The following is a 115,431-nucleotide window of genomic DNA, read 5'->3' on the forward strand; positions in this document are numbered from 1 at the left end:
GCCCTGGTTCCTTTCCGTAACAACCCTAGTTCATGCGGCACTTTTTCTATACTTTCACGTGGACCTAATGGTCTCCCCTGCTGTTCGTCTCCGTGTGTTTCTGATAGCTGTATCTGTACCTCTTCTCTAGAACTTTTCAGTGACCCTGACTTATGGATTCTTCCTGTGTTGATTTGGTAAGTCTGTATGGGTTTGCTATGAACCTAACCCTCTTTTTCCCCTCTATTAACTAGCTTTCCGTATTCTCTCCGTTCTTTGGTGGTTGTTCCTAGGATGTTGGTATATGTTGTTGAAACAGCTGATACAAGTAATGTTTTTTTTCTGTCGGTCTTGTGTAATATTGATATATTGATAAACCGAATGGCATATATTTTTTTTTTGATTTAGGTTTCTTTAGGATTGAATACATAGGGCATTCGTTGGTCTCCATAAGAAATCGTATGTATTTTGTATTGTGTCAAATGCTTGAAGACGTGGGCGAGCACGTGACTGTTTAGAACGCATTTATTTTACCAGTGCGGCAGGTTCAGCATTTGACAGTCAAAGGGTGAAAAATACCTACATATAAGAAAATCCTTCTTAAATATTAAAATAAACTTTCTGACGTCGTTTGTATAAATGAGTATGGACGACATGGACTGTATATAGAGGCACGTATAGTACCTATGTGCCTGCGTTCAGAAGATGCTCCACCGCCGACAAATGGTATTTTTTTCACTATTACAAAACATTCAAACGATTTAGTATTTTTTCCTTCAGTTACAAAAGTTACTTACTTTACACCATTACCACCAATGAAAAGTTGAGCTTCTAATTTTACTTTAAAGTTTTAAAAATGAAAAGGAAGATTTAATTGCATCCCGAAAAAATCCTGTGTCACTATAACCTATAGTATGAAATACTGATTTGCACCAAAGGCAAATGAATTATTTTTTATTATAGTTTTTGTGTTAATAAATATATATACGATTGATTACCAATTATTTTTCAAATGATGAATGTCATTTATGCTCTGTCGGCGGTGGAGCATCTTTAAGAAAAGCCTTTCATTACCAATCATTAACTACATTTAGATAGATTAACGACAGCAACAAACCATACCGGAACTATAACCTAACTTTCTCGCTCTTCATGATTTTAGCCGTTTTAATCATCTAAAGTTTTTGATATTGATTACAATGTCAAAGACTCGTGCTTCTAAAACCGTGTCTCATTTCCTTCGTAAATGTTCAGTGATTCTAATGAGATGGGCAACATTGCTTAATTTCCATATTATATTGACAATGATTATCAGTTTCTTAGCCCTTTGTTATGTTTTTTTTTTTTTTAAATTTATTTTGCGTCCTTTTGATTTTCTAAAACCTACAAGCTAACAAGGCGAACAAATGCACACCCAAAAAAAACCCACAAATTTTTCCTAATGCTTCTTCGGCATTGGTCTAATTGATGCATGCATTTCTTCAAAATAATTAAGTTACTTTAATGCTTTTGATCAAAAGAGGGTTCTTGATATAGATTTTTGGGAATGGTAGGAAGCATGGCTTTCCCCTGTTGCACACTTCCTAATAGTCCGCTAAACCTGCCTATATTTTTAGGTTTTTTTAATTATTATTTTTTTTTTGCCTAATATATATATATATATATATATATATATATTAGGGGAAAAAAAAAGCCTAATAATATAGGCAGGTTTAGCGGACTAACTTCCTAAAACTGTTTATGTTCCGGCTCCTTGTGTTCCTACCAGTATGCGGACGAAAATCTGAAGAAAAAGCAACCTATGGCCTTGTCTACCCTCGTTAAACCAGTCTCAGTCGATATTTTCAAGAAATAATTGCTGTACAAAACGCACGTAAGGTCATCCGAGCATTGAAATAAAAACGGGTGAAATTGATTTCACGTAAAAGCCTGCATGTTTGTAACAAGAGAGAAAGGGTAGAAGATGGGAAATTAGCTGCAATGTTGTCATAAAGACTTCTACAGTGATACCTTTAAAAGTATCGTAGGTCAAGCTAGTTAACGTTACCAACATTGATTGGTGGGGCTGAATACCTTTACCGTTGTGTAACAAAAGTCAGAGGGGCTTGCAGATATCCAGTAGCCCTATACCGTTATATATTCTTTACAACAACTTTTATATATACTGTATAAATATGATCTGCAAGCGCCTGTGACAAAAATCACAGGGTCCTTCAGCTCGTACTGATCGTAACCCTTGGATAGCGGAGTTTGTAGATGCTATGAAATCTAGGTTGGACGCAGATGACGCTTAAATCCTTGGTTCCTTCTAATCGAATGCGTATTAAATGTAAGCGTATATATCTGCACCATTAAAGTTGTCCAATCCAAAGGAACCTAAAAGGAATGGAACATGAATTACAATGTTGATTCTAAACAGAAACGTGTTTACAGGTTTTTTGTTCTAACCTATGAGAACTACAACTAATCTATCTAAATCTATACTACAGGCCACTACAATATTGTTGTGCTATAAGGTAGTGATACGGCAACAATAGTGACCAATAACCGTTTTTGTCCAAAGATTTAAGTTTGAAGATACTAAATGAAAGCCTGGACATCCGTTTTTAAAATATACAATCTCCATCATTCAACATGCGTCTGCATCTAGTTTTGGAAAAATAAAATATCCTACCCTATTTTAGTTTTATCAAACCAGAAGCAGAACGCCTGTGATAATTCTGACTTTTCAAAATTTGGATATTAATTTTTATCTGATAAACGCTATTGTTTATGATAAATAACAATGAGTCTATCCTAGATACTCCCGGGTTTACTATCACTGACGTTATATCCACTCCTATTTCATGAAGTAAAACTGGAGGCAACAGAAGACACCGGTTATTTGATCCTTTGTTGTACATCAAAAGAATCGTATAACGGTACATTGTGGTTGACAGTGTGTTGAAGTTGGGCGTCGACTCGCTTCTCTCTGTAATCTTCAAAGGAAGTCTCTGCAGGCTTGTAATTGTTCAGTTTTTTCCTCCTGAAATGCCTCCAGTTTTAGTAGTCTGTGAGATAGGCCAGGGGTGGATATAACGTCAGTGATAGTAACCCATGGAGTATCGAGAACGCAATGAGTTTATCAGCTCTGTTATAAAAAATAGTACAACAAAACGCAAAAAAAAACCCAAAAAACCGATATAGCCATTATGAATAATCTGGTTATTTGCATTTGTTCACCTGGAAACCCGCATATGCAAATAAACGGAATCCACTGTGATCTAGAACGAATATACGTACCCGCCCGACTATACCTTTCGGCCTGGTACGATTTGGTCCCTATGTGTCGTAGTGGAGCACTGCCTCCGAAAATCACTCGGGCATGGTTTTCTATACTTTTTTGTGGGTTTCCAATTATCAATGCGTATACATACATTTACATATTATTTTTATCCAAAAAAAACTTAACTACTATTCTTAATATTTACCGTACCGCTCATAAGACGTCAAATTCACAATTTGTGGACTTGCCGTATAAATTCCCTTCAGAAATACTTTCATATGTATTATGTAAAAAAATAATGCCTCGGTGAGAATTTGATATTTTATGTGGTTCAGTTTTATTACCTAGTAGGTAAGCGATATCAAACAAGTACGATAAAAATGCAAAGAAACGTTTTACAATGGTGTGCATAATCATTTCTTTGCTCCATTGGCAGTAATAGGCACCAATTGTAGCTCTAAAGACGATACCATTTTCTATCAAAAAGTCTTTTGAGCTAACAATATTGCAGCTAACTGTGATCAAGTCGATATCGACGAGATAGTGATGCAGGGGAGACAACCTGTTCACAGCTGTGAATGTGTTCCACATTTTGACACGATAAAGTCCAGTGGAACGTCGGACACATTTTCACGACTTGAATAGTTTTGTAATTTGCACACAGGTAATATTTATTTACATATATAAAGGTAGTTCATTACTCACTACAACTTAATGTCAATACAGGAGTAGCTACAATAGCTGAACTAATACATGTGTACACACTCGGCCCATTGCAGAATGAGCTGTTTCAATGTGTAGCTGGTATTTTAATTACTATGAAACTGCAGTGCTTATGCTTTTTAATATTTTCTGGAAATGTCAGTATTTTAGAATCCACCAACATGCAAATGAGTCTATATTTAGGTTTAGGGGGTATCAACTCACTTAGAACTATACAATGTACTTGACCCAGCAATGTAGTAAGAGTTGTCTCCCCTCGTACAAACAGATCTAAATAATGTACATATATCCTTGTATACATGTACTTCACAATGTAATGATCGAATGCAAACAAAAATTTAATTAATCATAGCAGTGAATTCTATAGAAAATATCACTTCTCACAAAAAATGTGAGTTTATTTTAGATAATGATAAAGAATACTAGGTATCATATAGGCCTACATGTATATATAGATTGTACATGTCTATTTTGTAACATGCAAATTAAACAGATGCATAACTCAATATTTACAGATATGTCTAGAGCAAAGACGAAGATCTATGTGGATGGCTTTGTCAAACCAGGGTTTGAGAAGGTGCTTCAGACATTTAAGTAAGTATCCATCAACAGGCTCCTCCAGTTAGTTTTGACATCCTCAATATTTCAGGGGTTACTTACACTGTCATTAGATCCATTCTTGGATTATCTCATTTTAAAAGTGAAGGCAGTTTAGGAGAAAAAAAAGACCAATCACAGGCCCATAGGTTTCCTTTGAAAATTAGAGAGAAATTAAGTGACGCCCAACTGACGCCCAACTTCAAATACTCAGTGTCAATTGTTTTGATGTACATCAAAAGAAATCTTTACTTTACCACTTTATCAGGGCACCAAATGGTCATTTTCAACACAATTTGACCTGTGTATAAAGACCACTTGGCTATAGAGACCATTTTTCTTCACCCGTTGGGTGGTCTTTATAGACAGGTTTGACTGTAAGTATATTTCCACATGACTTGTACATGTTGGATAGATTTCAATGATGTAGCTGATTAAATAACCAATTTAAAAGTTTATTCATACTAATAACTCCCCCAATCCCTACCCCTACCCCCCCCCTCCCCCTCCTCCTCTCGAATTTTCCTTTTTACCCATTCCTTCTCCTATATTGGATGACTGGTATAATGATTGTAAATTCAAAGGTTTGTGTACATAATTGCATAAAATATTATGATGTGTGCTTTTAATGATGAGGCAAAATAAAAAAAATATTCTTGTTTCCAGTAACACCCTTTAAAAATGAAGGGTCGGTAGGTAGGGATTTTTTTTAAAAATATTTTTTTCTCTTCATCATAGTTTATTTCAGTGAAAAACTGAAGTAGACTTTATTCAACCTTATATAAGCCATGGAATTGATTCCCAGGAGTCAGTTTCACTAAGCGGCCTAAGTCAGGGACTAAGCTTAGTCGGGGCTAACTTCAAGACTAGACTTGCTTTCCGACTAAAATCCGTTTCACTTACGGGCGTAAGTCATGTTCAGCCTAAAGTTAGTCTGAAATCCTAGGCCTGGCTAGAGGCAGGCCTAAGTGAAAGACTAAGTCTAAACTATCCCCGTAAATACAGAAAAACGCAGACCAGGAGACTACTGGTGTCTTAGATTTACAGAATTTGTACCAAAATTCAAGATTTTGTGAAAAATCAAACAAAATTTAGGTTGTTATTTGTTTGCTTGAGGACAAAAATGATAAAAAGTTTTTGATTTGAGTAGGCACTGATTTTATAGTGTCGGCGGAGTTACCGGAATCACAAATATTTTTTGTATTGTAATTTATCATTATGTAAAAAATTTATCATTATGTACAAAATTGGTGGTATATTTTAAGGTATAACCTAGAACAAGGTCTAGAGAGAGGGGGGTCATTTGCTGCCTACTACAAAGGGGAACTGGTCGCCAATGTTTGGGGAGGAACAGCTGACGGAAAGTCAGGGGTCCTGTGGAAAAAGGATTCTCTCCCTTGTTTCTACTCCACCACAAAGTCTATGTCAGCTGTTGTCATAGCACACCTAGTCGACAAGTAAGTACAAATGTGATCATCCTCGCGGATACTCCAAGGATTACTATCACTGACATATATCCACCCTCCCTGGACTATCTCAAAGTAAAACTGGACAGTTGGAGACCCGCGCTTCAACTTCAGGGATGAGTAAGTAAACTTCAACATAATCAACCACAGTGTACCATTATCAAATTACCTGTGCTGGCTCCAGTTTTACTATTAGATAGCCCAGGGGTGGATATAATGTCATTAATAATAACCTTTGGAGCATCAAGGATGCCAATGTAGAATGCTAGAAATGTTTTAAATCACTGGTTTTTTTTTTGGTTTTTTTTTTTTTTTTTGTAGTTTCAATATCAGTCTTCTTCAAGAATGTATTTTTTATTTTAAGATTAAGATAAATGGTATAACACTTAGATTTGTTGAGAGATTTTGAAAGGAGAAAGAGATTAAAATTTGCATCTATCCATCCCACTTAAAACTAATTAGAAAACTAAAACATACGAATAATGTTCACTTTGTAGAGGATTATTGAACTACGCAGAGAAAGTGAAAACTTACTGGCCGAATTTGCTCAAATGGAAAAAAAGAAAGTGTTTCATTGGAGCAGCTTATTAGTAATCAGGTACGCTTAGCACAACATTAAAGGAAACCCACAAGACCAGGTGCTTTTTTGCGGGTTCATTGTTTGCCCTAGAAATAAACACAGAGGCAGAAAGCATCGGTTAGCCTCTTCCCATCTTTCCCCTGTACAAGAAATCAGCTATGTACACAATGATATTTTCTTTTGGTTTACAATATCAATGATTTTTTTGAAATATGTACAGCCATTCCTGTGATGATGTGTTTGTGAAATATGTAAACTATCTCTTTTGTGTACACAGTGCCTTTACTGTGGATGAAAATTTCCAGATGTCCAATGATACAGGATATTAGACCTTTATACACAGAAAAAATGGAAACCATGTATATAATTACCAGTACTTTTAGAGATACATAAACAACATACTTCTCTCTTTTTGTGTACACAGGCGGCGTGTATGTCGGATTTTGATGTAAAAGAAATTTCAAAAAAATAAGATAAGGTACATCCCATTGCTAAATTTCATGATAATCCTATAAAATAGTATTTGGACTTGTATTTGAATGAAATGACTGATCGTAACAATGCATGAAACAATTACTCTATTTGGAAACAATGATATTGTATTTTGTATTTATTTAGTATACATTGTTATCTGAAACCAGTGTAAAAACATGTCATGACATTATATTTTGTTGTCTGTAACAATGATAATGTAACAATATGTACAAACTTTATCTAACTTTATACTGTTGTACCTTGTTGTTTCGTATTTTGTAACAATGACATTGTATTTGCTGAAACTGATTGTAAAGAATTCAAGACATAATTTGATGTACAAGTGAAACAATCAATGAATTGTATTTGAATGTCACAATGGTATTGGATGTAACTATTGTATTTGTGTAACTATTATTGATTTGATGTAACAAAGACATGTAATGATGTAACAATCAATAGAAATTTAAATGTAACAATGATATTGTATTATGATACATTTGAATATTGATGTAACACTGAATCTAGTATACACTTGACATTGTATATGATGTAAGCAAAACAAACTGCAAATATGAAAAGAATTTGTCTGATCACTACAATGTTTGATTTGGATGCCGTATTTGATGTTAACAAAACATATGATGTAACATGATTTATGTATGAAGTAACATGAAAGTAATAATGAATAAACAATGATATTGTATTTACCCAAATGATGTGAACAATGACATTGTATTTGGATGTATTGTATTATTTGATGTAACAATGATATATTTGATGTAATTTAAGTAATCAATGATATTATGTGTTAAACAATGATCGCGTATTATGATAATGAATATATGTATTGTATTGTGTTATTTATGTAACAATGATCAAATAATTGAATGTATTTTGAATGTAACAATGACATTGTGATATTGATATTGAATGTACAATGACATATTAAACCATGAAAAGAAATTGAATGACATTGTATTTGATGACAATGATTATTAGTACTAACAATGACATGGTATTACCACTGAAAATAGAATCTGAATGTAACAATGAAGCATGTAATAATGAAACCTGATGACAATGACATTGTATTTAGAATGTAACAAAGTGTATTTATAATGACAATGTATTTGATGTAACAATGTATTGTATTTGATTGGATGTAACAATGAGATTGTAAAGAAGTGATGTAACAATGACATTGTATTTCAAGATATTGTATTTATGTAAAATGACATATTGTAGTTGATGTAACAATGACATATGTAAATTGATGTAAACAATGATTCATTGTTTTGAATGTAACAATGACATTGTAATTGATGGTAACAATGACCGTACTTATGGGGTACTATCACTGATGTTAACAATAATATCTGATTTAAACAATGAACATTGTATTTGATGGTAACAATGATATTGTATTTGGTGAAACATTGATATTGCATGTATCAGTCAATTTGTATTTGATGTAACAACAATTGTATTTGATGTTACACAATGACATTGTATTTGATGGTTACAATGATATAGTGATTTTGATGTCGGCAATGGGCATTGTTAATGTGATTAACATTGACATAGAAATTGATTTAACAATGATAATGTATTTTATGTTACAAAGACCAATCACATTGATACCTGTGATGAAACCAGACCATTGTACTGTAATAACAATGATATTTGTATTTGAATGATATATGTATTTGACTGTTTACAATGATATTGTATTTGATGTAACAATGACAATGTATTTGAATGTAACAATCATTGTATTATGATGTAACAATGACATTGTAATTTTGATGTAAACAAACCATGATGTACACAATGACATTGTATATAATAACCATATGTTCTGACAATGTGTAATTTTGATGTAACACATCAAATGTAACCTGTGTAATTTTCCTTCCTGATATTGTAAATTTGATGTAACAATGATATTGTATTTGATGTTACAATGACATTGTATGTGATAACCAATCATTGTATTATGATGTAAACAATTACACTTGTACTTGATGTAACAATGTGGTAATTGTTGAAACAATGAATTTGTATTTTATAATGTACCATTGAATGTAACCCTGCCATTGAAATTTGATTGTAACAATGACATTGTAATGTAACCATGATATTGTTATTATGAATGTAACAGGAGTAATCAAGGATATCTAGTATTTGATGTAACAAAGACATTGCATGTTACAATGTCTATTTGATGTAATTACGAATAAGAAAATCGGATATCTAAGTGATGTAACATGACTAGGTGAGTATCAAATGACCATTGTATTAGCTGTTTCCAATGATTATTGTATTGTTGACTAGTACTCAGAGGTTAACATCACCAATCACCTTAGCTCACTAGAACCAGATTGTAAACCACTAATTACTTTACTTCAAGCTGAAAATCCGTTTGGTGAGTTTCTGTGTTTTTTATTCCCTGTAATAATGCCTTCCGTACTCGGCAGGGGAAACTATCACTGATTATCCACCCCTGTATTGCAATATTGAAAACATTGAAGATTAACAGAGAGATTGACACCTACATCAAAGCAAATTCATTTTAACATTCCTACAATTCCTAACTGATGTAGACATGAAAGTGGTATATTCTGTAGCTCCAATTTTACTATGAGATAGTAAAGATATTTCATTTCCCATTGAATCAGATATAACAAATAACTTCATATTTGGCAACACACATTTACAGATTTAGAATTTTATATTGGGACTTCCGAAATCTTTTGTTCTACCGAGCACCACGAGTGGTGATATGAAGAAGTTTGATGTTGCTGACTACCTCGCAAATTTTTTTAAAGGCGATATTGAGATATTGAATAAGACATCTGACAACCCAACCGACTTCCGCACTGTAAGTAAAAGTATCGCCTCATGTTGATATAGTTTTTATCCATCAACGTTGAAAATATTAATGATGTAAATGTTTTCAGAATTATGAATTGTAATTCTTTATACTTTACATTCTTACTTATATAACTTAAAAACAAAAAAACAACTTTCACTAAAAGTATATGTTTCCAAGTGACTTATTTCCACTTAACCAAAACTTTGTGCCTTGTTCTCCTTACTGAGCAACAGAATTCTCATAATTATTACTTTCAACTATTTGATATTTCAATGACTGCTTAAAAATTTATTTTTATGTTTCTGGTTCACCCAACTAATTTTGAAATTTTGTCCTTGCCCTCAGCCTTTTGACCAATGACCTTTAACCTATATGATACAGGTGAGACGAATGAATGACCCTGACATTCGGTGCCTCCCTGTGGGGTCTGTGTGTGGTCACGGGACAGCGGAATCTGTGGCTAAATTCCACGGTATCCTTGGTAACGGTGGTGTGTACAAAGGTAAGAGGATGTTGTCCCAGGAGAGTATACAGAGGATACAGGAGATGAAGGTCGGAGGATTTGACCTCTCCTTTAGTATGGATGGCATGTGGAGCCTGGGGACCATGTTGTTTCCCGTCTATGAAGATGAAAAGGTAAGCTACCAATATCTTAAAAACTAGAGCTGTGAATTTGATAATATTATTTGGTTTTCCTGCATGGAGGAATCATTTTCTATCAAGGCCATAGAGTGCGGTGAGGTCACATATAGGGGTTATAGAAAAAAGGTTTTGATGGATGTGACTGATATATCTGAAATGAATGTGTATGTAAAAAGTAATTATACTGTTACATTTTTCTTCTCAATAACCATTGGCTCAGATCAGTGATTTCCAAACTGATTAAAGTTATGGTTGATGAGGAAAAGACTACATTTAATGTTAGTGTATCTCCATTATCAATACTGCTTGGCTTACATGGTTGCCATAACAATATGATTGACATGATGCTACGACTTTTTAAACAATATGTATATCACTGTAGAACTAAGAAAAGCTCTGTTTGTTTTAAAGTTCTGAAATGTCATATATGCCTATACTATGAGATTGAAAAGTTAAGACTGTTTGTAACTTTAATATACAGTTGAAACTTGTTAACTTGAACTCAGATAGGTAGAAGATCCTGAGTTTACTTGAAAGTTGTTTTGTTGGACATGAACAACACTTTTTTAGTTCTATATTCTTTGTACCGTAAATCTTTATCTAAATATCATGCAGCTTATGAAGACCTGTCATACAGTACAGCCTCTATATAAAGACCACCTGCATAACAGTACTTCTTTATTTATCCCTGAATGCCTAATTTCAACACAAATTAGACTCCATGTATACATGCAATATAGACTATATTCCGTCATACAATACCATGATACCTTCTTTGTTGTAGGGATCGAGTATATAAAATTGATACTATATTGACCAACTGACGATGGAGTGTATAATTTTAAGATGTAGAGATGGTATATAAAATTTAATGCATTTGTATTAAATGTGATTACAAAAATCCCTAATTGTATGGTACATTTTGTAGAGGATGATGAGTGTTTAGGACACGGTGGGTTTATGGAGGTCAGAAGGGGCTCGCCGACTCTCACTACAAACTTTCGTGTTTTAAATACCGTGCGTGTCGCGTTTCCCTTGGAAGAGTTCAGTGTTCCATTTAAGTGAGGAATTACAGGATTTATCCATTTCCATTTTATATCAACAACTAATACGTCTGTTTTTTGATGAAAAGGTGTCAATTTAGCAAGTGTATTATGCTGATTTGAATATTTGATGATTACAAATCTGTCAAAACATATCAATTAGGTTTAGTTTCCAACAAGAAAACGAAATTCAATATAAAAACTCATTCATGCACAGTCACATTTGTTGAAGGATTAGTGAAACGTAACAAAGGCATATATTGGAAACCGTGACACCACAAAAATCAACTGAACAAAAACTATGATTTTCCACATTTAATGAGGTGAAGTTCATTGATTACCCTAATGTTACATATTCAGTTACAATTTCTTAAAATAGACAAAATCGACAGCATGTGGTTAGTCGGGGAATCAGTTGATCTCTAATTCAAATCCCAAATAATTTCATAAATGTTGCACACTATAGAGTGTGATGTGCTGTTTCGAGTGGTTGTGGTGAGCGAGCTATTTACTCCTTCCTAGATGTACATTTCGTTTTCATAACGGGACTGCGTTTGTTTGTTTGTTTGTTTGATTTTAACGTCCAGCCAGGGCCATGTAAGGACGGCCTCCCATGTATGCAGTGTGTAGCGTGTGTGAAGTGCGAGGTGCGTGTTTTGGGACTGCGTAAGACGTATTTTATTCGTCGTTGTGGCATGGGCAGCATAAATTAACAACAGCGAAAATTTAAATTACTAAATCAACTACATCACATGCACGTTTAAGATTGGTTATTTAAGAAATATCGGTATTAACCTCTAGTCATTACTGTTCTGGTGTTGGACCTCACTGAAGCATGAAGAGACCAAGTGAACATGTTCCCTGTAGCATCCTAGGGACAGACCATTTGTATGATTACTTTCCTTTTGAGTTAAATTTCTGTTTCTAGATCTTCTCCAGCTTTTTCTTTCTCATATTTTCATGACTTTAGCCCTTTCAATCATCTAAAGTTGTTGGTATTGATTACAATGTCAAATACTCGTGTTTCTCAAACCGTGTCTCATTTCCTTCTTAAACGTTCAGGGATTTTAATGAGGTAGGCCATTACAACATCGCTTAATTTCCATTTCATATTGACAAATAATACGTCAATGTTTTTGGCCTAAAGGTCTTTGACACATTGTGGGGTGTTCTCCATGAGAACAATTTGGTGAAGGTTACAAATTTTGAAGAAATAAAAAAATATCGTAGCAATTCCGAAAGAAATGACAGAATTTTATATTATGCCTGTTAAATATTTTAAGTCAATTTAAATTAATGGCCCTCATTGCAGACGAGATGAAGAAAAACAAAAAGCCTAGCGACTCAATTAATGATATTATTTATGTGCTTTTCTAGCCCTTTTATTACAAATATACGCTGTAGATTTATGGGCAATGACTAACATTGATTATGTATGTTATATTAAAGTGAATAGTCGGGCAAAGAAAACCAGTCTAAATGCGTTCATTGGCCTTCCAAAAATTCTCACATATCAATACGACGGTCAAGTTCTGCTTACGTTTCCCAGTTCTGACCATTGAAATAAAGAAAAGTTGAAATCATTGAAAGCGAGGCTGCGTGGAAATGTAACCACGGACATAGTCAGCCTGGAGAGGACGTTTTAGAATTTCCATACTTTAAATTAATTTCTACGTACGCAGACAGATTTTGACAAGAAAGTTTAATTTTCTATTCCATAAGAAATTATACTGGATACATTCACACCATTTTTACCGACTTTAGCCATCCTTGCCCGACTGTTCACTTTAAGTTACATTGGTAAGATTATATCATTGTAAAAGGTTCGAAATTTTGTGGTGGTTATCGTTTTTTTTTTTTTGCCTGGTGCCATGTTACCTTTAATTTTACAATAATGTCGGTCTATGTGGCAAGATATCATCTTTATTTGGAATCAAAGAGTCTTGACTGAAAAGGAAGTATACTCGCCCATCCATCCAATGTATAAAGGTATATGTATATTTTTATGTATGTGTATACTGATATCAGCAGATAAAAATACCCGTTGATATCGATTTCTCAATCATCGAAAAAAACCAACACAATGCAATCATAACAATATGTATAACCATACAATATGTATTACCAATCCCAGAACAATTTTAATGTATCGTCTGCTTCCTTTCAAAATCTACCATTTGGCATTGTGAGACGCATGCATTATGGTAATGCAGTATTGAAGGATTAGATTAGGTAAAATTGTACCATAAGAAATGGATAAAAAGTAATCAAGATTCACTATGTTACTGTTTTGCTGTTCATTGACATGCCTATTGGAATAAAAAAAAATATCCACATGTCTAAGAAACATTCTTTCACCTGCTGAAGTACACGCTAATCATATTATCAATCATTAACAACATTTAGCAAACCGCTACATAATCCGTTGGTTTCCATTTGAAATCGTAAATACATTGGAGTCAAAAGGTGAAAAATACCTACATAGAAAAAAACATCCTCTCACCTGCTGATGTGCACATATTGTCAGTCATTAACTACATTTAGCATTACCCCTACATAGATATTTTTACGTAATGAAGACATTGTTAAATAATGGAATTACGGTGGATGCAATGACCATAGACCACTACTTTGGTCGTATGTCTTCTTTTTTTTCCCAACTATTTTTATATCTCTTTCTGTACCAACGTTCGCCTCTCTGTGACATCAGCATTCTTTTTCCAGAGAGTGTTATAGATGTCCCTAGGTCCTGCTTCCCTACTGCAGATGTTCCCACGATAGTTGTGTGTCGCAATCGGCTTTTTGCTTCGTTGACTGACTTAGATGCCGACCCCTTCCAGCCAGTGTGTACTTCTTCACTTTCTAGCCGCACTTATAATGGTCTCCCCTGCTGCTCGTCTCCGTGTGTTTCTGATAGCTGTATCTGTACCTCTTCTCTACAACTTTTCAGTGACCCTGACTTATGGATCCTTCCCGTGTTGATTTGGTAAGTTTGTACGGGTTTTGCTATGAACCTAACCCTCTTTTTTCCCCTCTATTAACTAGCTTTCCGTATTCTCTCCGCTCTTTGGTGGTTGTTCCTCTTGTTTCTAAGGATGTTGGTATATGTTGTTTGAAACAGATGATACAAGTAATGTTTTTTTCTGTCGTTCTTGTGTAATGTTGATATATTGATAAACCGAATGATATATAGTGTCTGATTTAGGTTTCTTTAGGATTGAATACATAGATCATTCGTTGGTCTCCAATAACAAATCGTATGTATTTTGTATTGTGTCAAATGCTTGAAGACGTGGGCGAGCACGTGACTGTTTAGAACGCATTTATTTTACCAGTGCGGCAGGTTCAGCATTTGACAGTCAAAGGGTGAAAAATACCTACATATAAGAAAATCCTTCTTAAATATTAAAATAAACTTTCTGACGTCGTTTGTATAAATGAGTATGGACGACATGGACTGTATATAGAGGCACGTATAGTACCTACGTGCCTGCGTTCAGAAGATGCTCCACCGCCGACAAATGGTATTTTTTCACTATTAAAAACATGAGCAAACGATTTAGTATTTTTCCTTCAGTTACAAAAGTTACTTACTTTACACCATTACCACCAATGAAAAGTTTGAGCTTCTAATTTTACTTTAAGTTAAAAGAAAAGGAAGATTTAATTGCATCCCGAAAAAATCCTGTGTCACTATAACCTATATGGTATGAAATACTGATTGCGCATGCACCAAAGACAAAATGAATTATTTTATTATAGTTTTTGTGTTAATCAGACATATATATACGATTGATTACCAATTATTTTTCAAATGATGAATGTCATTTATGCTCTGTCGGCGGTGGAGCATCTTTAAGAAAAGCCTTTCATTACCAATCATTAACTACATTTAGATAGATTAACGACAGCAACAAACCATACCGGAACTATAACCTAACTTTCTCGCTCTTCATGATTTTAGCCGTTTTAATCATCTAAAGTTTTTGATATTGATTACAATGTCAAAGACTCGTGCTTCTCAAACCGTGTCTCATTTCCTTCGTAAACGTTCGGGCATTCTAATGAGATGGGCAACATCGCTTAATTTCCATTTTTGACAAATAATTATCAGTTTCTTGGCCTTTTTTTTTTTAAATTTATTTTGCGTCTTTTTGATTTTCTAAAACCTACAAGCTAACAAGGCGAACAAATCCACATGCAAAAAACCCACAAATTTTCCCTAGCGCTTTTTCGGCATTGATCTAATTGATGCATGCATTTCTTCAAAATAATTAAGTTACTTTTATGCATTTGATCAAAAGAGGGGTCTTAATATAGATTTTTGGGAATGGTAGGAAGCATGGCTTTCCGCAGTTGCACACTTTATAAGTTCCTAAAACTGTTTGTGTTCCTACCAGTATGCGGACGAAAATCAGAAGAAAAAAACAACCTAAGGAAGGCCTTGTCTAACTTCGTTAAACCAGTCCCAGCCGATATTTTCAAGAAATAAATGCTGTACAAAACGCACGTAAGGTCATCCGAGCATTGAAATAAAAACGGTGAAATTGATTTCACGTAAAAGCCTGCATGTTTGTAACAAGAGAGAAAGGGTAGAAGATGGGAAATTAGCTGCAATGTTGTTATAAGACTTCTTCAGTGATACCTTTTATAGTATCGTAGGTCAAGCTAGTTAACGTTACCAACATTGATTGGTGGGGCTGAATACCTTTACCGTTGTGTAAGTCAGAGGGGCTTGCAGATATCCAGTAGCCCTATACCGTTATATACTCTTTACAACAACTTTATATATACTGTATAAATATGATCTGCAAGCGCCTGTGACAAAAATCACAGGGTCCTTCAGCTCGTACTGATCGTAACCCTTGGATAGCGGAGTTTGTAGATGCAATGAAATCTAGGTTGGACGCAGATGACGTCCAATCCTTGGTTCCTTCTAATCGAATGCATATTAAATGTAAGCTTATATATCTGCACCATTAAAGTTGTCCAACCAAAGGAACCTAAAAGGAATGGAACGTGAATTACAATCACTGCACCCAATCTTAGAAACGTGTCTTCAAGTGTCTGGTTCTAACTTATGAGAACTACAACTAATCTATCTAAATATACTATAGGCCACTACAATATTGTTGTGCTATAAGGTAGTGATATGGCAACATTAGTGACCAATAACCGTTTTTGTCCAACGATTTAAGTTTGAAGATACTGAATCAAAGCCTGGACATCCGTTTTTAAAATATAAAATCTCCATCATTTCACAGGCGTCTGCATCTGGTTTTGAAAAAATAAAATATCCTACCCTATTATATCTTTATCAAACCAGAAGCAGAACGCCTGTGATCATTCTGACTTTTGAATATTAATTTTTTATCTGATAAACGCTATTGTTTATGATAAATAACAATGAGTCCATCCTAGATACTCCCGGGTTTACTATCACTGACGTTATATCCACTCCTATTTCATGTAGTATAATTGGAGGCAACAGAAGACACCGGTTATTTGATCCATTGTTGTGCATCGACAGTGTGTTGAAGTTGGGCGTCGACTCGCTCTCTAGATGTAATCTTCAAAGGAAGTCTCTGCAGGCTTGTAATTGTTCAGTTTTTTCCTCCTGAAATGCCTCCAGTTTTACTAGTCTGTCAGATAGGCCAGGGTGGTTATAACGTCAGTGATAGTAACCCATGGAGTATCGAGAACGCAATGAGTTATCAGCTCTGTTATAAAAATAGTACAACCAAACGCAAAAAAAAAAACAAAAAAAAACGATGTATTCATTATGAATAATCTGGTTATTTGCATTTGCTCACCTGGAAACCCGCATATGCAAATAAGCGGAATCCACTGTGATCTAGAACGAATATACGTACCCGCCCGACTATACCTTTCGGCCTGGTACGATTTGGTCCCTATGTGTAGTAGTGGAGCACTGCCTCCGAAAATCACTCGGGCATGGTTTTCTATACTTTTTTGTGGGTTTCCAATTATCAATGCGTATACATACATTTACATATTATTTTTATCCAAAAAAAAACTTAACTACTATTCTTAATATTTACCGTACCGCTCATAAGACGTCAAATTCACAATTTGTGGACTTGCCGTATAAATTCCCTTCAGAAATACCTTCATATGTATTATGTAAAAAAATAATGCCTCGGTGAGAATTTGATATTTTATGTGGTTCAGTTTTATTACCTAGTAGGTAAGCGATATCAAACAAGTACGATAAAAATGCAAAGAAACGTTTTATAATGGTGTGCATAATCATTTCTTTGCTCCATTGGCAGTAATAGGCACCAATTGTAGCTCTAAAGACGATACCATTTTCTATCAAAAAGTCTTTTGAGCTACAATATTGCAGCTAACTGTGATTAAGTCGATATCGACGAGATAGTGATGCAGGGGAGACAACCTGTTCACAGCTGTGAATGTGTTCCACATTTTGACACGATAAAGTCCAGTGGAACGTCGGACACATTTTCACGACTTGAGTAGTTTTGTAACTTGCTCACAGGTAATATTTATTTCCATATATAAAGGTAGTTCATTACTCACTACAACTTAATGTCAATACAGGAGTAGCAACAATAGCTGAATATAGATCTAATACATGTGTAACTGTTACACACTCGGCCCATTGCAGAATGAGCTGTTTCATATGTGTAGCTGGTATTTTAATTACTATGAAAATGCAGTGCTTATGCTTTTTAATATTTTCTGGAAATGTCAGTATTTTAGAATCCACCAACATGCAAATGAGTCTATATTTAGGTTTAGGGGGTATCAACTCACTTAGAACTATACAATGTACTTGACCCAGCAATGTAGTAAGAGTTGTCTCCCCTCGTACAAACAGATCTAAATATTGTACATATATCCTTGTATACATGTACTTCACAATGTAATGATCGAATGCAAACAAAAATTGAATTAATTATAGCAGTGAATTCTATAGAAAATATCACTTCTCACAAAAAATGTGAGTTTATTTTAGATAATGATAAAGAATACTAGGTATCCTATACATGTATATATATATATAGATTGTACATGTCTATTTTGTAACATGCAAATTAAACAGATGCATAACTCAATATTTACAGATATGTCTAGAGCAAAGACAAAGATCTATGTGGATGGCTTTGTCAAACCAGGGTTCGAGAAGGTGCTTCAGACATTTAAGTAAGTATCCATCAACAGGCTCCTCCAGTTAATTTTGACATCCTCAATATTTCAGGGGTTACTTAAACTGTCATTACCGGTAGATCCATTCCTGGATTATCTCATTTTAAAAGTGAAGGCATTTTAGGAGGAAACAAATTTGACCAATCACAGGCCTGCAGAGATTTCCTTTGAAAATTACAGAGAAATTAAATGACGCCAAACTTCAAAGACACATTGTCAATTGTTTTGATGTACATCAAAAGATATCTTTACATGCCTGTGATTGGTCATCTTTTTTATAAAACAGCAGTGAAAGTAAACCCTGGAGTATTGAGGATGCAGTTTTGGATAAATTAATGGGCTTCATTCATTCATGGTTCCTAAAGGGATATACCCAGTAATTAAGTCAATGTTAAATTGGAACTGTTATCGATGAAAAAAAGGAAGAAGAATAAGATAGCCTTCTGGGCCTCTAATTAAATTTTAATATAGTTCTACATTCTATATCAAATGAAATTCAATTTATCATACCAAAATGTGCAGTCAAATCAGCCTTAGTGATTTGCTTAATAAGACCACTTTATCAGGGCACCAAATGGTCATTTTCAACACAATTTGACCTGTGTATAAAGACCACTTGGCTATAGAGACCATTTTTCTTCACCCGTTGGGTGGTCTTTATAGACAGGTTTGACTGTAAGTATATTTCCACATGACTTGTACATGTTGGATAGATTTCAATGATGTAACTGATTAAATAACCAATTTAAAAGTTTATTCATACTAATAACTCCTCCAATCCCTACCCCTACCCCTCCCCCTCCTCCTCTCGAATTTTCCTTTTTTACCCATTCCTTCTCCTATATTGGATGAGCTGGTATAATGATTGTAAATTCAAAGGTTCGTGTACATAATTGCATAAAATATTATGATGTGTGCTCTTAATGATAAGGCAAAATAAAAAAAATATTCTTGTTTCCAGTAACACCCTTTAAAAATGAAGGGTCGGTAGGTAGGGATTTTTTTTATAAATATTTTTTTCTCTTCATCCCAGTTTATTTCAGTGAAAAACTGAAGTAGACTTTATTCAACCTTATATAAGCCATGGATTTGATTCCCAGGAGTCAGTTTCACTAAGCGGCCTAAGTCAGGGGCTAAGCTTAGTCGGGGCTAACTTCGAGACTAGACTTGCTTTCCGACTAAAATCCGTTTCACTTACGGGCGTAAGTCATGTTCAGCCTAAAGTTAGTCTGAAATCCTAGGCCTGGCTAGAGGCAGGCCTAAGTGAAAGACTAAGTCTAAACTATCCCCGTAAATACAGAAAAACGCAGACCAGGAGACTACTGGTGTCTTAGATTTACAGAATTTGTACCAAAATTCAAGATTTTGTGAAAAATCAAACAAAATTTAGGTTGTTATTTGTTTGCTTGAGGACAAAAATGATAAAAAGTTTTTGATTTGAGTAGGCACTGATTTTATAGTGTCGGCGGAGTTACCTGAATAACAAATATTTTTTGTATTGTAATTTATCATTATGTAAAAAATTTATCATTATGTACAAAATTGGTGGTATATTTTAAGGTATAACCTAGAACAAGGTCTAGAGAGAGGGGGGTCATTTGCTGCCTACTACAAAGGGGAACTGGTCGCCAATGTTTGGGGAGGAACAGCTGACGGAAAGTCAGGGGTCCTATGGAAAAAGGATTCTCTCCCTTGTTTCTACTCCACTACAAAGTCTATGTCAGCTGTTGTCATAGCACACCTAGTCGACAAGTAAGTACAAATATGATAATCCTCGATACTCCAGGGTTTACTATCACTGACATCATATTCACCCTCCCTGGACTATCTCAAAGTAAAACTGGTGACAGTTCAGGAGAAAAAAACCTGACCAACCGCAGGCCTTCAGAGACTTCCTTTGAAGACTACAGGGAGAGTAAAGCTTAACTTCAAAGCAACATAATCAACCACAGTGTACCATTATCAAATTACCTGTGCTGGCTCCAGTTTTACTATAAGATAGCCCAGGGGAGGATATAATGTCATTGATAATAACCTTTGTAGTATCAAGGATGCCAATGTAGAATGCTAGAAGTGTTTTAAATCACTGGTTTTTTTTGTGGGTTTTTTTTTTTTTTTTTGTAGTTTCAATATCAGTCTTCTGCAAGAATGTTTTATTTTAAGATTATGATAAAAGTATTACACTTAGATTTGTTGAGAGATTTGAAAGGAGAAAGAGATTAAAATTTGCATCTTCCACCCCACTTAAAACTAATTAGAACTAAAACATACGAATAATGTTCACTTTGTAGAGGATTATTGAACTACGCAGAGAAAGTGAAAACTTACTGGCCGGAATTTGCTCAAAACGGAAAAGAAAGTGTTTCATTGGAGCAGCTTATTAGTAATCAGGTACGCTAGCACACATTAAAGGAAACCCACAAGACCAGGTGCTTTTTTGGTTCATTGTTTGCCCTAGAAATAAACACAGAGGCAGAAAGCATCGGTTAGCCTCTTCCCATCTTTCCCTGTACAAGAAATCAGCTATAACCAAATATTTTCTCTGGTTTTCCAACGAATGATTACACCATGATGTGTTTGAAATATGTACTGCCTTTACTGTGATGAAAATTGTCACAGATTCTTTATACACAAAACATGTAATACTTTTATAGATAAACTTCTCTTTGTGTACACAGGCGGGTGTAGCGGCCTGTGATGAGAAATTTCAGATGGCCATGATTCAGGATAATCCTAGTAGACTTGGTGAAATACTGGCCAAGCAGAAACCTCTATGGAAACCAGGTATTGTATATATTTACAGTATACATGTCTCTGCAAGATGTCTGTCTTTATAACTTACACTGGTACCTCAATTTGTGACAACATCTATCTGAAAAGAATTTTCTCTTCCAATTAGAATTATTGGTAGGAGACTAAAAACTATTGATATTACCAAAGAGATGGGAGATGTTGAATTTAAAAACAAAATAATAATGGAATATTTATAAGGTACATAACTGCAAAATAGTTGTGTTTGAGGATGCCGCTAATTAACATATCTTTATGTATAAGTCATAAAGTATAAAATAACAATGATATTGTATTTGATGTAACAATGACATTGCCTTTGATGTAACAATGACATTGTATTTGATGTAACAATGACATTGTATTTGATGTAACAATGATATTGTATTTGATGTAACAATGACATTGTATTTGATGTAACAATGACATTGTATTTGATGTAACAATGACATTGTATTTGATGTAACAATGATATTGTATTTGATGTAACAATGATATTGTATTTGATGTAACAATGACATTGTATTTGATGTAACAATGATATTGTATTTGATGTAACAATGACGATGTATTTGTTGTAACAATGACATTGTATTTGATGTAACAATGATATTGTATTTGATGTAATAATGATATTGTATTTGATGTAATAATGATATTGTATTTGATGTAATAATGACATTGTATTTGATGTAACAAATGATGATGTTGTATTTGATGTAACGATGACATTGTATTTGATGTAACAATGATATTGTATTTGATGTAATAATGACATTGTATTTGATGTAACAATGATATTGTATTTGATGTAACAATGACATTGTATTTGATGTAACAATGACATTGTATTTGATGTAACAATGACATTGTATTTGATGTAACAATGACATTGTATTTGATGTAACAATGATATTGTATTTGATGTAACAATGACATTGTATTTGATGTAACAATGATATTGTATTTGGTGTAACATTGATATTGTACTTGATGTAATAATGATATTGTATTTGTTGTAACAATGATATTGTATTTGATCTAACAATGATATTGTATTTGATATAACAATGACATTGTATTTGTTGTAACAATGATATTGTATTTGATCTAACAATGATATTGTATTTGATGTAACATTGATATTGTATTTGATGTAACAATGACATTGTATTTGATGTAACAATGATATTGTATTTGATGTAACATTGACATTGTATTTGATGTAATAATGATATTGTATTTGTTGTAACAATGATATTGTATTTGATCTAACAATGATATTGTATTTGATATAACAATGACATTGTATTTGTTGTAACAATGATATTGTATTTGATCTAACAATGATATTGTATTTGATGTAACATTGACATTGTATTTGATGTAACAATGAATTGTTTGATGTAACAATGATATTGTATTTGATGTAACAATGATATTGTATTTGATGTAACAATGATATTGTATTTGATGTAACAATGACATTGTATTTGATGTAACAATGACATTGTATTTGATGTAACAATGATATTGTATTTGATGTAACAATGATATTGTATTTGATGTAACAATGATATTGTATTTGATGTAACAATGACATTGTATTTGATGTAACAATGACATTGTATTTGATGTAACAATGACATTGTATTTGATGTAACAATGATATTGTATTTGATGTAACAATGATATTGTATTTGATGTAACAATGATATTGTATTTGATGTAACAATGATATTGTATTTGATGTAACAATGATATTGTATTTGATGTAACAATGACATTGTATTTGATGTAACAATGATATTGTATTTGATGTAACAATGACATTGTATTTGATGTAACAATGACATTGTATTTGATGTAACAATGACATTGTATTTGATGTAACAATGACATTGTATTTGATGTAACAATGATATTGTATTTGATGTAACAATGACATTGTATTTGATGTAACAATGACATTGTATTTGATGTAACAATGACATTGTATTTGATGTATTTGATGTTAAATGACAATGATTGTATTTGATGTAACAATGATATTGTATTTGATGTAACAATGATATTGTATTTGATGTAACAATGATATTGTATTTGATGTAACATGATATTGTATTTGATGTAACAATGATATTGTATTTGATGTAACAATGATATTGTATTTGATGTAACAATGATATTGTATTTGATGTAACAATGATATTGTATTGTATTTGATGTAACAATGATATTGTATTTGATGTAACAATGATATTGTATTTGACATTGTATTTATGTAACAATGCATTGTATTTGATGTAACAATGACATTGTATTTGATGTAACAATGACATTGTATTTGATGTAACAATGACATTGTATTTGATGTAACAATGATATTGTATTTGATGTAACAATGACATTGTATTTGATGTAACAATGATATTGTATTTGATGTAACAATGACATTGTATTTGATGTAACAATGATATTGTATTTGATGTAACAATGATATTGTATTTGTTGTAACAATGACATTGTATTTGTTGTTACAATGATATTGTATTTGTTGTAACAATGACATTGTATTTGTTGTTACAATGATATTGTATTTGTTGACTAGGTACTAACCATGGTTACCATCCCATCACCTTCGCTCTCTACCTGGACCAGATTGTAAGACGTGTGGACCCTAAACAAAGAAGTCTCGGACTTTACTTCAAGGAGGAAATCGCTGATCCGTTTGGTGAGTTTCTGTTTTTCCTGTAACCCATCCTCCGTACTCCAGGGGTACTATCACTGATGTTATATCCACCCCTAGACTATCTCATTGTAAAACTGTAGGCTGTTCAGGATGAAAACCGACCAATCATAGGCCTGCAGAGACTTCCTTTGAAGATTACAGAGAGATTGACACCCAACATCAAAGCAACACAATCAACTACATTTTACCATTCTACAATTCTTTTGATGTACACATGAAAGGGTCAAATTACCTGTGTCTTCTATTGACTCCAATTTTACTATGAGATAATCCAGGGGTGGATATAATGTCAGTGATATTAACCCCTTGAGTATTGAGGATGCGAGTTACCTAGAAAAATCATCAAGTGTGAGTAGAATGACCTAAGCAGCTTAAGAGATTTTATTATATGAAAACTGATTTGTATTAATGTGACATTGGCATCTTCAAATTCATGCCATATGAAGATGTATATTCAGCATTTCCCATTGAATCAGATATAACAAATAACTTCATATTTGCACACACATTACAGATTTAGAATTTTATATTGGACTACCAAAATCTTTGTTCTACCGAGCACCACGAGTGGTGATGATGAAGAAGTTTGATGTTGCTGACTACCTCGCAAATTTTAAAGGCGATATTGAGATATTGAATAAGACATCTGACAACCCAACTGACTTCCGCACTGTAAGTAAAAGTATCGCCTCATGTTGATATAGTTTTATCCATCAACGTTGTTTACAGAAAAGATTAATGGATGTAAATGTTTTCAGTTATGAATTGTAATTCTTTATACTATACATTCTTACTTATAACTTATAACAAAAAACAACTTTTACTTAAAGTAATATGTTTCCAAATTGACTTATTTCCATTTAACCAAAACTTTGTGCCTTGTTCTCCTTATTGAGCAACAGAATGCTCATCATTATTACTTTCAACTATTTGATTTTCAATGACTGCTTAAAATTTATTTTTATGTTTCTGGTTCACCCAACTAATTTTGAAATTTTGTCCTTGCCCTCATCCATTTGACCTATGACCTTTAACCTATATGATACAGGTGAGACGAATGAATGACCCTGACATTCGGTGCCTCCCTGTGGGGTCTGTGTGTGGTCACGGGACAGCGGAATCTGTGGCTAAATTCCACGGTATCCTTGGTAACGGTGGTGTGTACAAAGGTAAGAGGATGTTGTCCCAGGAGAGTATACAGAGGATACAGGAGATGAAGGTCGGAGGATTTGACCTCTCCTTTAGTATGGATGGCATGTGGAGCCTGGGTACCATGTTGTTTCCTGTCTATGAAGATGGAAAGGTAAGTTACCAATATCTTACAAACTAGAGCTGTGAATCTGATAATATTTGGTTTTCCTGCATGGAGGAATCATTTTCTATCAAGGCCATAGAGTGCAATGAGGTCACATATAGGGGTTATAGAACAAAGGTTTTGATGGATATGACTGATATATATGAAATGAATGTGATATGTAAAAAGTAATTGTACTGTTATTATGGTTGAAGAAGGCGACCTGGTGGGTGTTAAAAAGATGGACGGAAGACTGTGTGTAACTTTATTATACAGTTGAAACTTGTTAACTTGAACTCAGATAGGTAGAACACCTTGTTCACTTGAAAGTGTTTTGTTGGACATGACAACACTTTTTATTATATATTCTTGTACCGTAAATCTTTTCTAAAATACATGCAGCTATGAAGACCTGTCATACAGACACCTCTATATAAAGACCACCTGCATAACAGGACTTCTTTTTTTTATCCTGAATGCCTAATTTAAACACAAATTGTCTTATTTATACATGTATAAAGACTATTTCGTCATAAAAACCATGATATTTTCTTTGTTGTAGAGTGGTATAAATTGATACTATATTGTCCAACTGACTTGGAGTGTATAATTTTAAGATTTGATGGTAATAAAATTTAATGCATTTGTATTAAATGTTTACAAAATCCCTAATTGTTGGTACATTTTGTAGAGGATGATGATGTTTGGACACGGTGGGTATGGAGGTCAGATGGGGCTCGCCGACTCTCACTACAAGGTGGGGCTCGCCTACGCCACCAACCACCTAGATCCTACGTCTCGAGCCGGGGCAGACGCAGACAAACGCTGGCCCTCTCTGTATTACACACTGTACGAGTGTATACACAAGATAGAGAATGTGACAGTCAATCGAAAGACCCTTTACCTGTATAATGATTATAAAGTATTTACCGGGAGCAAGCTGTGATAAAGTGATTCGTAAGACATAATTTAAGTTAAATACGGTAATCAGTGAAGTCTATCCCCCACCCCACCCCCAAAAAATAGGGAGTCTCTTTATATATAACATCTTAAATGAGTGTTCATTTCATAAGAGATGTTATGAAACAAGTATAAGAAGTTTTTTATTTTTACGAGTCTTGGCGAGCAAAAATTAAAACTTTGAGATGAAAACAAAAATCCTATTAGGCCATATTATGTTAGTGACATATGGAAAATACTACACAGATGAAATCACTGGATATCGGGCAGATTATGTGATAAACCTTTATCAACAATAAAAAACAGTTTCTTCAAATACATCTGCATGAAGAGTAACCTGTCTATTCTGATATACATTTCTGTAAGGCCAAAAAAAATATGTTTGTTTAGGGTAACAATGGCAAAAAAAAAGAGTCGGTAGGATTTTTTTTTTTTTTTAGTAGAAAGTAAAAAAGTGCAAAAAAAATAGGGTCGAGAGTAAAAAATTAGGGTCCGTTGGGAAACCATAAACAGACATATTATTTTTGTTGGCCTAAACTGTATGAAAACACTGAAGTTAGATTCTATTTACATATTACATGTCAAGAGTCATTCGATCTGTGTGATTTGTTTGTGACTCGTAAGACATAATTTAAGTTAAATACGGTAATCAGTGAAGTCTATCCCCCACCCCCCCAAAAAAAATAGGGAGTTTCTTTATATATAACATCTTAAATGAGTGTTCATTTCATAAGAGATGTTATGAAACAAGTATAAGAAGTTTTTTATTTTTACGAGTCTTGGCGAGCAAATATTAAAACTTTGAGATGAAAACAAAAATCCTATTAGGCCATATTATGTTAGTGACATATGGAAAATACTACACAGATGAAATCACTGGATATCGGGCAGATTATGTGATAAACCTTTATCAACAATAAAAAACAGTTTCTTCAAATACATCTGCATGAAGAGTAACCTGTCTATTCTGATATACATTTCTGTAAGGCCAAAAAAATATGTTTGTTTAGGGTAACAATGGCAAAAAAAAAGAGTCGGTAGGATTTTTTTTTTTTTTTAGTAGAAAGTAAAAAAGTGCAAAAAAAATAGGGTCGAGAGTAAAAAATTAGGGTCCGTTGGGAAACCATAAACAGACATATTATTTTTGTTGGCCTAAACTGTATGAAAACACTGAGTTAGATTCTATTTACATATTACATGTCAAGAGTCATTCGATCTGTGTGATTTGTTTGTGACTGGGGAAGGAATGTTGATATATTTATATGGAAATCCAAGTGATTGAATTATGTCTTAAATTTTATGTGCATTTGACAATCTAGTCAGAAATGGTGCTTTTAATTTTGAACATTTTGTTATCGTCATATCAATAATTGTTGTATGAATCCAAATATGTGAGGTGAAATTTGAAAGTATGACAAGAGAATCTGACTTTGTTTGTTAATTGTTCAATCAGTTAATTGTTATTACACATGTTATCCAAGCATAAATTCTGTGATTTGAGAATAAATACATTCCAATAAAAAGAAATCAAATCTGAGATTGTGTCTGTTCTAAAATACCATTGTAACCAACAGAGGTAACAATATGTCAGTTAGGAACCTGTGTAGAACATTCTAGAGATGATATTATCAGTTATTATATTTAAAGATGCTCCATCACCGACGAATGGTAATTTTTTCTTTATGAAAAACAGGAGCAGACGAATTAGTATTTTTCTTCAGTTACAAAAGTTACTTACTTTACACCATTACCACCATTGAAAAGTTTGAGCTTCTAATTTTACTTCAAGACGAAAATATTATTGAAAATAAATAATTGCATCCTGAAAAAATTCCATGGCACTATGTCCTATATTGAATCAAGTACTAAAAGCACCAAAAGCAAAATGAATTATTTCATATTATTTTTTGTGTTAATTAGACATATATATATACGCGATTTAACACAAATTCTTGGTCAAATGATGATTATAATTTATGTTCTGTCTGCGGCATTGTACACATACATATCTGAGCATCTTTAATAGAAAACTAAACTGATGTGGCTCGAAACTGGATTTTATATACAAGTGGGTATATCATAAATTACCAATCCAGAAAGAAAGAAATGCAAGTTGTTAAGGAAAACAATGAAAGGAAAATTTTAATGTCAAAATTTGAACTGGCATAGAAACCAGAATGATTCGATAATTATAAAGCTTCCTCTCTGTAAGAGGCTAACTAAATAAATATGACCTGAAGATTCTATTCTTTTTGTCCATAATATTTACAAATAGCCCCAGGAGATTAAGCAACATTTCAAGTTTTGCACCTGTTGAAAGAATTTTTTCTTGGTCCTGATGATAAACTGGAACTACTGGGGAATGATAGATTGAATTTCATCAGTCTTCATTTTAAATCATTGTCTCTCAACAATTTTTTTTTTATTTGTTTCAAACTATAAACAAGGCAGTTTGTATTGGTTTGAAAAACGTTTGATCTGTGAATTTGAAGCTATTGTACAAGTGTTATTTGAAAATACTAATTGGCTCCAACAAGATTTTGATTAATACTACCATACTCGACCCAATAAGAGCCAATGGCGCTTAAAAATTGAAACAAATTAGGGGGCGCTTAATAGAACCAAGTTTGGACTAACCTTTCATAAAATTATTTCCCCAAGCACGCCATTAATAAATCATTTTGCAAAAGAAATCAATAAAGAAACCTATAAACAGTTTTCATATTTTCTGTCTACACTATTGTCAGTAATTCAAGGGAAGTGAAATTGAGGCCTAAAAAGGGTGAGGGGCACTTATGGGGATGGGAGTGCTTATTGAGTCAAATACAGTGTGTTTTATATCGGTGACATAATGGTGCATTGTACAGTAAAGAAAACAACACAAAACAAAGATTTTCTTTCCTGAGCAATTTTAATCATTATTTTGTTCTGTAACACTTTAACAGAAAAATATGTGTCATAATTCAACAGAGGTAAAATATAATAAAAATTTTGATACCAAATCTGTAAAAAAATTCTTTAAAAAGTCAAACATTGATTTATATATAACCCCTCCACATCTGGTTTGTCCATACCATGTATCCTAAACAACAGAAAAAGCACTATAAATCAAAAGAATAACAAATATTTCCGCTGTTGTTCATTATTCACTTTTAGCTGTGTGTAGCATTTTAAGGTCATACTGTGGTCTTTTATGATTAATTTTTGATTTACGATACTGTCTATTATTCTTGTATTAGATGCATTTTTCAAAATACAGTTCCTTTTGAAATTTTTACCCAAATCACTGAAAAAATTGAATTTTATGCTTATGAGAAATTAGTAAGTAAATATTTATTGATTGTTTAGATGTTTCTAATATTATGGTGTACATGTCTTGAATCATTTTGATAACATATATTGTTTTCTGTTGTAATAGACCAAAACAAAATTACTAAACTAATATCAGACAGATACTCATTTAAAAATAAAAGAATAATTCAACATGATTCAACCAATAATGAACATTACCAGCACATATTTACAAAATATTTTCATGTTTACCGGTACCTTCTTTTTCCCCCCAAGTTTCCCCTGGCCCTGTTACCAGACACGTACATTCACATTATACACATACATATCTGTCATGTTTTTTTACGCAATGCATATGTTTTCAAGGCACATCCATTTAAAAATATATTCTTAAATGTAACCCTTATTGTGTACATGTGTATCAAATGTAAACATGTATCAATTTATACCAATACCAATGAGATTTGAGATTTAATATGACCAGGAGAAGAATCATTTGTTGCTGCTTTACTTTTCATGATATAATGATTTTACATTTTTTATCAATACATGTACCATGTATATGATATGTAGCTTGACAGTTCAACACAGTAATTATATCAACAAGTAAACAGAACAACATGATTTAAATACGATGATCATGTATCTATTTTTGTGTTTGCAGATTGAACTGATAGGGATGGAACACAATTCGATGCAAACATATCTTACAAATACAATACACAATACTAATTATTCCGTCTTTGCATATTACAGAGTTAGCTCCCTTGAGGGTAGGTATAAATTGTTACGTCATTATTTTGTGAGCGCAATTCACATTTTCTCCGAAAAGTATGATGCGACGCTCGCAAACAAATGACATCACAATCAATACCTACCCGCAAGGGCAGATAACTCTGTTATATGCAAATACAGACTATGTACTTCCTGCACATGTACATGATCAATTAAGATATAAATTTTGAAGCAATGATTTATATGATTCCCTGATCTTTTTTGTATACAAAATAAAATCAAATTAACAACATATTGTTTTTGTAAAAGTTAAAACAATTATAAAGTTACCAGCAACCTAACAATAGGTTTTGAAGAGATACACTTATGTGGTGTAATTTTGGTGTAAATTCAAATGTAAGGGTTTAAAAATTGTAAGACACAAATTATATTAGCACCGGTATAATATTGAAACTAAACGAAATTGCTGATGTGATCTAGATCTAGATAAGTAATGTTATTGAGCAAATTTATTATGTAGGGCTAATTTTTGTATTTTCCCATTCATTGTAGCTTTGATTTGTTTCTAATTTTACACTTGGTTAAATTCAATCATCAACAACTATACTACTGTATGTAATTTTTTTGTACATATTTGCATCAAGATTTGGAATGCCTCACATTGGTAAACTTTTTTACAGAAAAACACCCATTCAACAACTTAACTCATCCCATACATACCAGTAATGCTGCAAGTCCTGAAAACATCGGTTCTGTATACAACACCATATATGCACTCAACTCTCAACCACCATAAACGTCGCACAATAATTTACACATTTATACTCATTTATTCAGAAACCAGTGTAGTGATCATGACATGACCTTTACTGCTGACTCCATGTTAAGGCCATACTATTGACTGTCCAAGTGAGAAGCTCCACACGAACTCTGTTGGAATTTACACAAATATAAAGCCATTTATTCAAGTCCAGTCATACGGGTTAGACACCACCACTACCTAAACTCTCGTCTTAATCGCCATGATCCAACATCATGTTTCTTCTCATAGTCACAGATTTCCTGAAGCATCGCCTTAAATTTCACACTTTCTACTTTGGGTAATTTGGGTCCAAACTCTGCCAAAATTTCATCAGTTGTTGCCTCTCCGATTATGTTACACTCAAACATGATGAAATTACGAATGTCTGTGATAAGCTTGAATGATTCGGGATCTGCAGCGGTCCTCTCATCCTCTCCGTCCTCTGTTGATTCCCGTGTTCCTTCGTTCCGCTGCCTCATTCTACTAAGCAGTTCACTAGAAGTCATCATGGATGCTTCTGATGTGTCTGTCACAATGTCCTTCACAACATTTCCAGCGAATGAACCATCAAAATGATGTCTTGAAGGGCCAGCTGAAGTTGCTGTACTTGAAGATATTGCACTTGAAGTTACTGTACTTGAAGTTACTGTGCTTGCAGTTACTGTACTTGAAGTTACTGTACTTGAAGCTGTGCTGCTCTCTTGTTTCTTAATCTATAATAAGCAAGAAATGACATTACTCACAAAACACATGTAATATTCACACTTTTTTGTGTAACAAAAATAAAGGTTTAAGGCTTCGAAAATTACATTAATACAGACATTTTCATTTTATAAGGCTCAAGAAGCATTTACTACTCATCTGAATATTTGAGTAATTACTAATTAGTTTACCATCTATCCCATATTGATTTCCCTTCCTAACCACACAAAGTCACTTAACAGTGGGGTACTGCATATTACTGGCAGCTATTTAAAGGCAAAGTAAATAGATAAAATGACAACATCCACTGCACATAAGCTCATCAACATTTGATGCTATCATTCATTTGTGTACTTACTTGTACTGGTTTTGATGAGTCGGGTTTTGGGGTTTTCTCAACTAGCAGACTGTTCTTCTTCTGTCCAAATCTTGGCCTACAGAAATAGAGAAGTATTTAATACAGCATGTTAACTGATTTATAATGACAGTGAAATTTACAATACTACATAAGATAATTAACTTAACATATCTGTATGTGTCTGCTCATTCATATAAAACAGTATCCAACTCAGAAATTTCACAATGTCTTTACGTTTTATGAACTATTTTAAAACATACTTTTTGATAGCACCTGATTGGCCTGTCCAAGTTGGTACACCAGACATTGCAGAGGAGCATTGCGACCTTGACCTTTTCAATGCTTTCATGGCTTCCTTAGCAACGCGGTCAGCTTCCACCTCTTCAATCACGTAGTCGTGTTTACTCGAGTCCATGATCACATCATGCTTCATCGCACTCTGGATACCTGACATAACACACAAGGTCAAGGTTAGATAGTTTAACAATTAGTATATCCTTTAAAATGCTAATCTAAATGAGTCTGTATTTACATGTACCAGTACTAGCCTCCAGCATCTAATTTCCCTAGAAGCACACTCCAAAAAAGATGACATTTTAATAGAAGTATGTAGGAAATAAATGCCTGCACCTCCATATGAAATCTAGACAGGTTATGGCCTAATAGCAACAATAACAGGATTTATACTACAGTAATTGATAAAGAAACTGAAAATAAACAATACCTGTTTTCTTGAATAAGGTCTTGAGAACATAATCATCCATCTTTTTTCCTTCCTCCTCATTTGCTTTTGATTGATTTGGCTTATATTCGTCTAGTTTTACCAAATTTGGGATCCTCTCACCCTCAAACACTGCAATGTCAAATAATAGATTTTGTTTATACTTATTAATTGTGTTAAAAATGAAAATATTGATAAATAGTTAGAATTTATACATTTCATATGCAAGATTAATGTGATGACTACACAATACAAACTTTGGCCGAGTTCTTTTCATCTCTAGATGCATGAAAATTCCACATTGTTGATCTGCTTTCTGCAGGTGTTATCAAACAATAGAAAATTTACATTTTAGATTGTTTTAAATACAGACAAATGTATAAACGTACTTGCGTCACGATGTTTTCGTTTGCGATGTTTCCTGTGGTGCCTGTCCTCATCATCTCTCCGGTCGTCTTTGTGTCGATGTTTCTTGTGTTTCCTTCTATGATCCCCATCAGTGCCCTCTCTGTGGGAATGTGCTGCACCTTTACCGTCGTCCTTGTGTCTGTGCTTCTTGTGCCTCCTCCTGTGATCCTCGTCCCTTCCTCCCAGAGAATGTGCGGCTCCCTCACCGACTTCCCTGTAGGAGGAGGATCCAGCGGCCGACAATGCCTCCTCCGCCTTCTGACCTCTGACCCTATCACGGTTTTTTTCTCTGTGAATTACTGGGGCACCCTCTGTGCCAAACTTTTTCTGTAAGTCCTGCTTTCTTTTAAGTATCTGCTCTAACAGTTGTGACTGAGTCTTTCCTCCTTTGTTACTAGGTTGATCAGTATGGTCCTGTTTTTGTCTCGTACTTTCTTCACTAGGACCTGGTCTGGTGCCACTGCCAGGCCTAGATCCAGATCCTGAACTGTCAGGCCTAGAGTCACTGTCGTTATCAAAACTTGGTTCCTTTTTGATAGAGAGCTCTTCTGTACTACTGGTTCTCCCGCGACCTTTCCTTACTGACCGATCAGATGATCCCCCTTCTTCCTCCTCCTGTTTAATATCCTGTCGTAACTTTTCAGCGAGTGCATACATCCCCTCCATGTCCTCCTCACTCTCTTCACTCTCAATCTTAATTCTTCTCCTTTCCTGTTTCTCTTTTTCTTTCTGTTTTTCCTGTTCCTTCTTTCTCGTTTCTTTTTCTTCGAACATCACATCAAACCTGTTTGTCTTGCTGCCCTTTTTGGTCTGGTCGTCCTTGCTTTTGCTGCGTGACATTAAGGAGCTGGCCTTGACCTCTGACCCTGTTCCAGCAAACAGCGCCCCTGTTTCTGTTGGCTCCCGTCCGTCATCATTTCCAAGCTCAAACAGTTCATACAAGTCATTTGACTTGAAGAATCGTCTCTGCTTTGGGTCTTTGAGCACACGATTGGTTAGGAACTGCTTGAAGATTTGTCTAGTGAAAGGAAAATAATATATATCAACAATTACAATCTGAATGAACATCAAATCAAGAAGTATTTCTTTTATATGCAGCAACTATTAGTTATAAAATGTGAAAGTTTTCAATTCCTATCATAAGAAAATACTTGGTACAAAATGTACTGAGTATGTAAAAACTTAAATGATCTCTGAAAGTATCATTTTTATCTTAATAGGTTATCTTCCATGGGTTGCAGGAAAACCTCTTCTTTAACCTATGGTAAATTTTCTTTAAGTATGAGATATCTAGCTATTCAACCACCCCTAGCTTACAAAGGGAAATGAGAAATCTTAAGGCTAACAGTGAAAAGAAATTCAGTTATTTTCCAGGCCTTATTTTTTTTAGTCCAGATTATCTACGTCCCTAACCTTCCATCAAGTTTTTAGACTTACCTGTGGTAGATTTTCTCCTCTATCGTACCAGTGGTGACCAGTCGGTAGATGGTCACTTGTCGTTCCTGACCGATTCTCCAGGTTCTCTCTCTCGCCTGAGTGTCGGTACTGGGATTCCAGTCCGGGTCAAAAATGATGACACGATTGGCACCGATCAGATTCACACCCAGACCACCTACTCTGGTTGTCAACAGAAAGAGATAGACCGAGCTATCCTGTAAAACAAAAATAAAATCTTATTTACATATGGCAAACATAGAAATTTCTGAATTCATATTTAACCACATTTTGCAAGCTGAAGTCATAATGCTGCTTAGCGGTTGATTACATTTTTTGTAACTTTTTGCAGGCTAAATATTTATACTTGTGCAAAAACAAAACATTTAAAAGTGTTTACCTTTTATCACATCTAATACAAGTACAAAATTGTTCTTATTAAAGATGCAGATAGGAAATTGGATACACTTGAGGTAAATGACATTGACGGGTATAATCATTTAACATTGGATAATGAAATATAACATATGACCATTCTATGAAATTGAATGGAGTAAATCACATCCCGCATGTTTGATGGTAGATTTACACAAGAGTATAGAGACAATTGTACCTTGTTGAATCTGTTGATGAGACTTTGCCTCCCAGATATGGCGGTCCCTCCGTCCATCCTCAGGTAGGTGTAACCTTCCTTCTGTACAAAGTTCTCCATGATGTCCAGCATCTGAAACATATATCAACACAATTGTTATCAACAAGTTGTAATCAGCAGAAGCTTTCTAGAATCGAGTGTGTTTTAAATCATACACCAGGCTATGGAACATCCTTAGACTGGAGTGCTAGTCTATCAAATTAAAATTGAAAGCTCTCTACAATCTAAAACTACTTAATTTAAGCGTGGTCATACTAGATGATACCATGTACTTACAGCTCTACTCTGAGTAAAGAACAATGCCCTGTGTCCCTGTTTCTTCCACAGATTCAAAAGAGACTCAACAACGATCATCTTTCCTGATCGAGCCTTGTGACCAAACTGAAGATCGACATCATTTCCCGGCTCCTCCCCGATGTAGAGTCGTGGTCCCCCTGTACACAGGTCGGGGTGGTTACAGATCTTCCTCAGGGCGATCAAACCAGCAAATACCTGTGGTGATAGAATTACATATCCTTTTGATATTTAAAGTAATATCGATGCTGTCTTCATTCATCAGCCACTTCATAATCACTTATAATTAGCACATACCAAAAATATGTACATTGAATATAAGATTATGTGTGGTAAGTGATGAATTAGAAAAAAAATTCTATGGCAAATAAGAAAGTGGAATTGTCCACCATAAACAATATGTCATAATTTCTTAATTTTCAGTAAATGTCACAAAAGAGTTAACGTGTAAGAGGATCACAATGTTTTTTTTCTTCATTTTTTTTTCTGATTTTGTTAAAGACAAAATTTCTGATTTTTTTACCCACAAAGATAATCAGCAGTATGGTATTTCAATGATATCACTGATGACAGAGAGAAGGACTTACCTGGAATTTGCCTGACAGTATAGCCTGACATTCCCGTGACTGTAGATACTCGAGGTACACCTTTCTCTGTTCATCTGATAGTCGGCAGAACAGTACCTAAATAAGGGACATGAATAAATAATTACTATATACATGTACCATCAGCATCATCTAAATAAGGAAAACAAGGGACTTATTATTACATATTGTTGGCAAATGATTTTGTTTTCAAACCAGGTGGTCAGGGAAAGCCAGATTTCTGAGAGAAAAATGATCAACCTAGATCTAGTAAAAAGCATGCAAGTATCTAGCAATTGTCCAGCTTTAGAAGGGTGGAAAGTTCAGTCAAAACTTAGAATTAGAATGTCATATTGTAAGAAAAGGATAGAGTATAATATACAGAAACAAACCTGTTCATTCTTGTGAGGAAGGTCTATTTTGACATCAGCCTTCATGCGTCTCAACAGGTATGGGTTGATTGTATCCCTCAGTACACATGCACATTTGTATGCTGTCATAACCTGCAACAAGATATTACTTTAGTTTGACTTTCTGTGAAAGGTGATCTGCCAACTGTTTTCTTTAAATAAAAGTTTTTAAATGAATTAAGAATGGAGTTGTGTGCCTGACCAAACCTAAAAAAAATACAAATTTTTTTTTTTCATTTTTACAAATAAACATATGGACATTTCTATTTAAAAGCTTAGCGACACTGTACAAAGTATTAAAAAAAAAAAAAACAAGAAGTACCTGGACTTCTGTAGCATTGGAATAGCCACCCTGTACAATCGGTACCGAGAAGTGAGCCATGAAATCTGGCAGGGTACCGAGTTTCCCTGGAAACACAAAGTCAAACAGGGACCACAACTCCTTCAGGTTGTTCTGTATCGGAGAACCAGACAGGATGATTCTGTGGTAGGTCCGGAACTGTCAACAAAAAACAAAGAATTTTCATTGTGACTACTGTACCGGTAATTATAGAATTCAACTTTCAACGTTAAAAATATAATACCCTTTTAAAACTTTAAGCAAATTTTTCAACATTTGAGTCTCCGAGAACAATTTAGGGAGCAACCTTGATCATTTTACATTTCTTTGACTTGTATGAATTTGTTTATCCTTAGTCAATATTTTTATGTTTTGTACCTGCTTGACAGCAACCGTGACCTGAGCATCTGGATTTCTGATTTTGTGTCCTTCGTCCAATACTACATAATGCCAGTTATACTGGGTGAGCAGTTCCTGATGGATGACTAAAGTGTTAAAGGAAGTGACCAAAACCCCACGGTCCTTCACAATACTCCGCACAAGTTCTGCCTAAACACAACAAACACATTCAAATATTTCATATTTATAGGATGTAATGAGCACTACTCAACAGCTGCCTAAAATAAAGTCAAATTTCTTCATCTTGAAGGTTACTTGGCTGTGATTGAATTTTGAGTTATCTGAGTAAAATCAAAATCATCTCTATGGTAAGTTTAATCAAACTCCCATTTTAAGTGTTCTGTTTAGTAGGGACCAAAAAATCTGTCTTTGAATTATAGAAGTTTGAATTATGAAGATTCAACTGTATATGAACATCTAGTCTTTTTTTTTGTAAATTAAATATATGAAGGAGTCCGAGATGACCAGAATGAAAACTTACCTCTGTACATGTGTAGGAGCCAGAGGAGTGCAGGATGGCCACACGAAATAATGGCCACCAGGTGTGGAACTCCTTCACCCACTGATACATCACAGTAGTAGGGCAAACCACAATGGTTGGACCAAGACCAAGGTATCTGTGGTAACAAACAGATAATATATACACCACTTCTATAGAAGATAAGTCATGAAGGTAACTCTTATCTTCATTGCTGAATATTTGAAAACCTGGTGTTTTTTTCAATGTTACAATTCCACTAAAGATAAAATGTGGTGGATGAACTTACTTGAAGTTTTTATCTTTAAGTTTGCTGTGTCTGAGAGAGGCCAGAAAGGCGATCATCTCTATGGTTTTGCCAAGCCCCATCTCGTCTCCTACAATACCACCAGCCTGCTGGCCATGGAGCTCCCATAACCAACTTACACCCGTCTGCTGGTACCTACAATTATACACATCATATACAGAAAAACTTTGTTACAAAGTGATTACCTAAACATCAATTACAACAAATTGTACATGTATTAGAATTTGATTTTAAGAACATTATTATCAATATCATCATTGGTCCTAAAAAGGGGTTAAGGAGTAGAAAGAAAAACATAGATTTATATAAGAAGAAACCATGAAAGTTTATAGACTGAAATCTGTTTTGAGTTTCTGTTTGAAGATACAACACTGTACAATGCATATGTCTTCACAACTTTGGACACGAAGGAAGTTGATCAAATCACTAAGCTACATTTTTATTTAAACTATTTTAGAATGAAAGCATATATTCATATTAAAGACTAACATCCGATTCGGATACCAATATTGTGTTAGGCTTACTTGAAGAGCCTGGACCAGATTCTCCCTGGCACACGAAGACCTCCATCTAATTCATGGTCCTCCTCATCACTCTCCTCTCTGTTCTCAACCCTTTGCATCCTTGCTCTCTCTGCTCTGTTAAATTCCCTATTAAAGAAATAAAGATTCTTTTTCTCTCAAAAATATGTTAAATTACCTATTAAAGAAATAAATATCCTTCTTTCTCTGAAAAAATGTTAAATTCCCTATTAAAGAAATATGGATTCTTTTCTTTCATATTTATCAATGATCACAAAATCTTCAATTTTTTTAAAGAGCATTATACAAGAAATCCTGTAAATTTAAATTTACCTTCATATGTATTTTTCACCCTTCTGTACCACAGGATTTGAAATACTAAATTGCAATTATTAAATTGAAACAATTTAGGATATGATATACTTCTGCAACAACTTTTCAGATGTATTTGTCCACTCACGGAGGTGTAAAAGACATATGATTACTTCTATCAAGTGTCGATGTTCGTATGACATATAAATACCTCATTCTGTCTTCATAATCCTCCTCACACCCATCGTCTATGACCTTTTTAACCCTAACAACATCACCACTGAACTGAGGTCTTCTTTTCGACTCTTCATCGTCTGAGTCACTATCACTTTCACGATACTTTGGAGGCTTTTTGGGTCGGCCAAATCCCTTCTTTTGAATTTTTTTCTTTTTCTTTATTTGTTCTGTTTGAAATAAAAAGTTTTATATCAAAACGAAGATGCATTTAATTTTTGTACATTGATTTTAACAAAGTTACTTAGTTTAACTCCTTATGCCTCTTTATAGATTGGAAGCTTCATTGATGGAATGCTGTTCTGGAATTGGAAATGCATGTTCTTCAAACTACATATGATTCAAGATTTCATAAATAACTAAGACTATATATTTAATGGATAAACTTCAAATAAAGCATACTCTACAATATTTCAGATTTTAAATGATATGTGGCTGTTTATCATAATCAAGTATTTCCTCCTTGTGTATTAACATTTCCAGAAAAAGTTGATCAACTTGAGCTCTGTTCTGAAAAAAAACCAACCTGTTTATGTTTTAAATAAAATTTAATTTACCACAACCAGTTGCATACAAATTGACTGTATGTAACGTTAACTGGTATCATTGACAGAAAGTCACATACCTTTTAATTCAGATTCACTCATATCACTGAGCATGGCTAACTCCTGTTCATTTGGTTGGTAGTCGTCACTGGAACGTTCCTCCTGGTCACTCAAAACAGGATCTTCACTAAAATTACGATTCATTTTAGGAAATTTGCTCTTACTGGACTTCAAATGACTGAAGTCTGCCCCCTCAACGTCATCCCTGTAGCGTTTATTATCTTTTTCATCAAAAATGTTTTTCCTTTTTGATTTACATTTGCCTTTTTTCTTGTTGTCTTCATCTGACGTAGATTTCTCTGTCTTCTTCTTCTTTTCAGATTTCTTTGAGTCCTCTGTGAGACTTGCTTTCATCCTTTCAAGTTTTTTATTCAATTCTGATTGAACTTTGGGTGTTGGTTTCTTCTGAGATACTCTTGCATTGTCCTTATCCATAAAGAACTGGTCAAATGATGAATTCTGTAAAGATAAATTGAAATAAAAATAATTTTGACATCTCAGGTTTTTCTTTAGATAACGGTTTAGTAAATTACTGAAAGAACTATAAATGTCAAATGATTGAATAAAAAAGAAAAATCTAAAAGATGAAAAAAAATCTTTACTACAAGACAGAGGTTAAAAAGAATTGTTTTGATTTGCTTCAGAACCATACATAACAACACAACATGTTTACCTGTGTTAATGAAATAGATGATATTTTCTTATCTAAAGAAGTGGTAGGTTTCGAAACAACTGTTCCAAAAGGTGTCATTTCTCCCAAGCGTATCATTTTTTCACGTTCAGTTTCCTTTGACGGTCCAGCAGTCAAACCTAACACTTGGTTTATGTCGAAATTTTCACCTGCACAATAAAAAAAATAATAATACTGGTAAATAAACACAGAATCACAAATTCCATATTTAAATACATATTTTGTTACCCACTTTGTTATTAATACTATTTATTAAATAGATAAACAATTTATAGTCAAATCATTTTGCGATAATAACCATTACGTAACATGATTTCAAAAATTTAAAGCTGATGATCATGATTGCTGTTACACTGATCACTTTGATTTTAATTCTATAAACTTACTCTCTTCCTCGCCTTCCTCCACAGATGCTCCAGGTAACTTACGAAGGAGAGATTTGTGTTTGGCCTGTAGAGTCTTCATATGACTTATCTGGTATTTAAGACAGAAATAATTTGTCTCAATACTCATGAATACATTTTCACTACTAGATATCCAGTGAAGTGAGCAACAAAATTATAAATGTAAAGAATATTATTTCTGAAATTTTAACAAATGTTAATGACTTCAAAAACGATGAAAAGATGTTTGATTTTCATTCTGTAGATATTTTTTCTTTTTGGCTTTAGTTGCATCATTTTTGACATAATGATCATTCTAAAGGTATTGTCAAAGTAATGATTTTGCTTGCATTTGCTTGATATGATAGGATGGTAATATAAAGGGATTTATTGTTTTTCATTTGCATGTTCAAACTTTATTTTTCTACACTCACCTTGGTCTCCTTTTGTCTGCGGACAGAGTCAATTCTTCTCTTGGTGTATTCTGACTGACCACTGCTGAGACTGGTCAAGACCCTCTCAATGTCCAGCATTTCTTGTTTGACCATCCTAAAATTTTTAAAATGTACATTCTGACCTTTAATTATATTTAGTTATTCAGGAAGTCCAAAAGAAATTCGCATATTAATTCTTTTTTCCAAAAGATGGTTTGACCATTTTATCATTCTAAAACTTAATCTATGTATTTAATCTATCATTCGAAACAACTTTATCATCCAATAAATATAGTTTTTTTTTAAGAAAACACTTTTATTTACTGACTTGATATCATCTTCCACAGCTTTTATTTGTTTCTCAATTATTTTTCTCTTTCTTTCCTCTTCTTCTGCTGCCAAAACCTGATCGACCTGGGCCATCACACCTGTTGATTAAAAAGAAATATCATTTCACAATTGTATTTCATGAAGAAATCATGCAATTTAATTTATTACTATAATGAGACTTTCATACATTTTTTTGTAATTAACATAATCAATCTATTATGCAAAGCATATATATGTCTACCAGGAATCTTGTGTAACTTAAATCTTGATTATACTTAATACTGTTAGGATCACATTTGATGCATTCATGATAGTTATTGATCGAGATGTTTGCATTTCTAGATCTGTCACAGCTAAATTAATATCTATTTATTTGAATAGTTCAAAATCACCTTGTTCAAAGTCTTCCTGATTGAAGACATCTAGCCCTAAGCCTTCAAGTTCCGAGGACTCCTGGATATCATTGAGCTGAGCTCCTGGGATCAAGGCTTTGTTAACATGGAATTTTCCAGGTTTCTCGGAAACTTCTTTATCTCCTTCCATCTTCACTTCTGTCACAATGGAAGTCTCATCATTCTTTATGTTATCAGACTCTGTAGTGTGACTTGAGCACTGACTTGTATCATTGTCCATACTGTTTCCGTTTGGTCCTCCGGGGGATCCACTGAATGGGACTTCCATGTTGTCGGTGAATTTGAAGTCTTTATACTTTACTCTGTTACAAACAGTTATCCAGTCTATACAATCAGATAATTCTTATATATATATATCATATTTTTGTGGGAAGTGTTCTCTTCAGTCTGTATCAGGCTTCCTGAAGTAATTAAGACAAGCAATATTAGTGATGAAGTCTGTAAAAACATAATCAAAACCATAATCACCTTTAGGCTAATATTGTGTACATTGATATAAATTATATAGTTCTCTTCATATTAATGTGCTAGCTTTACAGTGTATGTAGATAAATAATTCTAAAACATCACCATGATTTTAAGTTTTATTTTACTTCTATCAAAGGCTAGATAAGTATCACCATTGGCATTGTTAAGGACAAATACAGTAACTCATGTGTCAAATCATTGAAATTCTGAAATCGTGACAACCAAAATAATCTCACTATTTACAGAATCTGAAGAAAGTGTAGGATACAATAGTTGACTACTTGGAAGTATGACTATCTCATAATGTTAACAATAGATAAGGTTACCAATATAAACAAATAGCATGCATCTTTACCCATAAACAGCTGACGATGCAATGTGTTTTAGATCGGCTGCTTTTCTTATTATTACACAACAAAGTTATCAATGATGTAAGCGACATATTTCTCGAAACAGCAACTCAGATTATTTGTTAGTAATTTTAATGCAATAGTTTTTCATTCTGTAATAAAATCGAAAACTGGTTTAATAAATTGAAAAATATTTACGATCCATTAGAAATTTTATTTGTTTATTTTTAATGATTAAGGGACACACTTCCGTTGTAAACAAGCATGGCGACCGTTCAAGTTTTGTGTCCGAATGGACGACGACAAAATGTCAAAACAACGCCTAATACAAAGCTTTTACAGGTAAATAAGTAAACAATAACATATTTCGTATACTAACTACACCTTTGTTTGAGGAAACAATAAGAAATAGGTTTCTTTACCTCTACACATACTAGTTTACCAAATCACGGAAAGTGAAACTCTGAACTGGAAACAGCGAGTCATTGCCATAGTGGCGAGATGTACAACGTACACTCTCGGCATGCATTTGGACGTTTTTCAGCGAATCCCATACTACCCATAGTGTTTATTTTTTGTGTCAAATTTCATAATGAAAATAAATTAAGCTACCATTATTATCGTGGTGGTGATTTCGTGTACGCCGTCCCCGATACCGTACCCGATCCCCGTACCAGGAATTATGTTTATTATAGATTACTCGACAATAAAACAAGCTACGATAATAATTGTGGTACGGTTAGATTTGGAATCCAATTTTGCATCACTGTGTCAAATATCAACGTACAATTTGCTTTATTTTTCTCATAATTGCAAATATTCGTTTTTCAAGAGGTGATTTCTTGTACGCCGCAATCAACCGTGAAATTTCATTAATTTTGATGCATACTAGCTATTTAAAGGCTTTCATAATATTTGCTGTATTCTTGTAATCAATTATGCATATATGATTGATATTGCAAAGGAATTTTAAAGATTTCAGTAGTAACATATGCAAAATCTTGCCTTTATCATGTATCACGGCGATGGCATACAAGCAGTCTCAAGATCCCCGAACCCGTACCACGGGAGCTAACTCTTGTATACTTATATACAGTTGTATGTAGAACTTTACATGTATACAACGACGAGGACGTGGTTCTAATCAGAGTCCATTTTTATTTACATTTTGGTATAACGTGCTTATTTAAAATTTATAGTTATAATCTAATAGTTATTTTATTTAAATGTCTTATAATTAAGTATTCACATTTATTGTTATAATGAACTATATCTTTTAAAATGATTTAAATGATAGGGTGGAAATTCCCACGCGTACAATGATTAAAGTTACATGGTAATTAGTTGGTTGATGTTTCTGTATTGGTTTTTAAGCACGTCCTATTACAAAACAATAAAACCATTCCTGTAGCATTTTTCATCCATGACAAGAAATCAACTAAAATCCATAAATTTTTTTGGCGTACCATAAAGTCGTTAATTCCTAACTTGTCAAAGGGCAGTCCAATTATTGTTACTGATAGAGAGGCCGCAATTAAGAATTCTCTTATTGAAGTTTTTTCTAACGTGAAACTTGTTTTTTGTTGGAATCATATTCGTAGAGATGTAAGATTTTGGTTAAAACAGCATAGTGGTAGCAGTGACTTGTCAATGTACATGGAAGATATCGTGCAGTTATTGAGAACGGAAAGTGAAGTAGATTTTTTGGAATTGTTAGATAAAGTATCGGAGAAATGGAGTGAGCCGTTTGTAGAATATTTCAATTCTAATGTCAAGAGTGATATCATAGCGTATGCAGGTTGGTGGGTTCTTTCAAGTCTAGGTATAGGCAATCAGTACACAGGTATAACAAACAACATTGTAGAAGGTGTAAATAGTTTGATTAAATCACTAAACAGCTGGAAAGAAGTTACTCTAGATACTGCTTCCCTTTCATTCTATTATTTACAGAATTATTACAATAACGAAATCAAGCGAGGCTTAATTGGAACAGGTACATTTAGACTTAAAGTTAATCATAAAAGTGCTCAGCTGGATCCTGACGATGTTCATTTTTCAAATGTTGTTTGCCATCCCGACGAAGTCTTAGATTTAGTTAGGGGTAAGATGAGCGACATAGGTTCTGCCGTTCCTGATCAGCCAGGTAATGTAAATAGTGCCGATGACTTGGGTGAGGTTATTGAGGGAGATATAGACAGTCAACAGGTAGATCAGGTAAAAATACATGTAGGCCTACTTCACAGAGATCGTTAGCATTGGCAGCTTTAAAGGATAATAAGGTAACACATGTTCCATCTGCAAGAACGTTTATAGTGGAAGGCTCACAAGGTAGTAAGTATGCCGTTCAGCTTCATCCAAAAGAAACATGTCAGTGTCCATCAATAGGTACTTGTTATCATATAATAGCCGCTAAGTTAAGTATAGGAATAGACGACGACGCAGGTAAGAGAAAACTTCATATGACCCAACTTAGACGTAATGCTAGGAAGAAACCCGATAAGAAAGCAGGTAGAAAAAGACCGCAACCATGCGACATTGAGAAAGATGATATCGTTCCGGCACCAGACAGTAAGTTAACAAAAATGGATTCGATATTAGTATCTTCAACCCCCAGTACAACATTAGCGTCTCCGGTAAAACTTACTTCTATCCATGACATTTCAGATATAGGTACTCCAAAAAAAACAAAACCTAGGTCTAAATTATCCCTGTCACGTAAAAGATTGTCTAATATTGTAGAGGAAAACGATGTGCCGCCAATAGATGTAAGTGAAACAGAACCCGTAAATATTTTAGATAAACTAGATAGTGAAATTGATATACAAATTAAACAAGATATCAGTGGTCAACCTGTAGGTAGTAGCAATAAAAAAAAGAAGTAGGTTATCATTACCAAAAAGACACAAGGTTAAGGTTAGCGAGTTAATGTTAGATCTTTCTGACGATAGGCCAACACTAATTAAACCAGCAGTAACCGAAACAAAACGTATCTGGATGGATAACGGTAAAAGTACCATAAGTTTTAAAGAGAAAAATGATATTTTAATGGATAAAAAACTGTGCGGAAACACAATGTGCTATGTTCAAGATTTATTACAAAAACAATTTCCAAGTATAGGCGGAATGCAGGATACAGGTTATGTTCCAGTGTTAAAAAACAATAGGTGGGATTACGGTTTAAAAATGAAACCGAACATATTGCCAGCAGCACAAATTCATCATACAGGGGAGGATCATTGGGTAGTTTCAGTAAAAGAGAACGACGATGGGGATATTTATTTACTTGATAGTTAAGTAGGTAATGTAAAACAAAAGGGTCATTTGCCAGCTTCACTAGAAATGCAGATTTCATTAGCGTATGGGGAAGATAGGAAATCAGTTAAAACTATTGTTCCAAATATCCAGCAACAAACTAATGGGGTAGATTGTGGGGTTTTCGCTATTGCAAACTTAGTTGAATACTGCTTTAACGGTTATAATGGGTTACAAGAAGCAAATTATGATACAGACTGTATGAGACAACATCTAGTTAATTGCATTTCAGAAGGGGTTTTCTTAAAATTTCCTAAGAAACAAATTAAATCCAGAAAGAAAAAACAAATTCCAAATTTAGTCTTCGACATCTTTATGGATTGTGAGGCAAATGGTTGTTATCTCTCCAATGTTTTCGACAATATGGTTACGTGTGATGCAGGTTGTAACAGATGGTTCCACAATAGATGCGTTTCTGACGATTCCAACTTGCATTTTTCTAGGGATAGCTTTATTTGGAAATGTAGCAAATGTACCTAATCACACTCTTAGTAAAGCAAAACAGCTCGTAATAAAATAAATAAAACAATTAAGGATTAACCTTTTACTTTGTTACAGATACAGAAACAGTGGCAATATTGTAAAATATTTATAAATAAACGTCAAATAACGTAATATTGTAATAAGTTAGTTATTGAATAAATATTTCAAAATAAGTAGGACGATATAACATAAAAATAAAATAAAAATGGACTCATAGTAGAACCACGTCCTAATACAGTGTATATGGCCAAGAGTTCTACAATCAATTAGAGTTAGCTCCCGTGGTACGGGTTCGGGGATCTTGAGACTGCTTGTACGCCATCGCCGTGATACATGATAAAGGCAAGATTTTGCATATGTAACTACTGAAATCTTTAAAATTCCTTTGCAATATCAATCATATATGCATAATTGATTACAAGAATACAACAAATATTATGAAAAGCCTTTAAATAGCTAGTATGCATCAAAATTAATGAAATTTCACGGTTGATTGCGGCGTACAAGAAATCACCTCTTGAAAAACGAATATTTGCAATTATGAGAAAAATAAAGCAAATTGTACGTTGATATTTGACACAGTGATGTAAAATTCGATTCCAAATCTAACCGTACCACAATTATTATCGTAGCTTGTTTTATTGTCGAGTAATCTGTAATAAACATAATTCCTGGTACGGGGATCGGGTACGGTATCGGGGACGGCGTACACGAAATCACCTCCACCCATTATTATATTCATAATTGTTCTTTGAGAAATTTTGTGATAGACTACATTTTCCATTTTATCCTTACCGAAAAAAGTTTCAGGGTCTGATAATAAATATTTTACGATAAACAATTTCTTGAAAACGAGCAAACAGTTTTTAGCTCACCTGGCCCGAAGGGCCGGTGAGCTTATGTCATGGCGCGGCGTCCGTCGTCCGTCGTCCGTCGTCCGTCGGCGTCCGTCGGCGTCTGTCCGTCAACATTTCCTTTAAATCGCTACTAGTCCTAGAGTTCTGCATGGAATGTAACCAAATTTGGCCACAAACATCCTTGGGGAAGGGGAACAGAACTTGTATAAATTTTGGCTCTGACCCCCTGGGGGCAGGAGGGGTGGGGCCCAATAGGGGAAATAGAGGTAAATCCTTTAAATCACTACTAGTCTGCATGAAATGTAACCAAATTTGGCCACAAACATCCTTGGGGGAATAAGAACAGAGTTTGTATAAATTTTGGCTCTGACCCCCCAGGGGCAGGAGGGGTGGGGCCCAATAGGGGAAATAGAGGTAAATCCTTTAAATCACTACTTGTCCTAGAGTTCTTCATGGAATGTAACCAAATTTGGCCACAAACATCCTTGGGGGAAGGGGAACAGAACTTGTATGAATTTTGGCTCTGACCCCCCGGGGCAGGAGAGGCGGGGCCCAATAGGGGAAATAGAGGTAAATCCTATAAATCGCTATTAGTCATAGAGTTCTGCATGGATTGTAACCAAATTTGGCCACAAACATCCTTGGGAAAAGGGGAACAGAACTTGTGTAAATTTTGGCTCTGACCCCCCAGGGGCAGGAGGGGCGGGGCCCAATAGGGGAATTAGAGGTATATATTCTCATTCCTTCAGAAAAGAAACAATGAACCTGTATTCAGAACATTACTTGGCATTACAAACCAGGTGAGCGATACAGGCCCTCTGGGCCTCTTGTTCTTTTTAATTTCACCAAATTAAACAACAGTTTATTAAAAAAAATAAAGACAGGATGGCAATATATTCTCTAAAGAGTGCAGCATCACTATTTAAGATTGAATGGTCACAGTTATTACTGCATCCATCATATTATCTTATTATTTTTAATAAGTCCTTATCTCAAGAGGCAGCAATTGCAACATCACTTTCAAATCGAAACAACATTTCAATCTTAATAGAAAGATGTTGAAATTCCTGAGAAGGATTTTGACTATCTGACCTGCAAAATACATGTATATGGTATTGGTGGCAGATCAGCTATTCCGAAATTGACCAAATCTTTAATATCATGGACAGTATCTGCAACTTGTTACCAAGTAGAAGAAATAGAATAGTGATTATGATAATGATCGACTAACTGAAAAAATAACGTTTGGACTTAAAATTTATAAATTATTTGACTTTAATTTTTTTTACAGGTTTTGGAAGACGTCTGTCAAAAACAAGGTTTTGTGCCTTCTGATGATTACGGATTAATGTAAGAAAATTAAAAAAACATTGTATTTATAGTTTAGATATATACATGCATGGTTTCTGTGGATTTGTTTGGTATCCCTGATTTAACTACCAATACTAAGGGTGCTTTAGTATACATGCTTGTACATGTACGGGGTATATCCAGAACTGTCAATATGACTTTATAAATTTATAAGTACATGTACAAATTGAAGGTTTCAAATTCAGAACTAAACAGAATAAGTTTTGATATATATTGTCATTGTATACATATAATAAACTACGAAATTTGATTACAGTTTGTAAATTATGCTCATTATGATTTTTTATTTTTCTAAATTATGACTGACATGCTTTTTGTTACATTTTTAGTCATGGTAACAATAAGAAGGAGCTTGACTTGAGTCTGTCAATGCGCTATGCTAATTTGGCTAACAATGCCAAACTAGAACTAGTCAAGTCACAGGCCAGTCGTGCTGTTCAGGATGTCACCATCGCTCTTCAGCTGGAGAGTGGCTCACGCTTGCAAGGAAAGTTCCCCCCTCAGACCTCTCTCTGGGATATACTGGTCCACTGGGAGCAAAAACCAGACAGGTTATCATAGTTAATAGCATTTGATACAGATTTAATATATTTTGTTTCATTTTCATCTATATATAGCTAACTGGTAATTTGAAGAAATGTGTTGTGATATAATGAAGCTCTTAGATTTATAATTAGGTTTAAAAGTCTAATTAAGTGGTCTGTTGAAATCATAATGTTGTGTATAGTATATATGCACTTTGATGCTTTGGTTGGAAATGTGTTTATTTCAGTCAATTAGAATATCAGTAATACAATTTTTAATTACAGTAATAAGGGCATACAACAGTTGTATCTTTAAAAAAAAAACAATTTTGGTCATTGTTAAGATGTACATTTGTATATGGGAATGGTAAAACAGTTTGCTTATTTAAATATCACAGGGTTCTAGAGTCTTCTTAAGTTACAGAAATCTCATGGATATTTTCTATTAGATAGCTGGTTTAAAGCTTTTTAAAATCACATTAGACCTTGACCTTTATATCTTTGTAGTGCCTATAAAGGTGAGCTGACCAAAGTAGACGTGACACACAACCCTCCAATCCAGCCTGTCTGTATATATATGAGGGAGGAGGTAAGTATTCAGCTAGTTAGTAAAATATGTTTCTATACAATGTACGATAATTGTATATGTAATATGAAGGAGGAGGTATATGTATGTGGTGCCTTCAGTTCAACATATCTAATTATGGGCAGCTTGTATTAAAGGGACAATTCAGTGAGGCTAATTCGTTACATAACCACGAAGCAAAATATGACATAAATGTATTGTTCTACATTCCTTATGAAACATATGACAAGAAATAGTGACATATTCCTCAACATTGTTAAGTATTTTGATTAATACCATTGAAATTCCAAATGGTTGATCAATACGATTAAGAAGGTACAACATGTACGCTGTACCCTTACCCGAGTCAAAGTCACACACGTTAAACAAATGCAATACATAACCACTGGGGAGTTGATGAAATTATTTTTAGACAAGAACATGCATCTAATAATGTTAACACAACTGTAAGAGCGTTTTGAGTAGTTCTAGACAAAAAATTCTTTATTACACAGGCAAGGGTCAGGGTTCGGCATACAAGTTTATGTGTAATGGCGATTGAACATTTCACATGCAATTGATCATGACTACAGTGGGCTTTTCTGGCATATCACAGTAAAACCAACTAATCTAATTTCCATTAGAACTGCTTTGTTTCCGAAATATGTGCAAGTATTAATGTACTCTTAGACCGAATTGTTCCTTTAAACACAAAAGTAGAAAAATAATTGCGTTTGTCCTTTAATTTGATTTGTATCATTACTAAGTAAAGATGATATTCTGGTTGATGGTGATAAGAAAATTGTAAGTTTTATAAGGTAGACAATAAAAATATAGTGAGACATATTTCTTTCCAGGTGATTGGAGAAATGGCTTTGACTGTTACCTCCTTACGGAAGCTCGGCTTAACAAGTGGGAATGCTGTGATCAGGTAATGAGAAATATTTGATGGAATTTAGCTTTCTTAATTAGCTTAGTTGTTTAAGCCAGAGATTTAGGTTTATTTTCAGTAACATTGAAAATTAATTGTACACTTTGTTAAAGATGCTCCACCGCTGACTAACGGTATTTTTGCTCTATCGAAAACAGGAGCAGAAGATTCAGTATTTTTCTTCAGTTGCAAAAAGCTACTCACTTTACACCGTAACCACCATTGAAAAGTTTAAGCTTCTAATTTTACTTCAAGATAAGCATAAAAATTCATATGGTTGAATTTAATTTTTAGGCCATCTGACCCGAAGGGTCAGGATGATCTATTGTCATCATGCACCGTCCGTCGTCGTGCGTAAACTTTTCATTCAAACGACTTTTTCTCAATAACCGAAAGGCCCAGGGTACTGATATTTAGCCTGTAGCATGCTGGGACAAACGGCTACCAAGTTTTTTTCAAATGAATGACCTTGACCTTCATTCAAGGTCACAGGGGTCAAAAAGGCTAAAATCTTTAAACGACTTCTTCTCAAGACCCAGAAGGCCCAGGGTACCGATATTTAGCCTGTAGCATGCTGGGATGAAGGGCTACCAAGTTTGTTCAAATAAATGACCTTGACCTTCATTCAAGGTCACAGGGATCAAATAGGCTAAAAATCCTTAAAAACTTCTTGTGAATAACTGAGAGGCTTAGAGACCTGATATTGGGCCCGTAACATGCTTGGATGAAGGGCTATCAAGTTTGTTCAAATGAATGACCTTGATCTTCATTCAAGGTTACAGGGGTCAAAAAGGCTAAAATCTTTAAACAACTTCTTCTCAAGAACAAGTAGGCCTAGGGTACTGATATTTAGCATGTAGTATGCTGGGATGAAGGGCTACCAAGTTTGTTCAAATGAATGACCTTGATCTTCATTCAAGGTCACAGGGGTCAAGAAGGCTAAAATCTTTAAACAACTTCTTCTCAAGAACCAGAAGGCCCAGGGTATCGATACTGGGATGAAGGGCTACCAAGTTTGTTCAAATGAATGACCATGATCTTCATTCAAGGTCACAGGGTTCAAATGGGCTAAAATCTTTAAACGACTTCTTCCCAAGAACAGAAAGGCTCAGGATATTCATATTGGGCCTGCAGCATGCTGGGATGAAGTGCTACCAAGTTTTTTAAAATAAATGACCTTGACCTTCATTCAAGGTCACAGGGTCAAATAGGCTAAAAATCCTTTAAAAAACTTCTTGTGAATAATTAAGAGGCCTAGAGACCTGATATTAAGCTTGTAGCAAGCTAGGATGAAGGGCTATTAAGTTTTTTCAAATGAATGACCTTTATCTACATTCAAGGTCACAGGGGTCAAAAAGGCTAAAATCTTTAAACGACTTCTTCTCAAGACCCAGAAGGCCCAGGGTACCGATATTTGGCCTGTAGCATGCTGGGATGAAGGGCTACCAAGTTTGTTCAAATAAATGACCTTGACCTTCATTCAAGGTCACAGGGGTCAAAAAGGCTAAAATCTTTATACGACTTCTTATCAAGACCCAGAAGGCCCATGGTACCGATATTTGGCCTGTAGCATGCTGGGATGAAGGGCTACCAAGTTTGTTCAAATAAATGACCTTGACCTTCATTCAAGGTCACAGGTGTCAAATTGGCTAAAATCTTTAAACAACTTCTTCTCAAGAACAAGTAGGCCCAGGGTACTGATATTTAGCATGTAGTATGCTGGGTTGAAGGACTACCAAGTTTGTTCAAATGAATGACCATGATCTTCATTCAAGGTCACAGGGTTCAAATGGGCTAAAATCTTTAAACGACTTCTTCCCAAGAACAGAAAGGCTCAGGATATTCATATTGGGCCTGCAGCATGCTGGGATGAAGTGCTACCAAGTTCTTTAAAATAAATGACCTTGACCTTCATTCAAGGTCACAGGGTCAAATAGGCTAAAAATCCTTTAAAAAACTTCTTGTGAACAATTAAGAGGCCTAGAGACCTGATATTAAGCTTGTAGCAAGCTAGGATGAAGGGCTATCAAGTTTGTTCAAATGAATGACCTTAATCTACATTCAAGGTCACAGGGGTCAAAAAGGCTGAAATCGTTAAACAACTTCTTCTCAAGAACCAAAAGGCCCAGGATACTCACATTAGGCATGTAGCATGCTGTGATGAAGGGCTACCAAGTTTGTTACCTTCATTCGAGGTCACAGTGGTCAAATGGGCTAAAATCTTTAAACAACTTCTTCTGAAGAACCAAAAGGCCCAGGATACTCATATTGGGCTTGCAGCATTCTTGGATGAAGGGCTACCAAGTGTGATAAAATAAATGACCTTGACCTTCATTCAAGGTCATAGGGTCAAATAGGCTAAAAATCCTTTAAAAAACTTCTTGTGAATAATTAAGAGGCCTAGAGACCTGATATTAAGCTTGTAGCAAGCTAGGATGAAGGGCTATCAAGTTTGTTCAAATGAATGACCTTTATCTACATTCAAGGTCACAGGGGTCAAAAAGGCTGAAATCTTTAAACAACTTCTTCTCAAGAACCAAAAGGCCCAGGATACTCACATTAGGCATGTAGCATGCTGTGATGAAGGGCTACCAAGTTTGTTACCTTCATTCGAGGTCACAGTGGTCAAATGGGCTAAAATCTTTAAACAACTTCTTCTGAAGAACCAAAAGGCCCAGGATACTCATATTGGGCTTGCAGCATTCTTGGATGAAGGGCTACCAAGTGTGATAAAATGAATGACCTTGACCTTCATTCAAGGTCACAGGGGTCAAATTGGCTAAGATATTTTAAACGACTTCTTTAGAATAAGTAGGAGGTCTAGAGACCTGATATTGGGCCTTTGACATGCTGGGATGAAGGGCTACCAAGTTTGTTCAAATGAATGACCTTGATCTTCATTCAAGGTCACAGAGGTCAAATATGCTAAAATCTTTAAACGACTACATTGTGTTGTGCTAATAGTCAGATGACCGCTAAGGCCCATGAGCCTCTTGGTTTTTTTTTAAATTTTGTTTCAGATTGATTTACTACTGTAATTGTTGCATTTTTTCCAAAGGTTAATACACAGAGCTGTGGATGAGAGTACTATGACAGATATCCAGAATCAGCTAGAAAAAGAAAAATCAAAGAAAGCCAGACTTGAACAGATGGCCAATAAACAATCATCAGAAAAAGAAACAAATAATATGTCAAGACAAACTGAAAATAGTTCACAGCCTGAGATACAAAACATACCTAAAGACAGTACTGACTCTGGAGCAAGTAAACCAAGTTCTGGGGGAAACTTGTCCCAAACTGACTCTAAAAGCTTTGTTGTTAATGAATCCCCTGAACCCATGGAGGTAGACCGGAATTCTTCTAAGTCATCTGTTTCCATGGAAATGTCAGCAATGGAAGTAGAGTCGGGGTCTACAGCAGGAGCGAGAGGTCAAAGTTCAGAAAGTAGAGTTCATAAGGCAATGAGTGGAGTACAAAGTTCAGCAGGATCATCCAGAGAAGGTCAAAGTGCATCAGGGTCAAGGAGTGCAATTGAGTCATTACGAGAGATGAATATTCCTGGGGTAGAAGTGTTCACACCACAAGATTTCCTGAATTTGTCACCAGATGAACAGAGAGTGAGTTCAAATTGAAGGTCTAGATAATTTTGTTTGCCAGAATCATCATACATTGTACTTTTTTTTATATTTAACTGAGATGTATCGGAAATGTGAGATTGACAATACAGGGGTTTCAAGGAATTGTGTAAAGTATGATTTACTGTTGATTAGTTCCACATTCTGGTGGTTACGATGCCATTAAAATATGACTTCACAATCACCAGAAAGTGAGACTTATTGACCGTTGGGATCTAGAAACCCTTGTAAGAACTTTCTTTATCTGTCCAGGTGAAGAATTGCCTTGCATTATGACATTAAATTAAACTGACAGTATTATCTTATTAAGCACATGTTATAAAAATCTGTGTATGTCTGGTTTTTCCCTTTCTATAGATAGCAAAACGACTGGCAGCTGAGTATGCCAAGAGGACCAACCCACAAGTGGCACCAGCTCCATTTTCAGATTTCAAGGTAAATATGGTATTCCTCTGTCATGTCATTTATAATGTAGTGATTCAGGAAAATCTTGTTTCTTGGTTTTCAGATCTTAGATAACCAGAACAAATGCATTTCATTAGGATAAAAGACATCAGTGAAGAAAGATTATTGTAAAGAAATGACATACCGATACTTAAATTACATGTATCCACTCTATATTTACATACCGATACTAAATTACATGTATCCACTCTATATTTACATACCGATACTAAATTACATGTATCCACTCTATATTTACATACCGATACATAAATTACATGTATCCACTCTATATTTACATACCGATACATAGATTACATGTATCCACTCTATATTAATATCAAAAACAGAGAAAGTTTGATGGTGTAAATGTATTTGGTGTTTTTTCCCCTCAGTTTCCTGAAGAAACAAAAGGAAAAGATCTATACCACAATGAATTAAGGTAATGTCAGAAAAATATAAAAAGAGGAAAAAGAAAAGAGGAAAAAGCATAGAAAAATCAAATCAAACCAGTTATCATCTTTAATTCTCCAGGGGTTACTATCACTGACATTATATCCACCCCTGGACTATTTCATAGAAAAACTGGAGGGATTTCTGGAGAGAAAAAAATCTGAACAATCACAGGCCTGCAAATAATTCATTTGCAGATTATGTAGAGAGCAATGCCTAATTTCAAAGCAACACAGTCAACCATAGTATACTGTTATACAGTTCTTTTGAGTTTTATCAAAGGATCAAATTACATGTGTTTTCTGTTGTCTCCAGTTTTACTATGAGATGGTCCAGGGGTGAATATAATGTCAGTGAAAGTAACCCCTGGTGTACCGAGGATGACCAGTCTTCAGATATTCTATAACTTGGTTCAATGATTTATTCAGATGTCTCATTGGAGACAGAGTCTGTTGTTTTTTGGAACCATATTACTTGGTACTGTACATTGTACTATGAAATCTATATGGTGGCTTCTGATTGGTACAAATTAAGATCATGGTACAATTTTAAAGATCTTTTGTCATGAAGCTGAAAAATGCTGTATAAATTATTGATGAAAACTAGTACCTGCAGGTACATCATTCCTTCAATTTTCTAAAACAATAAATGTGTCTTTATTATTTGGCCACAATGAATACATCAGGTGATTCTTGTATCAGGTGGCTGAATTCAGAAATAATAATGGTCGTATTGAATGATTGATGTTGTTTTATTTCATTACAGTTCTGTCACAAAGGAAGATTTTCAGGTGGGTGATTTTCTGTAAATACTTTAAGCTGGATTATTTGATTACAATTTTGCTATGCTATGAATTATCTTAGAAAAACGTAATATTAAATGTGTGTTATCACTGAATCTGCATAAACAAAAAATTACCAAAATTATGATTTTCACCATAATAATACTTTTTCTAAAGAACATTGAGGAAAGATATTATACTTCAAGAGATACTATTTAGAAGGAAAATATTGATAAGTTGTGGTTGCAGAATTACATCAGCTTTATGAATTCCTTTCGCTAAATCTTTAGAACTGTTTGTATACCTGTTTGTGACTTCTGAATTTCATTTCCAGCCATGTGACAGGGAAATGGTTCTCTTTAGTGCAGAAGAACCAATCTGCTCCTCTATGACATCATCCACTCAAGGTATCAAGAGTATAGTTATAAAAATATTTCCTTTGAAATGAGCTACCATGGCAGTAATTGAATATCATTAGAAACACTGCTTACCAGTACAATGCCTACCTGTTGATGATTTTTGCCATTTTTACCATTCCGTCATGCTAATGAAACTACATGTATCTCCTATATGATTCACCTTTGCCTATGCTTATCACCTTTGCCTAATTTCACAAATATTTCTTAACTCTTTAAAACTAAGTAAATATATTAACTTAAAATTCCCCATAGGATAGCATAACAGAAGCTAAAGACAGTTCCTAAACTTAAAAAGCTTTTTCTTTACATCTGTACATTAATGCTTTTCAATGTATGGGGGATTTTATTTAGGAGTTTCTATAAGTTAAGAAATGTTCATAAAATTAGGGTCTACTCCTTTATCCTCTGATGAACAGTTGACACATTGAAAGACTAAAACATTATTCACCAATTTGTCATTACAGAAATATCAGATGAATTCTTTGAAGTCACAGAGAAAGATTTGAGAAAAATGATGATTGATCTGCAAAAGAAAACGTAAGTTTTTTTATATAGAATCAGTAGATTTTTATGAAAAGTGGAGTACATGTATTATACCATGGTAAGTTAAATATCAAAGAAACACAATTTTAGTAAAGCATGACAATTTATTGACTCGTGCCCTATCCAGGCCTTGAACTCACGATCTAGGGCAACCAATCACCTAGCCAACATACCTACGCCTTCTACCACTGCGCCACATCCACATCCCCAAAAAAGGATGTTTTATGACAAGTGATAGTCGGTTCGATATGCTGACATGATCACTGTGGAAATTGTCAAATTAAATCTTTGGATCAATAACACATAGTGTATATGATACATTGTGTTTAATAAATATTAGATATCAAAGAAACACAATTTAACAAAGCATGACAATTTATTGACTCGTGCCCTATCCAGGCCTTAATTGAATCTTTGGATCAACAATACCCTGGTAAGTTAAAGATATTCATTTTTATACTTTTCAGCCTGAACTATTTTACTTTTCTGATTTATTGTCTCCTCTACAGCCTTTCTGTGTAAGGATACCTATTTAAGTAGTTTGAAGTGTTAGTTTATGTTGGTTTAATTCCTTGGTGCAATCTGATAAAACTACAGATCTTTATAAATTTGACAAACATTTAACCAATAAAAGGTCATGTTCAGATGACCTCAGTGATTACCATACAATGGAAGTTTTTGTAGCCAATCATAAACTGTCATAATTGTTTGTTGCCAATTCACCAACTGCATGTTCTCTACATTAACAATAAATGCTATGACAATCTCATGAACTGATACACTAGCAAAATTTAGGCAGCTACAGTCTGATTGAGAAAGGCAAAATTCATCTGAACATGGCGTCTGATTGGCTTCTGTCAGACCTTCATTATGATCATAGCCTCTGATTGGCTACTGTCAGATCTTCATTATGAGCATGGCCTCTGATTGGCTACTATCAGATCTTCATTATGAACATGGCCTCTGATTGGCTACTGTCACATCTTCATTATGATCATGGCCTCTGATTGGCTACTGTCAGATCTTCATTATGACATGGCCTCTGATTGGCTACTGTCACATCTTCATTATGAACATGGCCTCGGATTGGCTACTGTTAGATCTTCATTATGAACATGGCCTCTGATTGGTTACTGTCAGATCTTCGTTTACACAAAAGTAGTGCATAATAAAGACTTGTATTTCAAGCTGTCGTAGATGAAATGACAAAATATTTAATTTTGTGTACAAAATGATCATTATATTTTGACAGGGAGAGTGATCAGATGCTGATGACACAATCAATGCGTGAAATGAAACAGGAGGAAAAGTACAGTAAATACCAACGAGTGGTCATAAGGATCCAGTTCCCTGACAAGCTGGTGGTACAGGGACTGTTCAGGCCTAAGGAGACAGGTACAATAAATCACAGTTATAAAAAAACTCTTGGGACCAACAACATTACTTTTTTATAAGCAAAATTATTTCATTATACACAGACTATAAGAATCTATAGATTCTACACATGCCTTTTTTATGATACATTGTATTTAAAAAATGAACTATTCAGAGTTAACCGACAAATTGCCTGGTAATATATACATCCATATCGCAGGGATCTGTGAATTACTTACAATTATACAGTGAAATAAGATATTTGATATTTTATATTAAAATTAAATATTCATTATATTTTCTGATATTTCAGTGTTTCAAGTCAACAAATTTGTCAAAAGCCTTTTAGAAGACCAGAAAACACCATTTTATTTATGTAAGTGCTAATTTTTTTTTATCAACGGTAAAACAATAGCTACATATATGTTAATAAACATAGCTATTTTATACTGTGATAGAATGTTTAGTGCAAGTTTTAATAGAACTAAAAAGATATTTTGAATTAGAAATAATGTTTTAAGTCCAGTAGACATGCCTGAGGTGAGGAAGTTGATGGTAGTGCCTGGTTGTGACAGTTATATTTATTTACAGACACATCACCACCAAAGTGTGTACTAAAGGACAACACAAAAACCCTGATACTGGTGAGTATACAGATCCCCTAAAATAGTACCGTATTATGACCACTAAACACCAGATTTAATTATCTCCCCTTAGTTAGAAACCTGAGGCCAACTCTATTGGCACTCTTATTAAAGTCTTCTCAGAAGATCTTTAAGCTTATAGGTGTAAGAGCTTCCAGAAGCAGAAGAGGTACAAATCAAGTGATCAAAAGTTTTAATATATTCCTAGTAGAAGAGAGGAAATCAAATTAGGTTTGGAGGTCATTTCAATTTGCTCTTTTCTACTTTTAGAGCTTCTTACTTTTGGAAGCTCCGTGTATACAACCTCTTCCTTTTCGGAGCTGGAAGATCTATTATCATGAAGACTTCCCTATATGAAAAGTACAAATCGATTAGGCCTCCGAGGATAAAGATTTCTACTGAAATGATTATATCCCTCTAGTTTGAAATTTTCATCGATACCAGATTATCTCCCCTTAGATGGTTTGATCTCATTTAAAAAAAAAAAACACACAAAAAAACGGCAAGACCAGTTCTCTTGTTGGTGTATTTAAAGTAATTTTTCTGAATGAGCAAACCAATAATAACTGAGTTATTTGGTTCGTTACACCGTTTGGATTCAATACTAACATACTTGTTAATTTCACAATTAATATCTTTCAGGCTAATCTGGTGCCTGCCACTTTAATGTATTTCGGATCAGAAGTCACAAAAGGTATGTAACAATCAGTATTTTTTTTTCTTGATAATTTTATTGCATTTTGAGCAAACATACCAAAATTTTCAGTCTTGGCAATTTTGAAAATATTTGCCTCCTAAATTTCAACATGGTGAAACCTAGTTATAATCATAATAATTGATTACAGATTTTGTAATGTTTTTTACACTCATTTCTTGCAATATATCCTAAAAGTTTGACAATTTTTGTTTTTGTCCACACAGTCTGAATTACTTCCTTGTTCAATATTTACCATTCGTATCCAACAGACTTATGTTTGGTTGGATTCCGTGTCATCTGGAAAATCCTGTTGATATTACTTTTTTGACCAAAATTATTTAATTGAGATAGATAATTGTATTGTTTCTATGTTTTTATGTTCACAGAACATTATCTGTCAGCCAAAATTATGGAGGGAATAGAGTCAAGAAAAGTTGCAGACGACAAGTTAAACACATGGTAAGTTTCTTTTTTGTCAGTGTAACATATTTATCTACAGCTTTTGGAGTGTTGAATATTGTAGCTTAATCAGTAGACTTTATACCCTTCTTTTCATTCAAATTAATTCTTACAAAGTGTTTAAGAATAGTATTTATATTCTTTTGCTGGGAATAGCTTATAAAATATTATGATCTTAAAACATCCTAATTCCAAGATGTCCGTAAAAGATTATTTCAGTTTTAATTTGTTCACACACTAAAACTACTGTAATTGGAAACAGCAATTTTATCCATTTGTCCCCTACTTGAAAGAAGGTTGTCCTGTGGCTGCTAGGGTAGCTCTCGTTTACTGGGTTAGGCAAAGGACAGCTCAGATGCACTAGACAATAATGCGATGTCATTAATACATGCGACGACCATTGTCAATGACGTCGTTAATTTTGATGCATTGCAGCATTTCCGTGATGACGGTAGTAGGAAAATGTTTCTGAAAAAATGAATTGTTACCAATTTTTCGTTGGAATATGGGAGAAAAATAATCATTTAAAATATTTTTGCCATTGACCCTCAGCTTAGCCAGAATCTTTCACTCATATGAGATATCTCTGTCCTCATGATAGACCCATGTAAGATTCTATTTGGTTCAAAATATTTGCTCTGTGTATTTTCTTAAACAGAAAAGTAGTTTACTAATATATGTCTATAATGATGTTTCTGGCATAGAGATTTATAATAGATGGCTAATAGGAAGGATTGTGGAATAATGAATTTGTATTTTAGCCTTCCGAGTACTGCTAGACCACAGGGATCAGATTCTGCTGGCCCTAGTGGGGCCACTGCAGGGCCGTCAGCGGGGACATCATCTGGGGCCTCAGGGGGTACATTATCCCAGGATAGACCACGCCCTAAACAGAACCTACCATCCTCCTCTGGGGGAAGGGAGCCGGGTGTCCCAAAGTGGTTCAAAACAGGTAGGGAAGTATTTCATTGTATAGTAGGACCATATGTTATGTTCTTGGTTTATTTCTATGGAATTACAATTATCAAAACCACACAATTTATTATATATGTATATATACAGTACATGTAATACCGGTAATGTTATCATTGTTTTAAAAGACTTGCCACTCATACTTCTACCCTTGAAACAATTAAAAAGCTTTAAACTGTAAAAGAAAGTATAATTATTTCATGCTGTACAGTGTGTGTTTGTACTTGAAAAGTATACTTTCTTAAGCCTCGGAGTAAAAGTTTGCACTTAAACTGTAGAGTATACACAACTCCTGCTACTACAAATTAGCAGTAAATAAAGATATAAGATGATTTAACCTAGGTACATTAATAACCAAACTTGAATTGAGATACCTGGTAATTTGGCTTTTTTACAGGCAAGAAGTAATTTCATCACAGTTACGGGACAAGATGGTACAGAAAACTTCTGTCAATCTACTGGTACATTGAGAATTCCTCATAACATCAAAGCATCTGGGAACATGTGGAGTGGATAATGAAGAAAGTGGATTTAAACAGGTGTATACAAGTACTTCAGTTTTAATGAACATAACAGATAATTCACATGTCTCAGAGGGTCGGAGAATAAGTCTTATTGCAAGGTTAATTCATTCACCCCTGAAAACATATTTAGTCTGTTCTAAATCAAGAACTAAGAAGAGTCCATTGTGAAATATCAGGGGCGAATGAGTTAATGTAGTGGAATCAATGTTAAGCACATGGGGTATCAGGTAGTTGTCATATTTATATGCAAAAATAATTTTAACGTCACTTTCTGAAAAAGTAAATATCAACTAAAGTTGAATAAGTACCAACAGAAAATAGGCGTTTCTCTTTTGCTGACAGCATGTACTTAAACTGTTCATGACTGATTGATGAATATGTAAATGTAAAACTTCAATGGAATTAAAATAAATAGATTCTCGTGGGGTTCCAAGTGAATATGAGTGAGAATCTCATAAAGTATGTTTTTGTGATCCATAAGTTTGACATGATGCTGTGGAAATGGAGACTGTGAATTTTTAAACCGAATGAGAACAATTTTCTGAAGGAGATGTGCATGTAAATGAAATAACTAAGTGCTTTGCAAGTGTTTGTGATTCATATTTATTGATTTGATTATGTTGTTTCTAGGATTTGCAATATCAATGTTTCTTTTGAAAAAGGACAATGCTTTATATGATAATGTAGGAATTCATGAATTTAGGTGCAAATTGATTTACATGAGAAGTAACTATATGTACTGCTCTCTGAATATTAATGTGTAATTCATCTGGTATCAACACACTAAAGCTTGTGTTTTATACCAGTTACCTGGTATGTGTATGTATGAAATATTGGTGCCTAGAGCTGTTATCTACAAGACTAAGTGCTTCAAATAAAGTTTTCTGTTATTTATAAAATATTACTCTGTAATTATTGAATAATTTTCACTACTTAAAATATATTTTGTTTCAGACAGCTTCATGAAATGGATTTTTTTTTCCTTCCCATTTTATTGAACGTACAAATCATTACATTATTTTCATGTTGATGAAATCATCAATGGTGGAAAGTTGTAGTCCAGCGTTTCAATAATTCCATAATGATATTAACTGTTTCTACTTGAAAATTAGAAGAGTTCAAACATGTCTTCAAAGGCAAACCAATTAGGAGGGGGAATTTAGTTAAACCTGTCTATAAAGACCACCTATGGGACCAAGAAAATTTACAGTCATAGCAAAGTGGTCTATATACAAAGGTCAAATTGTGTTGATATATACCATTTTTGAAACCTGAAGAAAGTGGTCTTATTAAGCAGGTGGTCTTTATACAGAGGTGGTTGCTGAGGTAGATTTTACTGTATACCAGAATGTGGTTCCCTCAATGATCACATGACAGTAAGTCTGTTGTAATTCTTTATTCTTTAACGTAATAAATAAACAAGAACATAGTATTCCAATACATGATATATACAAAGTCACAAAATATCACATTCACTTGGTACAGATATCACAGAACATTAAACAATCTGAAGACACATTTTATATTGTACATTGCACTGGATTACCAGGCACAACAAACTATGGAAGGTAACACATAATCTTAGATATACCGGTATTTTATTAAAGTTTATCTCAGGAACCATTTGTTTATGATTCCTTTAAACTATAGGCTCATTAATTAAGGTGCTAATTGATCTATAATTAATTAAAGCTTGTTTATATTTTTGGAATTCTATCAATTTACCTTTGGGCCTACAACAATTACCCTGGTATCCTATAACTATCAATTAAAAACTCTTTAATCTTCGAAAATGATTGTGTATCATATATTTTACCAGTTTATTTCTGGTACTTAGGTGATATTACACTTAATTACATTACACTTAATGTAGAGATACAAATTTAGTTCAAATCATTTCATTGTCAAATCTTCAACAAGAAACAAGCATCACAGACATTTACAATAAATAAAATGAGGATGAACAAAAGACTTAAAAAGAGAAAATGCATTTGAATTTCAACATAATTGATAAAAATAAAACTTGAAAACAATGGACGGATTACACAAATTTAAAACGATATATGGCATAGTTTAATTTAACCCTATTATACATCAACTAAATTTTCAGTTCTCCTTTCTCATTTTTAGTCCACCTGCCCCATGAAATTATTTGATGGAGTCATATAGGCAATAGACTTACTAATTTAACCTTAATAAGATGCCTCCAAGATTGACTGGTGGATAAAAAAATGATTTCATAATTTTTAATTTTAAATGATTACATAATTATCTCCCTTTATAGACCATTGCGTCGATTCAGGATTTTTTAAAGTATAAATATACCTATATGGTATAAACTGAAGAGGCATTGATTTTACGGGAGCATATACACATAAGATTTGCTCCAACATTACACTCATACCCCCCTCTTAAGTGAATGCAAGTCACAGCCTGTGCATCCTGGCTAAATTAAAGGCCAGAATGGCATTGGAAGCGCAGCTATCAAGTATGTAGATAGTGGAAGATTTGGGCATGATCATAGTGGAAGATTGCAGGTCTAAAATGATATATTGGTAATTACTATATGTACAGTGTATGTTCTTACTGACCTCTATTGTTTTATTGAAGTGAAGTCGACAAATTAGATACCAAACATCAAAAAGCCTTGTCAAATAAAATATACAGTATTTAGGAAGAAAGATTACCAATTACAAAATAAAACACAAATTCACATTGAACAATTTTTAAAATGAAAAAGCACCAAATAGATAACTATATCAGTGAAAATCTCATGAAAATGCAGAATAAAATATGCACAAAATTGGAGGATAACTTGCTAAGTAGTTTTACAAAAAAAATATTAATCTTATAAAGGTAAATGTAATGAAGTCTTACCTATAATAGGTATTTGGTACGATGTTTAAGAAGATGGAATTTCCTGAGATGTATTTTTGGTATTTTTTTCTACATCAGATGATGAAAATTGATAAAGCATGATTTTTAAATTCATGCATGTCCACATAATATGACCAGTATGACCTTTTGATAGCCTAGCATCAATAACCTACATGATACCTACTCAGTATATGAAAGAGATAATATGCAATTTACTTTAATATTGCCTAAAAGCTATTGTCGTATGTTTTTATAGCACTTGTGAAGTAGATGGTGGCAATATACTGGATTTGCTGTACTTCATATACAAAACTAAAGAAAAAATAGAAAAAAAATAAGGCAGTAAAAATGATTCTTGGTATTACAGATAATTGTCATTTAAGAAAACAGATTCTTTACGCTCAAACCGATGTTGTGATAAACTATGAATGGTTCTATCTTGCTTAAAACTCCTCCACTATATATTGTCCATTTTTATCTTGACCTGGAGTAGCTCGATCTTGGCTTGCATCAGCTGTCACAGGAAAGAAATAAAGGGAAGTAACTCTGAATGTGAGTGGCTTATTCTTGGTCCCCATCAGATGTCGGGCGATACCTCCTACTAGTGATGGAGCGACACAAAGGGAAGTAACTCTGAATGTGAGTGGCTTATTCTTGGTCCCCATCAGATGTCGGGCGATACCTTCTACTGGTGATTGAGTGACATAAAGGGAAGTAACTCTGAATGCGAGTGGCTCATTCTTGGTCCCCATCAGATGTCGGGCGATACCTCCTACTAGTGATTGAGTGACATAAAGGGAAGTAACTCTGAATGTGAGTGGCTCATTCTTGGTCCCATTCAGATGTCGGGCGATACCTTCTACTAGTGATTGATTGACACAAAGGGAAATAACTCCGATTAATCTGAATAAGAGTAGCTTCACATGAGAAATACTGAGATGCAGCAGCAATCTACAGGTCTAGAACTTTTCTTGTCATGACTCCTATAGATAGAACAGCTTGTCTCTTTGGTGTAAGGTAGGATGGTTCTATGTTTGCTGAATGAGCACTGAATCTCTACATCATCTTACGATGAGTACAAAGAATTATTGTCTGCTGTACATGTAGGTTTCACCTGTACAGCGGCATCGGTGATAGTCTCTGTTTTGGTGGTGTGTATCTGTTGGGGTAGGAACGACCCTGAAAAATCAAACAAGACAGATGAATTAGGAAGTTATCCTTGTCATTTTAAACATCAAAGACATGAATCTACAAAGGAGATTTGTGAACCTGTTCAACATTATCCTCAAAATTATTCATTATTACTTAATATATAAAATGCAGTTTTGACATACATGTAAACCTTATTACAAGATCAGTCTAAACTTGTGAGCCTGTTTGATTTTGTGATAAGCACAAATTTGTGTGATGCTTACTGGTGATTCTAATTGGCTTAAATTTAAAAAGTCTAAAAATACAAGCCAGTTGTTAAAACATGTTGTTCTTATTGATCTACTTTATGCAAAAAGCTCAACTACATATTGTAGTAGCGTTATTGGTTTATAGGGTGAATATCTAGCCAAAAATCAAAGCCTTGTAAAACACAGTGCCCAGCTACAATGTACTTTGAATGGTGCTGTGTTAGGTAAAGATAAAGGCATACTTGTCGTAATTTAGCGCCTCTCAGCCCTCTGAATGTACTCCTTCCTACTTTATGTTAAGTAATAATATTCTGCCATGCTTTGGTATGTCTATAAGGAGCATGTGTTGTAGTAAAAGGATTGTGGACTTGGTGTCATTATTATTATTTACCTTATGAAAGATCTTTTATTTTCTGACAGGTTTTTGATTATAATAAATATATATAGAATAGACAGGATCTGGATTAGATAAGGGCCAGTTTTGACAGGTTACATCGGGACTTTTCAGCACTTTAGTATGATTCAATTAAATCATAATAGGCACTCTCTCACCCTCCACCACCCACCACCCCCCACCCCTCCCCCCCCCCCCCCCACCCTCCACCCCTCCTCCCCCACCCCTCCAAGTTGCCTTTTATGTACCCCGTTGATTGGCTGCTAATTTGCTGCTATGTAAAATGAAAATCACAGAAAGCATTATAGTATACTGATGCAGTGAAAAACTTTGGTATAGCTGTGAATTCTAGATGGGTATTTTTACCATTACAATTGAACTGTGATCTAAAGCAGCTATAATGATAATTCAACATCTACATACATATTCATTTTAACTATATAGGAATGATATGTTGGTAGGGATATTTGAAGGGATCAAGGTATTTATATATTCACTACAAGATAGGTAGCCAAGGAGCTCAAAATATAAATACGATTTTCTAATACTTCCATAGCAAAACTCAGGTTACCTATATGACGTAATAGGTCCTTCCACTAGGTTTCAAATCCTTACAGAAAAAAAAATTGTGAAATAATAATCAAAAATTTAAATTATTGGTGTTTGAAATCCTTACAAAAAAAATTATGTGAAATGATAATCAAAGATTTGAATTATCAATGTGAAAAAATAAAGAAGCAGAACACACAAGAAGCAATTATAACATGATCAATGTACATTGATTAAAAGCTGACATTATGTTACTCAAGCCTTATCTACAATTATCAATTAAATTTTTTGAAAATTGTGATTTTTCAGAACTTTACTACAAAAACAATGGTGACATCTAATTCATAAGAATAAAATTGACATTTCTATCAAATACAAGGTGGCCATACTAAATATGACCAGAGTGCAATTTTATCTTAATCTATCCAGTTTACAGGAAGAATCATTCAAGAGAGACTTACATAAGAGTTTGCGTTTGGGTAGTCATGGAGAACCATGCCTTGTGAACGACCAAATCCATGTTCCGCCTCATTGAGTCTGATTTGCATATCAGCTCTCTCCTTTCCCCACTGTCGTGAATTTTCAGCCAACTGCAACAGAAAATAAAATTTTATTTACACTATCGAAGCTGAACTAATTTTGATCGACTATTGATGACACTAAACCAGCAATCCTTGTACTGTCATATTTTCTGACATATTTTTGTATAGTTATATGGGACACACTAATCAACTAAATCTAGGTTTGTCCAGTTTTCTCATCCACACGAAGCCATTAGGAATGATTCATGTACAAGAAATATAATTTGTTTCAAAAATTGTTTTTTTAAACTGATAAATTTACTTTAAAATTCAATCAGGAGAGCCTCTGCTTGGCAACAGTTTGTAGAATTTCAGAAAGTTGGGACTAATCGAGGATAAATTTTAGTTCACCTACGTCCTTTCGGTTTCTCGAAATCAATGTATTGGATGACAAAGTAGTTTTGGTTTTATTAGATTAACATTGTTTTATTAGTTTAACATCCTATTAAAAGCCAGGGTCATGTAAGGATGTGCAAGGTAAATTGGTGGAGGAAAGCCGGAGTAACCGGAAAAAGACCATGGACCAGCGGTCAGTACCAATGACACAGTGGCCAATCAGACATGAAAAGATACTATGGATCACCAGCTCCCCTATGAGAATTATTTCTTAAGTAGCACTCTTGATTTTCTCAGTCACGGGTAAAATGCATGACTGCAATAAATCACTGTTTACTTTCTTAACAATAGTTGTAAAATAGAAGACAAGCTATATAATTTATACCTGTTTCTCCAGTGCCAGTACACGTGCATCTGCCCGTTCAAGGGCTTGGTACATTGCAAATTTCTCCTTCTCATCCCCAGGGTTCCCAGCGGTTTTCAGCTGCTCCTGTATATCACAAAAATCAACAATTAGATCATTTCAATACTTAGGAGTCCAACTGAATTTACACTCTTCTCAAAAGATTTTCCACCTCACAGATGGAAGAGTTTCCAAAAGCAGAAGAGCTACAAATCAAGTGATTCGAAGTTCTACTCTAGAATTGAAAGAGGGCAATGTGAGTTACCTTGGTAGGCTCTACTATGTGGGTATATGATTTTAACTGCTATTACATATTGGCCTGAGCCATATTTATAGGACTTTACCATTTGTAAAGTATCTTGGGAAATGACTCGTAACATAAGCTTTTTAAAATGTTATATGTTCATGAAGTTAAATGTTTGTAATCATTTTTACACAAGAAAAATCAATCTTACCCGAAGTTCATCCATCTGTGAACGAAGGCGCTTGTTTTCCTCTAATAAAGCCTCATTTGCCTCAGATGATTTGTCACCTAAATCAACAGAAAATTACAAACATTGCAGTTATGTAGCAAGTAGTGAATCATCTGTCAATATTGATTAACATTTGGACTTACAAAGCACTCAAATGAAGATATAATTCATACAGGTTTATTTTCACATCAATCTTCATTCCTTCCTCTGATACTTCTTCTTTGGCTAGTGTTCCAGTTTTAAAACAGAAATACAAGAACTGCAGCTGCTATTTCTGGTATCATAGATTTGGTAAAACATGCAACCAGACAAGCTGACCTTACTTTGACCTTAGTATCCTCTCAAAATTACCTTTGATTGACTTCTATACTGACCTGCATTTGATCTTAAAATCCGACTAAATTTGATCTTTTTGTAACATTTATACTAACCTTTGACCTTCCAATGTACCCTATAAATTGACCTTTATGTGACCTCTATACTGACCTTTCTTGGCCTTATTTTGTTTCTCCAGCAGTCTCTCCATCTTCTCTATGACCACCTCCTGTTTTTTACATGCCTCCTCCATCTTTTTGTACTTGTTGATCCTCTCCTGCATCCTCTGTATAATGGCTGCTTGACCTGACTGAGTCTGACTTTGTTTCAGTAATTTCTTTTCTTCATCATTTTTCTGAAATCAGAGAGGTCCATTTTATCATCAACCACCTAGAGAACCTGGTTGGTAATTTCATTGTTATCTTCATCATAATAACTTAACATTGTTCTATACTGTGTATGTGAACCTTAAAGTGAAAATACTCTGAAACAACAGATATACTTACAGCTATGAGCTCATTCTGGATCTTCTGTACTTTATCTTTGTAGGTGTTTAGATCATTTGTCTGTGACTGTAGGGTCTGTTTTAGAGCAGCTGAAAAAATGTTACAAAATTTGTAAGGTTTCGACAGCAATTTAGGTCAGCATTGCACCATCTTTTGGCTATATAACTGGTTTGCCCAAATTACCAAAGTAATTTATACTTTGGATATAAAGTTTGTCTTTAGAGGCCACCAATGGGACAAGAAAAATGTTTTTTTATATACAGGTCAATTGAAATTGGGCATTTGGGAGTCTCTATGCAGAGGTCATTGCTAAGGCAAGTTTCATTGTATCTGGTATAGATTTCGTTTGATACAAGTCATTGTAGTGCTGGCTGATCATGATAACATGACATATATTTCTCATCAGTAAATAGATATTCTATTTCATGTAAATTTAAAATCAAATTATAAATATTTACACAATGTACATGTATGTACACGTAATCACAGTAACTTATGAAAAACTAACCATATCGAGACATAATTTCTGGCTTAGAAAGACCATCCAGCTCAGCAGATTCTATCATGAGCTTGCTAGCGTCGTTGTAGTTAGCGAGATCACGACGAAGCTGACTGTTGTTGTTCTCGAGTTCACGAATCCTCTCCTGTAGAGCCACCATATCCTGTCCCATTTTCTGGACAGCCAGACGATAGTTCTCCAACTCCTTAGACTGGTGGTCAAGTACGTTCATAGAGGCATTGTCAAGGTCGGGCTGGCGGCTGAAGATAGGAAATAATTGTCACAGTTAGTTGATTGAAATTAAAATGATACCAAAAAAATTACTGTACTGTAAAAGCAATTTAGTGGAAAACCCTTGGAAAGGCAATGATTTTATTGTCAAAAGTTTGTTTTTGATTTTGTTTTTCAAGTTTGTTGTTTTTCTGCTTATACAGTTTATCTCAAAACTGATATGATTATCTAACTTAAGGTACTTATCAAGGAAGTTTGCTATTTTGACAGATGCAAGCCTTTTAAACCAAGGACAAATGGCTTTTTAACCATAAAGAAACTTTTAAGCAAAATTTCTTCAATTCATCAATAGTATATTTTCTAGTAAGGATTTAAAGATGGTTAAAAGATAAGAAGCTATGTTCTACACATGCAAGAAGAACCAGACATCATCAAAATGTGCAATACAACTAAACAAATCAATTGAATTGGGTATACATGTACATTGTATATGCAACAGCATGTTGGATATATATATTTATTGTAACAGGAGTCTTTCTACTTTATTCTAATTTTCACTAAAGAGCCACATTAACACATGTGCAAGAAATTAATTAGTTAAGAAGGAACATTAAGGAGTGGGGTCAAGGTCAAGAGGATGCAATAGAAATAGCTTGTGCAAAATGATTCAATATACAGTCAAGTGCCACCTGAACATTGATCAGTGTTTTGCCGAATTATTGTTTACAGTCAAACATTTTTAAAAGATTTATCCTGCTTTTTAATCATAATGTATACATATAAGGAAACAATTTTCCTTGCATTATAATTTTTTTTTCAATTTTTTTTTCTTTTTCTTTTTGTGATAAGATTTGACTGTATATAAATGAATAATGATCATTGAATGAAAGAGAATTATCAATGAAAAGTTCACTTTGAAAGTATATGTATCAGTATTGTATGATTCAACTTCTGTATTTTTCAACATCTGCAATATCAAATATTGAAAAATATCACACAAAGTAGTATTGGTCTTTTATCAATTACTTATTTAAAAATCCAATTAATAATGTAGCTCAAATCAATTTTGTTTCATTGTTTTAATAGTTTTGGAAAAAAATCTGTCAAACTTATTTCAACATCTAAAATATTCAATATCCGTGGTAGTATATGGTACCAATTGGTATAGTATGCACAAAACAGAAGCTCACATAGCATGTTCATATTGAATCAAGTTTTATTTATACATTTGAATTTATTTCAATCTCAAATGTTGTATGAATAAATTTCAAATCAATGTCATTTACACAGGAACAAGGAGGAGTTTGTTTATTTTAAATATAAACATGCTAATTTACAAGATTTTGTTGTATTTGATATTCCAAAATGTGTAAAATCATACAAACATGAAAAGAAATAACTTGATAACAGAAAACCAGGAGAAAATATGATAGCTCTCGCATTCCCCAGACTCTTAATTGCAGCTGAACATAAGGCTGATCTATTGTGAGAGTCTTGACAATGTGAGACGAATAGAAAATAATAAGAGAGTGATGAAAGAAGAGGTACTAGAATCCGCCACCACATGGGATCGGGAGTGGGTGTATATATATCAAACCTTTCTGGGAGGGCTCTAAGGCGGTCTCTATAATGGGGTCTGATACTGGAATGATTACACAGGCCATTTACAATGTTATACAGCTGATTCAATCGAATCACAAGCATGTCATACAAACAAATTATTATTGGTATATTTGTGATTGATAATTTCAGACTTTCTTTTGGTATACTGTCATATGAATAAGTCACTGTTTGGAAATTCACAAACTGACATGCTATGATGAAATTATCGAGCTTTAAAAAAATCTGTTTTTCCATCTATTTTAATATCCTCCAGTTTTGAATTGTTAAATAAAGAGAATGCATGAACCCTAGCCCAGGTATGCTCATAGTAGGAGCCTTTGTAAAGAATCAAGAGGGCTTATTCATAACATCTGTGTGACTTGTATGAATGTTATACATGAAGTTGAATATTAAGTAGTTCTTGTCATAAAAACAAATAATTATTGGTACATTTGTAATTGGTAATTTCAGACTTCTTTACACAGTGTATTATGAAAAGTGTTTGGAAATTCATAAACTGACATGCTATAATGAAATTATTAAGCTTCAATTGTTTCTTTAAAAAAGGTGTTTTTCCATCTTTTTTAATATCTTCCAGTTTTGAATTGTTCAATAAAGAGAATCCATGAAATTATTATCAAATTTTATCAACAAATGTCGTGACAAACATTATTAACATTAAAAGAGTATGTATGGTTTGAGGAAACAGAAAATTGGTACCATATAAATCTAGCATTAAACACAAATGTAATTACATAATTTACTATTTATTATCATTATTACTTTGATATTCAAAGCATTCTGATCTAACCTATTGATTGTTAATTCAAATGACAACAAATGGCCTTATTGATATACTCTCTATCCTTCTGTATATAGGTACATGTATTTCATAAAATCCTGTATCCTCGATTATTATCAGGATTTAAATGGTATCATTAAACCTTTATTTGGAAAGATAATATACCAATAGCATTATAGAATACTTTTATTCTAATAAAATTGTTTATCATCTAGAAAGACATTTTTTGAAAAATTAGGTCTGCAGATATTAGTTTTAGCACAGTTAACATATCAATTAATTGGAAGGGGAAATAATATGAAATGAAAATAGAACAGGTGCTAAAGGTACCATTTTGTTAATGCATTAAAATATATCATCCAGTTATACCCAAACTCTGATAATTATCATACAGATAATATACAGTATCATTTTGTTTTTAATTAAGTTTTTTGTAACATAACAATTTTAGAATTATGATTATTTAATATGTAATAGAAAATGAAAATTTGAATACATTTGAATTTTGATGCAGATTTGCTTTAAAGCTGATCATGTGTTACTTGAAAAATGCAAAATGTTTCACTAATTAAACAAGTTGCCATATATACAGTATTCTGATTAATGAAAGAAGAAATCATTTTGTTGTGATACCAGTTTACAACTCTATAGTAATGATTAGACAAAATATTAATATATAAGAATCAATTTAGAAATAATCCAAATGAAATGTTTTAGAAAATAATAGGTCCATATGAGATGCTTCAGTTTCATATGATATGATATGGGTTTTTTTGCTATAAAGCAAAATATACATATAGACAATGAAGTTACAGGTACATGTATATATCAGATCAAAAATATTTACCTCTGAGCTGGAGCAGCATATTTTGTATAAGCTGCTGGTATGTGGGTTTGCTGAGGTGCTTGTTGTATAGGGCGGGGAACACGTCCCGTGGGGCTGGGCTGTCGGCCCCGGGGTGCATGTTGCTTACCCTGGGGGTCTACAAACACGTACTGATAGTCAGGTAGTACAGAATCTACAGCACCATGAGGCGGCATTTCACCATCTTTAATCGGCTGTAAAGATATAAGGTTATTCTAAATAAGACACAGGAAATTGATTTAAAAAAAAAAATGTTTTACATTTAAATTATGCTTTTATATTAATCTTGGTAAAATTTTTAATGAACATTACATATACTGGAATTAAAAACGTTATTCAATAATTCAAGGTAATTCTTTACTTCAGCATTTCTAGACTTCCTGTTATAAAAAGCTGATTTCAGGTAAATAGCTGCAACGAAAATAATATCTGCGATATACCTATACATTTATGGAAAATGTGAAGAGAAACTAGAAATAAAAAAGTGATACCTCTTCCGCCTCTCGAACACTGATTTTACGAGTCCCAGACCCATTACCCATCAAGATTACAGTTTTACAAGCTTTTCTCTCAAATGATTTACTGACACTGATTGTTTCCAAAAACAATAACTTATATTTGTTAACTGTTTATGATAAAGGAAACTCTGTAATGAGTTACAAAAACATTGTCACTTACATAACAAAACATCATAGAAAATAATCAATTTTCTCTACACGGAAATTCTTTAGCGCAATTGTGAAATTTCCTGAACATATGCGTGTGCAAAGGAAGAGAACAGTTTCAATACATGAAGTACCTTTTCATCTTTCTCGCTATTTTATGGGCCCGGTAGGAAAGTGATTGCCTTCACTATGAATTATTCAGAGCATAATGTCGGAGTACATTGACTGTAGCATGCAATGAATATCGGTGAAAGAACAGTTTTATACCCAACTCAATATAACCCACTAACATTTATGGTAATACACAGTGCACCTGCAAGTACCTGTAGCAGTTTGCCTCCTAGACTTCCATAAGAATAAGAGATTAGTAAAAGATATATAACATATGGAATTATTCAATACTTGTTTCCTGTATTGGCTCCATCTTTTACTGGTGTTTTCTGTTACAATTAATTATATGAATATAAGTGCAGTTAGAGCATGGTTTCAATTTGTTCTTGGTCTTTATCATTACCTAGGTACAAATTCAGTTTTATCAATTTTTTTTTTATATATTTTATGATATAATAATATATACAATATCAATTTTATCATAATGATCATAAAACAAATTCAAATAAAGGTTAATTTGATAACAATTGAGTGTCATCTTTAAACCATTAACAAGTTGATCAGCACTTTAAAATCAGTTCTTATATGTTTTAAATGTTATAAATCTATTAACATTTATAAAAAGTATGCATCATTCTTCAGTTCAGTTCTGTGAGTTCAGTCTTAAACTTTTTGAATAAATATAAATCTTGCAATTGCATGTTGGATTCCTCATAGATTTTATTTAAAAGTATAGGTAGTGCAAGTCAAAAACACTTTATTGTTTTTCAAAAATAGAGAGTTCAAATTTTGTTGGAAAGTTTTTAATAATTATATGTTTTTCTATACTTGTACTTGTACCTAGTCAAGAACAAAAACAAAAATAAAGATTTTCTGAATGGCCATCAATCTGACAACCCTAACAGATTTAATCAAAAATTATTTACGATTATATATAAGCAAGGACACTATAAATTCTCTAATATTTTACAAAGTCCCATGCACCCACTTTTACACTATAATATTAAGCCATATTTTAGGACATTTCTTTAACTACTAGAAAATTAAAAGACTCGAAAAGACTCTCAATATTTTTTTTGTGTTCATATTTGACAATAACAATTTCCTTGTCACAGCAGACTATATGGCATAGATGTAGATAATGTATTGTATACACATGTACATTCTATAAAATCTTAATCTTATTACTAGAGTAGACTATACTCCTATACACTATATCTGCAGATAGAAGATAATCCGTATACACTATATCTGGTATGTAATTGATTATAATCCGTTCCAACACATACTAGTAATTTAATCCTTTATACCCGAGGTCTAAAGCTTACTGTTCAGATTCCTCTAACGTAAATATATTGTGTAAATAAACATTTAAATATCAATTGACCGATAAACCTTACAGCTATTTATACATATGGTACAGTGAAATGTCAAAAAATAAAACTTGTTTTCTGTACAATAATCCAAAAATGAAAGGCTAATAAAATAAACGAAGTATTGATTTTCAAAAATACAAACTAAATACAAAGAGTTTTTGATTTATGTCTTACTCTCATACATTATAGGATAATCTTTTGTTGATAAAAACACAATATATGAATTCATGAAGGTTTTTAGCTTTAAATATGCCATTATTTCAATTTAATTTATTACTTGTGTGTCATTTAATTGATTACAATGTATTTCATGACATTTAAATTTTAACTGACATTAGTACAGAATTTTCCAGATGTAATCTATCTTCAAAATGTTAAGGTGTATGTATGCTCTACCTAGTTATTCTTATTATTCAGTGCTATACCCCGGTACATTTATTGATTTTTTTAAATTAAGATAAAAATCAGACAGTCTTAATTTACATGTCATGGTTTTAACATTGTAGGCATTGTTAATTTGTTAATAGTTATTAAATTTGTTAATTCAGTTTTTTGAGACACCTAAAAACTAGATTCAATTGAATGGCAATTTAATTACAAAAATACTCCAAACTTATACAACTTTTAATTTGTCATTCTAAATACCAAGGTATGTACTTAACAAAACTTCACGAACTTACCTCAGCCGTATATGGACGATAATACATTGTAGCCATCTTGGAAATTTTATCTTGAGTTTAATTAAAATATGCCACTTAATTTATGATCAAATTGATGAGACACAGTACCAAAAGTTAATTAGCAGAAAATATCCACAGACACACACTATAAATCCAAAACAAGTACTACGGGGAAAACTTGGTCTAAATCCTCAAAATCATTTTGCTGGAAAAATGGCTGACAAAATATCCTTGGCAAAGATCAGTGTTCTACAAATAGTCTACAGGAGATATTACACAGAATGTATATATCACATTGAACAGATCCCATTTTGGTTTGAGGGGCTCCTCGGGGTGAATTCTGTACCGTTATAACTGTCAAAGTTTCTCTCATTATAACTAATAAATAACTGGCCCCTGGTCTTATTATCATCAATATTCACCGCTTATTAAGCTAAACTGGGGCTGAAATTAGCATAAACGGGAGGAAATCAATACAACTATCCCTGTTGGTGATTCTTTAATGTTTTACCTGGTCACACAGGTAAGTTAATTAAGCCCACCCTAAGCTACCCCTTCCGACTACCTGTAGAGTTGTTTACCTATGGCCGCCTGGTAACCCCAAACAAGCCGTTTCACGATTCAACAGGTGATCCAGCTATAAACTTCTGCCACCCCTATACAAGCCTTTTAAATGTCTTAGGACGTTATAGTCTGTTCTATATTACTGGTCAGGTAACAGATTAGCATTATACTTCATAATATAACCCATTTCAAACCAGGGAAAAGATACTTTCTCAAAAATAGTATCATTAGTTTTAATTAAAAAACAAAAAAAATAAAAGAATGAATGGAAATTTAATTATTTATTAACATCGTTCATATTTTGCATTCTAAATAGACAAAACAGAACAAGAAATGTGAAAGATTTTTTTATAAAAAACAACCTAAAAGCAACAAGTAACTGAAAGTAATTTAATGTGAAAATTTTTTTATAAAAAAATCAACCTAAAAGCAACAAGTAACTGAAAGTAATTTAACAGGTAATTTATTAGTGACAGGATTATCACCTACATGACTACCTATCGATAAGTTTTATCTTATCAAATACTGGTATGATCAGCGAGACAATAAGGTACTTCACTCAAAACAGCAGATGTAGATGCAAATTATCATTTAAAAGATAACTCCATTGTAAAATCAATGATGCTATTAGGGAATTGACACAAAACCAAGATTTCCTTGGCACTTCTTGAAAAATAACAATTAAAGAGATAAAAAGATATGAATTGTCAACAGAGTAATACCCCACACTCGGGCTAATTAGGCCTTTTGATTAGTAATAACTCCATTAATAGGGGACATTGCAGAACCCTATATCATAATAAACATTATAAATGATAATGTTATCTGAATATAATGGTTAAACAAGCACCAACTGTTTGTACAGTAAAACACGGTTATAACGAACCTCTTGGGACCAATGGAATCACTTTGTTATCAACATAGTTCATTATGGTCATATTACAGGCATCTTATTTAAACTTTGATGGGCAATGAAAATTACTACCGTATTGGACCCAATAAGTGCCCTGTGCGCTTAAAAAATTGAAGCAAATAAGGGGCGCTTAATAGAAACAAATTTGGACTAGCCTTTTAAATCGATTTGCAAAAAATAATTATATATATATATATATATATATATCAGTATGGAAAACAACCCAGTTTTCATATTTTCAGTCTGTATTTGATTCGAAGTCAGTGTAATTGAAGAAGGGCGTTTATAGGGATGGGGGCACTTATTGAATCGAATATGGTACTTTATAACCAGAAATCTGTTGTAATTGTGTTTTACTGTTACAGAGATTGACAATTCAAAGACACAAAAACAGAACCAAAAAACTGAAGCTGGTTACCAATGAGATTTAAAAAAAAATATAAATATATAAAGGATTTGTCTAAAACGAGCCTACCATATTGCTTGCAAATTACCTATAACCTGAAGTCTAAAAATTGATAACCTAGCTGATAACTGATACAGATATAATAGCATTTAGAAATCAGTCAAACATACCATATATTTGCATGCAAGAAATATGTTAGATAAAGCAAACATATAAATGATACCAAACATGACTGTATTTGGTTAGATAAACCTCAACCATCAACTCCATGCTGCTTACCTCCCCTTCCACATTGGAGTGGACTTGGTAAAATACTGTTGGCTGTTGATAGTTTATCAAACAATTTACTAACAGATTTTATAACATAGTTCTCATAATTGATCAAAGATCTTCTGAAAGAAAGGCAAGTTATCAAGTGCAACTAGGAATGAAGGAAAGAATTTTGTGGCAAAGAGATAAGCAGATAATTAGATGAAATTGAAAAAACTCAAATTGTGGATATATGAAGACTGGGGTGGAGCACTAGCTCATGCAGGTAAAGAGTGGGGTGGATATGGGAAAACTGAAGTAGAGTTAGAGAGATTGAAGGAATGTTGGGGACACTTGAGGGATAATTAAAAGCATAGATCAATGGTACGTGAAAGGGAAATTGAAAAAAAATCTCAAAACATTTGAGAGTCAACGGAGAGACTGGGAGAGTACTTAAGAAAAGGTAATAAAGTTACGGTATGCAAAACAGACAGCAGGAGTGCTTGAGAGACTGGATGAGTGTTAGGAACGAGGGGACTAAGAGACAAGGGAATGCTAAAAAGACTACATTCAAACCTGTGATAAAGGACACCTGTCTAAAAAGACACCTGACTGTAAAGGATACCTTTATTCAGATCCCTTTGATGTCCTGTAATAACAAAATTGATTAGGTGCCAGGGACATTAGGGAGGGTCTAGTGGTGGTATGGTAAGAGAAACTGTGCTAACATCTTTGGAGTATGCTTTAAGGAATACTTAAGGGACATTTGAAACACTAAGAGTTTCTAGAGAGGATGGCGGATTGATTTGAACACTAGGGGGACTGGGAGGGGACTGGAGAGATTAGATAGATATTAGATAGACCAAAGAGGTAATAAAGAGACTTGCATAATAAAAGAGAAGATGGAAGAATGCTACAAGGAAATTGGAGGCTATGTAAACATTGGTTAATGTATTAGCAAGACAATGGGGGCTGGAGAGAATGGAGGGGTAGGGGTTCTAGGGGCAGAGAACTACAGAGACTTGAGCTAGGGGAAATGAAAGGTATAGAATACTACATGACTCCATTAGGTAATGGAGATAATGGAAAGGTAGGAGTTGCTAGGGGCAGGGAATTCTAGAGACTGGAGCTAGAGGAACTGAAAGGTGTAGAATATTACAGGACTTCATTAGGTATTAGAGATAATGGAGGAGTAGGAGTTGCTCGGGGCAGGGAATAATGGAGGAGTAGGAGTTGCTCGGGGCAGGGAACTATAGAGACTGGAGCTAGGGGAACTGAAAGGTGTAAGAAACATTTTAGGAACACTATAGGACTCCATAGGGTAATGGAGGTAATGGAGGGGTAGGAGTTGCTAGGGGTAGGGAACTGCAGAGACTGGAGTTAGGGGAAATGAAAGGTGTGAGGAATATTTGAGAAATGCCATAGGACTCATGAATCCATTGGTTAATAAAGAGAATGGAAGGGTAGGGGTTGCTAGGGGCAGGGAACTGCAGGAATTAGAGTAAGGGGAACTGAAAGCTGTAAGGAACATTTAAGGAATACTACAGGACTTCAAACAGTACTAAATAAAATGAAGGGATCCTAGATATTTAAAACAGGTTCCAATAACATGGGTGGTGTAGCTATATATAGAACATCCAGAGAGGTTCTTGAGATATTTAATAAATGCGTTAAGAACACTTGATTGGCACAGGAGAGACTGGTGTGGTGTTAGAGAGAATGGAGGGTTCTAGGAATATTAGGTGAGGTGTAATGATGTGTAAGGAACACATGAAGTTACAAAGTGAAGTTGGGTTAAAAGAGAGTTAAAAATAGCATTCCAGATATACAGATGGGTGAATAGAACAATATAATAATGGCTTAGGGGATTAATAAAAAAAGAATGAAGTGGCATTTGAGACACTTGATCTGTTTTAAAATTGGAATAAAGGTATAGAAAGTTTGGAACTGGGATATAGAGAAGAAATATAAGTTTAGGCCTAAATGGATTGGAGTGGAGCAAAAGAGGATGCAAAAGAGCTGTATATGTTGGGTGAAGCTAGGAAAAATAAAGCTGATAAGATTTGTGGGAAGAGATGGAGTTCAGATACAAAGCATGCATCAGGGCCAAAAGGACAATTGATCTCAGAACAATGCAGTTGTCATGTTGAGATGTGGGAGAAGACAGAAGACAATATATAAGGTAAAGTATAATTCAAAGGTAAGTTTGATATGAGTAAGTTTTTGAAATTTGAATTCAAGAAAGATTTTTACACCCAAGCTACTTGAGTAAAAAATAATAATGACTGAGTACTCACAGAGAGTGGCCTTTTCTTCTGTTTCCTCATATAATAGCCCCCTCCCGGGGGTGTAGGTATGAGTCGACCAGTGAGGGTATCTGTATCTTCATCCCCGGAATTTTCACCGCCTTCCTCCTCCTTCTTGGTACCACCTGAACCTTCTGTGTGCACACTAGCCTCTTCTACCTTCAGAATATCCGGGCTCGAGCGGTGGAAGGTGTCCGCCTGATCCGGGTACAAGTCCAATGTGGGAAGGTTGTCCACGTCACTGTAGGATACCATGGTCTCAGGGTCCTGGAATATCACAGGGTATCTCATTACTTGTTTATATTTATGAAGTGATATTTATCGCTCAAATATCACCAATACTCTTATCCAACTTAGTAATGGTAGGAAAACCACACAAATGTGTTGTCGCATTTGTCTTTGACTATATCATACATGTAATTAGAGATTACATATCCACCTCATATATGATAAAGCAGTGCCCCACTAGTCAGCAACAATAGAACCCTTTCTGTTGGATAATTAAGTAGTCCTATACATATTAATTGTAGTTGTTTTAAAATTCGTTTGCAAAGCAACATATTTTACAGTTATATTCTTCAGTTTGAAATATTGAAAATTTATATTTTGAGATTTTTTTGTTTTGTTCTCCAAGCATGTACAGGGTTATACGAGGATTTCCAAGAAAGTTAGTTAAGACATAAAATATATCTGTATTGTATCCTCTCAATGGTTTTAGACTTACTGGAGTGGTGATGAGACGCAGCACCATGCCGACCTTAGGAGGGTCTCCATTGATGTCCTCTACTTCCTCTCCCTGATGTTAGTAAAAACGTAAATAATTAAGTCTCAAACTCAATGATACAGATTCATCTTCAAGGTAATTATAAAAAAAAATATTTTAATCTTTAAATTGATTTGATTAAATAAAAAAAGATTAATGATGGAAATTTTCCATTCAAATATCAAGTTATCATTTAAGAAATAATTCCAAAAAGAATATGTCAATTATGATGAAGACTGATTGCAAACTAATGCCAGTGTAGAATATTTCATTCGTGGTTCAGTATCATTCAGGTATACAATGAATGGTTGAGTTGACATTTTGTTTTTAAATTTCATTTTGAAAATGTATTTGTTTGTCATTATTTTAATATTTTGCTTGCTTTATAGGGAAGCAGTCATTGATGAGCCAAAACAAAAAAAAACAAAAAAAAATCTAGAACTATGGAGATTATTAGAACACAGCAGCATACATAAAGCTAATACACACAGAGGTTCAGAATCAGGATATGAACAAAAAGGTTAGTGAGTTTACACTACAATTTCTTCTGTTGTCCTGTTAGAGATCTTGATGACGATACCTGAAGACACATATAGACTCTCCTAAATCAAAGACTAGAGTAATCCATACTTGAAATTTCAGGTGTGAATAAGTTGAATTTTAATATTCTTCTCATAAATTACATTGGTAAGGTTTTATAGATTTGTAATCAAATGATTTATTTAAATTTGGTTCTGTGATTTCTTTAATTAACCAAAACTTTGTACCTCTATACTTAAAAGTGTCATTTTTTATTTGCTAAGGTTTACTTAAGTACTTGTACACTGTCCATAAAGAAAGATTATATAACCTATGTCATGCAATTAGAGAGACAGACAACCAGAGGTATCCACATTTTTGTGCAAGAGAGGTGCATTTAGACTAATTGTACAAAGGAGAGTGCATGGTATTAGGTGACAGTACTACAGGTCCAAGGTATGTGCAAATGCATTTAAAAGTTTGAAAAACATGCTTTAGTTTGTCTCTATTATTCAAAAATGCAAAATTGTCATTTCTTAAAAAAAAAGACTCACATGCAATTTATCATTTATAAAAAAAACGAGACCAATTTGTCATTTCTAAAAAGATTAACATGCAATTTCTCGTTTCTAAAAAAGATTAACATGCAATATTCACGCTTTCTAAAAGATAAACATGCAATTTTATTGTTGTTACAAAAAGATAAAGTATGCATAGATATATTTAGTGTGAAGTTTACTCCCCACAAGATGGAGAGTCTACCACAGTGGTGCATGCAACTATACAATGTATAGTAACTTACAGTTAATACGTCTTTAAAGACCTTCAAGAGAATCAAACATGAGGGATAAAATATCAATAAATCAAAGAATAATATATTTCTAAAACTGTTGTTCACAAATGCTTCTTAATTCTGCTAACTTTATTTTGACTAATATCTGCATCACAAATAAGAAATTGGTACTGCTTCTTATGACACTAGAACTAAAACTAAGCAATATCAAATACATGCTGCTTGAACTGAAAATTGGAGTTCCTTCAAAAGCTTTTTTTCTGGATTTAGATATCTGTTCTTCACAAATCTTTTGTAGTGGTTACACGTTTATGTATAAACATTATTGTAAAAATTAAATTGGATTCTAATTTTCAGTTATTTATATCAGAATGTAAAATATCAAACCACCTTTAAAAACGATTTTGTAGATAATGAACGTTGAAAAAGTTTTTATTGAACTTTACATGTTTTAGTATTATTGGTAATCAACACAATATATTGTAACTCCACCAAGAATATATATCAAAAGTCAACACATAGTTATTAGAAACTCGACATTTTACACATTTGTTTGGTGATATTTACATGACAGTAAGTAGGACAAATACATATTACATACCTGTATATCATATAGAATTACATCGATTGATTTGTTTGTTATTTTATACCATTTACAGGTGATTAAAACAAGAAAGCAACATGTAAACAATGGTTTAATAAGGACCTCAATCATTATTAATTGGATGAATAATCAATAAATTTGCAGGTATAGCAATTATACTGCAAGAATTTTTCCCCCAAAAAATACAAGAGATAAATAATTTATTTATTATAAAAGTAGCATGTGAAATATTTTGAAATTGAAGTTCCATCTACATTATTGGTATACTGCACATACATATGTAGTTCATAAATAAATACTCGACAAAAATGGAAATGATCATCCAAATTTTAAGTAAAACAAAAAAATAATAAAAGTCCCACTAACGTCATAAAATTATTATTTACATGAACCCCATCACCTAAAAAAGTATTGTTGAAATAGAGAATCTATCAGATTGCCAGCGTCTGAGACCCACTTGTAGGTTAGCATAGAGCATTGAACTTTGTATCTTCAAGGGTGATTGCAAGACACCATAAAATGGTGTACTATTACAAATGAAAGCTACCACCATCCTCTTCCATTTTATTGTTGGCAATAACAGCACAAGTAAATATGGATTTATTAGTTATTTTCAAGCAAAAAAGGACTAAGCTGTATGATGCATCATTTTTTTTTCTTTTCATTTTTTTTTTGCAAATCATAATTTGGATTTTATTATTTTCCCAATGAATGGCATCAGTTCAAAGATTCATTATCAGGAATTATATGTGTTTTTCAGTTCTGATCTAATAATGTACAAATAGGTGGGAGGCCTAGACAGGTAAATTCAAACATTTTTTTCTGTAACTCGTGAGACACTATATAGAGCTTAGTCCTTGATAAACATACATACATATATCTTAAAACCCATTACAATTTGGAAACCCATACTGGTATATACTTTTGTTAACAATGTGAGTTAAATTTTCCGAAATATTGATGAGTTATGTAATACGTACTGTGCATGTATACTACTATGAGTAAAAATAGTCATATCGAATAAATTAATTGCTTCATAACACATCTAAATACATTGTTCACATCTAAATGAAACTTAGAAACTGTCATGATAAAAGGAGAATTGATAAAAACCATCAATCAATATTTCGGAGAATTTACCTCAGTGTTTTATCTTAATCAAATTCCTTTGTGAGTATAGTCCGCTTCTCTACAAACCTGTTTTATAAATCTAAACTGTAAAGTAAACGAACAACAAGAAAATGTCAGACGTTTTGGTTTTATTGTTTAAGGTGTTTTTAGGGGGGGGGGGGGGTGTTTGGATTCATTTTACAGAAACCTTTCATTAGATAATCGATGATAGTCACTTTTAAAATACAGTATTACATAAATTCTTTTTGATGCCTTGTTAAATAGGAAAGGTATTTTCAATATGTAAAAAGATGTTATGTCATAATTCACAACTCAAAGCCTGATGCCCATAGAAAAACGGGACCAAGCAATAATCTTCTGTCTGAAAGGAAATTTATCAGGCAAACATCTGCATTCACAAGATAATTTAAAAGATGTAAAGATGATCAATTCAGTATTAATTTTGTAAAACTTGCCAATGCTAAAAACTAATTCCCATTAAATCCACAGAAACACGTTTGTCTTAACCAGTAATTTTATCATTTTGAAACTATGAGTGCATGCAATTTTTATCATATTCATTATATTCAATCACAAACAACATTTTAAAATGTTAACAAAACGCTAGTCTATTCATTTTCCTTTTATTTGAAAATTTTATTTGTAAGAATTCATGTTTTTCGACTAAAATATAAAAATCATGTACTCAAAATAGAACTACCATTTACATAGATTTATATTTCGTCATTTTAATTTCACATCTTAACAATACACAGTCATTTGATACACAGCAAACCACCCAAAAACCAAAAATACTCCACCTCATATTCTGCTAATATCTCGTCTAGAAACTGAAACCATACACACTTCACTTTTAATATGTTCTAATAGTTTTCTTAATGACATTACTTAAGATTACATGTACAGTAATGTTTTATAAAATGATAAAATAGTAGCATTAATATTTAAGAATAAGCTTTCATGATTACAAAAAAAACTAAAGAAATATCATTTCAGTGAACGCACAAATGCATAAAAATTGCATTTTAATTTTCTACTCAAAAATTCTATTCTTAAGACCGTGAATATGTTAAGACAAAACTCCAACCTCAGGCATATTATTAGATTTACTAGTTACATTACGTACTCATGAAGGTCTAAAATCCGTTCAATTCAAATAAACTAAATTTTTTTCTAATATGATTGACTTGACTTTACTTTACTCATGTAATGTGTTGAAGACTGTTTTCCTGACAGTAGGAGATCATTCAACATACAATTTCAGTATATGATTAACATACATACCTATGCAGAAAATACTCACGAATCGTACTAATTACAATGAAAACTAAACATTTTCAAACTTGTTCATTCACATTGTGACAAAACATATACAGTAAAATGAAATAATATCAATTTGAAACAGTGAACATTGATTATGAACATTCTCTAATAGAATCCTGAAGGCCCATTTTAATCTTTGCTAGTTTTTGTAAAAAAAATATGTTCCTTGGTTTGTTAGCTCTTTTCTAACTGTGTTTTTTTAATACTTAAAGAGCAATAAAATTCATTACCCAATTCAACCCTGTCAGAGAAGAATAAAACATTAGTGATTCCTACCTGTATTGGGACACCCTCCAATCGGAGGCCATGTTTGGCCCGTGGTGACACTAGCTCAGAGTAGAGATCTTTGTCAATTTGGACTGCAGAGTAACCAATCGGACTCCGGACTTTCCAGAACTGGTCAGACATTGCTGCAAACATTGAAAAAGACAACTTAAGATTATTTTTATAAAAGTCATAATTTGGGTCCGCAAGGTACATCAGTAAAACCTAATTAAAATATTTTTTTTATTTTTTTTTTGTATCATAATCATTTTATCAAATGTTTAATTCCTTACATTCTAATCGAGATTAAGTAATAATGATAAACATTATGATCTATATAGGTAAAAGGATGGTTTAACAATATATTAATTTGATACCATAAAATACCATGATTGTATTTAAATATTACTATACATATATTACGATAAGCTAAAGTGACCTTCTACTAATATTTGATGGATGAAATGGAGATGAGATTTAATAAGATGGCATATTTTCTCACTGAACTGGACCGTTTTAAATCTGCTTCGGTGTGTACAGAAAGAGAGAAGAAACAATTTTTCATTAAAATGCATTTTTAATAATTTGCATTAAGATCTGCAGGAAACTTTATAGCAAAAAGTAATAAGGAATGAGGAACACACATGTCACTTCTGGACAGAGAGAGAGAGAGAGAGAAGAAAATACAGTCTTATACTTGTTAAAAGGAGAAAAACACTCCAAATTTCTTATCAATATAAGAGTTTTGAATCTTAAGTGTATCAACTATTGGTATCCAAAGAAACATCATGTACAATGAATTTAAAACACAGTATGATCTTTTCCAAAAATATTTATAAAACTACATTCATTAACATATATTTTAGTTTTATTAATCTATAATTATTAAATTTCTCTATCAAAATGGTAATATGAAAAAAATGTTTCTGATAATGATAATCCAATATATGAAGTAATATCCGTGAAAACGATTTTTACATCATTTTAGATATAAGCTTCAGGGGACTGAAAATTCAGCTGTTGTCACACACATCATACATATATAGATACATAATGTATCGTAAATACCCACACATTTATATACTGGTAATAACAACAAATATACGATCATTCTAATATTGAAAAGTTAGAGGATGCATGCCAACACCAACATGTTATCATTCAACTGTATATTGTCTCACACATGAAAGGATTGGGCAAATTACTGGTTCCACATAGGCACTGATATTTAACAGTACAGTATTCATTTCTCAAGAAAGAAATGGGACTAATAAGAGCTTATTTGATTTTTTACAGTATTCTGAAGCTCTGAATCATAATTAGGATTATTATTTATCTTTTATAGAATCTGTCTCATGACAGAAATGGATTTAGATATGTACAATACTCTGGTTACTTGATAATCATGGTTCATCCAAATATTTTTCATCTATCCAACTCTACAATAAAGATAAAGAGAGCAATCCTGTCTTAAATATACTTTTATACTTGGTACATGCATTTCACTCATCTAACTTTCTCCTATTTATTTAAGTTTTAAGAATAGTTTTATTGTCATGTTGTTGACAGTACTTTCAGTACTTTGATAATTTTCATTCTCTAAATATTGTCAGTACTTTCAGTACTTTGATAATTGTCATTCTCTACATATTGTCAGTACTTTCAGTACTTTGATAACTGTCATTCTTTACATATTGTCAGTACTTTCAGTACTTTGATAACTGTCATTCTCTACATATTGTCAGTACTGTCAGTCCTTTGATAACTGTCATTCTCTACATATTGTCAGTACTTTCAGTACTTTGATAATCAATATATTAAAGGTTGCAAGTCAAAACTAATATAAAAATTCAACGTACGTATTGATTTGATATAAAGTGGTTTCCTTGATTTATCAAAGAAAGATAATTTATCCATTCTCGTTCCTTTCAAATTTGTTAATCAAATAAATGTACAGTCAACCTTTCTTCTCAGTCCAATGCTGCAGAACATTTGTTGGAAACAAAGAGAGATAACCCATTCTAATCAATGCTTATTTTACATACTCATATTATCTATTGTTCCATGATTAGATTCCAACTAAATCAATAAGCATAATTATTGAATTTGGGTTATTCTGGGTTCAAATATACAATCAAGCCTGTCTATAAAGGCCGCCCACAAGACAGAGGACAAATGGTCTCTGTATAACCAGCTGGTCTTTATACACAGGTTGAAAAGTGTTGAAAATGGTCATTTTGAACTCTAGAAAAGTGGTGGACTTTATAGACGTGGTCGCTAGGGAGGTTTTACTGTACCTGGTAATTAAAATCATGATCTTCAAGACACTTGGAATAACCAAACCAGGTTAAAAATGCTAGCTACCATACCTTGTGTCTTAGGTAGTGATTGGATCACATAGGTATACTATATATTTCTGTCTTTGAATATCGAAGAGAGTTGACTGTACATTTATTTTTGAAAATCAGAGTATACTGTGAGTGTATATATATGCACATGTAAATGACAGTTTTTCAAATATATATTTACAGCCAATAGCCCAATACAAACCAGAATAACTTGTACTTGTACTACTAGGAACAAAAACTGCAAAAAATGGTATAATATTGCTAACTCACACTAGATCCATACATATTATTAATAGAGAAATGTCGGGCACATACAATATATAATTAATATAATTCACAGAACACACTAATTTAAAGGTTGCTGCCATATAAACTTTTGACCCCTCCCTCCTCCACTAAAATGTTCACCTGAATGAGTATTTCAAGGGGATGAACACTTAATAGGACACCTGCACATACATCTATAAATAACATCATATATACTGTTAAATAACTAGTATCTTAAGATCTGTAAATGACTGCCAATGTTAACACAGAAGATATACAAACAGACCTGGAAGCATTTATCCCAGTATAATTTTGCTACAGGTCTGATAATATGACCTGTACCTATGTAGCTTTATGATTATTGGGAGGTTGAAAAGCTTATTGACACGAAGACTTTAACTGGGGTCAAGGTCATTGACCTGAATAGATTGATTTATCCTAGCATGAAACAGGTCTAATATCTGTATTTTTATCATGATGTTAAATGTTGGCATAAAAAAAACTATGAAAGCTTGTGAACATTTAGGAACTCAAATAATTGGTTATTTTGTAAATTGAAGGCTTACAATGGCTTTCCCGTACGTGTGAACCGCTCAAAGTCAATCAACTTTTGGCAGGGCAAAGCTTATACGATGCAAATGCAAAACATATCGATTATTTCATCTACAGCATTTACTTCTCCTTACTAAGTACTTACTCACATTCTCAGAAAACCAATCGTCATGACTGCATGTCCCCGATGTGAAAGGTGTTGGAAAACCGTTATGACAACACACTTACTGAGAGTGTTTATTGTTGACTGAGATGGCCTTGGATTTTCTCGGCAACGTGGCGACAACAAATTGTCCGGATTATTGCGGGAATTTATTAACGAAAATTACGTTCCGTTCCCAAAATGGAGTTCCGGATTCGGAATGATAAATGTCATATAATGATATTTCACCAACGTGTGGTAAATCTTCAAGCCAACAAATTGTGAAGCCAATATGAGCATCTCAGAGTCAACTCTATATTAATTTAAGGAAAGCAATGCGGGGAGCCTTTTGTAAACATTACTACTGAACAAGTTGTAAAGTCTTGAAATTATTATTTATATAGAGACTGCATGTCTTTGAGGATTTTTAGACATGTCATCTTTGACCCAGTTAACCTGGAAAAAATTGGACTTGAGACAGACAGAGTATGGTTTTGACACTAGGTTTGTTCTCCTGCACTTAAGACACATGTTTGAGCTAAATCTATTTTCAATTTTAAATATTTAAGCAAGCAGACGTAAAATTATATCTATTATTCAATAGAAGGCCAAGACAACTTATACATAAATAAATCTAAGGAGAAGAATATAATGAACTACGTATAACACATATTTTTCTAGATCTGAATTTTGTTACAATATTTTTCTGTACGCATGAGGCTAGCCCAAAGTAAAAGACAATAATCTAGCAATATGGGCATTACATGTTGTATAACATACCAGCAGTAGCGATGTAGTATTCTAATACTAGAGCAGCACCAGGTGTGAACATCGTGGCCTTATCACGCTCGTCACTGAACAGGTACGGATGATTCCATAACGGCTGGGTGTCTGGCCGACCAGGTAAACTTATCTGTCAAATATTACACCAATTTCCTGCTCAGATATGTGACACAAACAAGCGTTAAAAATATGCCTATTCTGTTATTTTTGTACAAAAAGATTTTTTTTGCCAAGAAAATTTAACAATTACATTTAACTATGTTTGAGGAAGACATAGGGATGCAATTAAGATCTAGAGATAGAGTGAGGTGGAGGGAGATAAGGGAGATTGGCGGGTGGGGGAGGGGAAGGGGAGGTGTAAGGAGGTGGGTGGGGAAGAGGAGGGGTTGGCAACACATTGTCATGAGATTGAGAAAAAGTCACATATGTATAATAGATACTCATTGGAAAACATTTTTTGTGCATGTCTGATTAAAATTTTCTACATGTAGAAATTTCAACTGCATAATCAGAAGCAATTTAAAACCTAATTGGAGCTAATGTTTCTTAAATAATGTAAGCTAAAATCAAGTTTTGTATGAATTTATATAAAGGTGATATAATTGCAAGGAATTCTACAATATATGAAATGGAAAACTTGGAAGGAGGGTGGCGACATGACTTAAATTGATGTGAATGTTCCTTATTATATTAAGAATTCTTGACATATTACCACAAGCCCTCCACCTCTGGGCTGCGAGTTCGAATCCCATATGGGGTAGTAGCTAGGCACTGACTGCTGGTCAGTGGTTTTCTCCAGCTGCTCTGGCTTTCCTCCACAAACAAACCTGGTACATCCTTACATAACCCTGGCTGTTAATAGGATGTTAAACTAATAAACTCCACCCATTATTATGAAAATTGGTAGGGATGTATTGTTCTCACCTGAGGGAAACCATGTTTTGTTCTTGGAGGCACTTTGAAAGAGGAAGGATGTGGATTAGGAAAGGTGACGCTTATCATGCTCACTGCTGCAGTCCGAGGATGGGATAAAAGATTGTCACTTCTACAATAAAATCAGGCAAGGTTATATAAATAATGTGATCCATAGTTACCAATCTTATCATTAAATTAAATGAAATGATATGAATATTCAAAATAAAACTTTCAAATTTCATGTATCATTTGATTAATTTCATTTAGACGGTTAAGCTCTAACTTACTTGTAGTTGTGATAGTCTGGTACTAGTCTAGCCACAGCGATGAGAGGACCCAGTGGGTGTTTGAATGGCACCTGGACAGCCCTCAGCATCACCTGTAATGGAACAGAGACATGAATACAGTGCTGTAGCTCTAACAGGTTAAAGTGACTGTTCACTTTAAACAAATATAATATGTTCTGCAATTGTGTTTTGCAGTTGAGACCATGCAAAACCTGGTGTATTTTGTGTATGTATTGTATTTCAAGTAGTAAATACAAATATTTCAGAAAAATAAGTTTAAATCAATATATATGTAGATAAATGTATTGTCATTCTAGTCCAAACCAATAAAGGAACTGCAGCTCTAGGCCAAACCAATGAAAGAACTGCAGGTGTAGGCCAAACCATTAAAGGAACTGTAGCTCTAGACCAAATCAAGTAAAGAACTGCAGCTCTAGGCAAAATCAATAAAAGAACTGCAGGCTATGCGACACACAAATACAGAAACTGTCCTCCTAGACCTATATATAACCAATATCACTTCTGAAGTTATAGACCAAACAAATATACATTGTATGAACTGCAATACTAGACCAAACCAATGTAGGTACAGTTCTTAAGTTTAAGACTAACCCAATATAGGTTTTGGAGTTTTATGTCATTCTTAAAAGTACAAATTTACAAAATTAAGTGATTTTAAAACTAAAATTCTCTGAAAGTAACAAATAAAACATGCACGTTATATTGTAAGTTTAAAGTGACTATGGTTGGGCAAAGAAAAGTCTAAATGCATTCATTAGCCTTCCAAAAGTCGTTACATATCAAATCCACGGTCAAGTTATGCTTATCTTGTCCAGTTTTGACCAATGAAATTATGGAAAAGCTCTGTGTAAATTAAGAACAGTTCTAAAAATAAATTTATCTAACTCTTTAAAAGCAAAACTGTGTGGAAATGTCAGCATGGACATAGCCAGCTGGGAGGACATTTTAAGATTCCTATGATACAGATTTTAAAATTTCTTGAAAGCAGAGTGATTTTGATGGGAAATTTTATTTTTTTATTTCATAAGAATTAATACTGGACATTTTTACACCATTTTTACCGACTTAGCCTTCCTTTGCTCGACGTTTCACTTTAATAATCCTAACACTTTGGCCAAAATAAAAAGAAACAAAACAAAATAAAACAAAGAAACATAAAAATAGCAACAATTTTAATCTTGATGTAAACTTTTGAATCTGAAATCATCTTACCTCAAAGTACACAGGTTGTTTGATACGTACACCAAACTAAAGATAATATATATATGTACAATATATATATATATAAACAATGTCTTCAATTTTATCTTGACTTTTCTGTCAAATAGGCTGTCATTGTAAATTTTTCTGTCACTGAAAACCATTATCATGAGATTGCTACCAAAATATGTAAGTTTTTTTCAGCTATAATATTCAAATCAGTTCTTGGAAGTGAAACACAATCATTGGTTTAATTTATTCACCCCTGAAGACACATTTAGGCTCCTCTAAATTTAAGAAACTCGACCAGTCCATTATGAAATTTCAGGGTGAATAAGTGAGAACAAATACTAACCTCCAAGCCTAGGTACTGTGGTGATGCTGGATCCTTCAATAGATGGTCAAGTTTTCGTGTGACGGTGACGAAGGTTCTAACCCCACTCTTTATTCCCTGGACAGGCTATTACATAACCAATAAAAACATATCAACCATACTGAAGTACCATTAGATTCAAATTGTTTAAGTCGAATTCACATAGTACTTCCAGATTTTTCAGTCCCTAATGTGCCAATTTGATCAAACATTGGGTGATGTGTCAATATGAAGTCTTTTGAAAATATCTTAATAAGATGTTATACAGAAGAACTTATCTGGTTACCTTGACAAGTTCCAGGTGATATTGATGGAAGGGCTCCAGGTACGCCATGGGGATCTCATAACTGACGAGTCTCTCCTTGGTGGGGCCGTCAGCCACACCTATTACTAGTACTGTTCAAACATACAGGATGTACTCTCATTTAAAACACAAAAATTTGTCTTCTTTGATACAAAATATTTAAGACTATTTCAAAGTCCATCTGTTTCTGATTAATTTCAAATCTATTTTTCTTTGAATTATTTTTTTAATTACCATGCAATACTGGGTAAAAGAGGATTTCATAAAAATTCAAAATTTGAAGAAAACAAAACCGACTCCAATAAAAGTAACTGGGATTGTTTATGAGTTTATAGACTTCATATGTTTTGATTTTTAGAACATATGAATTGGAAACTGATTTCTTTACATGACAAACTTATTGTGTAATATTTTTTCATAGCTTGAACATTTTAATTGCATGGTTACAAGGTACATGTATTTTGTAAAGTTCTAACTAAAGCATAAAAATACATCTACAATTATTGTACTTGGTTATAACAAACTATAGACAGCAAATTTAAACCATGTTATGCAATAAATACTATGCCTTCTGCAGTCAAAGTAAAATCAATTTCAATTATTCATAACTATATATGTTGAAAAACTAAAAACTACCTGAGGTATTGGTAAAATTTTGATTTAGCATAAAATATATGAAATAATATTGCTAGTACTGATCTATGAATGCCTGGCTTATAGTTTTATAGGTCTAGAGAGGAAGCTTTAGATATATATGTGGACTATACCATGATAGCTTACCACCCTCTGGTGTGATTCTCTTGGTGAGAAATGGACGTCCTTGTGTATCAAAAATTAACATATTACTCGTTTATTGCAGAGAAATGTACACGACTTGGTAATGTGGAACATACATATAAACAAGAAACATAAATGTCAGATGTTAAAATCACCACAATATCACTCAAAACAAAAAAAAATCTTTGAAATATTGGCTGGTTTTCATAAATTCAGACAGACCTACTGCACTTGTAACTCAATGTTAATCTGGTTTGGAAGTACAAAAAAATACAATCTTTTTTCACATCATGCAAAAAAATAAGACACTTTAAAACACCCTCCAAAAATTTGAGATTCCCTCATTGCCAAGAACACAAGTGCTTGAATAAATCCTGGAATTTTTTCGTACAAATTTATTCAATATAAGTGGTTTTGTAAGACAACAGCAAACATTGACAAGATTTACTTGCAAAAAAAAACGGATTCTCATCTTCTATGTTAATAGCACTCGAGATGACATCTACATAATAACACAAACATTGACATCAATCACACACTCCATGGTTACCTCTTTTTGGATTGTCTGAAATCAGGTACAGTAAGTTCAAAAGTCAAAATAGATTTATTTTATATGAAGGAAATTACCTGGTAATTTATATCTTTTATATTTTGTCTAACATGAGTGCCTTGCATTAAATCAAAAAGAAAAGCTCCAGATTAATTGATTTTATTTATGGTTTAACATCCTATTAACAGTGAAGGTCATTAAAGGACTAATTGCCAGGTTTTGGAGTGGACAAAATCCAAAGTACCTTGAGAAAAAAACCACCCACCTGTGATTATATAGTACCTGGCAAATGCCCAATTTAAGGTTTGAAATAAACTTAATCATAGATATTTAAAAAGTATAAGCCTTAATTAGGATGGTGTCAGGGAAATGCAATAAAAAATACTACTTCTATGACAATCGTAATGCTAATTTTCACATGAATATGGCACTGCCATGAGTATGAAATGTTTATATCAGTAAATATCATACAGGTTCCTTGATAATTGTATCAACACATTTCAGTTTATTTGTTTGCCCAAACATTAGATAAACAGTCCACTTATCTAAAGATGTTTGAGACATTAAATTCTTTGTCAATACTGAATAAGACCTTTATCTACCATTGCTTACAATATCTCCAAATAGATTTCACTTACACAGGAACACTTTGATAATCAATTGCTCAATTGATTCTAAATTATAGTGAGGTGAAAAACGTCACTGTATATATGTAAAATCGAAACAACATTTAAGAATTTCTAAAATTCTTCAATTCAATATTGGGTCTGCAAACAATTTCAAAGAATAATTTACCCTAATGCAAGAAGCACCTGCATATCTGTTTGAATTAATAGATCGTGAAATTTAATCAGTGCTTTGGTTCATTTCGTCACTGAAGATTAGCCTACAAAATGGATTTAAATGAATCTGACCATTTTACACAGCACTTGAAGAAGTTGAGGACATTTTGCACAACAAAACCATAAGTGATATTTAAACTGTACTCTACCGTGAGTTATTACTGCTCGAGTACCCAGTCGATCTGTACTTAAGGGTCATCATATGTACATTGTAAACAAATCGGGTCCTTGTAAGATGTTCGATAAGATTTTTGTTAAACGTTTTGAAGTGGTTAAATGGAGGAAAATGAGAAAAGAGTGTTTCAGAGATAGTAGTATAGAAAAAGTGCAGTGAACACCATATAGGCTGTACAGTATGCAACCAAAAACATAGAATCAACACCAATATTACACAAATATATTATCTATACAGGTTTTATAATTAAAAATATATTTTATTTGATAAAATATCATTAAATCAGTCTGTCCTTTTAACTTTAATGTCATCAAAGGTTTTATATAGAAAAAAATGAAACATGTAGAACAGAACTTATTATGAAATCTTAGATGAAGAGTAGAAAACTTAACCACCCTATTCAATACAATAGTATGGAGTGCTTAAAAATTGAGAAAATTGAGGGGGCACTTCATATTATGGATATCACATGTAGGGTAGACCTTTTAAAAAGTTATTGCACGAAGTAAGCAACAAATCTATTCATGGAAAGAAGAATAATAAAATAGAGAAATTATATAATAATATCACTATACACATGCAATAGTAACCCTGGTATATTTGGCCATCCAATCAATATATAGCTAGCTCATCATGCATATATAATCTGTCATTGTAATAGCATATGACCAGAGGGATATGAGGAATACACATGCCACCTCCCACATCGCTACATGTCCCTGTGGTTCTGAGATCAGAAATTATCAATAACAACATTAAAGAGTATAAGAACATGCATATACCTATTTATATATTGCTGAAGATATATCAAGACATACAAGCAGATATGCTATAAATAAGTAGAGCTGAGTGAGTTAATCAGAACATTAATGAATAGCAGAAAAACAAAATGTTTATTTTACCATCTTCAGCTGCGTCTGAGTCTGTCATACTGACAGTAAGTAACTCCTCCCAGGAGGGAGCATGAGTCGGGCGCTGTGTCGTGTGACCAGGAGAACCGATAGCCATTTTCTTTTTGTCTGCAGCCAAATTTTTGCTGTCGGACAATGCAATAAATTAAGATTACCATCAGCCTAAATAGAGGTCAAATTTATTATTTGTACATTTACTTTGTTTAAGATCAGTATGTAAGCATTTGGAGGTAGAGGAAAGTCGGAATACCCATAGAAAAACCACTGACCAGTGGTCAGTACCTCATATGAGGCAGTTGCCAGGTAGTGACCACTGGCACATCCTTAAATGACCCTGGCTGTTAATAAGACGTACATGTAGTTTGGTTTTTATTATTTAAAATCCTAATAACAGCCATGCAGGGACAAGCGGTCAGTAACTCACTCAGCCCGACAGGGAAGGTACTGACCACTGGTCGGTGGGATTTGGTTAATTGACGAACAAAATATTTGTGCATGATACAGCATGTTGATTCGGCAGCAATAATTAGTCCGATATTCTGTATTACCCTGTCCAATATAAACACCAAGTTGTACCCCTGCAGTTACGGAGCTAAATCAAGTCAACCACACTTGGATAAGCCAACTGCAATGTTCTACATCTTTATTGTTCTGTATTAAATCGTGTACTGGAAACCAACTGTCTTTTCGGCTAAAAACAGAGATTAAGTTTAACGGAGATGGAAATACATGTCAATTCAATTGTGCAAGAATTGTGGAAGAAATCAATCGCAGAGATAAACTTGTGCAAATTTACCTTGATCGCGAAATTTTATCGCACTCAAAAGAAAGTTAGTGAACATTACTACAGTGTATTAAAATCCAACTCAAATGACTCTATAATAAGTTAACTCCACTATTCTTTTTTGAAAAATCTCCATTGCCCTATTATAAGCAAACCCATTCATATATTCTTTAGTGCAGTACTCAGACTATGAACTTTATTACCTAATGAATTATATAATATAAACAGGTTTTACATCTATAATTATGGTAGTTAACTGTACATACATGATCGGGTAAGGCAGTGGGGCACTTCCTTTAGGCGTAGAAGGCAGGCTAATACTACCATGTACAATTACATCAACTTGTTCCTTCCCATTTTTGGCCACATGACGATATGTTTGTCCAGTGAAATATGTCTTCCGATCAGAATCTAGGAGAGGGCCCTCTGGAAACTAAAACGCCAGTTTTCATTAATTTTGCATCATAGCCGTGTAAAGAACAAATTACCAACAAGAGAAATCTATTGATAAGGATATTGAATTGTGGCTGATTTTGATTGCCATTGAAAATATTTTGTATCTATAGCAAATGCCTTTCAAAGAGCAATAATTAACTTATTCACTCCTACACATTTATGATGAACTGTTCCAGTCTTTGAATTAGAAGATTCCAAATGTGTCTTCAGGGGTGAATGAGTTATGACAATTCCATTAATAGTAGTTCCAAATGGATGTAGGTCAACGGTCAAAATATAGGTTAGAATGACCTACTTTGGATACACAAGATACTACAACAGGTAGTTTTATGTCCAATAATAGTACTGTTCCACTTTTCTTTTCGTGACTGGAATATAGGTTTGGATCTGAATATACCTATAGCGTTGGTCTTTTGACATACAAACACATGTACAAAGAGCTGTTTGAGACAAGTTCAAAATTCATGATATGATAGAAAGACTAAACTACCTGTAGTCTTAATTTACATAAAACTGCCTCTTTTCTAAAGAAAATGTGGACAGAAATGTACCTTTTTGCCCTCATTAGCTGGTGGTAGTGTAGGCGATGCTGGCAAGTGGAGGGATATATTGTCTCCCCACGGTGAAGTTCTCTCTATAGCAGGTGGCGGGCGAGGTGTGGGCTCCGGTGTACTCTCAATTGGATCTCGTCTTGGTGTCACCTTTTGTCGCGGTGGGGGTGGTGTGATAACGGGACTCTTTGGACGAGGTGGCAGCACCTCTCTCAGAGCATATGTACAGCGTATCCTCCCACAATGCATCTGGACACTATCCGTACTAACAGTTCTAAGTAAAGACAAAACGTCTGTAAAATGGTAGAAGTTCTCCCCGGGATCCACATTAGCTTTTATCCTAGGGGCATTTGGACGAGGATATATTGCAAATTTTCCCTCGCCAACTTTTCTACTTTTTCCTCCATTTTTAGGCTGCACATAGGCCTCAACCAACAGGTAAACATCATGCATTTTGTCATTTTTACAGAACCCTGAAAATAAAGTTAAATACACATAAATGAATGCTGCATGTATTGCTCTACAGATTTCAAAAGCAGACAATATGTACATGTATACATATCTAAGATCAGTATCACCTTGATCCAATGAAGATGCTTTGAACTTGATCAGCAGGTGATTATGATCATCATTGAATTAAACATCTTAGAATTTAAGCTGAGCAATGTGAACAGTCCATCCTAATATGTCTTTGACCTGCAATGTCAATGTCTTTGACTTTCAGCAAAGCATTGTTACCTTTCAAAATAAGTGACAGGCCTCCTGTACGTTGTTAAGTCATTCACCCCTGAAATTTCATGATGGACTGATCTGGTCTTTGATTTAGAAGAGTCTAAATGTGTCTTCAGGGGTGAATGAGTTTAGTGAGGTAGTCACCTGGACACCAGCTAGCTATTACAAGTAAATCCCACCTCAAAGTGACCCTAACTGTTTATGGGATGATGAACCCAATGAACAAAACCTCTTATTTGAGTTAATCAGCATGATACAAACCTTGTGGAAGTCTGAACTGGAACTTCCTTTCTTGAAATCTTGAGACTTTAGAGGATTCCACTTGATCTACAGTATCTGTGTCGGCAGAGAAACCAGTTATAAACATGGGATCATTTCCCTTCCTTATCGTAACATTACTGTAATCAGTCACCTCAAGGCTCTGAACCGACAGTTTGAGGAAGTAACGACCTTCAAGGTTGAACTGACCATCTCGAATGTCCACGTCAAATTCTAATGCCTTGTCATCCACTTTGGGCAAGTGGGAAGCCAAGGAATCCATGATGGTCTTTGTTTCACCACTTAATTAACATGTGGGTGGTATTTAATGGTGATCTGAAATGAAATCATAAAATACCTTGATAAAAATTTTCATATAAGATAGAACTGTCAGTCAGACATAAATGCACTTTCTCCCTATATGATAGACACTATGTGATAGGATGGAATGGTACAAAACGGGACGTGATGGGACAATGATGGGTTATACTATACCCCCATATCCTTTCTGTTATTAAAATGTCATGAAGAGTCTGAATGCCCTATTCACATTTATCATCTATTATATTTGATGGTATCCATATATTTCAGTCATCATTAATACAACTGTCATGCTAATTAGCCACATATCGGGTTAACCTGGTTGCCCCACTATTCAGATATCAATGATTTGGTTGTCCCACTATCCAGTCACCACTGATTGGTTGTCCCACAATCAAGATATCATTAATCTGTTTGTCCAACGATCCAGTCACCACTAATCTGGTCGTGCCACTATCCAGTCACCACTAATCTGGTTGTCCCACAATCCAGTTACCACGAATCAGGTTGTCTCACAATCCAGTCATTACTGATCAGGTTGTCCCACAATCCAGTCATTACTGATCTGGTTGTCCCACAATCCAGTCACCACTAATCTGGTTGTCCCACAATCCAGTCACCACTAATCTGGTTGTCCCACAATCCAGTCACCACTAATCTGGTTGTCCCACAATCCAGTCACCACTAATCTGGTTGTCCCACAATATCCAGTCACCACTAATCTGGTCCTTGTCCCTACACTATCCAGTCACCACTAATCAGGTTGTCCACAATCCAGTCACCACTAATCTGGTTGTCCCACAATCCAGTCATTACTGATCTGGTTGTCCCACAATCCAGTCACCACTAATCTGGTTGTCCCACAATCCAGTCACCACTAATCTGGTTGTCCACAATCCAGTCACCACTAATCTGGTTGTCCCACAATCCAGTCACCACTAATCTGGTTGTCCCACAATCCAGTCACCACTAATCTGGTTGTCCACAATCCAGTTCACCACTAATCTGGTTGTCCCACAATCCAGTCATTACTAATCTGGTTGTCCACAATCCCCACAATCTGGTTGTCCCAATCCAGTCACCACTAATCTGGTTGTCACCACTATCTGGTTGTCCACAATCCAGTCATCACTAATCTGGTTGTCCCACAATCCAGTCACCACTAATCTGGTTGTCCCACAATCCAGTCACCACTAATCTGGTTGTCCCACTATCCAGTCACCACTAATCTGGTTGTCCCACAATCCAGTCACCACTAATCTGGTTGTCCCACAATCCAGTCACCACTAATCTGGTTGTCCCACAATCCAGTCACCACTAATCTGGTTGTCCCACAATCCAGTCACCACTAATCTGGTTGTCCCACAATCCAGTCACCACTAATCTGGTTGTCCCACAATCCAGTCACCACTAATCTGGTTGTCCCACAATCAAGTCACCACTAATCTGGTTGTCCCACAATCCAGTCACCACTAATCTGGTTGTCCACAATCCAGTCACCACTAATCTGGTTGTCAATCCCACAATCTTGTACATCATTACTAATCTGGTTGTCCCACAATCCAGTCACCACTAATCTGGTTGTCCTACAATCCAGTCACCACTAATCTGGTTGTACCATATCCATACCACTAATCTGGTTGATGTACAATCCAGTCACCACTAATCTGGTTGTCCTACAATCCAGTCACCACTAATCTGGTTGTCCTACAATCCAGTCACCACTAATCTGGTTGTCCACACAATCCAGTCACCACTAATCTGTTGTACCACTTTATGATCCAGTCACCACTAATCTGGTTGTACCACTTTATGATCCAGTCACCACTAATCTGGTTGTACCACTTTATGATCCAGTCACCACTAATCTGGTTGTACCACTTTATGATCCAGTCACCACTAATCTGGTTGTCCCACTTATGATGATCCAATCCACCACTAATCTGGTTGTCCACAATCCAGTCACCACTAACTAATCTGGTTGTACCACTTTATGATCCAGTCACCACTAATCTGGTTTGTACCACTTTATGATCCAGTCAATCTCACCACTAATCTGGTTGTACCACTTATGATCCAGTCACCACTAATCTGGTTGTACCACTTTATGATCCAGTCACCACTAATCTGGTGTTGTACCACTTTATGATCCAGTCACCACTAATCTGGTTGTACCACTTTATGATCCAGTCACCACTAATCTGGTTGTCCATTTACAATCCAGTCACCACTAATCTGGTTGTACCACTTATGATCCAGTCACCACTAATCTGGTTGTACCACTTTATGATCCAGTCACCACTAATCTGGTTGTCCTACAATCACTTTATGATCCAGTCACCACTAATCTGGTTGTACCACTTTACAATCCAGTCACCACTAATCTGGTTGTACCACTTAATGATCCAGTCACCACTAATCTGGTTGTACCACAATCCAGTCACCACTAATCTGGTTGTACCACTTTGATCCAGTCACCACTAATTGTCACCACTAACTGGTTGTCCTAATCCAGTTGTACCACTTTATGACCACTAATCGGTTGTACCACTTATGATCAGTCCACTGTAACTATGTCACCATCCATCACCACTAATCTGGTTGTACCACTTTATGATCCAGTCACCACTAATAATCTGGTTGTCCCTACAATCCAGTCACCCATCTACCACTAATCTAATTGGTTGTCCTACATCCACTTATCAATCCAGTCACCACTAATCTGGTTGTACATTTATGATCCAGTCACCACTAATCTGGTTGTACCACATTTATGATCCAGTCACCACTAATCTGGTTGTACCACTTAATGATCCAGTCACCACTAATCTGGTTGTCCTAATCAGTCACCTACTTTCATGATCCAGTCACCACTAATCTGGTTGTCCCACTTTATGATCCAGTCACCACTAATCTGGTTGTACCTACAATCCAGTCACCACTAACTAATCTGGTTGTACCACTTTATGATCCAGTCACCACTAATCTGGTTGTACCACTTTATGATCCAGTCACCACTAATCTGGTTGTACCACTTTATGATCCAGTCACCACTAATCTGGTTGTCCTACAATCCAGTCACCACTAATCTGGTTGTCCCACACTCAATTCTGGTTGTACCACTATCTGGTTGTACCACTTTATGATCCAGTACAAGTCACCACTAATCTGGTTGTCCACATCCAGTCACCACTAATCTGGTGTAACTTTATGATCAGTCACACTTTCACAATCCAGTTACCACTTATCTAATAGTTCCACTTTCATGTCACCACTAACCTGGATGTCCCACTTTTTGATCTAGTCACTAATTAGTCCAGTCGTCACTTGTTTGTTTTCACTACCATTAGTCCAGAACTTTGGTGGTCTACCCATTCATTTAGACTCTAAACAATTGAATTGTTTTATCAATATCAAGAACATTGATAAATGAATTTAGGATAAGTAAAATGTAAACAGGTTGTCAAAAGCAAACATTCACATGTACTATAATTTCATCTATTATTTGAAATCCTATTTTTAGTGCATCACTTACCTATAAAGTCCATTCATAAGTTGGATCCAACATTATATCCATTTTAAATATAAGAAATCAATCATATCCCTTACATTCCTTTAAAACCATCTTATTTTGACCAGGAATGTTCATTTCCTTTGAAACCTTTTAGTACCAAATAGCCCCAAAAGATCTCTGGGTCCATATCAATATGTAAAAATACCTCAATTACGTTGGGTATTTCTTAATACAATACATGCATGACTATAGTTTCATGTACAAAAGCCTATGGAAAGCCAGCCAAGCATTTGATAGGCTGTGTCTTTTTAATGTATATAACCTGTTTAAAATCTTTTATCAATCCACTGAATGAACAGAATAGTCAACAATACCTATGTCATTATTACATTTATTTACCGATTTATGTACAATACCAAACAAATAAACGATGCCTTGTCGTTTTTACCGAGGCAGGTTTGTTGGGTAGTTCATTCATATGCACCATGTTATTTGTATAAGTAGGTTGTCTTATCGTGGACATGTTATACGAGTAAACAAAATCTGAGCACCTGTCTCATATGTCGAGTTAAATATCTAATATCCTTCTTACTCGGAGATCTTATGATGGAACTGAAGGATTAATTAAGATAAATTCTGTCATCGATGGAATCCAATAAATTAATAGGTTTCTTAACATAGCTAGAATATGAAATTTTTGTCATTGAACTCACCCATAACTTCCGTAAGTACCCAAGTTCTTTTTATAATTCAAACATATTATTGTTCATACAATTATCAAATAATGACAAGTTCACAAACAAAACCTTTAAGTAACTCACAGACCTATCAGAAGGAAAAGTGTCATCCTTGCTTTAGTGTTTTTATTTCATCATCTAGTCCAACTTGAATGCAATTCTTTTAACTCATACATTTATGATGGATAATGCTGTCATATTCCATTTAATACAAAGTAAGCCAAATTTCAGATCAACCAAAACAATCTTTTATATGCAGACAGAACATTCAAATAATGAAGAAGTTCGACTATCATAAGAAATGTAAAACTATCTGATGTCTTTCTTTTCTAAACCTTCGGTGATATACCAAACCCTATGAAATTAATAGCCATTCCCATTTTGTTCTCGTTTATAAGCAGTTAAAATTGCTATAAAAGAAATGTTTTATATATAAACCTTAAACAATATTAAATATAATTGTACCTGTGTGGTAGTTGTTATGGTGATAAAAATATGTGGTCTTACCTTTTAGAAACGCAAAATTCCACTACTTTTCAAAATAAGTGTTGTCAACGTATAAGAAGAAGTAAACAACTTCCATGGTCATCTATTCATCACTGGTAAAAAGTTCTAAAAGAATATCATATTACTTTATTGAATATTCATTAACAAACATACATTACCAAAAAACATTTATCAAAATAGAGAAAATGATGAATTATTTTATGTATAACTTTTTTATTATTATCATTCCACAGATTTTATGTTTGGAATAACAATGACAAAATATTAATGTAAGTGAATTACCTGAAGACACACCGAATCGTTGATGTTCGTTTCAACACGTGATCAAACTTCTGGGTCCCTTTCTACCTTAAATCTACTTTCATGCTCTGTGCGTTTAAATCATCCCTTCACTCTATCCATTCATGTACGAAATCATATTGATAGTTATTGTTGAACCTCTCTTTGTGATATTCAATAAAGCATTGAAATTATGGACCATTTACAACTCCGCTGTGAGTATATATACAGAGTAGGGAAGATGAATGCCTCTTTATGCGTTCATATGCCATACACGATTCGGGCCGTTTCCAAACAACTCCAGTGTACATTTAAGTATTTCACTACATTATTGAGTAAAAATTTTCAAAAGGTAAGAACTCTTTATGAAAATTTAGCCACTTGTTTGTTTGCTTATGAGAATATATGTGTGGTAGATCTTCTCAAACTTGTCATACTTTTAATATTTGAATGACTACCGTTATTTTTATATGTGTCACTGATCGTTTGAAGAATAAATTTTAGCTTGAAGAACATTTTTCTTTTAATTAAAGACTTCTTTTTCTTCTTCTTCTTTTAAATAACAAGTAAACAGGCACTAATTGAACTGTCTAACTTAATTTAGCCTAAAACTTACACATTTTTACCTTTAACCCAGGCCCAACTTTAACCCAGGGCTGGGCCTGGCCGTTTCATGAACATTCCTTAAATTTAAGGAATCCTTCAACTTAAAATTCTCCATAGGAAAGCATTACATAACTTAAGGAAGGCTTCTTAACTTAAGATTTTTTCTTTAACTTTTGTAATGCTTTTCTATGGGGAAATTTAAGTTAAGGAATTCCTTTAAGTTAAGGAATGTTCATGAAAGTGGCTTCCGAGGGGCTAGAGCTAGGAGTAGTTTTTTATACACCTCAATCACTCTAACATCCTGACCCAGAGATGGAGGGCTACTGGAATAATATATATAATACACTGTATTCGATAACTTTGATCAAATGTCCACTATTACTAAAAGGGGAAATGTTAGTCATGGTTGAATATTAGACACCTCAACCACTCACCCACTGGGACCCAGAGGTATTCAGTCCATAAGTGTGACACATGTGATAAAATGAAAATAATTGAACATGTGTATACATGAGAAATGGAATGGTGAACCAACATCTACTAGAGGTAGATGGCTAATGATGGCCTGTCAGAGACATTAATCATTCAGTCACATTGGCCCAGAGCTGGAGGAATATATATACCCGATCAGACTTCTTGTAATCTGTAACAGGACAGGAGAAAATGTAGTGGCCAGTCCAGTATTCAAACACAGTCTAGCCAAATGCTCTACCGACTTAGCGACCTGGTTACCGATGTTTGACCCAGTCTAATTTGCTACATTCCTCCCTCCTTTCTTCAAGTCTTCGCCCCCAAAGACAACTCACACATTCACATATCCCATGCTACGCATATACTCCCAACGCTTGAAATAGAGGTTGGCAAGCTTGCCAATTTTGTGACAGGAGAGGAGAAAATGTAATGACCAGACCAGGATTTGAACCCAAATCAATAGCCAAATTATTTTCTCTGGATCAGAATAAAAAACATTGAAAGACAAAGCCATATACTTTGATAACATAATTTCCCTGTTTTCTTTGCGGAAGTTATAAAAATGCAAAGTGCTCCTCAAATGAATGGGAATTATTTTGCTTACAAATTTGAAGGACATTTACTACCTGTGAACATCAGACTAGATTAATGCTCAATTTCAATATATTGGAGCAGCAGAGGACCTACCTGTACATATCTGTTGTACAGAATGGTTACCTGACACTTAGTATGACAAGGGTCACTACCAAACCAACTTCACAATTTACATATCTTTATCGCTATGCTGCTCTATAATATTCCCATATATCTCAAACATCAATACAGTATTGTCATTTTTGATAAATATTTGATATCTTTGACACTTGTTTTCGTTAAACGCAGTACAAGATTCAAATGGTTCAGATACATGTTAGGAGACTGCGTGAGCTTATGCATTTCTTTTACACTAAGATTTTTTCACATCAAACCAGTGAACTGGAAAAATTTAAAAAAACTGAAATCAAAAGAAGTAAATATTTTGATCACTAGGTTAACAAGGATTCTGTTATTAGATCGGAAAATATCTGATTATCTTGTGATTAGGGTGTCAGTACACTGATAGAATGTCCTTTTGCTGTAGTATCACTATAACCCTTACCTTTGTACAGCTCACAGTAAAAATATCTAGATTATCTTGTGATTAGGGAGTCAGTACACTGATAGAATGTCCTATGCTGTTAGTATCACTATACCCTTACCTTTGTACAGGCTCACAGTAAAATATCTAGATTATCTTGTGATTAGGGAGTCAGTACACTGATAGAATGTCCTATGCTGTTAGTATCACTATACCCTTACCTTTGTACAGGCTCACAGTAAAATATCTAGATTATCTTGTGATTAGGGAGTCAGTACACTGATAGAATGTCCTATGCTGTTAGTATCACTATACCCTTACCTTTGTACAGGCTCACAGTAAAATATCTAGATTATCTTGTGATTAGGGGAGTCAGTACACTGATAGAATGTCCTATGCTGTTAGTATCACTATTCCTTTACCTTTGTACAGGCTCACAGTAAAATATCTAGATTATCTTGTGATTAGGGAGTCAGTACACTGATAGAATGTCCTATGCTGTTAGTATCACTATACCTTTACCTTTGTACAGGCTCACAGTAAAATATCTAGATTATCTTGTGATTAGGGAGTCAGTACACTGATAGAATGTCCTATGCTGTTAGTATCACTATACCCTTACCTTTGTACAGGCTCACAGTAAAATATCTAGATTATCTTGTGATTAGGGAGTCAGTACACTGATAGAATGTCCTATGCTGTTAGTATCACTATACCCTTACCTTTGTACAGGCTCACAGTAAAATATCTAGATTATCTTGTGATTAGGGAGTCAGTACACTGATAGAATGTCCTATGCTGTTAGTATCACTATACCTTTACCTTTGTACAGGCTCACAGTAAAATATCTAGATTATCTTGTGATTAGGGAGTCAGTACACTGATAGAATGTCCTATGCTGTTAGTATCACTATACCCTTACCTTTGTACAGGCTCACAGTAAAATATCTAGATTATCTTGTGATTAGGGAGTCAGTACACTGATAGAATGTCCTATGCTGTTAGTATCACTATACCCTTACCTTTGTACAGGCTCACAGTAAAATATCTAGATTATCTTGTGATTAGGGAGTCAGTACACTGATAGAATGTCCTATGCTGTTAGTATCACTATACCCTTACCTTTGTACAGGCTCACAGTAAAATATCTAGATTATCTTGTGATTAGGGAGTCAGTACACTGATAGAATGTCCTATGCTGTTAGTATCACTATACCCTTTACCTTTGTACAGGCTCACAGTAAAATATCTAGATTATCTTGTGATTAGGGAGTCAGTACACTGATAGAATGTCCTATGCTGTTAGTATCACTATACCCTTACCTTTGTACAGGCTCACAGTAAAATATCTAGATTATCTTGTGATTAGGGAGTCAGTACACTGATAGAATGTCCTATGCTGTTAGTATCACTATACCCTTACCTTTGTACAGGCTCACAGTAAAATATCTAGATTATCTTGTGATTAGGGAGTCAGTACACTGATAGAATGTCCTATGCTGTTAGTATCACTATACCCTTACCTTTGTACAGGCTCACAGTAAAATATCTAGATTATCTTGTGATTAGGGAGTCAGTACACTGATAGAATGTCCTATGCTGTTAGTATCACTATACCTTACCTTTGTACAGGCTCACAGTAAAATATCTAGATTATCTTGTGATTAGGGAGTCAGTACACTGATAGAATGTCCTATGCTGTTAGTATCACTATACCTTTACCTTTGTACAGGCTCACAGTAAAATATCTAGATTATCTTGTGATTAGGGAGTCAGTACACTGATAGAATGTCCTATGCTGTTAGTATCACTATACCCTTTACCTTTGTACAGGCTCACAGTAAAATATCTAGATTATCTTGTGATTAGGGAGTCAGTACACTGATAGAATGTCCTATGCTGTTAGTATCACTATTCCTTTACCTTTGTACAGGCTCACAGTAAAATATCTAGATTATCTTGTGATTAGGGAGTCAGTACACTGATAGAATGTCCTATGCTGTTAGTATCACTATACCTTACCTTTGTACAGGCTCACAGTAAAATATCTAGATTATCTTGTGATTAGGGAGTCAGTACACTGATAGAATGTCCTATGCTGTTAGTATCACTATACCCTTACCTTTGTACAGGCTCACAGTAAAATATCTAGATTATCTTGTGATTAGGGAGTCAGTACACTGATAGAATGTCCTATGCTGTTAGTATCACTATACCTTTACCTTTGTACAGGCTCACAGTAAAAAATAGATTATCTTGTGATTAGGGAGTCTGATAAATGTCCATGCTGAGTATTAGGTACAGGTCACAGTAAACACTAGATTATTTGTGATTAGGATGTCCTGATAGAATGCTGTTAGTATCACTATACCCTTACCTTTGTACAGGCTCACAGTAAAATATCTAGATTATCTTGTGATTAGGGAGTCAGTACACTGATAGAATGTCCTATGCTGTTAGTATCACTATACCTTTACCTTTGTACAGGCTCACAGTAAAATATCTAGATTATCTTGTGATTAGGAGTCAGTACACAGTACACTGATAGAATGTCCTATGCTGTTAGTATCACTATACCTTTACCTTTGTACAGGCTCACAGTAAAATATCTAGATTATCTTGTGATTAGGGAGTCAGTACACTGATAGAATGTCCTATGCTGTTAGTATCACTATACCTTTACCTTTGTACAGGCTCACAGTAAAATATCTAGATTATCTTGTGATTAGGGAGTCAGTACACTGATAGAATGTCCTATGCTGTTAGTATCACTATACCCTTACCTTTGTACAGGCTCACAGTAAAATATCTAGATTATCTTGTGATTAGGGAGTCAGTACACTGATAGAATGTCCTATGCTGTTAGTATCACTATTCCTTTACCTTTGTACAGGCTCACAGTAAAATATCTAGATTATCTTGTGATTAGGGAGTCAGTACACTGATAGAATGTCCTATGCTGTTAGTATCACTATACCCTTACCTTTGTACAGGCTCACAGTAAAATATCTAGATTATCTTGTATTAGGTCAGATTAGGGAGTCAGTACACTGATAGAATGTCCTATGCTGTTAGTATCACTATACCTTTACCTTTGTACAGGCTCACAGTAAAATATCTAGATTATCTTGTGATTAGGGAGTCAGTACACTGATAGAATGTCCTATGCTGTTAGTATCACTATACCTTTACCTTTGTACAGGCTCACAGTAAAATATCTAGATTATCTTGTGATTAGGGAGTCAGTACACTGATAGAATGTCCTATGCTGTTAGTATCACTATACCCTTACCTTTGTACAGGCTCACAGTAAAATATCTAGATTATCTTGTGATTAGGGAGTCAGTACACTGATAGAATGTCCTATGCTGTTAGTATCACTATACCCTTTACCTTTGTACAGGCTCACAGTAAAATATCTAGATTATCTTGTGATTAGGGAGTCAGTACACTGATAGAATGTCCTATGCTGTTAGTATCACTATACCCTTACCTTTGTACAGGCTCACAGTAAAATATCTAGATTATCTTGTGATTAGGGAGTCAGTACACTGATAGAATGTCCTATGCTGTTAGTATCACTATACCCTTACCTTTGTACAGGCTCACAGTAAAATATCTAGATTATCTTGTGATTAGGGAGTCAGTACACTGATAGAATGTCCTATGCTGTTAGTATCACTATACCCTTACCTTTGTACAGGCTCACAGTAAAATATCTAGATTATCTTGTGATTAGGGAGTCAGTACACTGATAGAATGTCCTATGCTGTTAGTATCACTATACCCTTACCTTTGTACAGGCTCACAGTAAAATATCTAGATTATCTTGTGATTAGGGAGTCAGTACACTGATAGAATGTCCTATGCTGTTAGTATCACTATACCCTTACCTTTGTACAGGCTCACAGTAAAATATCTAGATTATCTTGTGATTAGGGAGTCAGTACACTGATAGAATGTCCTATGCTGTTAGTATCACTATACCTTTACCTTTGTACAGGCTCACAGTAAAATATCTAGATTATCTTGTGATTAGGGAGTCAGTACACTGATAGAATGTCCTATGCTGTTAGTATCACTATACCCTTACCTTTGTACAGGCTCACAGTAAAATATCTAGATTATCTTGTGATTAGGGAGTCAGTACACTGATAGAATGTCCTATGCTGTTAGTATCACTATACCCTTACCTTTGTACAGGCTCACAGTAAAATATCTAGATTATCTTGTGATTAGGGAGTCAGTACACTGATAGAATGTCCTATGCTGTTAGTATCACTATACCTTTACCTTTGTACAGGCTCACAGTAAAATATCTAGATTATCTTGTGATTAGGGAGTCAGTACACTGATAGAATGTCCTATGCTGTTAGTATCACTATACCCTTACCTTTGTACAGGCTCACAGTAAAATATCTAGATTATCTTGTGATTAGGGAGTCAGTACACTGATAGAATGTCCTATGCTGTTAGTATCACTATACCTTTACCTTTGTACAGGCTCACAGTAAAATATCTAGATTATCTTGTGATTAGGGAGTCAGTACACTGATAGAATGTCCTATGCTGTTAGTATCACTATACCCTTACCTTTGTACAGGCTCACAGTAAAATATCTAGATTATCTTGTGATTAGGGAGTCAGTACACTGATAGAATGTCCTATGCTGTTAGTATCACTATACCTTTACCTTTGTACAGGCTCACAGTAAAATATCTAGATTATCTTGTGATTAGGGAGTCAGTACACTGATAGAATGTCCTATGCTGTTAGTATCACTATACCCTTACCTTTGTACAGGCTCACAGTAAAATATCTAGATTATCTTGTGATTAGGGAGTCAGTACACTGATAGAATGTCCTATGCTGTTAGTATCACTATACCTTTACCTTTGTACAGGCTCACAGTAAAATATCTAGATTATCTTGTGATTAGGGAGTCAGTACACTGATAGAATGTCCTATGCTGTTAGTATCACTATACCCTTACCTTTGTACAGGCTCACAGTAAAATATCTAGATTATCTTGTGATTAGGGAGTCAGTACACTGATAGAATGTCCTATGCTGTTAGTATCACTATACCTTTACCTATGTACAGGCTCACTGTAAAATGGTTTTATCACATAATCCACCCGTTATCCTGTGACTTTGCCCTTGTAATATTTTCTGCATACGTCACTAGTGTAATATGATTTGGAGTGATTTTCGTTGACTGGAAATTCATTGCACGACATCAGGACAGAAACAATAGAATAAAATGACAATAGAATAAAATGACGTAACGTCAGGACTTTGAGGACGATGGGACAAAATGGTGGCTTTCTTGAATTTTCAGAAAACATTTTGACATGAGATTCATTGAATTGTTATATGATTACAAATTTCCAGCATTCCCATTGATTTGATCCGATACACAAGACCAGTTCTCAAAATCCAATATACACTGGTCATGATAACGTAAACACAAACTCCTACCGACCATGCACATTTAAAGAGAAAAGATAACATAGATTTTGAAAGGTATAGTACAAATCATTTTAGTAAATGCATTGTTCACATGATTTTATTCAGTAAAATAGAAATTACTTGCCAAAAATACTATTTCGTATCCTTTATGATTACAGTGGTTCAGTTGTTCAACATGTTGGCATTGTAAACAACACATACTGTTCATAGTCAAGACGAAACATCATTGAAATATTTCTCCAAATTTTTGTTTTGAGAAATATTAATTCAAAATATTAGGCTTTGTATTGTTTTACTTTTCTGACCATGTAATAAAACTGTTATGGACTTTTGTGCTGGCAAATATGATGTGATATATGAACTGGAAAAAGAGATATTGACCTCAGCTCCTCCTTGGTCAATATTTCTTTTTCCAGTTCATATCACATCATAATCACCAGCACAGAATTCCATAATTGTATAATATATTTTTGTAATGTAGCTATGTGATAAAAATTATCTTAAATTTATGTTCATTTCAAAAGAGATTTTATGAAACTCAAAATTTAATTTTTGCTTGCCAAGGGTCGCAAATGTAAAAACTTCATAGAATCGTTTCATAAAACCTAATATGAAATGAACACTCATTTATGATCCTGTATATACTGTATTCGCTGTAATTAGCACTCAGGCCTAGGGCGCTTAAATAATTGTAACAAAGGGGGAGGCGCGCTTATTAATGAACTAAAATGTAAGTTGTGGACATCAAAATCAGCAATGTTTTAATTAAATAATCATGCTACATTGATCTATTACAGTAAATATTCACATTTCTTTTATCCTTTGAAATGCATTATGTTGTGATTCACATTTAAAAGACTCACAAATGTAATATGGGAATATGGGATACAATGCTATTAATAGAGACATCACATGTTGTAAAAGGGGAAGGTTGCTTATAGGGGGAGGGTCACTTATAGGGGAAGGGCGCTTTTAGGGGGAGGGGCGCTAATTATGGCAAATACAGTATATTAGTTTCAGACATCTAGTTTAAGACTGGGATTCAAACTGTCTTTATCATATAGGACAGATGTGAAACAGTAACCTTACATTTAGGACAGGATTTGTTATCATAACTTTTGGAGACATTTTAGATCCTGATTTACCTATCTCAACCCTTTAGTTAGTATGTCATACTATCAGCCCAACATTAAGGATTTTCAGAAGTCTGATACCTCATCCTTCAGCACAGGATGTTAGACTGTTATAACAGTTAGTCTTAAAAATTATCATATTATCCGAACCACAAATACTGATATTTTACTTTTGATCTATTAAAGATATGTTGAAAATTTTAACATACGCTGCTCGGTTCAATGTACACTTTCATTATATACTAAAAAATAAACAGCACTTATTTTTTAAAAAATCATGTGGCATTCCTACAAGGACAAATCATCTCAGCTACCCTGCAATGCTTTAATTACAGCTGGGATATCAGACTATGACATTGATCACCTCACAGACTGTTAGTTACCTACCCAAGTCATTTAGGATAGGATATCAATTTTTTCCTTAGTTGTTCTGCTACCAATTGTCCTTTAAGAAAGGATATCAGAAAGTTCCTTAGGATAGAATTTTAGTATGCTACCAAGTCCTTTAGTATAGGATGTCAGATAGTTTCTTAGGACAGGGTGTTAGTCTGCTACCATGTTCTTTAAGGATAGGATGTCAGGCTGCCATCTCAGTCAGGACAGATTGCTAGTTAACTACTCATTCCTTTAGAACAGAATGTCAGTTAGGACAGGGTGTTAGTATTCTACCAATTTGTCTTTTAGGACAGGATATCAGATAGTTCGTTGAGACAGGATCCTATTAGTCTGATACTGTGTCCTTTAGGATTACATGTATCATCAGGCTGTCACCTCTGAGTCATTGGGACTGAAAGTGCTTAGATTAATATCAGTTTTAACATTATATAATCTCTGAGGATAATATATGATATAGTCTATCCATAGGTCTGGATGGTTTTGTGTTCACCTACCTATTAGGACTTTAAGTCAGTTACAGTAGGTCTACTGCTAATATCACCTTTAGGATTAGGATGTCATTGTGTTCACCTCTGACCCTTCATTATCTGATGCTAGTCCATTACATTTGCATTAGGACAGTTTGGTTTGTACCTTGCGTGTTATTAGTATACCTGAACCTTTTGGAAAGATTTAACTAGCTACTGAATAACACTAGGCTAACCGTTAGTTAATATTAGACTGACAGTTAACATGTGGCATTGGAACATTAGAGCTGTTGTGCAATATCGATTTCCCCAGTTATTTTCATGGATTCTAATTTTTCTAATAAATAATGAGAAGAAATGCCTTGTATATACCTTACCGATTGTAATAATAATTCATGCAATACTG

General features: G+C 34.0%; 5 protein-coding genes across 18 annotated transcripts; 3 read left to right on the forward strand and 2 right to left on the reverse strand.

Annotated features, from left to right (window-relative positions):
• The first annotated feature begins 3,794 nt into the window (after nucleotides 1–3,794).
• Nucleotides 3,795–6,621, forward strand: LOC138324388 (beta-lactamase domain-containing protein 2-like). Its single transcript, XM_069269456.1, has 4 exons — nucleotides 3,795–3,908; nucleotides 4,483–4,561; nucleotides 5,830–6,021; nucleotides 6,528–6,621. Exons 2-4 carry the CDS (start codon nucleotides 4,485–4,487, stop codon nucleotides 6,619–6,621), a joined length of 363 nt encoding a protein of 120 aa, XP_069125557.1. The 5' UTR covers nucleotides 3,795–3,908; nucleotides 4,483–4,484.
• Nucleotides 6,622–18,039: 11,418 nt separating this feature from the next.
• On the forward strand, nucleotides 18,040–28,171 carry LOC138323644 (beta-lactamase domain-containing protein 2-like). Its single transcript, XM_069268396.1, has 9 exons — nucleotides 18,040–18,167; nucleotides 18,757–18,835; nucleotides 20,399–20,590; nucleotides 21,130–21,229; nucleotides 21,517–21,622; nucleotides 24,240–24,362; nucleotides 24,895–25,052; nucleotides 25,429–25,683; nucleotides 26,366–28,171. The coding sequence occupies exons 2-9, from the start codon at nucleotides 18,759–18,761 to the stop codon at nucleotides 26,618–26,620; spliced, it is 1,266 nt and encodes a 421-aa protein (XP_069124497.1). The 5' UTR covers nucleotides 18,040–18,167; nucleotides 18,757–18,758; the 3' UTR covers nucleotides 26,621–28,171.
• A 1,355-nt stretch (nucleotides 28,172–29,526) lies between these two features.
• LOC138323645 (DNA excision repair protein ERCC-6-like) lies at nucleotides 29,527–43,359 on the reverse strand. The gene is made up of 23 exons (XM_069268397.1): nucleotides 43,296–43,359; nucleotides 42,452–42,873; nucleotides 42,058–42,157; nucleotides 41,730–41,844; nucleotides 41,299–41,386; nucleotides 40,895–41,061; nucleotides 40,242–40,680; nucleotides 39,594–39,786; nucleotides 39,074–39,199; nucleotides 38,532–38,684; nucleotides 38,246–38,381; nucleotides 37,744–37,914; nucleotides 37,348–37,524; nucleotides 37,008–37,118; nucleotides 36,619–36,714; nucleotides 36,014–36,229; nucleotides 35,699–35,809; nucleotides 35,089–35,303; nucleotides 33,633–34,669; nucleotides 33,247–33,375; nucleotides 32,783–32,969; nucleotides 32,523–32,598; nucleotides 29,527–32,175 (listed from the first exon to the last, which is right to left on the reverse strand). Exons 2-23 carry the CDS (start codon nucleotides 42,738–42,740, stop codon nucleotides 31,657–31,659), a joined length of 4,851 nt encoding a protein of 1,616 aa, XP_069124498.1. The 5' UTR covers nucleotides 42,741–42,873; nucleotides 43,296–43,359; the 3' UTR covers nucleotides 29,527–31,656.
• Nucleotides 43,360–43,505: 146 nt separating this feature from the next.
• On the forward strand, nucleotides 43,506–63,179 carry LOC138323648 (tether containing UBX domain for GLUT4-like). The gene is made up of 18 exons (XM_069268413.1): nucleotides 43,506–43,632; nucleotides 49,234–49,292; nucleotides 49,643–49,864; nucleotides 50,345–50,426; nucleotides 51,260–51,333; nucleotides 54,392–54,950; nucleotides 55,326–55,403; nucleotides 55,808–55,854; nucleotides 56,631–56,655; nucleotides 56,981–57,053; nucleotides 57,530–57,602; nucleotides 58,861–59,003; nucleotides 59,296–59,358; nucleotides 59,574–59,626; nucleotides 60,269–60,320; nucleotides 60,710–60,782; nucleotides 61,544–61,734; nucleotides 62,152–63,179. The coding sequence occupies exons 1-18, from the start codon at nucleotides 43,555–43,557 to the stop codon at nucleotides 62,160–62,162; spliced, it is 1,956 nt and encodes a 651-aa protein (XP_069124514.1). The 5' UTR covers nucleotides 43,506–43,554; the 3' UTR covers nucleotides 62,163–63,179.
• Nucleotides 63,180–63,659: 480 nt separating this feature from the next.
• Nucleotides 63,660–105,748, reverse strand: LOC138323646 (coiled-coil domain-containing protein 33-like). Of its 14 annotated transcripts, none has more exons than XM_069268399.1 (29): nucleotides 105,368–105,748; nucleotides 105,086–105,190; nucleotides 100,010–100,342; nucleotides 99,017–99,489; nucleotides 98,276–98,442; nucleotides 97,217–97,350; nucleotides 95,298–95,312; nucleotides 93,953–94,062; nucleotides 93,649–93,753; nucleotides 92,073–92,164; nucleotides 91,795–91,915; nucleotides 90,868–91,000; nucleotides 89,329–89,364; nucleotides 86,791–86,924; nucleotides 85,992–86,021; nucleotides 85,258–85,275; nucleotides 83,466–83,486; nucleotides 82,106–82,177; nucleotides 81,373–81,648; nucleotides 79,106–79,147; nucleotides 74,094–74,305; nucleotides 72,440–72,484; nucleotides 70,621–70,871; nucleotides 70,113–70,201; nucleotides 69,778–69,961; nucleotides 69,274–69,350; nucleotides 68,801–68,905; nucleotides 67,960–68,088; nucleotides 63,660–66,334 (listed from the first exon to the last, which is right to left on the reverse strand). In XM_069268399.1, the coding sequence occupies exons 3-29, from the start codon at nucleotides 100,287–100,289 to the stop codon at nucleotides 66,266–66,268; spliced, it is 3,420 nt and encodes a 1,139-aa protein (XP_069124500.1). In that variant the 5' UTR covers nucleotides 100,290–100,342; nucleotides 105,086–105,190; nucleotides 105,368–105,748; the 3' UTR covers nucleotides 63,660–66,265. The 14 variants fall into 14 exon arrangements, with proteins under 14 accessions (XP_069124500.1, XP_069124506.1, XP_069124499.1 ...); XM_069268405.1 differs by lacking the exons at nucleotides 105,086–105,190; nucleotides 105,368–105,748 and adding exons at nucleotides 67,521–67,559; nucleotides 103,863–104,051; XM_069268398.1 differs by lacking the exons at nucleotides 105,086–105,190; nucleotides 105,368–105,748 and adding an exon at nucleotides 103,863–104,049.
• Between the last annotated feature and the right edge of the window lie 9,683 nt (nucleotides 105,749–115,431).

Source organism: Argopecten irradians, chromosome 5 (assembly GCF_041381155.1).
Source record: "Argopecten irradians isolate NY chromosome 5, Ai_NY, whole genome shotgun sequence".
Lineage (NCBI taxonomy): Eukaryota > Metazoa > Mollusca > Bivalvia > Pectinida > Pectinidae > Argopecten > Argopecten irradians.

Excerpts from the sequence above, each read along its gene's own strand:
- LOC138324388 (XM_069269456.1), top strand. The coding sequence starts at position 4,485 with ATGTCTAGAGCAAAGACGAAGATCTATGTGGATGGCTTTGTCAAACCA. Across the intron at positions 4,562-5,829 it reads AAGGTGCTTCAGACATTTAA|GTATAACCTAGAACAAGGTC; the intron begins GTAAGTATCCAT and ends GTATATTTTAAG. Across the intron at positions 6,022-6,527 it reads ATAGCACACCTAGTCGACAA|AGGATTATTGAACTACGCAG; the intron begins GTAAGTACAAAT and ends TTCACTTTGTAG.
- LOC138323644 (XM_069268396.1), top strand. The coding sequence starts at position 18,759 with ATGTCTAGAGCAAAGACAAAGATCTATGTGGATGGCTTTGTCAAACCA. Across the intron at positions 24,363-24,894 it reads GGAAATCGCTGATCCGTTTG|ATTTAGAATTTTATATTGGA; the intron begins GTGAGTTTCTGT and ends CACACATTACAG. Across the intron at positions 25,684-26,365 it reads CTGTCTATGAAGATGGAAAG|AGGATGATGATGTTTGGACA; the intron begins GTAAGTTACCAA and ends TACATTTTGTAG.
- LOC138323645 (XM_069268397.1), bottom strand. The coding sequence starts at position 42,740 with ATGGAAGTCCCATTCAGTGGATCCCCCGGAGGACCAAACGGAAACAGT. Across the intron at positions 35,810-36,013 it reads TCTTTACTCAGAGTAGAGCT|ATGCTGGACATCATGGAGAA; the intron begins GTAAGTACATGG and ends TATATGTTTCAG. Across the intron at positions 32,970-33,246 it reads GACCTTATTCAAGAAAACAG|GTATCCAGAGTGCGATGAAG; the intron begins GTATTGTTTATT and ends GTGTTATGTCAG.
- LOC138323648 (XM_069268413.1), top strand. The coding sequence starts at position 43,555 with ATGGCGACCGTTCAAGTTTTGTGTCCGAATGGACGACGACAAAATGTC. Across the intron at positions 43,633-49,233 it reads CTAATACAAAGCTTTTACAG|GTTTTGGAAGACGTCTGTCA; the intron begins GTAAATAAGTAA and ends TTTTTTTTACAG. Across the intron at positions 51,334-54,391 it reads AGTGGGAATGCTGTGATCAG|GTTAATACACAGAGCTGTGG; the intron begins GTAATGAGAAAT and ends TTTTTTCCAAAG.
- LOC138323646 (XM_069268399.1), bottom strand. The coding sequence starts at position 100,289 with ATGGATTCCTTGGCTTCCCACTTGCCCAAAGTGGATGACAAGGCATTA. Across the intron at positions 91,916-92,072 it reads CCAGACTATCACAACTACAA|AAGTGACAATCTTTTATCCC; the intron begins GTAAGTTAGAGC and ends ATTTTATTGTAG. Across the intron at positions 89,365-90,867 it reads ATACTACATCGCTACTGCTG|TTTTTGTTCCTAGTAGTACA; the intron begins GTATGTTATACA and ends CATTTTTTGCAG.